At 59.1% G+C, this 133,321-nt stretch overlaps 10 protein-coding genes across 22 annotated transcripts; 5 read left to right on the top strand and 5 right to left on the bottom strand.

Annotated features, from left to right (window-relative positions):
• Window positions 1–4,722: 4,722 nt before the first annotated feature.
• Window positions 4,723–11,775, top strand: GATD1 (glutamine amidotransferase class 1 domain containing 1). 2 transcript variants are annotated; one of them, XM_033120475.1, is made up of 8 exons: window positions 4,723–4,840; window positions 6,650–6,726; window positions 7,247–7,352; window positions 7,717–7,824; window positions 8,899–8,993; window positions 9,790–9,883; window positions 10,050–10,161; window positions 10,296–11,775. In XM_033120475.1, exons 1-8 carry the CDS (start codon window positions 4,777–4,779, stop codon window positions 10,300–10,302), a joined length of 663 nt encoding a protein of 220 aa, XP_032976366.1. In that variant the 5' UTR covers window positions 4,723–4,776; the 3' UTR covers window positions 10,303–11,775. The 2 variants fall into 2 exon arrangements, with proteins under 2 accessions (XP_032976366.1, XP_032976367.1); XM_033120476.1 differs by lacking the exon at window positions 10,296–11,775 and having other exon boundaries at window positions 10,050–10,165.
• Window positions 11,776–12,773: 998 nt separating this feature from the next.
• Window positions 12,774–19,549, bottom strand: TALDO1 (transaldolase 1). The gene is made up of 8 exons (XM_033120474.1): window positions 19,392–19,549; window positions 16,712–16,835; window positions 15,471–15,578; window positions 15,096–15,227; window positions 13,711–13,886; window positions 13,422–13,619; window positions 13,161–13,306; window positions 12,774–12,973 (listed from the first exon to the last, which is right to left on the bottom strand). Exons 1-8 carry the CDS (start codon window positions 19,486–19,488, stop codon window positions 12,941–12,943), a joined length of 1,014 nt encoding a protein of 337 aa, XP_032976365.1. The 5' UTR covers window positions 19,489–19,549; the 3' UTR covers window positions 12,774–12,940.
• Window positions 19,550–28,123: 8,574 nt separating this feature from the next.
• EPS8L2 (EPS8 like 2) lies at window positions 28,124–44,788 on the bottom strand. Of its 2 annotated transcripts, XM_033121041.1 has the most exons (21): window positions 44,634–44,788; window positions 42,083–42,186; window positions 41,916–41,971; window positions 41,110–41,174; window positions 34,942–35,103; window positions 34,358–34,507; window positions 34,200–34,279; window positions 33,962–34,104; window positions 33,809–33,882; window positions 33,544–33,670; window positions 33,174–33,262; window positions 32,985–33,059; window positions 32,622–32,770; window positions 32,400–32,532; window positions 32,142–32,254; window positions 30,738–30,843; window positions 30,017–30,136; window positions 29,677–29,749; window positions 29,376–29,556; window positions 29,160–29,292; window positions 28,124–29,057 (listed from the first exon to the last, which is right to left on the bottom strand). In XM_033121041.1, the coding sequence occupies exons 2-21, from the start codon at window positions 42,118–42,120 to the stop codon at window positions 28,974–28,976; spliced, it is 2,151 nt and encodes a 716-aa protein (XP_032976932.1). In that variant the 5' UTR covers window positions 42,121–42,186; window positions 44,634–44,788; the 3' UTR covers window positions 28,124–28,973. The 2 variants fall into 2 exon arrangements, with proteins under 2 accessions (XP_032976932.1, XP_032976933.1); XM_033121042.1 differs by lacking the exons at window positions 41,110–41,174; window positions 44,634–44,788 and having other exon boundaries at window positions 42,083–42,137.
• A 1,557-nt stretch (window positions 44,789–46,345) lies between these two features.
• On the bottom strand, window positions 46,346–52,803 carry TMEM80 (transmembrane protein 80). Its single transcript, XM_033120533.1, is given in 8 exon segments — window positions 46,346–47,289; window positions 48,523–48,615; window positions 48,695–48,788; window positions 49,464–49,483; window positions 52,082–52,157; window positions 52,160–52,236; window positions 52,239–52,758; window positions 52,792–52,803. Coding segments are annotated over 8 exon segments (1,098 nt in total). The 3' UTR covers window positions 46,346–47,083.
• Window positions 52,724–77,277, top strand: DEAF1 (DEAF1 transcription factor). Of its 5 annotated transcripts, none has more exons than XR_004424320.1 (13): window positions 52,724–53,147; window positions 55,355–55,452; window positions 57,314–57,443; window positions 57,731–57,877; window positions 58,231–58,370; window positions 58,836–58,901; window positions 61,952–62,078; window positions 63,087–63,215; window positions 63,982–64,110; window positions 66,320–66,567; window positions 73,314–73,403; window positions 74,365–74,538; window positions 74,680–75,204. XR_004424320.1 is itself a non-coding variant. In XM_033119529.1 (13 exons), the coding sequence occupies exons 1-13, from the start codon at window positions 52,859–52,861 to the stop codon at window positions 76,964–76,966; spliced, it is 1,665 nt and encodes a 554-aa protein (XP_032975420.1). In that variant the 5' UTR covers window positions 52,728–52,858; the 3' UTR covers window positions 76,967–77,277. The 5 variants fall into 5 exon arrangements, 4 of the variants coding, with proteins under 4 accessions (XP_032975421.1, XP_032975419.1, XP_032975418.1 ...); XM_033119529.1 differs by lacking the exons at window positions 74,365–74,538; window positions 74,680–75,204 and adding an exon at window positions 76,862–77,277 and having other exon boundaries at window positions 52,728–52,909; window positions 52,943–53,147; XM_033119530.1 differs by having other exon boundaries at window positions 74,365–75,206.
• Window positions 77,278–80,991: 3,714 nt separating this feature from the next.
• DRD4 (dopamine receptor D4) lies at window positions 80,992–92,634 on the bottom strand. 2 transcript variants are annotated; one of them, XM_033120527.1, is made up of 4 exons: window positions 83,525–88,154; window positions 82,031–82,143; window positions 81,472–81,923; window positions 80,992–81,357 (listed from the first exon to the last, which is right to left on the bottom strand). In XM_033120527.1, exons 1-4 carry the CDS (start codon window positions 83,975–83,977, stop codon window positions 81,155–81,157), a joined length of 1,221 nt encoding a protein of 406 aa, XP_032976418.1. In that variant the 5' UTR covers window positions 83,978–88,154; the 3' UTR covers window positions 80,992–81,154. The 2 variants fall into 2 exon arrangements, with proteins under 2 accessions (XP_032976418.1, XP_032976419.1); XM_033120528.1 differs by lacking the exon at window positions 83,525–88,154 and adding an exon at window positions 92,510–92,634 and having other exon boundaries at window positions 81,472–82,143.
• On the top strand, window positions 90,816–91,796 carry SCT (secretin). The gene is made up of 4 exons (XM_033120529.1): window positions 90,816–90,972; window positions 91,086–91,187; window positions 91,301–91,405; window positions 91,590–91,796. The coding sequence occupies exons 1-4, from the start codon at window positions 90,893–90,895 to the stop codon at window positions 91,708–91,710; spliced, it is 408 nt and encodes a 135-aa protein (XP_032976420.1). The 5' UTR covers window positions 90,816–90,892; the 3' UTR covers window positions 91,711–91,796.
• Window positions 92,635–93,199: 565 nt separating the features above from the next.
• On the top strand, window positions 93,200–99,427 carry CDHR5 (cadherin related family member 5). Of its 3 annotated transcripts, none has more exons than XM_033120523.1 (15): window positions 93,200–93,351; window positions 93,443–93,618; window positions 93,965–94,015; window positions 95,212–95,304; window positions 95,410–95,511; window positions 95,594–95,704; window positions 95,799–95,969; window positions 96,592–96,682; window positions 96,839–96,936; window positions 97,040–97,240; window positions 97,328–97,441; window positions 97,518–97,602; window positions 97,848–98,015; window positions 98,428–98,630; window positions 98,930–99,427. In XM_033120523.1, exons 1-15 carry the CDS (start codon window positions 93,297–93,299, stop codon window positions 99,365–99,367), a joined length of 2,157 nt encoding a protein of 718 aa, XP_032976414.1. In that variant the 5' UTR covers window positions 93,200–93,296; the 3' UTR covers window positions 99,368–99,427. The 3 variants fall into 3 exon arrangements, with proteins under 3 accessions (XP_032976414.1, XP_032976413.1, XP_032976415.1); XM_033120522.1 differs by having other exon boundaries at window positions 97,698–98,015; XM_033120524.1 differs by lacking the exon at window positions 97,848–98,015.
• A 1,014-nt stretch (window positions 99,428–100,441) lies between these two features.
• On the top strand, window positions 100,442–103,490 carry IRF7 (interferon regulatory factor 7). 2 transcript variants are annotated; one of them, XM_033120526.1, is made up of 10 exons: window positions 100,442–100,559; window positions 100,771–101,083; window positions 101,167–101,329; window positions 101,418–101,625; window positions 101,866–101,921; window positions 102,014–102,200; window positions 102,340–102,429; window positions 102,516–102,995; window positions 103,084–103,202; window positions 103,280–103,490. In XM_033120526.1, exons 2-10 carry the CDS (start codon window positions 101,064–101,066, stop codon window positions 103,442–103,444), a joined length of 1,488 nt encoding a protein of 495 aa, XP_032976417.1. In that variant the 5' UTR covers window positions 100,442–100,559; window positions 100,771–101,063; the 3' UTR covers window positions 103,445–103,490. The 2 variants fall into 2 exon arrangements, with proteins under 2 accessions (XP_032976417.1, XP_032976416.1); XM_033120525.1 differs by having other exon boundaries at window positions 101,863–101,921.
• A 121-nt stretch (window positions 103,491–103,611) lies between these two features.
• On the bottom strand, window positions 103,612–130,848 carry PHRF1 (PHD and ring finger domains 1). Of its 3 annotated transcripts, none has more exons than XM_033119934.1 (18): window positions 130,721–130,848; window positions 127,484–127,598; window positions 126,736–126,843; window positions 122,834–123,042; window positions 120,185–120,268; window positions 118,536–118,654; window positions 114,750–114,850; window positions 114,422–114,597; window positions 113,622–113,751; window positions 110,966–111,093; window positions 109,655–109,836; window positions 109,127–109,243; window positions 108,567–108,721; window positions 105,474–108,008; window positions 105,114–105,271; window positions 104,723–104,983; window positions 104,452–104,580; window positions 103,612–104,247 (listed from the first exon to the last, which is right to left on the bottom strand). In XM_033119934.1, the coding sequence occupies exons 2-18, from the start codon at window positions 127,575–127,577 to the stop codon at window positions 104,104–104,106; spliced, it is 4,830 nt and encodes a 1,609-aa protein (XP_032975825.1). In that variant the 5' UTR covers window positions 127,578–127,598; window positions 130,721–130,848; the 3' UTR covers window positions 103,612–104,103. The 3 variants fall into 3 exon arrangements, 2 of the variants coding, with proteins under 2 accessions (XP_032975825.1, XP_032975826.1); XR_004424331.1 differs by having other exon boundaries at window positions 104,229–104,247; window positions 104,723–104,838; XM_033119935.1 differs by lacking the exons at window positions 118,536–118,654; window positions 120,185–120,268; window positions 122,834–123,042; ... (1 more) ...; window positions 127,484–127,598; window positions 130,721–130,848 and adding an exon at window positions 117,939–118,509.
• Between the last annotated feature and the right edge of the window lie 2,473 nt (window positions 130,849–133,321).

The following is a 133,321-nucleotide window of genomic DNA, read 5'->3' as shown; positions in this document are numbered from 1 at the left end:
CCTTTCAATATTTCCTTTCTCTTCGGGTAAAGAAAGAAGTCATTGGGGGCCAGATCAGGTGAGTAGGGAGGGTGTTCCAATACAGTGATTTGTTTACTGGCTAAAAACTCCCTCACAGACAGAGCCATGTGAGCTGGTACATTGCATTGTCGTGATGCAAGAGCCATGAATTGTTGGCGAAAAGGTCAGGTCGTTTCATCTAACTTTTTCATGCAGCCTTTTCAGCACTTCCAAATAGTAATCTTGGTTAACTGTTTGTCCAGTTGGTACAAATTCATAATGAAGAATCCCTCTGATACGATGAAAAGATTAGCAATATCGGTGCAACAAGTTCGCAAACTTAATTGTCAGACGTCGTAAGTTGAAACCTTACCCTGTTCAGCCTCAGCCAAAGGAGAGCCTGGCACCCCGTAGGCTGCCCACACCTTACACAAGAGAGAACCCCAACCCCCAACCTCCATATCAGAGGTCCACCCAGTGGTCAGGAGGAAATACCAGGGAGAACTCAGGACAGCCGTATGTGTGGTGGTGTCCTCAGAAAGGAAGGACTGAGCAGACGGTGCCTCTGGTGCCCATGGGCTTTGAGGTACAGTTAGGAGTTTGACAGGTAGACAGCAGTTCCAGCATTTCAGAGGGAGGAGTGGCAAGTGCAGAGGAGCCCAGGGAACGGCCCAGACATAGTCCAAAAAGGAGAGCATTGCCAGGGAAGGGAGCAGGGGTGACCGGGAGACTGGAGGTCCAGCGGCACAGGCCATCCCCACAGGGTAGAATATCCCCCAGAAATGGCCCCCACTTGCCCATCCTTGGCCTCCAGCATGAGAAACTCCCAGAGACAGAAATGAAACAATGAAACCTCTTCATTGGTGCATGACACCACGCCCTGTGACCCCTCTCACACCTGTGGCAGGTCCCTAAACAAAGGCAACTGGCAGGTTCAAAGCTTCCCTACCCTCCCTGTGCCTGCAGCCCCCCTCACCTGCCCCACCTGGGCACTCACTATCGGGTGGTGAGGTGTCTGAACAGCATGCAGAAGATACCCTAACTCCATGCCTGGGGAAGGTGTGTAAGCCCCACTCAGGACCTCAGGTATGGTGCTCACTGTGCAAGGGCCTTGGATGGGCGGGGGGCAACCCACATGGGCCCTTCCCCCCTCAGGCCTGATCCTTCCCAGGAGGCAGTCACCCAGGCCTGGGCCGCTAGCTGCAGGCCTATTGGGTCCCCAGAGGCCCTCCTTTGCTTTACCAAGAGGAGGCGTTCCCTGCCAGTCACACCCCTGCAGCCTGATCACACCCAGGTGTGCCTGTCAGCTGCAGGTGTCGGCCCTAACGCAGGGTCTGAGGAGCATCGCTCCTCACCTGTTGGGGGTGTGGGTGTGAGGGTCAAGGGGCAGATATGGTGGCAGGATTGGGGGTGCATGGGGCTGGGGGCTGCTGTCCAGCAGAGCAGCAACAGACAACCCCAGCGAGGGGGTGGGGTCCAATCAGCATGGCAGGAACTCAGGGGCATCTTGTCCATTCTCTCTCCACCCACCATGCCCTGGGGCAGACGTGGCGAGGCAGGACACCACCAGACCCACTGTGAGCCTTCTAGTTAGCGAGGCCCCTGCCACCACACCTGTGCAGGTGCCCACCCCGTCTCCAAATGCCAAATGGGATGCACCCTCACAGGCTTGCCCACACTGGGAGCCAGTGACATACCCAATGGTGCCCACCTGGACCCGGGCCACGTGCACGCATGACGCATGGACCCAGGATGATGCCCGCACAGGAGCCCTGAGCAGTTGTCTGCTCTCCCTGCTCAGGCGCACGAGCTCACTCAGCAGGTGTCCTGTGAGGCCCTGTCATGCAGAGTGTCATGTGGGGTCTCTGGTCCTGCTCCCCACATAACACAGGACATGGTGAGGCCAAAAAGAACACCTACGGAGCCATAGGCAGGGGAGTCACACCGCTACAGTCTCGCTGGCGGCTGGGTTGGAGACACAGGAAGCAGGATCCACACAATCTGCAACCTGCCGCCCGCTTCTCTGCCAAGCAACCTCACTTGCTAGCTGCAATCCACCGTGCAAACTGCAATCCGCTCTTGCTAGCTCGGCCACCATCTTCCTGCTAGCCCCCATTTGCTGCAAGCATAGCCACGGCAGTTATATTAGTGGTCACTGGCTCACTGGTTACAGCTGACGGCCAACTAGCCACAGCTGATGGCCATCCAATCACAGTTGGTGGCCATTTACTACCTGAGTCTGCATCTTTCCACGTGAGGCCGAGAGCCTGGAAACTGCATTCCTGGCCCTGTCCCCACAGGCCCCAAGTGTACACGACAGTGCATACCGCCTGTGAGCACAGGTGCGCACACACACACACACACACACACACACACTAGCTTTGCTTGATGCAGTGTCACTGCCAGGCTGGCTCCCTCCCCCATCCCTTTCCCTAGAGACAGAGGAGGTAATGAGTCCCCGTGTGTGAGGAGGTATGCTCCTGGAGGACATGCACCTGTGGCTCAGCCAGTTCTGGGGCATTAGGGACGCTCTGGTGGCGCAGCGGGGCTGGGCCAGCAGGGGTGCATCTCCTAGATCTGACACCCTTGGACGTGCATGGGGCAGAGCGAGTCCCTCCCCAGGCCTAGAAAGCTATCCATGTGGCTATGCCCAGCCTGTGGTCTGACCTCAGGCCGTGGGTCTCCATCCAAACTCCCCACCCACCCAACACGGGCACCAGGTTCCCACCTGTCCCGTCCCAACACCCTGCCAGTCCCAGGAGGCCCCAGCTCCCCCTTCACTCTGTGGAGGGAGGGCCCTGCAGTGGGGGAGGGCAGAGTGCTCCTGCGTCTGACCTGGGCCCGAGGGCCAGGCAGAGGGCAGAACGTCTGTTGTGGAGGCAGGCTGTGCCCAGGGATGCCTCAGCCTAGATACGCCCACTCCGGCAGTCCCCACCCATGACAAAGGTTTCCCTATTCAGAGCAGAAGCTGGCAGGACCTCCAGGGAACCCTGCTGCCCGCCCCTCCTCTCTGGGAGTGGGGGCCCTGCAGCGGGAACTGTGGGGGCCAAGGGGCAGGGTCACTCCTCGTAACCACTAGCTTGGGCCCAAGCCTGTCCACGGGCCTCCCTTCTCCCTCACCCAGGCCTTAAAGAGCACGCACCACCGCTGACGACCCTCTGTACACCCCCAGCCACTGCCTCCTGGACAATCTGAAAAGACTGCTTCAAATGCAGCTTGGCCCAAAAGCACCCTTGATTTTCCTTACCAAACGCAGCACCCCTGAGACATCCCCATCTCAGAAAGTGACACCCCCATTCTCCCAGGGGCTCAGCTGAACCCCAGTGACCCTGAATGCTGTCTTCTCCAACTGCCCTGGTGGGGCAGAGCCCATCCTGGCCCCCACCTCCAGGGACACCTGCTGACCCCTCCCTGGTCTCTGGCTACACCCCCAGCCTGGAGCCTGGAAGCTCAGCCAGCTTCTCCTTCAAGCCTTTGTCTCCTTAGAGGACCCCACGTCCATCTGAGCTCTGCCCTGTGACCCTGCTCCACCCCCACTGCTCTTCGCACCCTCTACAAACTGGGCAGCTTCCTTCTGGGAATCCATGGTTCAGCCCCAACCCAGGACAGGAACCCACTGGGCTGGGTGCTTTGCCCCTGGCATTCCATGTCGTGTTCCCATGCCAGTGCCGAGGGTGGCACAGGAGGCTGCTGGCAGGGATGGCCTGTTCACTGCCTGAATCCACAGAGAGGAAGCCTCGTCCACGAGGAGGGACCCGCAGGCACAGGGCAGTGGTCTTCTCTCCTGATTCACTCTCCTTCCCTGACTCTCCCCTCGCTGGACACTGGCCGGGTATTACCTCACAGGACTATTATGAGAATCAAAAAACATGCATTACAAATTACCTCAAAGCCTAATGGCTTAAAACAACAGACTTTTATTATTTCACGTATCATGTAGGTTGGGAATCTGGGCCTGGCTTAGCTGGGTGCCCTGGCTCAGGTCTCTCGCGGGGCTTCAGAGCCTCAACCAGAACTGCACACATCACAAGGCTCAACTGGGGAAGACATGCCTCCAGACTCACTGGTGTAGCTGTTGCCAAGGCTCAGGTCCTGGCTGTCTGTCGCCTGGAGACTGCAGTTCATTGCCACATGGGCTATTATCAACACCCTGCTTTCCCAGCTTGCTTTCTCCCGAGCAAGGGCCAAGAGTGAGAGATTCCCAAATGGGAGCCAGTCTTTTTGTAACCTAGTCATAGAAGTGGCGTCCCATCACTTCTGCTGTATTCCTTTCATTACAAGCAAGTCACTAGTTCCAGCCCATACACAAGAGGTCACAGTTAAAGAAGGGCCTGAATACCAGCCCCAAGGGGAAGCGCCCATTGCCGCCCATTGCCCGAGAAAGGACGAGGGGAGTTAGGAACTGCTCCTGACAGCGTCCAGAGGCCGGACAGGGTTCTGCTCGGGGCTGCTGACGCTTCCGGTCCCGAAAGACCCTCGGGGCTCCGTCCCGCGGCGCTGCGGCCAAGCTCAGAGCCCTCCGCAGGCCCTGCGGGGGGGTCACGATGCCGACGGTGTTGGGGGACGGAGCCCAGAGACACAGAGCCGCGGGGCTGCCTGCGACCCCGACAGCGCCGAGGGGGGGGGGGAAGCAGGCGGGTGCGAGGATGGCGCGCGCGCGCCGCGCCGCCCCGGGCCCCGCCCCCAGGCCGCCGCGGCCGGGGACCCGCGGTTTCCGGGCCCCGCCCCCACGCACGCTCCGCGCACGCGCAGGCCGCGACAGCTGCGGCAGAGCCCATGGCGTCCGAGCGGCTCCCGAGCCGGCCCGCCTGCCTCCTCGTGGCCAGCGGCGCCGCGGAGGGTGAGGCTCGCGCGGCGGGGGTACCGTGGGCCCCGGGGGGCCGCGCAGGGGGCGGGGCAAGCGCTCGGCTGCGTCCAGCGGCGCCCGGGGCGGGAGGCCCGCCCACCCGGAGCAGTTCAGCCACATTGAGCGCCTTGTGTGGGGTACAGCGGGGAGGTGACCCGGGTCTGCAGGGCTGGGGCGCTGGGGCCCGGCTTCCTGTTCGAGGAGACGGGAGCCCGGGTTGGCGGCCTGCAGGCGCCGCTGCAGATGGTCCACCTGGGGGTGTGCAGAGGGCGGGCCTTCCTGCGCCGTGGCCACGGGCCGCTGCGGTCAGCGACAGGCGACGCCAGGGTGTGGAGAGGGGCAGTGGGTGTTCTGAGGAGGTTGGGGGACTCTGGCAGGCCTGGGGGTCAGACAGCCGTGGCCTTGGGAGCATCGGCCTTTCTGAACACGAGCCTGTGCTCTTCAGTACCCACCGCTCTGCCGGACGCACACACCCGAGGGTGCGGGGTAGGAGAAGGCGTTGTTCCAGTGGGTCGGCAGATGCGTCCCGCGGCCTTGCCGCGGGGTGAAGGCACCCGGAGAGGCTGGCGGGGGCTCAAGCAGCCTGCTGTTGCTAGCACCCACTCTGTCTTGCTGAGGGTGGCAGGAATGAGCTGCTAAGGGCGCCTGGCGCTGTTCTGAGCACTTCCGGGGTCCTCAACCTGTGAGGCGGGAGTGATGAGACCAAGGTCGCATCGCAGGCAGGTGAAGGACCAGGGTTGAGACCTGGGGTCTGGCTGTGGAGCCTGGTGTTCTTCTCAACTTCTGTAGCTTCTCTAGTGGTCAAAGGAGAGGGGACAGCGGGTCATGGTGTGCTGAGCCCCCGGAGCCCTGAGTGGTGTGTGCCCAGAATGAGGGCACGAGGAGCTGGGGTCCTGCCCCCACGGCCACAGGCAGTTCAAGGGTGGGAGGAGACATGGAGCGTGGGGTGCAGTCCTGCAGGGACAGGTTGAGGGTCACCTCTGTAGGTGGCTGGTTGGAGCAGGGTAAGGGGGTCGCTGTCGCATTGGCTTGGCTGTGCCACGGGGAGGGGCTGCTGAGGGCATGGGGTGGGGGCACAGCTCTGAAAAGACCACTCGGCCGTGAGCAGGGCTCTCCAGTCCCTCAGGGGCCCTGCAGTGAAATAGGTGGAGAAGAGAGGGTTTGAAGAACTGGGGTGGGGGGGAGGCAGAACCTGGGAAAGTCGAGAGGGATGATTTTGAGAGACTATTTTAGCTCAACATATGGACTCTTAACAATGAACACAAATTAATTTATAAGAGTGAATAAACGTGAAGAGGAGGTTTAGGGATTGGGTCCCAGGATTAAAACAAAGGCGGAAGGACACAGATCAAGCCCCTTCAGAAGTAGATGCCCCTGGTGGGGCTGTAGCCCCCAATAGCAGGAGCCCTCCTTGTGGGCAAGAGAGGGCAGGGAGGCTGGGATGGGGACAGGAAGCAGGAGCCCTTGTGAGGAAAGGGCTGAGACACTCTCCCCGCCCAGGCCCATAGGACACTAGCCATAGCCCCACAGACAGGGCTTTGCTCCCTGCCACCTTCCCTGTCTGAACACGGTGGGAGTGGGGGCTCAGTCACCCCCTCCCTGGCCTAACTAGAAAACTGCACACTTGGGTCTGCCTCCTGGAAAGACCTCTAGTGGCCAGGCTGGGGACAGAGCCCACTGTCACGGGGGAGTATGAGAGATGAGGGGCCGGGGCCCTGTGGCGAGGTGGGGGAGGGGCTGCTGGGATCAGGAGGACCCCTGGGCTGTCACCCTGCACTCATCCGGGACATGTCCTCTTTGCAGGTGTGTCAGCCCCGTCCTTCCTCCACTGCTTCACGCTGGCCAGCTCTGCCTTCAACCTGCAGGTGGTCACCCCTGGGGTAAGTCCAGCCACCTCGTCCCCGCCCTCTCTCTCTGGGGATGAGGTCAGGACAGTGCTGTTACTCTTGGGAGAGGTGCGAGCCCACGGCTGCTGTGACCCCGAGGAGCTGGCTTGGGCTGAGGGGCCAGGACCCCGGTGGCATCGTCAAGCTCTGTCCCCACCTGTGGCAAGGGAGACCTTGTCATTGCAGGTCGGTGTCTGCACATGAGAGCAGGAGGGTTTGCGACCCTCTGATGGCATGGGACCCTGGGGGTCACAGCAGGCACGTGGTATGTTTGTAACTTTGCACATTTCCAGGTGGGTGGTACAGTTGCTTCTGCGTTATAGGCGGGATAATGAGGACCAGCGAGGGGCAGGTCGGGTCGGGATAGAGCTTGGGGTATGTTGAGACTCAGTGAGGAAGCTGGGCTGTTGGGTACCTTTTGTCCTCGAGGGCCTGCCCTCAGTGCCCAGCCCTCATCAGCAGCTCTGAGCCAGCAGGGGGTTCTGGGCTGACCTTTGGCCTCCCCATTCCACAGGGGAGGACCATGGACTTCGTGGACGTGGACGAGAGCAATGCACGCTGGGTGCAGGACTTCCGCCTCAAGGCCTACGCGAGCCCTGCCAAGCTCGAGTCCATTGACGGTGAGGGCCCAAGACCTTGGCAGCTGGGGTGCGTGGGGTTCCAGGGGGCTGTGGCCCCACAGCTCGCACGCTCTGCTCCTGGGCCCCCTGGGGCGTGCTGTCAAGCACTGACTGTCCAGAGCCCCCTGCGGTCCTGTGTCCTATAGGGCCAGAGCGTCTGAGCTCCATCTAGGGGGAGAGATAGTGGGCACATGGGGACACAGTCGGAAATGGTGCAGGGACTTCGGGAGCCTTGGCTGTTGTAGGGACAGGGACAGGGTGGCTTCTGGCCGGTGAAAGCAGAGAGGAGCCGGCTGGTCCTCATGGAGCCTCTGGTCCTGGCCAGCGACCTTGCTCTGCTTGACCGGCCTGTGGTCTCCCCCAGGTGCCCGGTACCACGCCCTCCTGATCCCCAGCTGTCCCGGGGCCTTGGCCGACCTAGCCAGCAGCGGGTCCCTGGCCCGCATCCTGCAGCACTTCCGCTCCGAGAGCAGTAGGTGACCCCTGGGACTGGGGCGTGGGGGGGTCCACCAGTGGGGGTGGGGGGAGGCGGGAAGATGCCTGTGTGGAGGGTGGCAGCCATGGAGTGCAGGCTTCTGGTCTCGGACCCAGAAACACAGATCACCTCAGATATAAAGAGCCTCAGTGACTCTGACCGGTGGGTGGACAAATTTATTCAGCCATCTCTCTTTCTCCCTCCATTTCTCACACACACGAGGGTGGGGCACCCCCTCCCCCCAGACTTTGTGCCCTTTGGCACTGCCCCTGTGGGCCTTCTGCCTGGCCCTCGGGTTGGTGGCTGTGTGCCCTGGGCCCCTCTGAAGTGGGGGGCAGGATGCTGGCTTTGTTCCTGGTTGGAGAGCACAGCATGCAGGCTTGGGGTTTGAGGCCAGCAGGCGCAGTGGAGACCTGGCCGGTCGCCCCACTCGGTTGGGTTGTGATGAGCACGTCTGCTGGGCTGGGGTGCGACACTCATTGGGGACCAGCAGACAAACCCGGGCTCCACACTGTGTCCTTTGTCGGTGAGAAGGAGGCCTCCTGTCCCCAGCGCTGCTGGAACAGACAGTTATTGTTCCCAGCCACCTTAGCTGTGGGAACGCACTTGTGCCAGGCAGCCTTCTGGGGCAAAGGCTCAGAGCCAGGGCGAGTGCTTGGCAGGGTGGACACAGTGCCTCCAGAGGCCCCAAGGGACAGACGGAGGGCTGGGCACCCTTCCCACTGCAGTCAGGGGAGGAGGGAAGTTTCCTGGTGGGCTGCCGCTCGGTGACAGCGGAGCTGGTTGGACTGTGAGCCTGGCCAACAGGCGAGTCCAGGCCTGGGCTGCCCAGGCCATGCTGAGGGGCAGTGGGGGCCGTGGGTGTGGAGTGCTTCTGGGTTGGCAGATGGACCTACGGCACCCTCGTGACTCCTCATACCAGCTTCTCGGCCACAAGAATTTGAGATTTGAGCTGGAAACAGCCTGTCCTGAAGTGGCTGCCCGCGTGGGGTTTCTGGGAGGTGGGCAGCGCCTCCACGGGCTCTGGGGGGTGTCCAGGGCCTCAGGCCCCACCTTGCATGCTGCTTTCAGAGCCCATCTGTGCGGTTGGCCACGGGGTTGCCGCCCTCTGCTCTGCCACCAATGAGGACGGGTCCTGGGTGTTCCAAGGCTACAGCGTGACCGGGGTGAGTGCAGCTCCGGGGTCCCAGGCAGTAGTCGGGTTTCAAAGCATAGGGACGGGCTGGGACCCTTGGGGGCCCACGGTCACCTCTGGCACTGGTGGCAGTCACTTGCCCAGATGAGAATTGAGAAATTTCGGCACCAGACTGGCAGTTGTCTGTGCTGTGTGTTGTCCCCTCCTTGGGGGCCTTCCCTGCTGGGAGTCCCTGAAGTCCGCCATACAGGCTGTGGGTGAGAATGGACCCTGCACCTCACCCCCCACCCCCCCACACAGCCCAGGTTTGCGGAGCTGGCTGTGTGTGTGGGGAGGGAATACGGCTGGAGGGGAGCAGAGGGGAGCGGGGGTTGGGTCCAGCCCTTGCTTTTGTGCCCATCCAGGAGGTAGGTCTGCCACGTGGACGGAGGGCCTGGTGGGTGGGGCCCAGGACAGCCTGGACCTGTTCAGCACTCAGAGGCTGGGAAGGGGCCCCTGGCACGGAGGAGACCCGAGTGAGGTTCCTCGAGCAGATCTAGGAGGGAGGCCTGAGGCCTGGCTGCCCAAGGCTGGCCCCCGGTCCAGGTTCAGGAGAGGACAGGAGGATGAGCAGGAGCCATGACCCCCACCCCCAGCCCTCCCGCTCACTGAGGGGTTCATTCTGGCCACCCTTGTGCCCCGCAGTGGGAGGTCCCTGCCATTGTCCCCTCCCACCTTAGCAGCCCCTGAGCTCCAGTGACACACACACCCACCCCACACGGAGGCCGTGGCCCCCAGCCTTGGTTTGGAGCCACCGGCCCCTGAGGCACGTGCCCCTCCCTCCACAGCCCTCCGTGTACGAGCTCGTCCGGGCACCTGGCTTTGCCCGCCTGCCCCTTATCGTGGAGGACTTCGTGAAGGACGCTGGCGCCAGCTTTAGTGGTGAGCTGGGCGGGGGTGACACTGGCCAGACCAGCCTCCCGGAGCACAGTGTCCAGCACACCGCGGTCACTGGCCCTCAGAGGGTGGGTGGGGGTGGGTCGGGGTGGCACCTGGCCTGTGGCGGTGCTGCTGCAGCCTGTGCCTTCCGGCCCTCGGGCCTCCTCAGCCAGTGAGCCTGGTGCCATGCATGTCGTGCTGGACCGCCACCTCGTCACAGGCCAGAACGCCAGCTCCACCGTCCCGGCCGTACACAGCCTGCTCTTCCTCTGTGGCAGCCGGTGAGGCCAGGATGGGACCAGGGCGGGCTGCTGGGGCCGGGCTGCTGGGGCCGGGCTGGTGGGCAGCCCCTCGGCTGGGCCATGTCCGCCTGTCCGTCCCATGTAATGGGTGGGTGCTGGTGTTTGTCCTACAGGAAGTGAGGCAGTCCCTGCTGAGCCCGCCTACCTGTCAGTGGCCCTATTGCTTCCAGATGGCCCAGCGGTCCCCAGAGGCAGCCGGAATCCTCAGGCCTCCAGGCACCCTGCCTCCATGACAGCCCAAGAGTGACTCACATACCCTGACCAGGCCGGTGGAATTGTAGAGGCCTCCAGGGACCAGCCCTGAGGGGTGTCGGCTCTGGGGAGACAAGAGCCATCAGGTGCGGCTGCACTGGCTGTGGGGAGGGCTCAGGGACCCCGTGGAGAGCCGGCACACAGTGAGTGGGTGCGGGCATTCCAGGGGGCTTGGCCCCTCTGGTCTCCCACTCTGCCTGTCCCCGTGCAGCCAGGTGAGGGGTGCTGAGCCTCCCGGGAGCACAGATGACCGTGATGGGTGGGTGGGCAGGGATGGGCGGAGGCACCGGAACTTGTTTCTTGTAGTACGAGTTGCATCCAGGCCTATGCACTACCCCTTCCCTTGGGGCGTTGCTCGGCTGTGTGGAGAGGGGCCAGCTGCCTGGAGCTTGCTCAGCACTTTGGACTGAGGTCAAAGGTGAAGGAATCTTCTGGCCCCATAGTTCCCAGCCCCAGACCCGCCGGATTTTACACCCTTGCCTTGTGCATGGTGACCCCATGTAAGGCCGGCACGGCCCTCAGTGGACAGGGCAGTGGTGCTGCACCCTCTACATGGAGACCCCAGGGGCTGGCACAGCCCTGCGCGTTCCCAGCCTGTTGGCAGCTGCTGCGCGGTTTCAGGGTGAAGATAAGCAGGGGCTCCACTTGGAAGGTGGCCTCACGTGTGGCCCCCCATATCTGCAGGGATGGCAGGCAGACCTCACCCTCCGGCCCTGGACAGGCCTTTGCTGGGCGTGCCAGGCGGCTGTCCGCTTCCCCCGCCCGCCCCTTGCAGCCTGATCACCCTCGGGCACCCCCAGGTGCCTGGCTGGGCTGTAGCCTTCAGGCGGGGCCCCTGTATGTCCCCCACCTTCTCCCACCCCCCCCCCCCGTACCTGGCCTTGGGGAATCTGCTGCTTCCGGCCCCACTGGACCGAGCTCACGCTCTGGACACTCCTGTCGGGCTCCTGACAGCCCTGCTGCCGGCCGTGCACACAGCAGCCCAGCCCAGACAGCTGGCCCATGTCTGCGGGTACCACGCCTGGACCCAGGGCTGCAGATCCAGGCGTGAGGCAGGCTCTGCTGGAATGCACAGCCTGGGCCCTGGGTGGCCGCTGTTCCAAGGTGATCTCCCCGGCAGCTCAGTCCTGAGTCCCCGAGGTCCAGGGCACGGCCAGGGATGGGGGGCCGCCAAGAGGCTGGGAGGAGCACATGAAAATACCAGCAGGCGGGTGGGTTTGAGGCCTGGTTTCCCTGCCTGTGCTGCCAGATTTCCCCACACACCCAGGATGTTTACAACAGACCCCGACATGCACCCAAGAGAAATAAACACCGCCTCCAGAGACGGTGTAGGTACATCCATTGCAGTGCTATTCTCAGTAATGAATGGACACAAATTGTGGCCCGTAAGTGGGGTCTGTTAACAGGCCCATAGGGATGGTTATTGGACCCTAAAGAAGAATGAAATTGTGACACATGCTACAACATGGGCGAACCTTGAAAACATGCTGAGTGGAAGAAGCCAGACAGAAAACACTGTGTGTGTGCTTCCACTTATATGGAATGCCCAGGAAATGCAAAGTGGGCAAGTTTGGGGTGCACACAGACCCCCAAGGGCTGGGAGGGACCCATAGAGGTGGGGTTGGGGTGGGTGGTGGCCACTCCAGGAGCACCAACCCCCAGCCCTGCTGTGACGGCCGCAGATGGGGATTGTCCGTGCCTAGCGTCTCTGGAAAGCTTGGAACAGGAGCCCAGACTTGGGTTCCCAGGGAGGGAAGGAGGAAGGGCTGTCCCCAACACCTACCTCTACCCAGAAGGAGTGGCCAGCCTGGTCCCTGTACACTCTCACCCAGCCCTCACCTCTGCCTTGTTCCAGGCACAGGCTGGCCCCAGGGGAGGGAGGGGCTCCCCCATCCGTCCTCACCAAGCCCAGCCCAGTGCAGTGGCATGCAAATCTGAACAAAGTCCACATGGGGCTCTAGAAGCTCTCCAAGCTGTGCCACACCCCTTGCTTCACTGCATCCAGACAACCTGGTTTTGAAGCTGGGCCACTGTACATCATGTCCCCACGAGGTGGCACCATCGACCCACACAGGAGCCTGGCATTCAGGCCAGGGCAGCTGGACAGGAGGCAGGAGGCCCCAGCACAACTGAGGGGCTGGGGGCCATCGGGATCACCCCTGTACTGAGGGGCTACTTGGGTGGGTCCCCACCCAGCAGCACCAAGGCAAGGGGCTGTAACTGCCTCTGTCACCACGTTGGGGGTCCTTGACCCAGCCCCATCTCAGCTGGGCCCAGGTCGCAGCCACCTGCTAGGGCAGTTGGTGCTAAGGGGGGACGAAATAGTGGAATGAAGCATATCACAGAAAAAGTGGCTGCTTTAATGCATTAGGCAGTTTGACAAAATCAGAAATCTATGATCCATCCCTGCTCCAATTGGTTAAAAATGCAAGATTCATCACCAGGCATTGCAATCAGACCCAAGGTCATGGCTGGCACTGATCTGTGTCCAGCCTCAGGCACTGAGCTAGTTTCCATTCTCTGCGCTGAACATTCGTTCCTAGAAACAGTGGGAGATGCCAGGAAATCCATCAGGCACGACAGGGCAGCCTCCACTGGGCGCTGGCCTCTAGAATACCATGGGGGTGGCAGAGTCCCTCCCCACTGACCAGCTGCCAGAGGAGCCGAGTGGCTGAGGGTCCCCACAGGAAGTCCCCACTGCCCGCCTTGCACCCTGAGGCACTCACCGCCAGCACACGCTCCAGCTTCACAGCGTCCGCAGCAAACTTGCGGATGCCGTCCGAGAGCTTCTCCACAGCCATCTGATCCTCGTTGTGCAGCCAGCGGAAGGCCTTCTCGTCCAGGTGGATCTTCTCCAGGTCACTGGCCTGGGCTGGGGCAGGACATGCGCTGGGCCTTCCTCGCCTGGCCCCCCGGTCCCGGCCCCCCCAGCTCCCGGGCAGGTGGGACGCGAGCCTGCCGGCCCATGGCCGGGGCCAGGGACTCACCAGCCTTGGCCGAGAGTGCAGGCGCCAGCTTGCTGCTGTCCCTGAGCAGCTCCCCCAGCAGCTTGGGTGAGATGGTGAGGAAGTCGCAGCCCGCCAGCGCCTTGATCTCGCCCGTGTTGCGGAAGGAGGCGCCCATGACAATGGTCTTGTAGCCGAACTTCTTGTAGTAGTTGTAGATCTTGGTGACACTCTTCACGCCTGTAGGAGACACCCAGGAAGCCTGGCTGCTGAGTGCTCGGTGCCTGCCCCCCGCTGCGCCCACCCCATCTGTCCCACAAGGGCAACTCACCCGGATCCTCCAGGGGCTCGTAGGACTTCTGGCCCGTGTTGGCCACGTGCCAGTCCAGGATGCGCCCCACGAAAGGGGAGATGAGTGTCACGCCTGCCTCGGCGCAGGCCACAGCCTGGGCGAAGGAGAAGAGCAGCGTCATGTTGCAGTGGATGCCATGCTGCTCCTCCAGCTCCCTGGGGGGAAGGAGGGGGCCAGGGTGGCATCAGTGTCTCCACCCAGTGCATTTGGGAGCAGAGGTGCTCCCGACTCAGCATACACCTTGAGCGAGTCTGGAACGTGCACCATAGTTCTCTGGCAAGGGGGTTACGGGCGGCCGGAATTGTCTTCCTCAAACCCACATTTCCAAATCGGGACAAAGGCATAGGGGGTCCCAAGAGCACAGTGCATGTCCCTGGCTGACAGACACCTGCAGCAGCACCGGGGATCCAGGTCACTCACGTCACCACAGGACTCCCTGGGGCAGACACCACAGAGGTGCTCTCACCACTGTCCTGTCCAGCACCCTCACCCCCTGCCCACTCTCGCCCTTCCCGGGCCACCCTGAGATCACCGAGACATTGTGGGGTTGAGCCCCCAGGACAGGCCACGGGCCACGCTCTGCCATGTGATGGGTGTGGGCTGTAACAGCTGAGCTGCTGGGGCCTCTCTGGCCACCAATTGCCACCACCCCAGGGGACAGTGGCCATGAAGGGGTGTTGAAGATGTGCAGTAGTGACAGACGCAGCCCCCAATCCCACGGTCAGACACCCAGTGACCAGGACCCAGCAGCTCCACTGCTAGGTGTGTGCGCACAGAAATGGAGCACATGCCCACACCCAAACTTGTGCACACACGTGCATGGCAGCGTGATCCGCGAGCCTGAGGCGGGAACAACCGGGTGTCCATCCAAGGACGCTAAATGCGCTGTCACACACAGTGGAGTCTCTACCTTAACGGACTGCAGCCCTGACCACCACAGCCTGGGTGAGCCCAAAAGCACGCCACGGGAGGAAGCCAGACACAGGCCGCGTGCACAAGACTGCATTTACACAGACCGTCCAGAACGGGCAGAGCAGGCGAGCGGTGGGCGGGTGTGTGCGGCACGTCACCACAGGGACAGACGTGATGCATGGCCTGCACACAGCTGCTCCGGGGCGGCTGCCAGTGACACCAGCAGTCTGGCTCGGATCCTCGCATCCCTCCCACATGGGGCACCTGCTCAGCATGAAACGGTGTATAACGACGTGAGCGTGCCCGATAAGGACGGCTGCCGGCACGGCTGGGCGGTGTCATGGGCCTCAGTTCCCCAGGCGGGTGCCAGCAGGACCCGGTCCTCCATACAGCTGGCTCCTCAGCTGGGCCCGGAGCTGCAGGCCCCAACCCCTGGACTGGGGGACACTCACTTTCCAGCCTGAATTCCCTCCCAGGTGGACGACAGCTTTATCAGAATCCGGTCCTTGCTAATGCCGGCGTCCTTGTAGAGCTCGATGAGGCGCCTGGCTCGGGCCACCATGGCGTCCTTGTCAAACGAGAGCCTGTGAGAACGAGGGGCCTGCGGTGAGGGCGGCCTCACCTCAGGACGTCCGCCAAGGACATCACAGGCCAGCGGCCGGAGCCCTCACTCGGGAGCAACTTACAGCCCCATCTCACGACTATGTGCCCCATGGATTTACCCAGAAACTCGGGCTGTGGACGAGCTGCTGAACAGGGAGCGTTCGGATGCCTGGACACGGCGGACCAACAAATGCTCCTGCCCACCCCGCTGCCCGCACCCTGACCTTGCATCGACTTCCGTGGATACGCGGCCCGGGATCTTCTTCAGTATTTCTGCTCCAAACAACACAAAAAGTTTATCGATGGCATTTTGAATCTGCTCCTCTTGTGACCTGAAATTCCAAGGAAAAAATAGATTAGTGACTTGTTAGGTTTCAGTGGACAGAATTCTATAAAACAAATTCTGTTACTCGTTTGAGCAATTCCTTCTGTTCCATCTTTTCTCTTAAAAATGTTTTTATCATGGCCAAACACACATAGCACAAAATGTTCCACCCTAACCATCTGCGAGCACACAGCTCGGTGGCACTAAGCAGTCCCATCGTGCAGCCGTCACCTCCATCCACCGCAGGGACTTGCATCCCGCCAGACTGAACCCCGCCATCAACATGATCTTGGCAACGTCTTTGGAGTTGCCTGGGGAGACGACTGAAGTGAGGTGCTGTCACCAGACAGACACTATCTGAGGGTCTTCATTGGCCCACTGCACACAGAAAGATGTCCGGCCGGCGTGTCATGGTTAGGACTGCCGGGCAGCGGGAGGAGGCAGGAGGCCTGAGAGCAGCACCTCGTCTCCACTTCCAGGAGCACTGAGGCGGGACCAACCCGTGGGCGAGTTGGGAGAGCAGCCCCCACACCGCTGTATGAAGCCGGGGTGCACCAACGGGCCCCCGGGGAGCTCTGCCCAGGGCCACTGTCCCCGTAGGCACCGCTCGCAGCTGTGCGTCATCACCCTGATGAAAATTTAAAATGACGTCAGGAAAAGGCAAATCTTTGGAGACCACTGCCCGGTGTGGTTTCCTGGAGTGGGGAGCAGGGAACCTTCTAGGATAACTGTGGAGAGGGCTGCACCACTGTGTAAATTCATCAGAACTAATTGGTCTGGGCACTCCGTGAATTTTACTCCAATAAAGCTGTTGTTAATAAAAGGTACCAAATGAGAGAATGCGGGTCAGTGGCTGCCAGAGCCAGGGGGACGGACTACGAATGGGAGGGACTTTTGGGGTGCTGTAGACGTTCTACATGTTGACTGGGGTGGTGTTTACAGGGTGCACCATTCCTACAAACAAGCATCACTGAACTGCACACTTACAATGGGTACGTTTCACTACGTGTAAATAACACTTCAGTAAAGTTGATAAAAGAGCTTCCTTTCCCGGCGTGTAAGACATCCGAGAACTACAATTCACTTAGGAGGGAGACACGTGGATGAACCTGGGGCCGGCTTAGCCCCAGCCCTACTCACCCGCCCAGCTTCTTGCCGTAGGTGATGGCCTCGTCCACCAGCTCCTGGTAGGCGGGCATCTGCGCGGCAGCCAGGATCAGGGAGGGGTTGGTGGTGGCATCCTGTGGTTTGTACTCATCAATTGCTAGAGAAATAATTGGAAAGCGGGCAAGTAAGTGGGGTGCCTGCTCCCACCCAGATTTCTAACGGGTCCCCGACAAGCTAAACAAGGGTCGACAGCGTCTCCCCACCTGGTACAGCCACACTTCACATGCATCCTTCCCCCTCGACCCCCTCGGCAGGCTGGTCAAGGGGCAGCTGTTTGCAGGGCGGTTAAACCACCAGCAAGGCTGAGGCCTGAGATCACAGGTGCCTGCGAGAGCTGATGTCACATGCTGGGGCGGGTATAGGCACCAGCAACCCAGTGACCGGCGTGGTGATCTCCAACGCCTGCTTTCTTTCTCTTGGACACGTTAGTTCTTTCTCAGGTAGCCAAGCTAGGAATTCCAAGAAACCAGTGGGGCTTCCCTGGGGGTCTCGCTGACCAGGTCATTGGAGTCGATCAAGGGCGTGCTCAGTGAGCAGGCGGCTGGAAGGCTCGCTGCTTCAGTAAGTTTATTTGGCCAATTAGTATTTTTATAGTGTCCTTTGGTGACAAAATGTGATACAGAGATGGGGAACAGATTAGAGGCTACACATGTTATAAAACTGCCACAGAGAGAGCCCGCGTCCCCACGCAGGTTGAAAACTGGTGAGCACTGAGCCAGGCAAGGACATATTAGAGCTGATTATCCGGCTAGGTCTTGTTTTTGAGGAAACACGGTAACAATAGTGTGCTAGAGCCAAGTTCCTGGTTCTGACATTGCGCCACGGTCACATACGATGTCACCACTGGGGGACTCTGGGCTAATTCTGCAACTTCTCCTGAGTCTGTTTCAAAATAGCCAGTTAAGAAAAAGTGCTCTGGAGAGGTGTTTTCACAGGTGTGTACAAACCCAGCAAGTGATGCACTGAAAACAGCAGCTTTCCTTGTACAAAATTATGCCTTGATAAAGTTGACTTTTAACAAAAGTAAAAACAAAACCGAGACCCATGTGGGATCCATAGATGGGCTTCAGGGCCCAGGGACCCTTAGCTAATGCAAAACTGGGGGGACAGGAAGGCCAGTGTTCTGGGAAAAGAATCCACTTCTCTGATTATACTTTCAAAGAGGCCTATGCCCCGCCTCCCCCGAAGGTAAGAACCTTCGCTTCATAAAATGACCACAAAACCACGGGCCCTATTAAAAACTACGTATTTTATGGATATTTATTAGCAGGTAATGTATTTTCATAAATTTGTTAACAGTCATTAAAAATAAAAAATGTCAGTGCTTGGGTTTCGATATTTCTAAAAAAAAAAAAAAGCGAGCATTCCCTTCGTCCCCTCCCACCTTACTGGCCCTGTTGCCAGACAGTGTGACTGACGGCTACCCTGCTGTTACTGCTCCGTGAGAACCGGCAGGAAACATGCAGCCCAGGGCTCTCCAAGACCAAAAATTAGTCTATGTGCTAAGAAGGGAATAAAGAGACGCAGGAGAGAACGTGCAACCACTTTCCCAGTCCTCTATCCTTCTAACGTCACTGCCCAGAGCTCTAAGGACACTGGGCAAGATGGAAGGGGGACCTGGGCCTCCCGAGGCCCCCAGCTAGTCAGATGGGGCTCCACGCTGGTCTGCTCGCCAGCTCGCCAGCCCACAGGTTGGCTCTAAGCTGAGCACTGTACCGTCCTTTCTACTTAAGCAGCCAAAACCGCTTACTCACTCCCTAGGTCCTGCTAGATAAACAATCCTCTTACTCATTGTTACCAAAGAGGAGCGACAGCCTGTTTCTCAGGTCACCATGAGAAAGCAGAAAAGGGAGGCAGGCACTCCTTATTGTGTGCTCGCACACAGCACTCCTGTCCACCGGGCATTTCACGATTTCCCTGAACATCTTATTTGTTCGCAGAACTGCGTGGAGGCCCCTCTGGTTTGTGCGCTGCAGACCCGAGGATTCACAGCATAAGCCTTCATGTTTCTCTGTACGGCCCAGTTCTCGCCAACGGACACGAGTCAAACCCAGGAAAAATCACAATTGTAACAGGACGACCCTTTGCTTTCCTCAGCATCGGGTTTTATCCACCCCGTTCCGCCGCCCCAGGTGGCCGGCACCTTGCCCCAAAGGGTCCCGGCTGTCCCCTGGGCAGGGGAGGAAAGTATGTGCAACAGGAGATTTCAAAAGCAGACGGTGGCATGCGCATTTCTGGTCTTCCTGCTCAGCAGTCAACAGCCGCCGAACGAAACCGCCTCCTGCAAGCTCCGGGGTCCGCGGAATCCGCTCCAGGCCTACCTCGGAACCCCCTCCCCAAACAAAGCCTTCGAAACCTGACCCTCCGACTCACTGACGGTTCACAATGGGACTCTGAGGGTGCCCTCGACTTGGGGGCGGGACTCGGACTGGGCGCCCTGCTCCCGGAGGACCCGCCCCCCAGCCCCGGGTCGCTCCTTCCTGGTCGCGCCGGCCCCTGGGCTCGCCAGTGTTCCCCCACCCCGGGAGCTGGGTCAGGAGAGGGGCCAGGAGAGGAGAAGCTGGGGCGCGCCGGCTCTCTGCGTCCACGAAACCCCCGCTCCGGGCACGGCCGCCGGGCCGGCGTCCGAACTCGGGACCCCGCGCGGCCTCACCGTGGAAGTCGCCCGTGTCGGCCACCACGGTGGTGAACTGCTTGAGCTGGTCCAGCACGCTCTCCATCCTCTGCCGCTTTACCGGAGAACCCGACATGGCAAGGCTGTGGCGGCAGCAGCGGCGGGAGCGCGACAGCCCACAATGCCCCGCGGGCCCGGCCGCCGGCCAATCGGGGAGCCGCGCTAGAGGGCGGGGCGCAGGACGAGGCCCCGCCCCGGAGACGAAGCCCCGCCCCCGAGATGAAGCCCGGCTCCTAGAAACGATGCCCTGTCCCCGAGCCGGTCCCACCGGGCGGCCGCTGCGGCCGGGTTGGGGGTCCCATCGCCCCACGCGATCGCCCGTGAAATGTGGGCACGACGCGGAGAGGGCGTTCAGGGCAGTCCCGGGCCGGCACCCACTGCGCACACACTAAGCTCGCGGTCCCCATTGGTCTGTAGCCTGAGTGGGACCCACCCCACCCCCCCGCGCAGCGGTGCCCCCCGGAGCGGTGACTCCCGGAAAGGTGATCCCGGGAGGGCGCGCTTCGTCACTTTCCGCCTCTGTTAAATGCAGAGCTGCAATGAGGATCACGTTAAAACCCGCCCCGGGGCGAACAGAGTAGCCGATTTCCAGAACGGCCTGGAGACTTCTGTCCTGCATCTGGGCCGCGGCCTGAGGTGTCCAACGTAATCCTCCAGCCCTCGGCCCCGTACACGACGAGAAGGGCCTTTGCCAAAGCACTGGCTGTGCTTGGCCGCTGCTCTCACTACGGGGTGTGAGGTGCAGGGCGGGCACAGTGGACAGGGGCTGTGGGCCTAGGCTTGGGTGGCTGCCCGCCCCAGCCCTCGTGGGACTGCAGGTGCCCAGGGGCACCTGCTCCCCTCAGACCTGGCTGCCCCTCCAGGCTCTCACTGGGGTCAAACATGCCTGGGGTAGCTGGGAAGGGGTCGGGAGGGGTGAGGCGGATGGCCATTCGGGCCTGTGGTTTCGTTTTCTCCTGACCCAGAGCCACAGGACTGGCCGCCCCACTCTTGCCTTTGACGCTCGGAATCTGCACCGACCTAGCAGCACCCTCACAAGGTGTCCCGAGGCCACTATGTATCAAATCAGTCATAGGAAACATAACTCCAATGGATTTGGAGTTGTTTGAATTTCCTGGGCCAAGGCCTCCATCATCCATGTACGAGTGGGGGAGATGGAGCACCCCTCCAGGGCTGGCTGGGCCGGGATTGGGGTCAATGAGGGAGGAGCTACCGGAGAGAAAACCAGATGCTGGAGAGTGGGGGCTCAAGGGCCTTGGGTGTGTGTGGCCTATGGGGGCCTCACTGCCTACCTTGCCAGGGCAGCTGCAGTGGAGCGTGGGTGGGAGAAGCAGGGGTGGAGACAGTGCAAAGTCTGCACTTTGGGGGTTTTGTTGTGAAGGGAGCAGTGGCTGGTGGCAGGAGAGGAGAAGGGTGGGCTCAGCTAGGTCCTTGGATGGACAAGGGCTGGGATCCAGGGCACTCATGCAAGGGTGGCCTTTGTCACCAGGCAGGAAGGACATCATGGGTGACAGGAATGAGCAGCAGGGACAAGCAGCAGACCTGGGCACAGATGGGGCAGGTGGGCACAACTGGTGGCACGTGGAGAAGCTCTGCTGACCACTTTACCTCTTCAGGGATGTGGGAGGAAGTAAATCCGCCAGCTGAGAGGAGGGGCTGCCTGGGAGCAGGAGGGACTGGGAGTGTCAGGCCCGGGGGCATGGGCCATCCATCCAGATGTGGCAGACCTGGGTGCGGCGCCTGTCCATCCTGCTCCTCTGGGTTTAATGGGATGGGGTTTGGCCAGGGGAACATGACAAGGCGGGCCACCAAGATGGGAAGGGAGCTGAGCTGGGCCAGGAGGGGAGGGTGGTAGGGCCTAGGGGGAGGTGTTGGGGTGAGGCTGGGGGCGGGGTTGAGTCAGGACTATGGGCGCAAATGTGAGAACACAGCCACAGCCCCAGCTCCTTCCACAGACCCAGGCTAGTTTAGTTTCAGTTTGTCTTTATCATTTCCCCATTTTGATCGAGATCTTTCTCCGAAAGCATCGCTGACCCACAGTCAGGTCTTCCGACTTCAGCCTTTTTGTCCCCAGTGTCAGGAAGGCCATCTTCCGGGTGTCGTCTCTCCGTCAGAGGGAAGGCGCGTGGATGGGGGACAGCTCGTGTCAGGGGTTAACAGGCAACAGGTGCAGAGCTTAAGAAGAATTCAAAATTGGATCAGAACAACATTACAACCTAGTCTGCACGGTGAATTGACGCCAGGTTTCAGACCTGTAGTTAATGGAACACAGACCATTATTATCTTTGATAGATCCAAGTCCCTGATGACAGACTCGACAACCAGGAAAGTCCCCCCTTTCACAGTAGCTTAGGGAATGCAAACAAGGGCACGTTCCTTCCAAGATGGGGAGAAAGACAAGTCAGAATTCATAGTAAGAAAAGGCTGTGCAGGCCTGATCCAGTCGCTTTGGAAAGCCATCTACTTCGGAGGCCGCCCGCTTCCATTTTAAGACAGCTGTGGTTTCTGGTCACCAGACCGTGTGCAGTTCCAGCCGGGGCTGGGTGGCTTCTCGAGGTGTGACACGTGTGTGCAAGAGTCTGCTCCCAGAGTTCAGCCGCACAGGAGTGCTTGTACAGCTCCTGACGGGGGCCCTTTCAGCCAGGCTGGCGGGAGTCTGCGTGGAGGTGTCTTCCAGTTAATAGTAATAATCCGGTAATCTACCAAGTAAACTGGTTTCCTGAGTTCCGTGAGCTCTCTAGCAAATTAACCCAACCTGAGGAGGGGGTTGTGGGGACCCCCAATTTAGAGCTGGTCAGTCAGAAGCACAGGAGACAACCTAGACTTGTGATGGGCACCTGCACTGGGGCAGTCCTGTGGGACTGAGCCCTTCACCTGCGGGGTCTGGCGCTGTCTCCAGGTGGATGGTGTCAGAATTGAGTTGAATTGTGGGACAGCTGGTGTCACAGAATTGCCTGGTGGTGTGGGGGAACCCCCACACTGGAATGGGGTGCACAGCTGTAGTCCACACAGGGGAATATTACTCAGCCTCAAAAAGGAGGACATCTGACACCTGCTGCAACATGGATGGACCTGGAAGACACTGTGCTGAGTGAAATGAGCCAGACACAGAAGGATGAATCCTGTGTGACCCCATCACACGAGGTCCCTAGAGGAGTCAGATTCACAGAGACAGGAAGTAGATGGTGGTGCCAGGGCCAGGGAAGGGGTGGGAAGTTAGTGTTCCATGGGGACAGAGTATCAGTTTGGGACGATGGAAAGTTCTGGAAATGACGGTGGTGATGGTTGCACAACATTGTAAATGTACCTAATGCCACTGAACTGTGCACTTACAAATAGTTAAGGTGGCAAATTTTATGTTGTGTGGACTTTACCACAATTAAAACCCAGGAATCTGGGTGTGGCCTGCCTGGGTGTTGCAGTCAGCCGGCTGGCCCCCAGCCACCTGACCTGAAGCCTCCACGTTGTCCTGTCCTGCCCCCCGCGGGCTGCCAGGAGACCCCACTGGTGGCCACATGGCCTCTCCATGTCTGGCCTGCCCGCACAGGCACAGGTGGTCTGGCACCGCCTTGTTTGCAACCTGGGGTGAGGTGGGGGAGACAAGCTTCAACTTCCTGTTGCACAGTTTGAAAGGTTCCTGTTTGTTTAAAGACAGAGCAACCATGAATGGCATCTGGGGAGACGCACACAGGTTGTAAAAATACAAAGGCGTTCATCAGAAGGATAAACCCTAAATTCAGAACAGCAATTGCTTTTGGGGAGCATGTAGGATACAACTGGACGGGGTTAGGGGGCTTTGGTTTTGGAGGTTAGAGGGTTAGTATTTGATTGTTCACAGAACTGTCCTTACCTGTTTATTTTGCTCCCTCTTTTTGATTTAGATATTCACTCCCTATTAGATCCTTTCCCTAAGTAACTCTTCTAAGGCTGTTGTCTGCACGAGTTCTTGTGAAATGTATTGCTGCTAACATCTGAGCTTTTTCTGTCTCATGTCCGTGTATTTTGACCCATGGAGTCTGTGTGGCGACCTCATTCTGCTTCCTCCTTTTCACCCAGCACTTTCCTTCCACAGATGTCAGCGTTCAAAGTGCATGCTCTGCTGCTTTCTGCACGGCTCTCTCTCCTCTGTCTCTCCCGCTGCCCACGTCCTCCACCCCTCCCTCCTGGGGACACGCCGCAGCTGCAGGGCTGCTGGTCCGGGGACACTGGTGACTGAGCCCCGCTGGCCGTAGCCTCACCCCAGGCCTCCCAGGGCAGAGTGTCAGCCAGCTTCCTATTTTTGCCGGTCTGCGAGGTGACAGTGGCTTTCCTTTGCCATCCTCTGATGGCCGAATCTGAACACCAGCTCAGGAACTAGTGAGGCCTGCGGTGCCCCTGTGGGTGCCCCATTCACAGCGCTGCCCACCACTTCTCCCCGTAGATGCCAAGGGCGCTGTCTAATGGGCCTCGGGACACCTTCACACACTTAAACACCACTGAGGGCCCCAAAGAACTTCTGATCCTGAGGTCACCTCTGTCAATCCTGTAGTAGAAACGGAAAATTTAAAGCCATGCACTTCGTCATTCCTTCCGCAATAACAGAGACAGGCCGTATCCGAAACCCATCCCACCCACCCACTACAGAATGGGTGCTGCAAATGCCTGTCCTTTCAGGATCACAACGTTCTGGAAACAGTTGACCAAGGCCTGTGGGCGGGGCTCAGCCAGACCAGGGATTCTTGAAACTCACCCCCAGCCCTTCACATGTCTCGGGCCTTCCCGGTCCTACCGGAGCCGCCAAGGACCCCAAGCTTCAAACCCCACCGGTCCACCCGCCTGCCCCTTACACCCTGCTAAGACCCTCAGGGTAGGTGAGCCCACATGGCTGTACCAACATGTCACCGGTGGGATTTTGGAGAGTCAGCATTCAGCATGTAAAGAGCATATTTCTATGAAAAGTCATTACTTTCAAAAATCCAATATGGTGAGCAGAGTGGCATCCCCACTGGCCTGTGACACCTCCTTGGCATCCGGTGGCCTGTCTGTGGGAGGCACCATCTTGGTTGACTGCTTCACGCAGGTTCATAGCTGGAACAAGCAGGTTCCTTGCCCTTTTGGGTAATTGCAGACTTTCTCCTTTGAAAGGACACCAAACCCTGGCAAGTGGCAGTTCCCTGAGAGCAAGGGGTGATCTGAGAGGGGGACACACCAGTGCACTCATCACTGTGGTCCCCTAAAGCCCCCGTCTTTCTTGCTGTGTGGAGGGTCTCTGGCCCCAGGTGAATTTGAAGCAGCCTGCACTGGTCCTTCCCCGAGTCACAGACCTCCCATGTGCAGACACATCTGTCCCCAATAAGGATGTCTCGCCATAATCACTCATGTCACCGTGCACCCGTCACAACCATCTGGCAGTCAGGAAGCTGTCCGCTTGGGTGGAAGTTTCCAAAATTCTAATTTCCACTCGAAAGCTCGAGTTTCCCAAGGCAACTAAGACTGACCATTGTTGTCCCTGAAGTGACAGCGTTCCCGGTCCATTGTGGAGGACCCAGGTGTGAGTGACCAGCGCGTGTCCCACCTCGACCATCGCACCAGGGTGCCTCCTGGGGCGGCAACACCCCCTCCAGGGCCAGGACCGGATGACGGTAAGTGGGGAGTGTCGCTGATCCACCTGGACGCTCCACGGGCTCTGGGGCTTCTTCCCCCGGGAGCCTGTGGTGGGGAGGAGGGGCCCACAGCGTCCCCCACGGGGCTCTGCACCCTCTGTGCAGGCGTGAGCCCAGTGGGAAAGGCAAGTCATTTTGATTAGTTTCCTGGGGCTGCCATCACAGTGCACGATCAGCTGCATGACCTAAACACCAGGACTTCATTGTCCCCAGGCCTGGAAGCTGGAGTCCAAGGTCAGGGCTGGTCCCTCGGGCTGCAAAGGAGAGTGTGGGCGGGTGTCTCCCCGGCATCTGGCAGTGTGCTGGCAATCGCTGATGCTCCTTGTCGTGTGGATACCCCATCTCTGCCTCCATCTTCACATGACGTGCCTGTGTATGTGTCCAGATTTCCGTATTGTAAGGACACCAGGATTAGGGCGCAACCTAATGACACGTCACATGAATGGGGGGGGGACAGTTCAACCAGAAACACACTCTGTCTTGTTATGAAACTGGTTTAGAGCTCAGGGCCCCCGAAAGGGCCTTGGGCCCCGCAGAGACCGAGGACCCACCGGGCCAGCTGCTGTACTTTGCATCCACTCCCCTCGATCTGACCATCGCCAGCGGCCTCGTGGCCTTCTGGTGAACGAAGTCTTGAATTTGATGAACACAAACTTGTTCCCTCATTTTGCAGTTTCATACAGGAAGTTCTTGGTCAAGTTTGTCACAGATATTGTCCACGTCTGCTTCTATGAATGTGATAGTTTTACGTCTCATACAAGCCTACTAGCTCTGGAGCCTTTGTGGGACAGTAGGAGTCCTTGTGCCGTTTCTCCACCCACGGGGCCACCTCCTCAGGACCCCCTCACCATGAGTCCTTCCCTGCTGGCGAGTCCCTGCCCAGCAGCCCCTCTCCAGGTGCCCTCTGTCCTGTCCTGCAGCTCACGCCTGTGAGGGACATTCTGCCCCAGCGTGATTTTGTGCATCAACCTCTCAGTGAATATTTTGAAAAAGTTTTTGTAAAAAAAAGAAGGAGAAAGAAAAAGCTCTTCGTAAATGGCGTGTCCCAGCCTGAGTGGGCTCAGGGCCCAAGGCCTCTGCTCAGCAGAGAGCCACAAAGACACGCCTGTCCCCAAGACAGAGACGGGCCTTGTTCGTGGGACTTTTGCTGTGCACAGCTGGGCACAGAGCAGGTGCTGGAGGGGCAGCTCCACCCTCACCCAGTGTGATGACCCCTCTGCCCACAGTCTGTGCCGCCGTAGCTCCACCTCCACGAGGGCCAGTAGCACCACCTCCCTCTTCCATGCGTGACTAGTCTGGAGTAGGAGGTGGTGAATCAGACCAAATTGCGTTTGAACCCAGCCCTTCCCCAGCTCTGGGGCTCTGGGCAGGTGGCCCCTCCTTCTGTGCCTTATTTTTGGTCCAAGCCTACCTCACAGGCCCTGAGGTCACCAGGACGTCAGGGAGGGTGGTCCTCAGTCACCCCTTAACCTGGGGGCCCTGGATAGTGACGCCCTCAGGTTGAAAGCAGGGTGGCTCCTCACCCCTACCCTGTGGGCTCTAGGGGGTGGGGTTCCAGGAGATGGTGGGGAGCCCCTTCTGGGAGCCCAGAAACCTGAGCAGGCGGGGGGGGCAGGGTACCTCACAGTCAGCAGTTCCTAGGTAGTGGGACCTGGCCTGGGGCCCGAGGCCTAGGGGCCTAGGGCCTCCTCCAGCTGTCTAGGAAGCATGGTGTGGACAGAGGGGGACAGAGCAGGTGGTGGCCTGTGGAGGGGAGTGGGGGAAGGAGGAGGGAGCAGGTGTAGGTTCTGGGGCTCTGAAGAGGTAAGTGACTCCAAAGCCCAGACCATCCTGGCCGCTGGCTCTAATTTGGGCATTCTGGGGCCAACAGAGGCCCCCCAGGGCCGGTGGAGCCGGGGATGCCCACTCAGGGAGGGGCTCAGCTGAGTAGGGCGGATGGGGGTGGTTGTGTCCGGGTTCCTGTGACCTGGTGGTTCTGGACTAGGGGGGATCTATAGTTTCCAGAGGAAAGGACATCACCCCCATCCCTCCCCTTTCCTTTGGGACCCCATCTCCCTCTCTGTGGGGTCCTGCCTGGTTTCAGGAGGGCACACCTTCTTTTCTGCCCGGTGGGTGAGGGAGGACCTTTCTTTCTTGGGAAGATGAAGCGCTGGCAGTCAAGTTTCAGTGGCGGCCCAGACGGCACCAGACACCTCTGCTCCCCTTGACTCCCCAGATGTGCTGGACAGATTTGGCTGGGTGTGGCCTGTACCAGCTAAATGGCGCTTTCCAGGCGTGGGGACTGGGCCTGGCTTGGTGGGCCACCCTCTATGGGATAGCCCTCCCAAACCAGCCCCGCCAGGCCCAACCTTCCCGAGCTCCCAGGCCAACCGGCAGAGACCCCAAGACTGGGCCCTTGGGACACCCTGCCCCAGGGTTGGTCCACTGGCTGCTTTGGGGACTCAGCCAGGTGCTAGGGCGCCCCCTGGCCGCCACGCACTGCAGCCGCAGAGCCGCCAGCAGAGGGCGCCAGAGGCCTCCTCCAAGGGTGGAGCACTCGCCAGGTGGTCAGAGGTCTATGAGGTGCCAAGTTCACCACTCCGCGCCTGCCCTGACGTCATCCCAGCTGACTGTCAGCCGGGTCCCCGTGAGTCCCATACACTCTTCTCGGGCGTCTCCCTGCCCCTTCTCCTACCGCATTCTCAGCTAAGTTCTCCAAATCCACTTTTGGCGTTGCCCTCTGACTCACGCCCCCTCCCTGCCGGCAGTTTGGCAGAACTGGCTCCCCACCGCTCCCACTCGTCTTGGGTGACAATCTTCAGGCTCTCTGGACATCTGGCCTGGGCAGGGCCCTTCTCAACACCTCACCTTCCAGGGATGTCCTCTGGACCCTCTCACATAGGTGTAGAAGGGTGGGTCTCCCAGGACCCTCCACACGGGTCAGGGGTGAGCGGACTTACCTGGGACCTCCATTGCCCGGTCTGGCCACAGCCTGCGCTTGCCTGATAACTCTTACAAAGGGAGCAATTTCAGGGAGGCTCCAGGACCCCCAGAGGCCCCACACCCACCTCTAGGAGACAGACACGAGGCTGCTAGGGGATAATTGGTTTAATGTCATGGCTTTTGAGCCTGGCCACCTCTCAACTCTGGGGTGTGACCTGCAGAGGCCAGGGATCCAAGACTCACCCGCCCCCTTATATAGCATGTGGGTGAAGCTGGCCTGAGCTTGGTCAGGGAATTTCCTTTCTTGGGCTCTGGAGAGAGTGGTGGGGGGCGGTGTGGGTAAAGGTGGGGTGCCGAGACCAGTACTTGGGTGTGTCTGGTTCATCCTCACTCCAAGTACGGCATGCACCCCCAGGCCACCCTCAAGAGCCGTGCACTGGGTGGGTGCTGGGGGCACCATCTGAGCAAGGGTCACCAGCCTGGTGGGAATAGAGCCCAGGGTAGCTGGGCAACTGAGGTCTGCTGCCCTTTGGAGCCACAGCCCTTCCAGGGGTGTGGGGGTGCAGGTGGATGTGGATGTGAGCAGTCACACAGGTGGGATGGGGCAGAGTCACAAGCGCCAGGTAACCCCATGTGGATGGGGGAGGCCAGAGAAAAAGGAGGGTTCTGTAGCCTCAGGTAGAGGTATGGGGAGAAGCAGGGAAGGGGCTGGGCTAGGTCTGGACCAGCCATAGCTCTGGCCTCAGGGGGCAGGTGGATGAGGAGCTGGCACCTAAGGTGGCAAGTTTGGCTGAGGTGGGCCGTGGGGCAGGTGAGTGAGTGTGGGCTGCGGCACGGAGGTGCCTGAGGACAGGTAAACGGACCCCCAGCCAGCACCACACTCCCTGTGTCCATGGTACAAAATACACACACATACAAAAATAATACTCCATGCACGGGGTGTGGGCCCCGCAGACCGGCCCCCAGCCACAGGCGTGGTGGGCCCACGCAGCCAGGTCTAGCTGTCTTCCTCCATCCTCCGCTGGTTCTTGGAATGAAACTTGTTCATGAGTTCCTCCAGCTCCGACCCACCTTGCTGCTTCTAGGGACGGGAATGGGGCGGTCTCAGCCTAGGGGACCCGTAGGTCAGGGTCCCAGAGCAGGTCCGGGGAGGAAGGCCCAGGAGGGCGGGGCACGGGCTCACCTCCAGGAAGGCCTTCTGCACGGTGAGCTGGCTGTACACGCGGATGCCTTCCTCCCCACACACCTTCTTCAGCTCCTCTTTGTTCAACGAGAAGAGTTGGGGCCCGGTCAGGATGCCCAGGTTGTCCACGATCCTGCAGGGTGGGCGGGGCGGGCGTGAGGGCGGGGCTCGGGCTGTGGGTGTGGCGGTCCCACCCACACCTGCCCACAGGCTCACCGAGCACTGAATGCCTTGGCTTCCAGCCAGGCGCGGACCTCATCCGGGCCAGACTCGTAGGTGAGCGGCAGGTGCACGGGCTGGCTGCGCTCCACGCGGAAGTGCCGCTGCGGCTGCGCCTTGATGTGGCTGATTTTCTTGATGAGTTCGTCGTTGACCTCGTCCATGTGGTGGATGAGCTCTGCGGGGGCCCAGTGGCTCAGGCCCTATCCCGCGACCCCAGGGCTCCCCCTCCCCTGGTGAGGGGCCCCCTGCCCCTCCAGGTGGCTCTGGGCACCCGTCCCTACTGCCCATCCCTCACCATCTTTGTTTCCGGCAAAGCTTGGGGGCAGCTTGTGGGTGGGGCTGGTAGGACCCCAGTATTTCATACCAGCCTGCAGGGGTGTGGGGAAGAAGGGGGACAGGCCATCAGCCTCACTCCACTTCCCTCCCATCAGGGTTGGAGTAAGGACAGTGTGAAGCCCCCCTCCCTCCTCCCAGGACCTGTCCAGGCCCCCACTGGCCTGGGGGCCAGATCCCCAGAGCCCCCACACCAGCCCTCCAGGCTCAGGGTGGGTGTTTCCCCGCCACTCTCAGCACCTGCCCCTCCCCCCAGCCTCCTGGACAACCACGTGCGGGACAGAGCAGAGCCCCCACATCACCTGCTCCTGGGGGGCACCCAGGTCCTCCGGCCGGGTCTCAGCCAGGATGTTGTGAGGCACGTAGCCTGCCTGGCCACTGCGGGTGCGGAGCTTCCACCACTGGTGGCCGTCTTCCAGCACCTGCGCACACACACCCTCCGGGCTTACCCCTGACCCACAGGTCCCAACCTCCTCTGTCTACAGGCACCAGTGCCAGGTGCTGGGACAACCAACCAGTGTGTGCCAGAGAGAGATCCGCCATCTCTCCCTGAGCCTCCCCCCAGTCTTATGGGGACAGTCACACGGCCCCACCCAGCCTTCTATCCCACCAAAGGGGCCCGTGACCCCCAGCAGCTTCCTGAGAAAGTGCCTGCAGCTAGGCTGTGGGTCTAGGTCACCCACTCCTAGCTCGCTCTACTTTCCTCCCTCAGTGGCCTGGATTCGGGGTTGGAACCACACAGAGATGGTGCCTCAAGGGGCTGCAGGGGTAGGCATGAGTGACAAGTTTTGGAGGGTCCCCAACTTGGCACAGCCCAGCCCAGTTCAGGAGCCGCTCCCTGTGTGCCCTCTGAGATCCCCAAGGGAGGATGGCCCCTCAGCCAGGCTCTGGGGGTGGGGAAGCTGTGGATGGGCGTTGGAGCCCAGGGGTAGGGTCCTGCGGAAAAGGGTGGGACAGACATGCCAGGCCCCGGGGTTACACAGCCCCGCCCCCCTGGGCAGCCCCTCCCGCTGGCCAACGCACCTCCAGGACCTCGTCCTTGAGCACGGAGAGCTCATTGGCATTGCGGGCTGTGAAGTCGTAGAGGACCTTGACATACTTGGCCATGGCTGCTGCAGGTTCGTAGCCCCTGCGTGAAACAGGAGGGGCTGAGGCCCAGGGCTGGGCCAGGGTCTCCTCCTGAACCTGGGGCCGGGCTGGTGGGAGCAGCTTCCCAGATACTCAGCTGCCTCCCGGTCGGCTCTCCAAGGCTGCAGTAGAGCGAGGCTGCGGCTTGTCAGCCGGGAATGGAAACTGTGACAGCCCCAGAGCGGCTGGGGCCCCTGCACGGAGGTGGAGCAGTGCAGGCCCACGGGACGCAGGTGCCTGTAGGCACAGCAAGGCCCGCCCCAGCCCAGGCTACCTCAGGGGTCTCCAGGCCTGGCCCCTCAGGGAAACCAGAGCCAGGCATGTACCCAAAAAGTGACAGGGTCACAGCTGTCGCTGGGAAGCGGCTGACCAACAAGGGAGAGCCAGGCGTTGTGAGAGCTGCAGTCCTGTGAGCCGTGCAGACAGCGCAGGATGACACACAGTGGACGGCTACTGGTGGGCTGCAGGGCCACTTGGCAGAGGGCAGTCCTGTAGCTGCCACCCAGCCCAGCCCTCCCTCCCTCCGGGTCAGCCTGGCCCCTGGATCAGCAGGGTGCTTCCCTCATCCAGGTGCAGGCCTCAGGACACTGGGGAGGCCAAAGGGCTGAGGCTGGGGTGCCCCCTGGAACCTTGGAAGGGGCTGTCAGGATGGGCCAGGGTGAACCAGCCAGGACAAAGGGTGAAAATTTTTCTTAAAGTGTGGGCCCAGGCCAGGGACCTTGGGAACCAGGCCGGTGATGTGGGACAAAGGGAGGGCACACTTGTTGAAAATATGGATTCCGGGCCCCTCCCCCGGAAACAAATCCTGGGGTCTGGCAGTGTTGCAAGCTCCCCAGGCAGACCCTGGGGGAAATTGAGAACAGAAAGGAGGAAAGGAGGGGAGGAAGCACAGGGACTGGCCAGGCCCTCGATCTGTGGAGATGTGTGGGGTAGGAGAGAGTCTGTTCTAGCCCAGACCCTCCGGCTTGGAGACTGAGCCTACATCAACCCAATGGGAGACAGGGATTGGTAAACCATTGAAGTGGTTTAGTAAATTTCTAACCATGACTCTACAACGTAAATGTGGACACACAAAAAGAGATATCGTATAAGAATACTGAATTTATGGGTGGCTTTTCACATTCTCCCTTCAATTGTATGTCATAAAATTAGAATAAAACCCTTGTTCCAGTTTGGAAAGCACTATTTTGAACTACATAAACAAGGTGTTTGCCGCCACCTGGTGGCAGCGTACCCATATCAGAGCCTCTGTGTTTTGGGGTATGAGTGTCATACTCCCTCACTTTGAGGGGAGCTTACCTGTGAGCATGCGGAGAGCTGACTGGGGGGAGGACCTCTCCCAGGGGTGTGGGTTCAGACACAAGGCTGTGCTTCGGGGAGTTTCGAAAGGATGGACGGCTTGCTGGAGTCGGCTGTGGGGAAAGTGGGCCACCTGAGTTTGGGGTGGGGTGGGGGCCAGGCCAGGAGGGGGGAGCAAACTGTTGAAACTGTGAAGGCAGTGGGGGGCCATGGAGGGGCCCTCTGGTGGCCCGTGGGGTGGGCGGTGAGTGCTCTCACCTCGTCACTAGGGGCTGCCGCCAGCCCCTCCACTTCCCAGGGAGCCTCCTGCAGCACGTCCAGGGGTGGCTCCCAGCCGCTGTGGAACCTGGGCACGTACACAGGCACCTGCGGCTCCCGCGGCCACTCGGAGCTAGAGTGGGAGTTTGGAGTGAGCCAGGTCCACCCAGAATCCCCAGATGCCCTGCGCCCCCTCCCCACGCCACCCTGCCCGACCAGTACCGTGGGCGTGTCCAGGTTTCCCCCAGTGAATCCCACAGCGCCATCTCCTTGGGGACTAGGTGGCCACGCAGGAAGCCCACGGCCTCTCGGGAGAGCAGGGGGCTGGAGACAGAGCTTGCAATATCCGGGCCACCACAGGTGCTCACGATCTGGGGCACAGTAGAGTTCAGAGCGGATCATGCCCACAAGCCCCCAACCCCATCACCACCACCCAGCCCACTGCGCCCACAGCTCGAGGGGGACGCATGGCCCAGCTGGCAGCCCACGGTGGGCACTTGCTTGACCTGCCCTCAGCCAGAGGCAAGTTCCGCCCACTGCTCCGCCCACGCCTGCCGCCCACACCCGCCCACCCAGCCCAGGCACCAGGTCCAGAGGCCCGAAGAGGAAGTGCACGAGCTCGGCAGCGCTGGGATTCTGGATGTGTTTCTGCAGCTTGGCCTGGAGTGGGGGGAGGGAGGCGGGGAATGAGCAGGTGGCAGACAGACCGGTGGGGGGACCCTCAAGGTCAGCACAGAGGATGGGCCGGGGGCGGGGCGGGGCTGCTGGACTCACAAGCAGATTGATGGCCAGCTTGGTTTTCTGGAAACAGTCAACAAACTGGGCCTCCGAGGGGGGCCGCGCCCGCAGCGTGAGGACACCCTCTGCAATGTGGGGGCGGTCGCGTGAGCATGGCAAGCCTTGTTCCTGCGTCCAGTGGGTCTTGCCTTCAGTGTGATGCAGTCCACCCGCTCAGACTGTACCTTCCCCCAGCTCAGTGGCCACTCTGTTCCCCCCCTACTCTGACCTCCACGCCCGCTACTCCTGTGAGCCCCCATCCACGCTCCCCTCCTCTGTGTCCCCATCGCCCCATCTCATGACCCCACTCTCCCGCCTCTGCTTTGTGTCCTCCCCCCTACCAACCCCTCTCCCCCTTCCCCTGCACCTGCTGGTCCTTTCTTCCCTTTCTTCTTCCCCTTCTTGCGTTGGTTCAGCTGCTTGAAAGCCTCTGCTGCCTTCTGCAGCCGTGCCACGAACCACTCAATGTCATCCAGGGCGCAGTTGAGTATTTGCTGGGATCAGAGCGGGGCAGGGTCAGCCAGGCACCCCCACCGGCTGCAGGGACAGCCCCACGAGCTGCCTCTAGGCTCTTGGCCTGGGGAAGGGGTGGGTACTGGCTGAGGGGGCACCTGTCAGGCCCTGAGACCCACCGTCTCCTTCTCTATCTTCTGTGCCAGCACAGCCCGCGGTGGCTCCTCGTCCAGCGACTCCTGACGGCGGAAGCCTGGATGGGAGGACAGAGTTGCTGCTGACCGAGCTCCCAGGGCTCCGCATCAGCCCCCAGCCCAGGTGCTTCAGCCTACTTGACTCGCTGAGCGGCACCGGCGGGCCCACGCGATTCCTGGGGGGAGAAGTGTCTGCGTTGTTTCGCTGGAAGGGGATGGGAGCCGGGCCCTGGGGGGCAGGCAGGACCGACTGCCGCTGCCGGATCTTCTCCTGGTGGCCCCTGAGAGGAGACAAAGGCGGCTCAGCCCTCCAGGCCCTTGCCCAGGGTTGGTGCCTCCCCGCCCGGCACCCCCTCCCTGTGCTCCTCCGCCCTACTTCAGAGTCTGGGGCCTCATCTTCTTCCCCAGGCGGCAGTCGGCCAGTGCGCTCTCAATGTCTTCGTGCACCAGCTCCGCCTGTGGGGACAGGGCGTCAGGCTGGCTCTGGGCCTACGTGGCGGGCACCCCGCTTTCCTGGGTAAGCCCCTTGCTTACCTCCACCTCATCGCAATAGAAAAAGTGGATGTCCGGCTTGTTCTGCTCTGAGTCCTGGCACACCAGCAGCAGCACCGACGGGTAACGCAGCTGGTTCAGCACCGTCTGGGTATGCCGCACGGTGGGCAGCGGGAAATTCTCCAGCTCTTCCTGGGGACACAACCGGGCGCAAATGTGGGCTCACAGCCACAGAGGGGGCCTGGACCCAAGTACCACATAGAGCCATGGCATGTGGGCCCAGCACGTGGAGTTTGTGCCATGGACCCAGACACAGCATAGCTCACAGGCACAGAAAAGGGCTGTGGCTCAGGCGTGGACACAGACATGGACTCCACTGGGCAGTGGTCACAGCTGTTGCACACAGAAACCTGGACCTGGCCAAGCCCTGGCTCGGTACAGCCCCTGGAGAGGCTCGTGCAGAGGGGGACGTGACCCAGCAGACGTGGCTCCCTGGACTCTCAGCGGCGTGGTGGTGGGGGGTGGTCCTCCCCGCCTGGCCTGCCCCTTGCCCTCATCCTGACCCCCGCCCCCACAGGGAGACGCAGCTGTGCGTCTGGGTCATGCCTCCGCCCGCCCCTCCGGACCTGGGACTCCACGTCCAGCAGCCGCAGGGCCTGGTCGTTGACCTGCAGCAGCATCTCCTGCGTCCAGATCTTCTCTTTGGAGCTCAGCTGCACCAGCTTCCGGATGGCGTCGTCCACAGACACGATGGCTTCACTCTTGTCCATGATAAATGTGGCCAAGTGCTGGGGGTGGGCAGCAGGTGGTCACTCAGGGCAGAGCCTGCCTTGTGCCAAGAGCCAGGGCCTAGGGGCTGCACCGGGGGTCTGCAGAGACCAAGCACCCCCGGGGATCTCTGCTGTGCTTTGGTGGATGTCTGTGGGGCCAGGGACATGCCCTGCTGAAGCCTTCACCGCCTACACAAACTGTCCGTACTGCACCCCATCTCCTGTGGCGGGCTCACCACAGGGCCCCTCCCGCGCTGTTCCCCATGCCCACCCCCCGGCTGCCCAGGCTCTCTCCTCCTTCAGGTTCTGTTCAGACACTGCCCTCGCCCACCACCCAGCTACACCATCTCTCTGTCACCACACCCGACCTGCCTGTGTTTTATGTATCACGAGCTGTATGTGCCGTCCTTAGTGCTTGATGCGTGAGGGCAGGGATTCTGGCGATGGGTCACTGCTGTCTCCCCAGTGCGGGGACAGTGCCGAGCTCACAGCAGGCCCTCGGGGCATATGCAGGACCCTCACCAGCCCAGGCCCTCCTCTCATCCCCCTGCAAGTCTGGCCACCTCTCTCCCCATGAGTCGGAGCTGAATTCAGTAAACAGTACTGGGGTAGCCAGATAAACACAAACTCCAGGCAATCAAGACTTAACCATAAAACACAAAGCCATGAAAATGCTAGAAGAAAATACTGGATGACTTCTGATAGTAGAAAGGCCTTCTTCACAAGGGGTCTTTCCTAAGCCAGGAATAATTCCAGATTTTCAAAATAAAACACCAATAAATTTGGCTAAATAAAAATATAAATATTTCTTCCTGAGGGGATAAACACCATATACAAAGTAAAAATGGGAAAAACAGATAAAACATGTAGATATGTTGAAAGCTAATTTCCTTATTATATAAAAATATCAATATGCATTACAACGATGGTTCTTACTTTGTTAAAAGTTCTATTTTGTTAACTGTGATAAAGATACCAACAATAAACAAACATAGTATGTAATAAATAAAATATGTAAATAAGTAAAAGAGTAACATCCCAACAGCAAAACTGGCAAAAGATATGAACAGAGTCCACAGGAAAATAAATTCAAATAACTTATTAATACAGAAAACTGTATGCAATCTCACTGAATAAAACATCCGCACACTGAAACCCTGAGACCATTACTTTAGAAATAAATCAACCATTGAATTTGTTACCTCGTCCAGTACTAACAAGTCCTTGTGGGTTAAGATGTGGAGAAATGGGAACCGTGATTCCACTCGCCCAGCGCTCTGGGGAGAGGTCAGGGTATGTGGAGAGGGGCACACGCTTTCTCTCACAGCTCTGTGGCAGGTCCCTGCACATGTGTCAAATGTGGCACACGTGCAAGGCTGCTCACCGTAGAGCCATAAGATAACAAAGGCTGGACCCAACCTACATGTCCATCAACAGGTTAAAGAGGTAAGTGGGCAGAAACACACAATGGGGTATCAGGCAGCCAATCTGTCTGCAAAGCAGGGTAAAGCCTGACACACACATTGTTAGCAAAACACAACACAACCAGACCAAACCAAACACCACCATACTGCTGGGCTTGAAACAAGTCAGTAAATTTCAAATGAGTGAAGCCATACAGAGTGTGTTCCCTGACTGTCATGGAATTAAATTAGAAATCAGTGACAAAAAGATAACAGGAAAACCCCCAAATAATTGGAAATTAAGCACCACTCTTCTAAATAACTTATGGGTCCAAATTTTTAGAAATTAAACAACATACTTTTTTTTTTTTTTCCAAGGAGGGCGCAGCTCACTGTGGCCATTGCGGGGATCGAACCGGCAACCTTGGTGTTATCAGTACCACACTCTAACCAACTGAGCTAACTGGCCTCCCCTAAACAACATACTTTTAAACAACCAATGGGTGAAAGAAGTCAGAAGGGAAATAACAAAATAGGAATGAAAATGAAAACACAACCAACCAAAACTTGTGGGCACAGCCAAAGCAGTGCCAAGGGGAAATTTATAGCCGTAAATGCCTACATGAAAAAAGAAGAATGATCTAAATAACCCATGAGTCAAAGGAGAAGTCACAGGGAAAATTAGAAAGTACAGTCGACACTTGAACAACATAGGGTTAGGGACACCGAAGCACCCCCGCCACCGTTGAAAATCCAAGCATAACTTTTGCCTCCCCAAGAGTTAACCACTAATAGCCTACTGTTAACCAGATGCCTTACTGATAACATAAGCAATTAACACATATTTTGCATGTTTTATGCATTATATACTGTATTCTCACAATAAAGCTAGAGAAAATAAAATGTTATTAAGGAAATCGTAAGGAAGGGAAAATACATTTATAGTACTGTACATATTTATGAAAAAAATCCAGGTATAAGTGGACCTATGGAGTTCAACCCCATGTTGTTCAAGGGTTAACTGTATTCTGAATTGAATGATAATAAAAACATGCACAGCAAAGCTTGTGGGGTATAGCTAAAGCAGTGTTTTGAGGGAATTTTACAGGTTTAATTGAATATGTTAGAAAAGAAGGAAGACTTAATATCAATGATCTAAGCATTCTCCTTAAGATACTAGAAAAAAACAAACAAAACCCAAAGTGGAAGAATGGAAATTAGGAGCAGAAACCAACAAACTAGTAAATAGACAGACAATGGAGAAACCAACAACGCCCAAAGTTGGTTCTGAAAAGATTAATGAGCTTGACAAACCCCTAGCAAGATTGATCGAGAAAAAAATAGAGAAAACACAAATTATCGATAACCAGAAGGGTAGAGGGGACATCACTACAGATCTCACAGGCATGAAAGTAAATTCATAATCAAAAACCTTCTCACAAAGAAAATCCTATCCTCAGAGGGCCTCACAAGGGAATCCTAACAAATATTTATGAAGAAGTAATAACAGTCTTTCATAAAGTATTTCTGAAAAGAGGACGGAACACCTCCCCACTCTATTTATGAGGCCAACATAACCCTGACACCAAAACCTGCTGAGGGCATCACAGGAAAAGAAAATTATAGACCAAAATCTCTAATAAACATTAATGCAAAAAAAAAAAAAATCCTTAACAAAATGTTAGCCAATTAGTCCATCAACATATGAAAAGGATAACACACCATGAATGAATGAGGTTTACCCCAGAAATGCAAGGTTGGGTCAACATTCAAAAAAATCAATTTGTGTGATTTTAATAAAGCATTTGATAAAATTCAACACTTTTCATGATAAGGGAAATGGAAAGGAGTCCCATCAGCCCATAAAGGGCACCTACGAAAATGGTAGCATGTGAAACAGGGATACTGAAAGCTGTCTTCTAAGACTGAACGTGAGGCAAGGATTCTACTCGGCAATGTCTGGTGGTCCTAGCCAGGGCAATCAAGTAAGAAAAATAAAGTGGCTAAAATAAGAAATTAAGTATCATCTTTATTTCCAGACAACGTGGATGTGTACACAGACAGTCCAATCAATCCACAAGCAAATCCCTAGAATAAATGAGGGATTCATCCAGGACTCGGGGTAAGTGGTCACTTTACAGAAATTCAATAGTTTTCCTACCAGCCAGCAAAAGACAATTGGAAAATGAGTATTTAAAAGAAAATACCATTTATAACAGTATATAAAAATGAAATAGCCAAGGAGTATTTCAATGAAAGATAGGCGAGAACTCTATGGTGAAAACCAGACAGCATCTGAGAGACACTAGAGAAGCCTCCACACGTGGACGACACGTGGTCAAAGGTCAGAGAGACTCGATACTCTCGAACTGGATCCACAGGTTGACTCAATGCCAATCAAAACTCTAGCAGACATTTTTGGGGTAGAACTGGACTATTTGATTCTACAGTGTGAATGCAAGTCCAAAGAACTGAGAATAGCCAGGAAAATCTTAGGAAACAACACAGTGGAAGGACTCACATTGCTTGATTTCAAGATGGACAATAAAGCTTCAATGAGTGAAAAAAATGTGAGACAGAGAGAGTCCAGGGACAGGCCCATCATGTTCAATTACTAGATTTTGACAAAGACTCCAAAGCAATTCAGTGGTGGATAGAATGTCTTTTTAATATAACTGCACATTCCTATAGGGAAAAAATTAACCTTGAGTCTCATACTCCCAAATCAGCCTTGAGTTCACATCATACCCAGAAATCATAGACTGAAATGTAAAAGCCTAAAATTACGGATCTTCTATAAAAAACCACAGAAAGGAATCTTCAGAGCCTGGGGCCAAGCAATGACAAAAACGACAACAAAAAACACAACCATAAACGGAAACAATAAGTATGATCAGATGTCATCAAAATTAAACATTTCTGCTTATCAAAAGACAGTCATGCACTTGAGTCGACAAGCCAGATATTTCTAGTCGGCACACCTGACAATGTCCGTACAAGTTCCGCTGCCCACGAGGGACACGCGCCTCTCCTATGCTTGGGGACAGCCCCAGGCCCATGAGAGGGTCCCCTGCAGCTCAGTGCTGTAGAGGAGACTTGCTCTACATATGTGTTGTCTTCAAATAAGTTTATGAAGCCGAAGACCAAGGGTGGTTATAAGCTGTATGATTCCATTCACAGGGATTCTCAAAAAGGCGTGAGGGTGGTGACGGAGGACAGAGCAGCGCTGCCCGAGGTGGGGCCGGGGGAAGGCTGCCACCACGAGGGGTCAGCATGAGGCAGCTTGGAGTGATGGAGCTCTTCTGTGTCCCCCTGCATTCGTGGGGGTGGCGACATGAACCTGTAACAGACCTGCACACCCCCACCCGCAATGCCAATTTTTCTGTCCTCCCATTTAGAAAAAAGTGAAAAACCCACGTGGTTGCAGTGGCTCCTCAGTGTCAGGGTGGGTCTGATGCCCACCACTGATCACCCTCTCTCTGTGCCTCAGTTTTCCCATCTGGGAGGCCAGGCGAACCCTGCCCACAGCCCCAGCTCTCCTGGCAGCTGGGCGAGCACAGGCGCCCCTGGGCTGGGGTCCTTTCACAGGCCAGCTTGGACCAAAGTCCAGGAGAGTATCCGGAAAGCCCCAGTGGCATATGTGGCTGCACACAAAGGTGGGCGGAGGACAGAGTCCCGCCCCACCCTAGATGTGGCAAAGCTGCCTGAGGAAGAGAGGAGAAGCTGACCCATCCACCCTCTGTGCCCTGACCTTGGACCAGGAGCAGTCACCAGCCTGGCAGCATAGAAAGGCCCCACCCAGCCTGCCCAAGCTGGCAGGGAGAGCCCAGTTCAAGAGCCCAAGGGTCTCCCAGTATCTCTGTGGACCCATTGTCTAGACGAGGAAACCGAGGTTCAGAAAGCAGTGACTTGCTTAACCTCTGTGGGCAGAGAGGGCATTATAGGGAGCGAAGTACTAGCCTTCCTGGTCCAGGGCCCCCACCTTCTTGGTCCAGGGCTCCCACCTTCCAGATCAGGGTCTCCCCACCTTCCTCCCTCCTCAGCCTTCCCTAGACCTGGTCCTGCAGGCTTGCACAATGACCAGGAACCAGAAATGTGGCTAGCTGCCAGGAATAGGAAGGTCCCTTAAACATACTTCCTAAGTTCCGAGTGTGAATTAAAACTGGCCTCGGAGGAAACCCTCCTGAGCTGGCAACTGGTCTCCAGTGCGGTTAACCAATCTCAGCAGTCCCAGAACTGGTCAGACTCAGACATCCCAGGCCCTCCCTGCAGGAGCTTGAGAAAGGGCGTCTTTGTTTCACCTTCTCCCTCGTAGTCCAGTTCCTTGTTTGGGGCCAGGATGATAATTCCCTTCCCGCTGGGCCTTCCCATCTGACAGCACCCAGGGCGTGTCCTGGCATTTCATGGCTCCCTGCGTCCCACAGACTGTGAGCTCCCCAGGATTGGAGGGAGGGTTCCCCCACAGTGGCTGAGCCCAGGACAAGTGTGGGGCAGTCCCTGGCTCTGGCCACCTGCTGTGGGTGTCAGAACCTGGGCAGACTGCTTCTTCCTGGGCCTCAGTTTGCTCCCCACCCAGGGACCTTGGAGCACTGAGGATGGGGTGCTCCCAGGGCCACCTCACCTGGACATGGTACTGGGAGGTCTCGTGCATGATGACGTTGGAGTTGGAGTACTTCTTCCTCTGTTCTGAACAGGGAGAGGCCAGTCACTCACCCCAGAGGCGGGGCCCCACAGCCCTCCATCCAAGTGGACTGAACCTCCCACTGGGCCATGGGGAGGGCAGTGTGCAAGCGAGGGACGTTGCTCTGCAGGCCCCTCATGGCCACCAGGAAGGACTCAAGGTCCCGGCAGGACACGGACCTCCCTCCGTCCCTAGGATGCCCTCTCAGACGGGGTGACATACCTGTGACTGGGGTCTGTCATGGCTGGGTGCAGGCCCACCGTCTAGGGCGAGTGAGTGGCTCCCCCCATTCTACCAACTGCACTAACACCTCCTTGCCTTCCCTGGGGCTCCGTGCTTTCCAGACTGGACACCATGTCCAAAAGCACAATGAGCCGGTGAGTCTGGGGCCAGCTGGGGGTGCCTAGGGGAGGGGCAGAGCTCGGCAGTGGGGCTGGCCGGCCCGCCCTCCTGGAGCAGACACCTGGCACTCAGCTCCCCCTGCGATCCGGTTGCAGTGAGGAGTGCAGCCGAATCAATATTGATGGCCCTGAATTATTAGTAAAGGCCTCTCCCCTTTCCATGCGGTGGGGCTGGGGAGGGCACCTCTGGCTGGGGGCTTTGGAGAGGGATGGGAGCAGATGGGTGAATCGGGTCCAGGAGCCTCCTTGGGCCCCCAGGGCTGACCTGCACCTCCCTTGGTGGGGGCCCAGCATAGCCCTCTAGTGGGGGGTGGGCGAGACCCTCCCTCCTCAAATCTCACTCACCAAACAGGTCCTTGGCACTCATCTTCGCCACACCGTCAGACCGGCCCAGGCTGCCACTGTAGGGGAGGGGCTGGTGAGGGCGGGGGCCCTCACTGCACCCCTCCCTGGGGACTGCTTGGTGGCTGCTGGACAGGGAGGGGGGGTGAGCTGGTGGGGTGGGGGCTCACTTGGCAGCACCCGGGCAGCAGCTCACAGACTGGCTCATGGTGTCCTTGGTGGTGGCCGGCGCTGGAAAGGCAGATCTCAACGTGGCCTGGTGCCTGGCCCACACCTGAGTGGACGGAGAGCACAGCTGACACCTGCTTGGGGCCTGGGTGTCCTCCTCCCCGCCCCAGATCCAGGGGTGATGGCCTGGCCAGATTCCCCGGACACATCAGCACCACCACTGCCCTGTGTCCCAGCTGGCTGTCACCTCCACCCCATCTCACCCCAAACCCTTGGTCTTCCACAGGGACCCCCAGGACAGGCCAGCAGAGGGGTCCCACTCCCACTGGCTCTCTGGGGTGGGGCTGCAAGAAGGGTGTACTGCGGGCTCTGAAACGGGGTAGGGGGAGGAAGTACCTCCAAGCAGAGGGAATGGCACGTTCAAAGGCCCTGAGGCAAGAGGAAACAGCACAGGGAGGGGGCCTTGGGGACCCAGAGTCCAGGGCGAGTCCAGAGTGACCCACCCCCTTTGGGTATCAGCAAAGCGTGGTGCCCTTGGGCAAGAGTGACGTGTCCTGGGGGCGTCTGTGCCCTGTGGGGATCTCTGGACCCACAATGTCTGCCTGTCAAATGTCACCAGCAAGTGCTTTCAGGGCTTGGGGTCTGCCATGGTCAGGGGTGCTGGTATCCAGGCCAGGAAGCAGCCCAGGACTTTCCGGTTTGACCAGGTCCTACCTGCAGGGAGGGTTCCCAGGAGGTGTGAGGGGCCTGGTAGCCTTGGGCCACCTCCTCCCACCTGCCACTGAGGGTCCTGACTCTGTGGGGAGAAGGGCTGGGGGCTTGGCCAGATTCCTCCGTCCATCTGTGCGTGGAGAATGTCCGGAATGCTCATGACCTCAGTGGGTGAGCCCGAGTATTTGCTTAATGGAATTCCTGGCGGGCTGAGCCAAGGGCGCGGGGCACGTGTGTCCAGGTACACACACACCTGGGTGAAACCCAGGCCTGCGGGCTACACAGACACGCACAGGCTGTGACACGTGGCTCCTCCCCCTCGGGAGCCTAGGCTGGGAACCAGTGGCCTCCAACTCCCTGGGGAGCAGCAGGGCCAGCAGGGAGGTGGGTCTGGGCAATGGCAATGGGGAGGGGACACCTACAGACCCACTCCAGTGGGGAGAGCGGTGGCTTTTTCAGCTGACTGGGGCAGGGGAGCCATGCAACCCCAAGGGGCCCTGGGGCCCAGGCTGCACTTTGGTTTTACTGCGGTCATTTGGTCATTTTCCGGGTGCATAGGGAGGGCCCAGCACTGTGCCCAGTAATGTCATGCAGTGGAGGGGGAGGAGGCCCCAGCAGGGCAGGGAGGGCAGAGGGACCGGCTCCAGGTTCAAATTCCAGCCCTGTAGCTGAGTGACCTTGGGGAGGAGTCAGCTTAAGACCCAGGGGGAGCCGGGTGGGGCCCTGGAATGGGGGAACCCCCTCAAGCCCTGGGAGCTGTCGGTGAGGGAAGGGCCACCCTGTGTGAGGGGTAACCTGGGAAACAGGTGGGAGCCGGCAGCCAATATCCAGGGTGGACTTGGGCAACAGAGGCAAGGGCAGAGGGCTGAAGAGGCAGGGCGCGGCGGGAGGGCTGAGGCATTGAGGCCCGGTTGGGGGAGGCCTGGGCAGGGCCGTGTGCGCACTCGCCAAGGCGGAGGAGGGGAGGCACCACTAGCTGGGCCCTGCCTCCCAGCACAGCTGGGGCAGACTGCACCTGCGGTGGGGGCAGAGGTAGTCTGTGGGGCCACCTCAGAAGCATGACGAACCCTGCCTACTCCTGTCCCCTGCCACCAGGCACACCCTCCTGCACAGGGGCTGCCCTAAGCCAGCCCAGCTCAGGGAGGAGGAATGTGGGATAGCCAGAGGTTGGACGCCCACAGGCCTCTGCCAGCCCACACCCCTGAGTCTCTCCCACGCTGGCCCTTGCAGCCCCGCCCCCGGCCTCCTCCTTTCTGAAACTCCCACACCCCAACCATGACCCGGAGCCTGACCCCAGCCTGTTGTCCCCTCGCCCTGGATTTCCTCCTTGCTGACACCCAGGAAATGCCTTCTGACGTCTGACCCACAGGGAGCCCTGGCTCACCTCAGTGGTCTGACCCCAGGGAAGGCCCAGCCCGCCCCGGGGATGGAGAGGTGGGGTCTTCCAGCGCAGGGGAGAAACCGGGGTCCCCCCCACCGAGCACAGGGTTGGGATGGGGCCGGCTGACTCATGAGCATTGACTTAAAAATATCCCGGCGTACCGGCGCCGCCCCAGGACCGGATGGCCCAGGCCGGGCCTCAGAGGGACCCGGCTCCTGGCGACGAGCCCAGGGGCGGCCCGCGGACCCGGCGCAGCCCCATCGCGCCCAGTGCCTCCCGACCCCCTGGCCCGGCCCGCAGACACGGGCAGAGCCCCGTGTCGCACCGCCACCTGGGGAAACTGAGGCCCGGGCCAGGCCGCCGTCCATGGGCGCCGCTCCCGCGTCCCTCCTGCGCCGAAGCGCGGGCAGGCTCCCGGCGGGGTCGGTAGCGCTGGGCCCGGGACCCCGCGGGGCGCTCACCTGCTCCTCGCGGCCCGCGCCGCCGCCCGCTGGTCCCCTCGTCCGCGCGTCAGTCCGCCCGTCTGTCGGCGCCGGGCTCCGGCGGGCGGGAGGGACGCGCGGTGGGGCTGGGCCGGGCCGGACCGGGGCGGAGCCGCCAGCAGGAACCTGAGCGGCAGGTTGGAACCTGGACACCGCGGGAGCGCGGTGGGGGCGGGGGCGGGACGCGGACGCCCTGCCCACCAGTTCGGCCGCTCCGCCCCCTGCTCCAGACCCCGCCCCCACCGGGGCTCCCCGCGGTGGGTCCCCAACACCCACCCCACGGCCCCCAACGCTGACCCCACTCCTAGAGCTGAGCGCCGGCGGGCGGGGTCGGGAGCGCCTCCTCCGCGAGGACACGCAGGGTGAGGCTGAGACCTTCCTGGGGCTGTCGAGCTGCGCCCCAGCCTGCGTGACGCGGTGTAGTCCCTGTCAGGTGACCTTGGCCAGGCCCAGAGGCAGAGTCCCCCCCTCTTCACCTGGCCCCTCTGAATGGGTGTCTAAGGGTGGGAGGGGCCCCTTTCTCCACAGTCCAGGAGCTCCTAGTCTCTCTGTGCTGCCCCAACCCAGAGGGATGGGGGTGTCCGGTGGAAGAGTGGGGACGCCTGGGGCCCAGGCTGTACCCGAGTGCCGGGGAAGCGGACTTGTGGGGGTGGATGCTCCAGGCAGTGCCCAGGCCCCAACCTCTGCCCACAGCATGAGGCCGGTGTTCTTGCTCCTGAACTGGCTCTCAGGAGGCCCCTGCCCATCCAGCTGGGCAAGGAGGAAGTGGAGAAGGGGCAGCGGGCAGGCCCTGGCAGAGGTGGCACCCCCAACCATGTTCAGGGATCCCAAGGCTTTGGCTCCTTTTCCTGGGGTGGAGGCAGCGGAAAAGGGTGTGCCAGACAGCTCCAGGACCGTTGGCGTGGGTTTGCCCTGGGCTGCCCCAGGAACCCCTGGGGGCATGAGGCACCTGCAGGGTTAGCCACACTGGCTTTCCTGGTCGCCAGTACCCCAAGAGTGGGTCTTACCACCAGCTGACTGGGGCATTGCTGAGGTGGTGCAGGAAGTGGCCTTTGTCTTCAGGCCCAGCCCAACCCCATCCTGGTAAGGCCTGGCTTCCTGGTTCTCTTCCCACTGCTGAGCACCCAGAAGTGAAGGCCCCCGCCCCACCTACCCCCACCCTCCTTGGAGGCTGAGCCTTCCGGCAAAAAGTGGGAATGCACTGGGTAGGGAGCTGCTTCTGAAATCAATGGGACTGCCATCCGGAGAAGTAGCAGGGTCCCAGACTGGCCAACCCCTGGACACGTGAACCCCCACCTCTATAGCCAAAGTGATGGGGGTGTCGCCGGGCAGATCCTCTGGTGGGAGGCCACCAGTTGTTAGTGCAACAGGCCTCCTGCAGCAGGGGTCTGCAGGGCGGGGCGAGGCGTCTGCAGACAGCAGGGGGAGCCCAGGGAGGCAGCGTGTGGTCGGACTGCTGAATGCACACTGACTGAGGGTAAGCAGGGGCCTGCACGAGGCTGCCAAATGCACGGTCTCGAGCAGGGCTCCTACTTGCCCTCAAGGACACACCATCCTGCCCTCACTGAGGCCGGGCCCTGCAGCCTTGGGGAGAAGCACAGCTCCGCTCAGGGGGCTGCTGGCCGAGTGCTCCTGCGTCCTGAGGAAGAGCCTTGCAGGAGGAAGGTGGGCTTAATCAGGACAAATTCAGGGAGGGGTAAACACTTCTTTATTTGAAAAACGTGAAGAGAAACTACACCCTTTCGAACGTGACTCCAAACAAAAACGTGACTCCAAACAAAAACGTGCACTCGCGACAAATGGAAGGAAATCACTCAAAATTGCAGCTTACAGTAGGTCTGAACCCACCCAGCGCTCAGTGCAGACGTCACTGACATTCTATGACTGAGGGTGGGACAGCTAACCATGAAGTGGCTGTCATCAATCCTGGGTCAGAACCCCCAACCCCAGAGCTGACCAGCTCCGCTGCATTCTTTTTGGCAGCCAGAGGGCACTCTCTGTCCAGGACTGGGCTTGCTCGGAGCGAGGCCCCCCCACACTGCCCACAGTGCTGGGTCCCACCCACGTGTACGTGCAGCAAGTATGGAACACCCACCTGGGCTGCAGAATGCTGCCCCACGGTGAGAACTCTGGCAGGAGAGGACAGGGTGGGACCAATGGCCCCCTGCTGGTGTGGGGCAAACCCCTGAGGTTTGTGACAATGGCCTGACTGCTGGGTTCCCACTCTGGCCTTTGGGGTCAGGGTGGCTAAAACACGGGGACAGAGCAGATATCCCTGTCATTTCCCACAGAGACCACTGAGGGCAGTGACCGCACCTATGGCTGCTCCCAGCAAGATTCATAAACCACCTCTTCCCTTTCTGCAATGGCAGCGGGAATGTGGGGCTCCCTGAAGTGAGCACCTGTCCAGGGCTGCTGGCATCACCCCGTTAGCTGATGAAGGCGGCGATGGCCACCACCTGCAGGACGGCTTCCAGGCTGTGCAGCGACAGGCGTGTGGCACTGAGGACGGAGTCGGCCCACAGCACGAGGGTCTGCCAGAGCAGGAAGTAGACACACAGCAGGGCACCGGCCACCGTGAGGACCAGGCTGGCGGCCAGCGGCACCTCTGCCTCTGTGAGGTTGCCCTTGGTGCCTGCAGAGAACAAACATGGTGAGTGCCAGGCTGGGGATGCCTGTTCCAGACCCACAACGCCCAGATCACCAGCACGCTCCGCTCCCCGCACAAGGCCACCACGCGGGACTCAGTGTCAGGAAGCGGAACATGGAGTGTGCTCCTCGGTGAGGAAGACCGGTCTCGGAGTGGGCTGTGGTGGGACAGGGAGGTCTGGCTTCCTGAAACCTGTCCCAAGTGCATTCTGACACTTTTCCCTAATTCCAAGTGGACTGAGGGTATTTTGTTTAAAATTTCAAAAAATATTTTACTCTGGGCAAAGGCCAGCCTGAAAACTTTAATGCATACTTATAAAAAGCAAAACTGCGTGTTTTGGAAACAAATGGGGCAGTCAAGGAAAATGCTGGTCCCCAGCTGCAGCCAGCTGACCGCACCTGCCCAGGGTGCTGACAGCCTGCCAGGGGGGCACGTGGGGAGGGCAGGCGGGCAGATGCCCACCTCCGGTGCCGTTGGCCACCCGACCGTTGACCCACTCGAGCCCTGGCAGACATCGAGGCCCAGCGTGCACGCAGCAGGATGGCCGAGACCGACCCGTCTCCCCTGATGACAAGGCCGTGGGCAGGGCTCGGCTTCCCTGGAGGCCAGTCTCCTGGCCGCTATCTGTGCGTGTGTGGACGGGACGTGCAGAGGCTCTAGAACTGCCGGCAGAAGCAGGACGGACAGTGTGGTCACAGTGCTGGTGTGCACATGCCTGTGGCACGGAGCCCGAAGCCCCGGCCCCTTGCGGTGAACGCAGGGGAGGCGCAGAACGCAGGGGAGGCGCAGAGGGACAAGGTGACGCCGTGCATCTGTGCTGCTGGGGCTCCTGCACCAAACCACACAGGCGCCACTTTCCTGCTGGGGACAGGACAGAATTTTCTAGACTCTTCTCCAGACCGCTGGCCAACGGGAGGGGTAGCAGGGGTGAGGTGAGGAGGTCCGGCTCCGACTGAAGTGCTGTGACCCAGCGGCTTGTGCAGGACGTGCTTGCCAACCGGAAGCGCCTGTCCCAGGACGCCGCTGTCTCTTAGACAAAGCTTCTCAATAAACTAATTAATACTTAATGACACTGTAAGGTGAGCCTGAAAGCAACTGCTGAAGCAGTTAACCCCCGAGCGCCTCCAAGAGCCGTCCTCTAAAAGGCCGCCCGTTTTAAAGATTCACAACGCGTATTCTGTGCTACGTGCCTTCCGGTTCTCACGACCACCAACTCACCGAAGTACAAGCGAGATGCTTCCAGAATCCCCAGCAGGAACAGCAGAGTCAGGTCGAGGACCAGGTGACTTGGCGGATAACTGAAAACCTGACCTGCAGACAGCGGGCAGAAGACCAGAGCTCAGGTTACGTGGCGGGACAGCTCTACCAGGCCTTTCCGCCCCCGACTTACTTTTGTACGTGACCATCAGGAGCGTAGCTAGGAAGTAAAGGGCACCATAAGCCGCACTGAGATAGAACATCATTTGCAGGGGGACCGAGGACAGCTGGCAGGTGGTTAAGGACTCGCCCAGCAGCCCCTGGGGGCAGTAGGAGAGGGTGCTGCCCCACCTAGAGGAGGCGTGCAAACACGCAGGCACAGCTCAGGCACCTGCCGGTGGCATGGCGTCCGGACACCATCCATGCTCCTCCTAGTGTCACAGGAGCAGCGGTCCAGGTGGGCTGGAGGGCGGGGCTGGAACCTCCCCCAAAGGGACGCCCTGGCCTAGAGCAAGCGGACTGGGCATGACCTTGGAGACTGCAGCACTTTGGGCTTCCTGGGTGGCGTCACCCCGACCATGGCCCCGGTGACGAGAGAAGAAAAGATTTGCTTTGTTTCAATAAAATATACTTCTCGTTTGGAAGGCAGTTAAATATCCGCCACCCACTTTCCGGAGCTCTGTAACACCTCACATTTGTTCACGCTACAAGGAATCCTGAAGCACGAAGCCAGGGCGTCATTTCCCCGCCCCGGCTGGGCCACCATAGGAGGTACAAACCAGCTGCCACTCCACTCCCAGGCCAGTGCATCAACTCTAAACCTGTTACTGAACGCCCACCAGCTTAAAAGTGGAATTGCCACTCAGAATTTATAGAAAAGGGGGTGGGGGTAAAGGGGGAAAAAACAGGAGCCGAGAGCTGACTTCAGGGGGGGCACCGCGGAGGACACAGCAGCAGGATACGGCCGTGGAGGAAACGCTCCCTGGAAAAGAAAGTGTCAGTGAGGCTGGAGCACCGCAGGCCTTGGGAGTGGGACATACGACCCCAGCCTCATTCCCCTCTGCTAGCACTATGGAAAGAAGCCCGGTGTATTTGGGCCTGCAGCTAGCTACCTTTCCATCACCTCTGTGCCCACGCTGCCAAGGAGGACCAGACTATCTGCTTCTCAGAACCTGAGCCTGGAGACAGCATGTACCTGGGAGCTTGGGAGCAGAAGCAAAGCTCGGCTCCACCTGAAGCCAGACCAGCCAGGTGGGGCGCATTCCCGCTCCTCAGCCATGCCTGCTGGAAGGAAGATGCCTTGGAAGGCAACCCAAGGCTTTTCCCATCCTCTGCGGTTTCCGCATTATTTGCCACACGTGTATGAGATGAAAACCTTTCCTCATTCAGGTTATAAGTTTTTTCATCACTGATAACAGACATTTTGCTTTCCTCTGGAACTGTATTCATTGCCCAATACCCCTCCAAAAATAAGAATTTCCTGGGCTCAGTCTCTTTAAATCGTGCCTTTCTGGGACGTTCTCCCATCCCCAGAGCAGCCACACACGTTTCTTTAGGCTGCAATGACCTTGGAGCGAGCGGAGCGTCTCTGCATGAGAAACGGGCCTCAGAATCGGACTCATCCGTGGTCAAACTTCCTGTCTGAAGAGGCTCAAGCTATTTGCACATCGAGGCATGCAGACACACCAATAAAGATTGAGAATTTGGCAAACATCCCTGTAGGAGATTCCAGCCGCACCACGGTGAGAAGGCCGGCTATTCTTGTTCCGTTCCACTTCCTCTCTAGTTCCGAGGGGGCTGGAGAGAAGCACCTGGCCCTGATGTTTTCGTGGAGACGTCAGATCCCTGAGCAGAGCTGGGGCCCTCTGTGGACCCTCACTTGGGGGGGGCCGTGAATAGGGCAGCATAGGACACTAGTGACAGAGATTCAAAGCTGGGCTTGGGGAGCTGGCACAGGCTGGGGCGGGGGGCGGGGGCGCTAACGGGGCTCGGAGCACTGTCTGTTCGCCTCCTGTTACAGGCAGGGTGCACTGACACCCAATCTGTTCTTTTCCAGGCCCAGGCTGCTGAGATCCCTGTCATTATTTGGGTGGGTTTCAGGTTAATTGGGGTTTTCTTCCTGGTTGATCCCTCTCTTCAAGGTCAGCTTCAGACACACTTCAAATCTATTTGCCAGTTGCCCATATTACAGATTGAAATTGTGGGGCTCAGGAAAAAAACTGTATAAAACCCTTAAGCAACGAAAGATTTAAATAATTAACATTAAGGGTAACTACAATCAGCTATGCTGTTTGAATGATTTCAGACTGACAGGAGCTCATCCTCACTAAATGTAGCCGGGGCTTTTAGGATTTTGCATTTTTTTGTCTGTGATTTCATGTAATGGCAATGTGGCTGTGAGCGGGTGTGTCAGAAGTGACCCGTGGGAGTAGAACAGTGCTTTGCTGAGGTGAGACACTGGCGTGGCAAGAGATCCTGTTCGGCTACAAACTTCATTTTTCACCAAATGAAAATCCACAAACCTAATTGCTGGTGGCCAGGCACCCCCGGGCCGAGAGCTCTGAGTCAGGCCGGCAGTGGAGACTGCTTCTCTCGGGGTGGCCTGCTCATCGCTTTGGTTTATTCCTTCCTCGCATGACAGCTGAGGGTTGGGAACTGGACGTTTTTATCTGACGGGGTGAATGCTGAAACAAACACAGTCCCCAGGCTACAGTAACCCAGCCCACTTTTTATCACACACGTGCTGAACATAAACGCTGTTGGCTGACTGAGTGGTCAGTATTTCACAGGAGACAGAGAAGGGTACGCAGCGTGGGGACCCGAGCAGGGCACGTCCCAAAATAAGGGGAGCCCACTGGCTCCTGAGCCGGGCGTGTTTCGCGGTGTGCGTTGAAAACTCGTAATTTGTCCCACACACCAACGTTTCGGAGACGTGTACAACTGAACTATATCCTGCCTGTGACCAGCTTTCAAACCAGGGGTTTGCCACGGTGACAGGGTGCCCCTCTCGTCCTCCCTGGCCCCCGCGACAACCCGCTTCGCACTTGCCGCTGGTCCTGCAGGAATTCTCAGCAGAGCCACACAGTAAAACAGGCCCCCGCCCCCCGTGCCCTGCTCCCCGGGCCCAGCGCCAGTGTGGAGCCACCGGGGCGCCGCGCTCCTCCGCAGGTCACACACAGGGGGCCCGAGGCCACAGACTTGCACCCCAGTGTTCCCTGCAGCACCAGTCACCCCCAAAGTGGAAACACCAACAGGTGGCAGGAGCACCAAAGCGCGGCCCGTGCACGCAACCGAACACTGTTCAGCCGTGAGGAGGGACGGAGGTGCGGGCACGGGGACACCCCTACGCAAAACGAGGGCGGCGCAAGGCCCAGGCGCCAGAGCGGCCGGACCCCGGGGGGCGGCGGGGCTCCCAAAGAGCCGCGACGACCGTCGGCCGGGCTGCTCAGCTGTCCAGTTCCACCGAGAACCAAACCACACCGACCCTTCCCCGGGACGGCCTCCACCCCCGCCCGGGACCCCTCCCCGAGCTCCGCCTGGGATCCCCCAGACCCTCGGGGAACCGCGCCGCGCCCCTTACCACTTCGCGCAGCCGCCATCTTGCTCCGGCTCCGCCCGCCCAGTCCGCCGCGATCCCGGCAGCCTCTCGGCCCCGCGCCGCTCGCGTCCCTTCGGCCATTTTCGCCTCTGATCTCGAAGGGGCCCGACAGCGCCGCTTTTCGAGACTTGACTCGGAGCCGCGGCCGAGGCCCGATTAGCCGGTCCGGCAGCGCTCGGCCACTTTCGGACAAGAGGGGAGGGAGTCGCGGCTCCGGAGGACGGGGGCTCGGGAGGGTTCGGCTCCGTTCGGCTACGCTCGGGCGGACTCGGTTCCCGCTCGCGGTGGGCCGGGCGGAGCCTTTGGCGTGAGACTCTCCTGGCCGGGCCGCGCTGCGTCGGAGGCCGGCGAGCGTCGGTCCCACGGTGGGCGACCCTGTGGGCCGGGGACGACGGCCGGCGCGGCCTCCTAGGAGCTGAGGAGGGCTCGCTCAGAGCCGCTCGGAAACCCTCGTGCGGCCTCGGACCAATTCGGGCCGCTTCGGCTCCGCACTTCGGGCCGTTTCGGCCCTCCTCGGTTCCGGACTCCTGGCCGTCGGCTCTGCTCGACTGGGCCGCTTCGTGCCGGTTCGGCCTCTGCTCGGGCGGCCTCGGCTGCGCTCGGCCGTCGGCCTCAAGTCGGCTGGGCGCGCGGCTTCGGGTGGTCTCGGCTAGGCTCGGCTAGGCTCGGGCGGCCTTCCTCGAGCGGCGCGCTTCGGGCTCCATCCCGACCTTCGGGCGGCCCCGGCCGGCGCCTTCGGACGGGCTCGGTGGAGTCCGGATGGAGGACTCGGACTCGGCCGCCAAGCAGCTGGGCCTGGCCGAGGCGGCAGCCGTGGCGGCCGCGGCCGCTGTAGCGGCGGCGGCCGCGGCCGCGGCGGGAGGCGAGGCGGAGGAACGGGTGCTCAGCAGGGACGAGGACTCGGAGGAGGACGGGGACGCCGAGTCGGAGCGCGAGACGCGGCGGGTGACGGCCGTGGCGGTGATGGCCGCCGAGCCCAGGCACATGGACATGGGCACCGAGGCCCTTCCTGGCCCCGACGAGGCTGCCGCGGCCGCCGCCTTCGCAGGCAAGTGCCGCCCGCCCGCGCGCACCTGCCCCGCACGCACCCCGCACAACCCGCCCACACCTGCCTCACACGTCTGCCACGCACCTGCCCTGCAAGACCAGGCCACACCTGCGCGACGCACCTGTTTCCATACGGGCACGTGCCCACCCACCCTCCCTGAGCACCTGCCTTACACCTACCTGCCTTGGGTGCCCTGTCGTTCCTGCACACCTGCCCTGCTCGCTGAAACCTTTTTCCTTGTGCCAGTCCACCCCTTGTGTTCAGCACTGTGTGCTCTTTCTGGAAGCTTCTCAGCATCTGCTGCTTGCCCTGCCTGTCTGCTCCATCTGTCCTGGGTGGTTGTGACAGGCAGGAGTAGAGGTCACACATGGGTCCTGTCCTAGCGGAACCTGAGGCCTGGGGGTGGGCACCTCTGGACACCCTGAATTCTAAGGGCCAGTTCAGGTGTGACGTGAGGGCTGGGGAGCAAGACTGTGGTCACCCAGCTTGGGAGGGCCGGCAGCTTTCTGAGGCAGTGACGCCAGAGGTCAGCTGCCTGCCTGTCCCCCTTCTCCTTTATGGATCTTCCCAGGGGAAGGCTGGCACGGGCTGCTGGCCCACGTTTCATTCCTTGCCACACAGAACACTACCATTCTCATGTTTCGTGGCCTACGGAGCCCCTGGCAAGTGGTTCAAAGCGCCCCTTAGAGGTAATCCCAGACAGTGGCCCAAAGGAGGTAGAGACTTTCCCGAGGGTGTACCCCTTCCCAACTAGAAGTTCCCCAGGGACCCTCAAGGACTTGGTGCTGAGTGTCCCAACCCTTGGAGAGCGTCTTGAGCTTGGCGGGTTTCAGAATGGAACTGCAGCTTTCCGGTCACGGTGTGTGGTCCCTGTGTGTGTGTTCGAGAGGGTAAATCGGCCGTGTGTTCATTCGGTGTCCATTCAGCCCATAGGTGGGGCTGGCGGGGGCCAGCACCCGTGGTCTGCGTCTGGTCTGTTGGGGGTCCTCAGAAAACGGAAGGAAGAAGCCTTGTGACTCTTAGGTGCGGTTTTCATCACTAAGCCGGTTTCACGTTGGGATTTTGAACTGGGAAGTTTTTCTTCAGGTGTTTGTCCTTTTTGCACATTTTTTTCTGAATGTGGACATGTGATGTCACCCATCACGACATCAGGGAGCTATATTGACATTTTCCTGCAGAATTTTATGTAGTTGTGTTTTGCATGTGTTAAATCGGTAACACTTGTTGTCACGAATTACTGAGGGTCAGTAGTTTCCAGGTGTCAGTAACTCAGTAGGACACGTTATCTGCTGAGGCCTCCTCCTTGGGCAGAGGGCAGCTTGCCTGGTCTTTAGACTGAGGTGTGTCCAGACAGGGGTCCCTTCTGCACGTGGGCTCGCCGGGACCACAGCATGTGGTCTGGTAGTGGCGACAGATGCAGGATGGGTGTGCCCAGTGTAGTTGGTGAGTGCGGGTTAATGGAATATGCAGCAGTCTTTTCCACCAGTGTTGTTAGAGCGCCTCCCATGTGCCAGAGACTGCCTTGGCATTCTAGAATGCTGTGTGACCTGAGGGGGCCACTGCCTGCCCACGGAGGAGCATGGGTGAAAGGCTCTGTAGAGGTGCTGTCATGGCCCAACGGTGTGGGCACCGTGAGCGGGCAATGAGCTGGTGAGGGAGGGTTTAGGGGTGACAGGTGGGAGGGAGGACGTAGGGCAAGTGGGGTGCAGCACACCTGTGGACATGGCAGGGGGCCAGGGACACAGGCAGGTCACCTGATGGTGTCCGGAGGAGGTGAAGGGGGGGCAGGGCCCCAGGGAGGGGAGGACCTGCGGGATCCCCTCCGGGAGGGGTATCCTCCCTGAAGGGGGGCGAAAGTGGGAGGGAGCTCCTGTAGGTGGCGCTGCTGTGCGATCCGTGAGCCCTTGCCGCCTGCGGTTTCCTCCTAAAAGCCGCCAGAAGCCAGGGAGTTGGGCAGCGCCTGGGGCGGCCCAGCGGGCGCGGGGCATGCTGTCTGCGCGGCTTTTCACTGCCGGGAAGGCTGTCCTGGGAGGCGGATGCCGCCTCTCTCCTGGAAGAAGCTGATCGTGAGACTGGTCTGGAAGTACTGGCTCAGCTTTTGCATGAAAGTGTGGGAAATGCAGACACCTTCGTGGGGAGCCCCGAGGTGGGCCGCGTGGGAGGCCTCTGGCTCTGACTGCACGCTGAGTCGGGCTCCTGTGTTGCAGAGGTGACCACTGTGACGGTGGCCAATGTGGGCGCCTCGGCGGACAACGTCTTCACCACATCGGTGGCAAATGCTGCCTCGCTTTCAGGACACGTTCTGGTAAGCCACCTACAAGCACCCCAGGGCCTGCTTTAGCTGCGACCCCAGAAGGGTGGCCCATCTTCCCAGAGCTGGGTGCCCAGCGCCAGGGAGGGCACAGCTGCCACGCTGCTTTCAGGGCCATGCCGCTGGCTGGGGGAGTGAGAGCTGAAGTGGACCCAACCCGTGAAGTGTGGGCGGGCAGAGGTCCCCTTCCCAGATGTGTGGTCAGGGACAGTGCTCCTGCCTCCTTGCCCGATGGCCACACAGTGGCCCAGGGGTGGGGGCTGCCAGCGTCTGCCCATGTCCAGCCTCTCCTGGTCATGCAGTTCCAGACACTTTACGGGTCCATGCTTTTGGGCCCTGCACTCTGCACTCGTCACCTGTACAGTCCCCTGCCTGCCACACGCCTCCTCACACACTGTGCACAGCCGGTCACATTCCCAGCAGCGTTTGTGCCAAGAGCCAGAGCCTTCTGTGACTGTTGCATCACCTGGTTTATCTTTTGTATTTGAGGCTTCCGTGATTTGGAGGAACAGCCTGTTTGCAAGTGGCAGATGCCAGGGGATGGGCCGTCTCCAGCAAGGGGTCTTTTCCTGGAGCCTTTGCCAGAATTTTCCTCACGGTTTCTTTTCAGCCTTGAGGGCACACCTGGGAGGTGCCCGCTGGCAAAGTTATTATCCTCAGGATGGCAGCAAACAGAAAACTCTCCCTGTAATCACAATGGGGGTGGGGAGTGGACACAGACTCAGCGCAGGTTTAAGAAACGCGGTTTATTTCTTCTGTCAGGATGCACTCAGGCCGCTGCGACGCTTTGGCGCTTCCAGCCGGTCACTGCTTTGCGGCAGCAGGTTCCCTCTGTCTGTCTCCGCGGAGGGGAGTCCCAGAAACTACTGGGGTCGTGTTGGAAACTGACAACAGGGGAAGAGTCTTAAGTGTCTGTGTGCTCGCCTGCCTCGTAAGGAAAACGCTTTGGTTCTCAAACGAGCAGAAAACAATCCTTTTCCAGTTGCGAGCCGTATGTCCTCAGTGGTTGGGCTCGTGCAGTGTAGACACACTGACTGAGGCACTGCTCCAGTGTGTGCGCATGTGTGCAAGTGCTGTCAGGGCCCCTCGGCTCCGTGATAGATTCCCACCCGCACCTGCAGGTGCGAGGAGGTCTCAGTCTGGCCCGGCTGGTTTTATCCTCAACCCGAGAGCGTTTGACCATCCCAGAATGCTGGCTTTGGGCAGGTGGCTTGGAGGCCTCTGGCCCACCCAGAGTGTCTGAGCAAGACCCTGATGGCTGTCTGAGGCGGGTGCCTGGTGGGCAGCGGGCTGGGCCTCAGCTCCAGCGGGGTCGGGAATGGGAAGGGCGAGGGGCGCTGGCCCAGAGGAAGTGGGCGGGTCGTGGTGGCGTCCAGCTGCGGAGAGGTGTGCATGCCGTGTGGTTTGGGAGGCCCTGGTGTCTGGTGGCTGTGGGCGAAGGGCCTTGGAAGGGACCTGGCGTGACAAGGGGGTCGTGCTCCAGGCCGGGCAGTGACTGTAGGCTTGGCCTTGGAAACCCTCCCTTGAGACCCACGGTCTTGCAGGAGCCGCGTGCATAGACGTTGGGTGCCTCCTGTTTCCAGCAGGTTTTTTGTGGAACACGTTTGTTCTGTAACTTTGACGACCAATGTGGAGCATTGGCTCAGGCCAGCGAGACCTAGCATTGTCCCTTCCTGTCCTTGGCTGTGTGTTTAAGTGTTTTAGTGACATCTTTGCAAGAGACCCACGAGGCATGGCAGGCGTCCTCTTGTTGGTTATAGTTAGCAAGAACCTCGCTGTGGGACCATGTCCCACTGTGAGGTGACGTGCCCCGTGGCTGTCACTGAGACAGCTCATGGCCTGTTCCCGCCTACAGTCCGGTAGGACCGCCCTGCAGATCGGGGACAGCCTGAACACGGAGAAGGCCACGCTAATCGTGGTGCACACGGACGGCAGCATCGTGGAGACCACCGGGCTGAAGGCGCCCGCTGCTCCCCTCACCCCAGGTACCGCCCTCCCGACAGCGCACCCCTCAGCTGTGCGGGCTGCTCTGTGCAGTGGCTCAGTTACTCTTGTGGGAATTTGGGGATGTCCGGTGTGACTGAGTGTCCATGGGAAAGTGGGCTTTTCCAGGCTGAACGAGTTGCCCCGAGGGGAAGGGCAGCGCCTCCCGTTGGATGGTCCCGAGCAGCTGGAGAAGCTGCTGCCAGAGCCAGGCTGAGTTCTCTGGACTTTTCTGGTTCGTCCGGGTGCGTTTGGAGTCTCTCACTGTCACCATGCTTTCTCCGCCAAGGTCCTCAGTCTCCTCCAACTCCTCTAGCTCCCGGCCAGGAGAAGGGCGGCAGCAAGTACAACTGGGACGCGTCCGTGTACGACAGCGAGCTGCCTGTGCGCTGTCGCAATATCAGCGGCACCCTATACAAGAGCCGGCTGGGCTCTGGTGAGCGGCCGGCGGCCACTGCTGCCTCTGCAGCTCGACAGCCGGGCGGGGGACGTGCGTGCGGGAGGGAGAGGTGGGGCAAGACCCACGGCCTAGTTCCTGTGTCAGCGTGGTGACCTTAGACAGCTGTCACCAGCTCAGGGGGATGTGGTTGAGTCTGCGGTGACCATGGACGGTGGCTGAGAGCAGGGAGGTGGGCAGTTGGCTTCGTAACCTGTGGGCGCCAGTGGTGAGGGCGGTGAGGTCACGCAGGCCTGGATGGAGCGTCCGAGGAGGGGCGGGGAAGGACGTTGCCGGGGGCAGCAGCCAGAGCTGGCAGCAGGGTGCGCTAATATCCGTCCCTGCTGTTCCAGGTGGCCGTGGGCGCTGCATCAAGCAGGGGGAGAATTGGTACAGTCCCACGGAGTTTGAGGCCATGGCGGGGAGAGCCAGCAGCAAAGACTGGAAAAGGAGCATCCGCTACGCGGGGCGGCCGCTGCAGTGCCTCATCCAGGTGCCCACTCCCTTCCTGTCACGGCAGGAGGTGCCCAGCCCCAGGCCCCAGGCTCGGTCACACTGGGCGTCAGTCCCGCTCCCGAGCGGCCAGTCACTTACCCTCTGTCTGCTTCCTGATGTTTCCAACGGGGTGACCGTGATCTGCACCCTGATTGCTGTCGGGAGTGGGTGGCCAGGCAGTGGGGCCCGTGTGACTGCAGGTGACTTCCAGACAGCTGACTTCCCTGCCTGTCAGCTTACCCTCCAGGGCACAGGTTTCTCAGTGCTGTTGCAGCTTAGCTCCTGGGGAGTCGGTAAAGATGATGCCTGGAAGGAAGGAGGTGGGAGCGAGCGTGGAGAGAAGGTTCTGGAAATCGTGGTTCTGTCTTTAGGAATGGTGGCTCAGCAGTAAAACTGACTGCGCTCTCGCAGCACTGACAGCTCGCACGCGGGCCCCTCTGACGTGTCCCCATTTCACTTGCAGGATGGGATCTTGAACCCTCACGCGGCTTCCTGCACCTGTGCTGCCTGCTGCGATGACATGACGTTGGTGAGTGCCCGACATGACCTTGGTGCGTGCTGGAGGGTGCAGCAGCCCTCCCCCCACCACCTTGGACAGAGGCACGTCCTTACCTCTAGGCTCATTGGCCCCACGTCCCTGGCACCCCTTCGGATCACCCAGGCTTGTTAATAGTCTCTCGCTCAGCTTCTGCATTTCAAACAGTCTGGTAGCTGGTACTGCGATGGGGGCACACGGGCGGTCGGCCCCTGAGCCGTGTTCAGGACACTGCAGTTCCTTATGTCATGGGAAGCTCCTGTAATGTCACCATCTGAACCCAAAACCAAACCCTTCCTGTGGCTCCAGCACGTTTACGTGCGATTTCACACTCTGTGTTCTGACATCACTTCCTGAACATGCTGCCTGTGCTCACTGGTCAGACGGCTCTAAGTCCTGAGCAGTGTCTCCTTGTCCCAGAGTCTTAACTGTTGCAGAAAGAATGATTATTCCCATGGGTTTTTATACAGATTCACGAGTGGGACAGTCACATGGAATGTATGAACATGCCAGCTTTCTTTCAGCCTCCTCGGTGTTGACTGTTATATTGAAATGTTAACGTGAAAAGCTGCTTTACGACATCTCCTTATTTTTATTTTGATTGCTCATCCGGTTCGTTATAAGAAGCTATGAAACAAAAATTTAATTGGAGAGACACGCCAGGTTCTTGAGTGGAAGGCTGAGTATTCTAAAACTGTCTAGTACATGGACGACTAAATGTGATTCTAGTGGAGTAACCGGGGGGTACTTTTGTGAAAGTATAATAATTAAGTTCGTTTGCAAAAACTAATCGGCGAGCTTGGCAGAGGATCTCGCTGGAGTGAAGGGGGCAGTAAGAGGAGCTCAAGGGGCCCTGGCCACAGTCCGTAGGTGTTAGTCTCATAGAACACCGGAGGACCTGTGCACAGAACGCTGCTGACGGGAGTCGGGGCCCAGGTACTCGGAGCGAGGAGCTGTGTCCGCAGGCTGGTGACTCAGTACGGTAACGACGCTGCTTCTCTCCAGACTGACCTACAGCTTGAAAGCCCCAGCAGGATTCTTCGTGGAGACAAACAAGCTGACTCTGGACTTTATATGGAAAGGCAAAGGAATGGGGTAGCCAAACCAGTTTTTTGAAGGAAGACTAAAACTGGAGGAATCACGGCACGTGACCTTACACTTGCTGTTTCGTTACCGCAGTCACACCACGTGCGGCTGGCGGGGGGAGAGGACCTCGGATCAGGGCAGCCGGAGGCCACAGGGGACTCACCGTGGGCTTTTCAGCAGATGGTGGGGGGACAGTTCATTGGCACAGAATGAACCTCAGCAAGACCTCACACTTCCACAGGCTAATTCAGAATGGATCACATCTCCATATGTGAAAAACGCAACTGAACTTTTTACAAGAAAATCTGGGAAAACCTTTGAGGCCTAGGGTCTCCTAGATGTGACTCCAAACGCAAGATCCGTAAGACAAAAACTTGGTAAATTGGACTTTGTCACATGGAAGGACCTCGGCTTCCACCTCAGGAGTGGGGCTGCAAAGAGCTCCATGGGCCCGCTCCCCAAGAATGACTCAACTGGTGAGTTACAAACACCTGCTGGGTCTCTGGGAGGCCCGCGGGCACTTGACAAAGTGAGACAGGCCAGGCCAGGACCTGCCCCTCCCCGCCCTGCCCCAGGGAAGGGAGCTCTACTCCAGACGGATGTGGGCGGAGCACGGGACCTTGTCCCCCAGTTCCCAGGCAGGGTCCCAGGCATCATGTGGGGGGCTACCCTCCTTACTCCGCCTCTTCTCAGAGGCCAGCTCTGCCCCCACCGTCCTCACCCCAGCGTGGAGGACCCTGTATGCGGTCACTCTGCTAGATGGGTCCGCTGTCCCCGCCCCCAGCTTCACAGCTCTCAGAGCAGTGGAGGTTTTGGAGGTGCTGAGAGGGGCCCCCATGCTGTGACTGCTCAAAGTCACTATGTAGATCAGCAGGAAGCCTGGAGAGAGGAGTTGCTGTAATACTTTACCTAAAATGTCCGGTTTTCAACAAGAATATAAACATGCAAAGAAACAGGGAAGTGTGAACTATACCAACCACACAGTGGAAAACAGGCCAGGGGAGGTGCCGCCTGGGAGGGCCCGGTGGGCACAGCAGAGGCGGCTTCCACGGACCCTCTTCGCATCCAGAGAGCGGCAGAAAGCCATGGCTGGAGGACTGGCGGGGACGTCCGGTCGGCTCGGGCTGACCCGCGCTGGAACAGCAGGGTCACTTTCTCACAGCCCTGGAGGCCACTGTCCCGCCACATGGCCTCAGCCTTCGTCACCTCCTGCTCCAGACACACCACCAGGGTCAGGCCTGGGGACGCAGTCTAGTGCATAGCGGAAGGCGTGACGAGTGTTGTTTCATCAGACGGGAATTTCAACAGAGACGCGGACGTTATGCAGGAGCCACTTGAAAATTCTGGAAGTAGAGGCGGGACGCCTGGCGGAGCTCATGGAGACACTGCTCGACTGCCAGGAGCCTGCGACAGGCTGTGGTGTCACGCACCAAGCTGGGGACATGCCTTGGCGCGGTCGTCCTTGAGGGTTTGGGGACACTGTCCCCTGCAGCCATCAGGCCTGGGGCCTTGTCCACGGGGCTTGTCCGTTATGTTCATCGCTTCCTCTGTTGTCACTGGTCTACGGGGGCTTCTTGCTTAGTTACTGTAGTGCCTCTTCCTTTCCTGCGTGTCTGGGGACCGAGCCTCTGCTGGACTGTCAGCAGGTGTAGGGTGGAGGTGTCCCCTCCCTTTCCATCTGATTCTTCTCCTGGGAATTCCTAAACATTTGATATGTTGACAATACTCTTTCTTGTTTTCAAGCACTGTTATTCACATATTCTTTTTGAAATTACCTCGTGTCATTTTGAGGAATTGGTGGCCTAACGGGAAGTGTGAGGTCTGAGTGCAGCTGGCTGAGCGGGGGGGCAGCCCTGCTGTTCTCTGGCTCCCCAGGAGATGGGTCACCAAACCAGTGGGAGGCACAGACAAGCTGGGGTGCGCCAGCCTGCCCACCGCCTCTCTGCCTTTCCCCCCAGAGCGGCCCCGTCCGGCTCTTTGTCCCGTACAAGCGGCGCAAGAAGGAGAATGAGCTCCCTGCAGCTCCGGTGAAGAAGGAGGCGGCTAAGAACATCACGCTGCTGCCAGCCACCGCTGCCACCACCTGTGAGTTCCCACAACACAGAGCTTCCCTTCCTTTTGTCCTGCACTTGTGTCACCATGTAGAGCATGAGCTGTGGGTCCTCTGGGCCAGCAGGGTCTCAGGTCGTCCCGCGTTCCCTTCCTGTCCTGCCTGCACCTCGGTGGGACAGCGCTCTTGGGGAGAGGCTTCCTGATGTCCTGGGTGCCTTACTTGCCCGCCCGAGTATTCCTGACATGGCCCAGGGCGGCTGGGGGCCATGGTGCCATTCCAGGCCTCCTGGGGGCGTCAGCGTCACACCTTCCTGGTTTTCGGTTTTGGCAGCTTTGACGCACTCCTGCTGTGTGTCCAGGAACTGGGCCAAGGAGAAGGGAGGGAAGAGCTGGCTTCTTTTTGAAACCACAAAACGGGTGGAAAAGCTTCAGAGATATGACAGGCAGTGACAAGAGAAACGGTTGGCAGGTAGCCCGCTTGATGGGGGCTTTGCAGAGACTGGAACCCCGACGCTTGATTCATGGGGAACGTCTCTGAAGCCACCTGCAGCCAGCGCTCTGGCCGTCCTGTGGGCTGCACGCAGGGCCACCTGGACACGGCTCAGCCGACGCACGATGACCTCAGTGCGGTCGGCCCAGAGGACGTGGGGCAGCGGTGCTATGCTGGCACCACTGTTTTTATCTCCAGCTTTGATGAAAGTCTTGTTCTTCATTCGAATGACAAAGTAGTTTTGAATTGTTTTTAATCTTGTTTCTGTTTTCCAATTCGGCAATACATTCACGTGTTCAAAATTCAGTGTAAACTGTGTGTGGTGGAAAGTCAGCCATCTCTGCTGAGCCCCTGGTTGTGTCCCCACGGGCGCCCAGAGTCACTGGTTTCTTCCGTGTCCTTGCAGAGGTGACGAGCGTGTGCGGGAGGCCCGTGCTGCATCCACGCCTGGGCCCCGGGCCCCTGACTCTTCCTGGGATCTGTGCCATGGGGCCGGCCGCCTGGGCCCTGCCGGGCCCACCGTGTGGTAAAAAGCACTTCTGCTTTTCCAGTTACTGTGACCCCCTCAGGACAGATCACTACCTCTGGCGCACTGACCTTTGACCGGGCGTCCACTGTGGAGGCCACCGCCGTTATCTCGGAGAGTCCGGCACAGGGTGACGTCTTTGCGGGAGCCACAGGCAAGTAGTCTGGGCAGCGCCTGACACACACACCCCCCCGCCTCACCCCTGCTGACTGACGGGGGTAGGTGGCCTGGCATGTGGGGGGCCTCGAGCAGGGGTCTCACTCGTAGGGAGCCAGGCGGGCACCAGGCAGGTGGGAGGCGTGGGGTGGGGCAGGCAGGGCCCCTCCACATGCCAGGCCACACAGGGGAGGGGTGATCAGCTGTGACACAGCCCACCTCCCCTGTGACACAGCCCACGTCACGTGAGAAGCTAGGAAACACTGTTTGGTGACTTCACTCTAGACCAGGGGTGTCCAAACTTTTTTCAACATTTTTCACCAAGGGCCCTATGCGGTAAGATACACAAACAGCCGGGCCACTCACTCGAGGTGAAGTACGTATTGCCTCACCTGGTTTATTTAAGTAAACTAAATATATTTTTGGAATTTGCTGCGGGCCAATTAACAATGGATTGCGGGCCTCAGTTGGCCCGCGGGCCGCAGTTTGGGCACCCCTGCTCTAGACCATGTGTGTCCAGGGCATGTAGTTGTGAATATTCTAGCAGTCACATTAGGAAAGCAGAAAGGCTGTGGGAATTCATGTTTGTGCCATATTTTATTCTACCCCGTATGCCCCAAGAACTGTCGCTGCCACTGTTCAGACCCACCCGTCCGCACGTGGCGGGAGCTGCCCTGAGGGTGCAACTGTGGACAGTTTGAGGTTTAAGGTGTGTGCAGCCAACAGTGGGGTCACGAGGCCTTCCTGCCCTCTCCCCACGACAGTGCAGGAAGCCAGCGTGCAGCCCCCGTGCAGGGTGGGTCCCGCGGAGCCCCACTTCCCTGGGTACCAGGACAGCTGCCAGGTCGCACCGTTTCCAGAAGCTGCGCTGCCAACAGCTCATCCCAAAATCGGTGAGTTTGGAAGTGTTGGGCGCACATGCCAGCGTCTGTCCTCGGACTGTCTGAGTGAGGAGGGAGCCCTAGATCAGGGCGGGGCCACCGCCCGTCGCATGAGGACACGGCCACGCCGGTCATTTGCATGTCGTGTACAGCGACCCCTGCCACGCGACAGGCTGCTTGCCCACGGAGCCCATCACACGAAGCCTGAAGCCCCACCGGCCCTCAGGAGGAGGGTGGTGGGTCTGTCCTCCCTGTGTGGACACGTGTCCCCGGGCAGGGCCTCGGTCCCCCTGGAGCTGCAGTGAAGGTGGTGACGCAGGGACATCCCACTGCACTCGCGTTGCCCTTTGACTTTTCGTTTTGTGTTTTGGACACATGTCGGTGTCACTGCAGTCTTTAAAGGGAGCGTCGTAGGCCCAGGTGTGGACCTTTGTGTTCCTACATGTCGCTGTCAAGACCACGTGGCAGATTGAACCATGTTCACAGCTTCAGGAGGTCCTGGCCCCTTGTGTCGCTTGCTTGTCTCATTCTCTCCTGCTGCCCATTTAAACTCTCCGTCCTCGAGGCTCCCTCACCTCGGCCCCTTCCCCTCACCACAGCTCCGGCAGCTGCCCCCCCAGGTGAGCGCCGGGGCCAGGCCACGTCTGGGGAGCCCGCTGGGCCTGGGTGACGGGGTACCCTCCCTGTGGACACCAACAGCCACAGCTGCTTGTCCCACGGCCCGCTTGCTCGTTCACTGACTCGGTTCAGTGTGGACTGTGGTGTCCTGTTTTATCCTCTGGGCTGTAACCTGTTACTGCCCTGGACTTGGCCCCTCGTCCTTTGAGCGTATCCCTATGTTCTGACACAATGAAGCGTTGGAGGCTCGTGTCAGGTTTCTGGGGAGTCCTGACCCTTTTAGTGGGGACAGTGTTGCAGAGCCGAGGGTGGGCGCTGGTCGTGGCGGGAGCGCTGCCCACGTGCATCTTGTGCAGGCCACGTAGTGGCTTCACGTTGGCAGTTTGCAACAGGCCACGGTGGGGTGTGTGGGGACAGAGTCCCAGAGAGCAGTTTCCAGGCTCTCGGCCTCACGTGGAAAGGTGCTGGCTCGGGTAGTAGATGGTCATCAGCTGTGACTAGTTGGCCGTCAGCTGTAACCAGTTAGCCATTAGCCACTGATATAACTGCCGTAGAGTTAGGGGGTTGGTTGGTTGGCAGAAAAGCAGATGGTGGATTGCGGGTCGTGTGGATCCTACTTCGTATGTCTCACCCGGCCGCCATCGAGACTGGGGTGCAGGAAGACCCCTTGTTGGGGCGGATGTTTGCTTTTGTATCTCCAACCCAGCCGCCAGCGAGAGTATAGTGGTGTGACTCCCCTATCTATGGCTCCGGGGGTGTTCCTTTTTGGCCTCACCATGTCCTGCGTTCTTATGGGGGGAGCGGGACCAGAGACCCCGCATGACAGGCCTGCACACCAGAAGTGACCAGTGCTGGAAGCAGGGCTCCTTCTTGGCTGCCTGTGGAACGTCCAGCAGCACACAGCCTGGGCGTGTCTGCCCCCAGCTTGTGTCCTGAGCCTCCAGGACCATCCGAAGCCACAGGAGCCATTGAGCTTCCTCCCTTTTCGTCTTTGTGACTTTCTTCTCGGAAAGGACAAGAGGGCTCAGTCCTGTCATTGGTGATCAGGTGACCTCACACGCCCAGGAGCCTTTCTGCATGGCTGGCAGACACATGACCCAAGGCTCCCACTCTCATTTCTGTAATTAATTAACTTTGTAATGGGTGGGGGAGGACACTGGTGAACACTACATAAGTTTCAGGTGTATGTGTCTCTGTGCGGCTACAGGTCAGCACCGCAAGTCTAGTTTCCATCCCTCACCGCATGTGATCCCCTGTGCCCGCCCTGCACCCCTGGTTCATGCGTCTGGTTTACTGTTTATGTGATTTAATCTGGAGCCACCTCCCTCTCCCGTCATTGTCCTCTCAGTGGTCCTGTGAAGGCTCGTGGCTGCCCTGCACAGGCCCCTTTTGCTGGTCTGTGTGTGTCGTCTGTGGACAGCCAGCTTCCAGCCTCTGCTGTGGGCTCTGAAGTCCCAGAATGTCCCCGCATCGGGAATGTTTCAGGAGAAGACCATGTGACATTAATGCCTACCCTCCAGGATGTGAAGAGAAGTCAGTGGGGGCGTTTTGATGCCAGGAACTGCATTAACGTCTGCTTTTGTTTGCCTTTGGCACGTTCCAGTGTTGACATCCTTGCCGGCCCTGGCGGTCCCGACCTCCAACCCCAGCAAACCCATTTCTCCCGTGATGGTCAACGGGCTGGAGATGTCGGAACAGCGGCACTGGCTGTACCTGGAGGAGATGGTCAACTCCTTGCTGAACACGGCGCAGCAGCTGAAGACATTGTTTGAGCAGGCCAAGCAGGCCAGCTCCTACCGGGAAGCCGCCGCGGCCCACGCCAGAGCCCAGGCGGACGCGGAGCGGAAGGAGGTAAGGGCGAGGCCGAGAGCCGCTGCTGCTGAGCTCTTCCCATAGCTAAGTGACAGCTGTTCCTGGGAAGGTGTCCCGGTTTTTATAAGTAAGATCGGTTTATTGCAAAGAGGAACCCGGTTTAGCAGCCAGCCGTCATTTTGAGATCACCTGTGACGGACGTTGTTACAAGTCCAGGCCAGCGTCACACAGCGCAAGCATCCTTATTTTATTAAGTTTTGAGAAACAGCCTGTGTCTGTGGGCAGCCGCATGACAGATGCACGGCTCCCGTCACCGGGTCCCCATCCTCGTCCTGAGCTTTCTCCACCTGCTGTCAGCCCCACGGCGACAGTCTCCTGGCCCCTGAAGCCCCATCGTGTTGTCTCACTGTGTTCTTGAGAAGTAATCCTGTGTGTGGCGTCACTGTTGACAAAGCCTCACATCCAAGGGTGTTACTGCAGTGGAAAAGCCACTCACTCGGTCCTTTGGCTACTGTTTCTACATGGCTGCTGCTTCAGGCCGAGACCCTAGGGCACAGGTGGCCAACACCAAACAGGTCACCAGAGTTCCAGTAGGGTGGACAGCAGGCCGTGGCCATGGGCTGCTTCTCGGCTCACACCCAGCATGGGCAATGCTGTGAATTATTGGGGGGGGGGGGCAGCCTCCTGCAGGACGGCTTCCTGGATGGGAGGGAGGTCAGGGAGGATGAAATGCTGGTGCGTTTTCAACGTGAGCGTCTCCCAGTCAGTGTGGGTTTGGGTTTGTAAACAGAAGTGAAATTGATTATTTTTTCCCACATCTACGTAGGAGAATTTTTTTTTCACTTATTCTCACTTTTTATTTATTTATTTATTTTTAATAGCTTCTCTTTAATTCAGGTCTTTTTTTTTTTTTTCAAGGTTTTATTTGGGGAAGGGGAACAGGACTTTATTGGGGAACAGTGTGTACTTCCAGGACTTTTTCCAAGTCAAGTTGTTGTCCTTTCAGTCTTAATTGTGGAGAGCGCAGCTCAACTCCAGGTCCAGTTGCCGTTGTTAGTTGCGGGGGGCGCAGCCCACCATCCCTTGCGGGAATCGAGGAGTCGAACCGGCATCCTCGTGGTTGAGAGTCCACTAGCCCATGTGGGAATTGAACCGGCAGCCTTTGGCATTAGGAGAATGGAGCTCCAACCGCCTGAGCCACGGGGCCGGCCCATATTCTTAGTTTTTATAGATCAGAGGAAAGGAGAGCTTTTGGGGCCTTCATTTTTTAAATATGTGAACAATTGTTTTCTTTTACAAAATTTTTTATATTTCACTTACAGTTGACCTGCAATGTCATGTTAGTGACAGACATTTATGTAACTTACGAGGTGGCCCCAACAAGTCTAGTGCCCACCTGACACCATAGTGATTAATTGGTTTTCAAGTAAGAAAACTGTTGCTTCTGCTCCTGAAGAAAGACATAATTTAAAAATACTTAAAAATGTATATCCAAACTAATACCTACTTAGTGCTGAATTTTATAGAAAGGAGAAAAGCATGAGGACAAAAAGAAAATTATATTTACCTGAATTATGTGGGTTCAGCTCTGCATCTTCATAGAGGCCCCCGGCCTCTTTCTCCTTGTGATGTCACGGGTTTCAGTGTGAGAGCCCAGGACGGGTGCCTGTCACCGTCACTGGAAGGACGCAGCCACTGTATGACCACTGGTAGCAGCACAGCGGCCTTATGTGTGACGTGAAAACGGAGAAACGAAACCAAACCGGCAAGTGGCTCCCACACCTGAAGTGGGCCGATGGCAGCTGACTCATCAATGGAGAAATGAAACCAGCCACACACACAGAAAAGAAACTGTGAATTTGATGCTTTTTTATAGCAAAATTGCCTTCCAGCCCGTTACTTACATGGTGCAAACTTCTGTGGCCGAGACGTTTACGGGGAAGATATTGGACGGGGTCCCGACACCAAGTGGTCCGGCAGGTGCTGGGATCTGCGTTGGCCCCTCCGCGAGGCCTGTGTCTGCTCACAGGGCTGGGTCTTCCCCGAGGTCCGGGGACAGTCTGCCACTGCTGAGAGGCACTTGCCCAGCACCAGCCTAAGGCTTAGTGTGGTTTACTTTGCTCTGCTTATGTCCCCGCTGGCCACGTGGGACGACCCTCTTTTCTTTCAGTTCTCTGAACGCTTTTGTAGTGGCTCCTTAAGTCTTAGCGGATCCCAGCACCTGGCTCACCTCGACCTGCTTTCCCCTTGAGCAGAGAGATGCAAGTTTCCTTTCTTCACCTGTCTAGTAATTTCTGGTGGTTTGCTGGACATTTGGGTTTATTTGTGGTGGGACTGTTGGATTCTGTCACCATCCCCTGGAAAGGGTCGGGTTGCTTCTGGGGAGCCCTTGGGTTCCTAGCTGGTCCTCTTGAATTTGTGGGGGCTTCTAACACTCTGTTAGGTGGGTCTGTGTCACGTTCCTCCGTCTGGCACTCTCTTTGTCCTGCATGTGGGCAGTGTGGCTTTCCTGGGCTTGGGGCTGAGGTGCTTGCTGTCCCTCAGCCTCCTGCTAGGGCTGCAGCCCCATGCTGTGCAGGTGGGGGGCCTCATGGAAAAGCCACCCGCGCCTCATGTCCTGCAGTCCCTTCTTTTCAGGGCCAGATCCTCTCCGGTTCTGGCCTGCTTTCAGTTGCTTTCAAGCCATCACGTTTGTGTCACATGCAGTCGTGGCTGGGAAGGTCCACCCAGCACAGGCTGCTCTCGTGTGCTCAGCCGCTAGCCCCCCGTTCTCCTCTCCGCTCCTGAGTGACACGTGGCAAGTGTGCTGCTGGGTAATGATGTTTTATGATTTCATTTCTAAGTATTTGGTGTTCATAAATATTGTTCCGGTCCTGATTTGTGATTACTTAATTGCCTGTGGGTTTTGTAATTATAAACAGTGTCTTGATTGTTACTGCACATTTGTATTTCCACGTTTCTGATCGTAGCCCTAATGTACAAAAGGAAAGTGCACGAACATCTCTTCTTCATTGAGATGTAATTTACACACCATAAGTCACACTTGAGCATCCATCACCACTGTCTGATTCAGGAACATTGCATCCTCATCCCCCAAAAAGGACCCCGGACCATGAGCCCCCCTCCCAGCCTCCCCGGCCCTGGCCGCCGCCCGCTGCTCTGTCTGCGGGCAGGTCTGTTCAGGCGTTTCACGTACACGTGCTCTCACACCGGTGGCTCTCACACCGGTTTTTGTAATGTTTCTCCCAGAATCAGGTGTCTCCCTGAGATCCACAGTTAGCGAGGCCTGTGCCCCCTTCACGGCCAAGTCACACTCCCGTGTGTGGACGGGCCACAGAGGCTTTTCTGTTCAGCAGTTGGTGGCCATTGGGTTGTTTCTGCTCTCTGGCTGCTCTGGACACGTGTGCACAGCTGTTAGTGTGCACATGTGTTTTCACTTCTCTTGGGGAGAGAAATCATCAGGCTGTTCCCACAGCCTTGTGTGTGGCTTCCAGCTTCTCACAGCCTCACCGGATCCTATGCTCGCCCGGTGCTCTGGTCCCAGCCGTCCTTCTGGCTGACGGGCTGTGTCGCGGTTTGGACTTGCGTTTCCTCAGTGACCTCTGGCACCGGGCTTCTTGTCACCTGCTTGTGGGCCACTGTGGACCCGCTCTGGAGTACTGTCTCTTCAGATCCTTCGCCTGTTTTCAGTCACATTACAAATCAATGTAATATGGAAACGGAGCTTCCTTTACGGATTCCTAGACGTTACTGGGCGTGTATTGTGTGGCAGGTGCTGTGCCAACTACTGAACAGGGTTGATGGCAGATGTTTCTGTTTCTCCCAGAATCAGAAGGGATTTGGGGATCATTTGATTCCCCAGGTGGGGAGGAAACCAGCGATGTAAAGGGCAGCAGTGGGGTCATCCCCTCGTGCCCGCAGCCCAGGCCGTGCAGAGGACAGCTGCCGGCTCTATCAGGCTGCCCTTAGGTCCGGCAGGTTCCTTCTGGTGACAGCAGGTTACACAGCTGTCCCAGGCACGTCTGGGGATGAAAAGGAAGGAGCGTCTGATGTGTCTTCTAATTGTATGTGGAAGCAGAAATCAGAAAACAGACATGTGCATCCTTATTTGGGTGGTCCCTGAGTCATGGGTTCCCAGCACGCCGTGACCCGCGGTTGCAGTCTGTGGGCCTCCCTGGGGACAGAGGGACGGGCAGCGTGGGACGCTTGGGTTGGCAGCACCAGTTGTGCAGGAATCTGAACTTTGTGCTGCTGAGGAAGCAAAAGAGGAAAATACTCTTCACTTCTTCTTTCCACTTCCTTTGCTGACCACTGGGCCTTTCTGTCACAGAGTGAGGTTCACGAGTAATGAGACCCTGCTCCCTCGGTGCCCATTCTCGTGTGGGGGGTGGCAGTAGACGCATGCCGGCAGAACGGCAGGTGTTCTCTTCACCCAGATGGCACGTGACGTTGCGCCCTGCGTTGTCCCCACATAGAACAGCTACAGCTCACGGCCACCTTGAGCCTCACCTCACACTTAGAGGGTCCAGAAACTGAATTCCTGTGAAGGGCTGGCAGGTGGCAGTCGCCAGTGCAAGAGAGGCTGACATCTGCGTCCCTTAGGTCAGCTGAGAACACTGATGTGGCTGACAGGCAAGGGCTGAGAAGCTGGGCTTTGCATTTCATTTGTAACTTTATGTGTTTTGAAGAAAGAAATGCAGCACGAAATCCCTTTATCCTTAAAATCCTGTTTGCTAAGACGGCTAAGCCTGTTAGGAGAGGGTTCAGCCGGGCCACCCCGCCTCCCGCAAAAGCCCAGTCACGTTTCAGCCTCCTGAGCCTTTGATTGGCTGGGACTGACTGCTACAAGCATGTTTGTCCTTTGTCTCGGGCTATAGATGTGACATTCTCAAATAATTTCATCGAAAGCTGAGCACATAACCTGATGAGACGTGTCCATCCTCGTCTCAGAATCATAGATCAAGTGGCCCCGTGCAGCCCAGACACGTGGACACACTCCTCTGGGAACCCTGGCCAACAGCTCTGCATCAGATGGGTCAGCCACGCAGCCTGCCCGTTTCACCTTTGAGCACGGGGTGGCAGGTCTGACCTTCATGGCCTGGGATGACCACAGCCCCTGGATGCCGGGTTCTTGTGAAATGATGGGCTCTCGAGTGACAGTCAACTGCTTGGAGAGTGCCCTCTCCAGGGGTCTTACAGGGGCTGGGGTCTTGGAAGTGCCGAAGGCCCCAGCTTGAGCAGTGTATCAGGGAGACCCAGAACGTCCCTTGAAACACACTGACTGTGGTGACCTGGGGGTGCCGGTGCGAGCACGTGTGTGGTCCAGGCATGAACACGTGTGGTTTAGGCGTGAGCACGTGTGGTCCAGGCACGAGCACACATGTGGCCCAAGAGTACGCATGCATGTGGTCCAGGCATGACCATGTGTGTGGTCCAGGCATACGTGCTGAGTGGTTTTCTGTTGAGGGCCTTGCTGTGACATGGATGACATCAGCCTGCGTGGGAGTGAGTTCCCCATCCCTGAGCCCACCCCATTGGAGGGTGGCAGAACTTCTTATGCCATTAAATGTTGTTGCAGGTACTTCTGTTTGATTACAATGTTGGGAAGAGTTCGGGATCAGAAAGGCAGATCCTGGGAGCGTTGAGTGGGAGAGGCTGCGAGGACCCTTCCCACACTGCCTTCCCAAGAGTGGGGTGGGTGGGGGACAAAGGCGGGACAGGGAGGGCTGCAGGGGTCACAAGCCTGTGGCCGGTGCAGGGGCCGGCTGCCCGCTTCACCTTGTGTCTGTGATTTAAAAACCCAGGTCACACAGCTGAGACTGCCAGGGACATGGTTGCAGCAACAGCCGTGGGCGCTGCGTTCATGTGTGTCGTTAGCACGTCGAGATGAATCAGAACAGAGAGCAGTACCCACGGCAGGGCACTGCATCCAGCGGGGAAGGCCGCAGGGTCTTGGGCCACCTGCCACCACAGTGTTTGTGGGGGGCCGCCTGCCCACATGCCTTGCTCTTCCTGGAGCCAGCTGTGCAGTACTTCGTCTACTTTTCCTCGAAGTGGTTTGTCATTCAAAGTAAAGGGGAAGAGAGCGCATCGGGCCACACACCCACGTGGTGCCACTATGTTGTCTGACGTGCATGCGGACACTGTGGGCGCTTGTGACTGGAAAACAGCAGTCACAGTAAACACAGCGTTGTGCAAAGAAGGAGGCTGAAATCCGGAACGGAACCCTGGGAGTCTGCTGTGTTTGCACACGCGTGTGGGAAAGTGGGGTGCAGTCAGCAGCGCCAGTCTCCATCTCGGAGAGCTGACAGCCAGGCCACCTTGGCAGCCAGGGGCAGGCCTCTCTTCCCTGTGAGGTCCTAAATTGATGGAAAGCAAAGGTCCAATCACGTGACTTAGAGGGAAAGGACGCAGAATGTCCATTTCAGAACCAGGTGGGGCAGGCCAGGGCTGCATGGTGGCCGCTGGGCCCAGCCCGCCTGTGTCCAGGGTCTGCGCCTGCTACCGATGCTGGGGCGTTCTGTCCCCACGCTGGATGTTCTGCGCTGGGTGCAAATGAGGTTCCTGGAATTTGGAGGGAGGCTAACGCAGATGTGGTGCTCCCTCCACCTCCCGGTCAATGACTGCAAACCCTGTTGGATAGAGGAGCTGCCTCTGGAGGTGACAGGAGAGGGCGCGGTGGCAGCGCTGGGGACGGGACACATGTCAGAGCCCTGGGGAACCCTGGGCCCCACCCTGAGGTCCCCCGTGTCTCCCAACACTGACCGGCTCTTGTGTCCTTGCAGCAATCCTGCGTCAACTGTGGCCGGGAGGCCATGAGCGAGTGCACCGGCTGCCACAAAGTCAACTACTGCTCAACCTTCTGCCAACGCAAGGTAGTGCCCCCGCCCGTCTGCCCGCTGTGCCCCCTGCCCACCCACCGTGCCCCCCGTCTGCCCACTGTGCCTGCACCATCCTCAGCTGCCCAGAGCCCTGTCCCCTTGGAATAGGCCCTGCTCACCGTGGCCCTTGACCTCATCCTGGTGGGCACCTCCCCTGGATGCTCCTCCTAGATTGTGAGTCACCTTGGGGTGACTGGACTCCTGTCTCTGTTTCCGTTACTCGGCCTTTGAGTCTCAGGACATGAAAGGGCACGTTTCCAGCGTAGCCGTCACTAGCTCAGCCTGCCCGAGGGGGAGCTGGGCAGGGGGCAGCCCTTCAGTGTCCCCTTCGTGGCCCACTTAGAGTTTCCCACGCTTGAGATGACACCTGGGGTGGATGAACAGTAGGGAGTCTGGTCTTTGGCGTGGCCCATGCTGCCGGTGCCACACCTGGGTCCCCCAGCCAGGGATTGCCAGCTGCTGCCTCTGGAGCACTTTCCATTGTCAACAGAAACCCTGCGGTCGCAGGCTGGGCAGGAGGGGTGGGATGACCGCAGGACCAGTGTGTGGGTGTGGCTGGAGGAATGCGTGCCCGGCCAGGGGCACCCCAAGACCTGCCCAGGCCCCTTGGGTGCTGGGGACAGGAAGTGGAACCGCAGCTTTCCTTGCTGAGTCACCAGCGAGCTGGGACTGAACGGTGGCGTCTGTGCTGCCGGGCTGTGCCGTGCAGGGCTTGCGAGGGAACCATTGGCATCTGAGGGGCTGATCTGTAAACATTCCCTGACCTTGAACCATCGCAGGAAGACCCTGGGTTTGCTCCCCATGGGGTGGTTTTCCAGGGTTCCATCTGTCACAGGTGAGCTGCAGTCTTGGACATCTGCTCAACACGTGGACGGGTCAAGTTCTAGGTTTAATCTTGGCAGAGGACATGCTTCCCTGCTAAGGGTGTTTCCTTTATCCTCCTTTCCTGACACAGATGTGCCCTGGCTTTTCTTACATAAACTGACCTAAAGTGAGTTTCCAGAACCTCAGTGCTCATGCTGGGGCCGCAGTGAACACGGGATGTGGAAGGAGAGGGCTGCAGTGCTGGGTGGCCTCCGTGTGGCCTCCTGGGGGCTCCACACGCTCCTGGAAGCACTTGCAAAGGCCGGTAATCGTGCTCAGTAATCGTGCTCGTCGTTTTGTGCTTGGGCTAGTTTGGGGTGTTGACTCGAAGACTTCATTTTGTTTGCAAATGTACGTGAGGGCGTGTGAAAGAGAGAAACACATCCTCACAGAGCATAATTTACAGCCATAAACTTCGCCCGTGTTGAGGGTACAGCTCAGTGCCTTCGTGAACTTGAAGTTGTGCAGACATCACACACAGCTCAGTTTCAGAACTTCCCGTCATCACAAAACACCCCGCAAGCCCAGCTCCGCCTCTGGTGAGCACGAAGCTACTTCCTGTAGATTTGCCTTTTCTGGGTGTTTTGTGCAACTGGCATCTCGGTGTGGTAGCCTGTCGGTGCCTCGGTCTTCTGGCTGAGTGCTGGTGCGCGGTGTGGACGCCCGCCTCTTGTCTCTGCGCTCCTCCGTGAGGCACGGCCGGGCTGTCCCACTCTTTGACTGTTGTGAACATTACATACGAATTTGTGAGGGTGGCCGTGCGTTTGTCTGTCTTGGCGAGGAGTGGATTTGCTAGATCACATAGTAAGTTGATGTTTATTAAGAAAACTCGAGAGCGGTGGTTCCACTTTGCACCCAGTGGGAGTGGGTGGGGCTCTGGCCTGGCCACGCCCTCCCACGCGTGTGACTGGCTGATTGTAACCACTCCCCTGGGCGTGAGGCGAGCGCACACGCTTAACGAGCGTTTCCCACCACCTTGAGCGTCTTTTTAGCTGCCTGTTAGGCAGTTGTGTATCTTTCTGGGGAAATGTCTTCTCAAATCTTTTGCCCATTTTTAAATTTGATGGTTTTTCTTATTATGAGTATAGAGAGTTCTGTGTGTATTCTGGGTACGATCCTTCATCAGATATGCGATTTGCAAACATATTCTCTCTGCCTGTGACTTGTCTGTCTGTTTCCTTAATTTTGTCATTTGCAAGGCAAACGTTTTTAACTTTGATGAAGTTCAGTTTATCAAAACAATTTTTTAATGGAGATCATGCAGTTGCTTTCATAACTCTGAACTTTTGCATAGCTCGAGGTCAGGGAAACCTGTTCTGTTCTTTTTTTTTTTTTAACCTTGTGGTTGAGAGCCTGAGTTCCAACCACCTGAGCCATCTGGGAGCTCAGCGCCAGGTGCCATATTCAATCTTAGTTGCAGGAGGTGGAGCCCACCATCCCTTGGTGGCAACCTTGTGGTTGAGAGCCCACTGGCCCATGTGGGAATCGAACCGGCAGCCTTCGGAGTTAGAAGCACAGAGCTCCAACCGCCTGAGCCACCGGGTCTGCCCTGTTTTGTTCTTAAACATTTATATTGTTAGCTCTTACGTTCAGGTTTATAATCCATTTCGATGGATTAAGTTAAGTTATACGGATGGTGTGAGATGCCGTGGTCTGGAGCCCAGGCGTGCGTGTGTGCATGCATTAAACATTCTGTGTAGATTTACACAGTCTATTTTCAGGTGATTTTCAAATTAAACTTTTGTTCTTTTTATATAATGGTTTCAAATTTTACCTTTATTATAAAAACGAGACATACTTATCGTAGGATGTGTGGGAAACATGGGCCAGCACAGAGGTTGTCGTCAGGATTCTGCCGTCCAGGCGTCCCCCATGGACATTGCACACACGTGTCTGTTCTTCCAAGTGTGTGTTCATTCATTCATGTCACGTCTCTTTGTGCCAAACCCTGGCCTCGCCGTCAGTCCAGGTTACATCTGTCTTGACTGATGATGTGGCCATCCTTCCCTGGCCGTCAAGCCTCTTGAGAGCCCTGGTCCAGACTGAGGCCACTCGTGTGGTGGGGACACAGGGACAGGACTCACCTGGAGCTCAGCTCCATTTCCCACCTGTGAACAGGCGGATGGCAGCACCTGCCCTACCTGGGGAGCGGGGCAGGTGCTGGGGTCCACTCCAGCCTCCTGTGAACCACAGCCACCAGGCCCTCCTGCCGATGCAGCTGGCTCCAGCTGTGTTTTTTCACATTTGCAATTATAAGTAACACCGTGGGCAGCCCCACCAGATGCAGATGTTTCTCTGCGTGTCCAGTTATTGCTGTTTAGATCCCTGAACAGGGACAGTGGCATCAGCGTGCACGCCTTTCGGGGGTCTCTGTGTTTCAAGGCTCATCCTGGCTGTCTTCCTTTGGAACGGGTCCCACAGATACGAGGCTGGGCAGGCTGGGCTGGGAGCAGGCTGCCGGTGGGTTGGGCACACGCTCAAGCGGCTGCAGCCCCGATGGACCACCGTCCCAGGCACGGCGCCCATGTGCAGGCTTCTCTGAACCGAGGTGACGGCTCCTGGTAACACAGGGTGTGTCCTTCTTGCAGGACTGGAAGGACCACCAGCACATGTGTGGCCAGTCGGCAGCCGTCACTGTACAGGCGGACGAAGTCCACGTCGCCGAAAGCGTGATAGAGAAAGTCAGCGTGTGAGGGCTCGCCGGGCTCCCTCTCTGGTGCCACGGGGCTGTCGCAGGCCCAGGACCCCTCGAGGACAGCGGGGGGATGTTGAGAAGTGAAGATCTTGCTGGCCAAGTTATGAACAGGCCTTTGACCTGTGCCCTTGGAAGTGAACTTGTGCTGCCCAGAGGCCCTGAGGAAGGTCGGGGCAGTGGCCAGTGGGCAGGCCTTTCCACGGTGCTTTTTTATCTATCGGATCATGAGCGTCCATCTTACCCACGGGGTGTGGTGTTCTGTAACATGCGTGTACATACATGTGTCCCAATAAAGTTGATGTCCCTTGCCCCACCTGGTGCAGTTCCAGCCCCACCCACCCCCACCCCCAACACCTGGAAGGCGGGGCTTCAGTTTTCCTGATCAGGCGGTTGACCGGTTGACCGTTGACCCTGGGGAATGGCAAGGCGCCTGCTGCATTTTTCCCACCCATCTGTCAGTGAGGAGCTGAAGCGGAGATGGGAGCTCCAGGTGGCACTGTCCCTGGTACACAGGTCCCTCAGACCTCAGAGCCATCATCCAGTCTCTGAAGTGACTTGCTCTTCAGTGGCCAGCAGGCGATGACAGCCTGTGTGTGACCCCGAAGAGGTCTCACGTCTCCCCTTTAGCACATATCACACCTGAGAACTCAAGACCACTCAGCGGCCGGGCTGCCTGGCCTCTCCGCCCTGAGCACACGGCGTCGTGGTGCTGGCGGGTGGCCTTGATTCTCAGTGCCTGCCCGGTGCCATCCTAGCCAGCAGGCGGGACACCTCCGAGGGTGTCGTGTGGCCTGTGTCAGGGCATCTGCTCATCTCCGTGCCTCCTTACAGCCTGGGCCCAGCTGCCCCAGGAACCTGGTGGAGGGGGGTCCAGGGGCTCATCGCGGGGCTGGCACCTGGGGGATTCAGCACCAGCCATGTTTGGACGTCAGGCTCGGCTGGCCCTGGAAATGGGACCTGTCCCACCTGCTGAACAACAGTGCTTATGAAGAGCAGTCTCCCCACGTTCTGGAAGCTTCCATGGGTTTCCAGGAAAGCCCTTGTGGCCCTGGGATCCTGGGCCAGCCATCTCACGTTCTCTCTGCACGGAGGAGGCTCAGAGGCTCGGTCTGTGCTGGGAGGGAATTCGCACAGCTGCGGAGACACCCTGCGGGGGCTGCGGTGCAGAGCCTGGCGGCCACCAAGTGTCAACCAGTTTACAGGCTTTGATTGATTCTGAGGCAGTTTCTGTGAGCTGTGTGTCAGCCACGTTCATGCCACTGTGGGCGTGAGAATTCTTCAGCCCTGCACCTTCAGGCTCCTGCTTCCAGAAGTTTCTTCCAAGTTATTATGCATTGGAGACTTGCCACTTGGGACCCTGGCTTGGGAATGAACCATGGGGGCCGGGACCGTCCTCCCCGGAAGCCCTTTGCCTATGCTGCCTTCGGCCCCACGGACTAAGCTGAGTTTCTTTTTAACAAGTGCTGGTGAAGTAGCTGTGTCTTGACATTTCACCTTCTTGCCTCTGTCATTACCTCTGGGAGCCAAAGGCTGGAGAAGCCTGGGCGGAGAATGTTGGGAGCCCAGTGGGGTCTGAACCCGGCCCCACCGGGCCCCTTCCTGGGAGGTGCATGGTGAGTGGGTTCTTCATGCACAGGGCCTCACGAGGTTTGCTCAGCGGAAAGCCACATGTGCCTCAGCAGGAGGCAGCTGGCTGAGGGGCCTGTACCCCAAGAAGGAATCCCCCCAAACCTGACAATGCTAAACAAGCAACTGCAGGTTGGTGCGCAGCCAACAGGGACGGGGTTCCAGGTGCCCACCTGGCGGGCAGCTGAACACAGCTCTCTCCATGTGTGGACCAGGCACCGCAGGACAGTGACTCCCTGGGCCAGGGAGGGGTGCTCATGCATTGTGGGCAGGTTACTCTTCCCCCTTTTCTTTAAAATAGAAGCCTCAGGACCACACGCTTTGGGAGCAGTTTTCCAAAGTGCCATCTCTGGGCTTGTAAAGCTGTGTCTACGTAGCTTCGCTGTTGGGTGGCTTCTGGAACTTGTTCTCCGGACGCTGGGGGTTTGTCGGCAGGCAGGGTTCTGTGTCAACGCTTCTGATAGCATCTCTTACCACACATAGCCTGAAGGACATGCACGGGGCCGGCTTCTGTCAGCTGGTGCACGCCTTGGCCCTTCAGGCACCCCAGGCCCTCCAGTCCAGAGAGCTGCAGGCTGGGGTGGCCTTTGGCATGGGTGGGCCCAGGAAGTGAGCTGGGCCAGTGAGGTGCATCCAGGTCAGCCGGGCTCTGCAGATCTGCCCCTGGTCCCCATGGCTACTTTGCCCCCCTCTGTGGGGCTGCAGGAGTCTGCATACAGGGATGGTGGGGTGGGGTGTGGCCAGCAGCAGCTCCCAGCCCATCCGCAGCTCAGCCCCCGAGGGGAGTTGCAGGTCATAGACTGTCAGGAGCATGGTCAGCCCTGTCTTCACATATAGGAGATGGGGACACGGCCTCAGTTCGTACAGAGCCTGGGTGGGGTGGGCAGAGCTGCAGGTATCTGCAGATGGCAGGTGTGGTGCTGAACGAGGTCCCCTTGGCAGCTCTGCTCGCCTGAAGTAGGCATGTGGGGCCTGCTCGGTGCTGGACCATGGCAGGCCCCGCAGGCATGTGTGGCCTGAGCGTCAGTCCAGCAGGTTGTGGGCTGGTGTGGAACTGAGGGGAGCAGAGCTGGGCAGCGGGGCCAGCAGCCGGAGTCCAGGAGAGTCCATCACTCCAACCCTGCCAGCAGGCTGACAGCCCCAGTCTTCAAGTCTGAGGTTCCAGGGGAACCACTGCCAGGCCTAGGGCAGGTGTCTGTGCCCGAGACAGCCAGCAGGGCTCAGCTGTGCTATCTGGGGCCCCTCTCTAAGTATTGGGGCTACTCCCCAAGGTGGGAGAGACCTAGAGTGTTTGCTGCAGCTGTCCTCACACTCACAGGCAAGAAGTTGCCCCAAGTTCAAGCAGCCACCAGAGCTGGGGTCCTTCTCACGTGCCCCTCCCCACCTCCACTGCCCGTCAGACCCTGTGTGAGCACAGATATGGCGCCCCTCGTCAGTCCCCAGTCCAGCAGGACACGGAGTGATCCTCATTATTCAGATGGGGACAGGGTGGGCATGAGCAAGCCTCCAAAGGATGGGGGTGGTCAGGGACACTCAGAGGAGGGGGCAGCACGTCCCTAAGCAGGAGGGTAAGCACCACTGGCGAGTGGGCCCCGCCCCTCCACACACCCCTCCACGTGGGGCATTTTAAGGCCTGACTGCCCGATGCGGTGGGCCTCTCAGCTGTAGTTTCTCCCGTAATTGGGCACAGATAACCCCTAGACTGGGAGGGCCAACGTGAGTCCAGGTTGGGCTTCCTTGTTAGAGGGGCCGAGGGCTGCACCCTCCTCCCCAGGGTTGGGGGGGCACTGAGCACAGAGGAGCAGCTTGGGTGGTTCTGTCAGGCCTGGAGCCCTGAGCGCCCTCCCTCCTCCAGCGCCCTGGACATGGCCACTGGGCAGAGGATGGCTGAGTGCCCTGTGGGCCCACTCTGAAGTTCACTCGGGGGAGGGAGGCTGCCTGGGTGGGCCTGCTCAGCTCCCCAGGCCTTCTCCTTGGGGGTTGGGTGTCTGGTCGGGCTGGCAGAGAGCATGCTCTGAAAAGGCAGCTGCCAAAATGGTGGGTGGATCAGTTCAGCTGTTTTGCAGGGACAGTGGAGAAGGCCACCTTGGCTGGCCCTTGGAGAAGCAGGGGCTACTGCTTGGTCCCCAGTGGTGGCCCAGAATGCTGTCGGGGGCTGGGGAGCTGCAGCTGGTGCCCAGTGTGGGGCAGGAGGTGGTGAGGGAGGTGGTGAGTAGTTGACAGCTCCCTGCAGTCACACCCAACACTCCCCACCCCACCCCAGGAGCAGCGCCAGTGCCCCCACCTCACTCTGAGCCAGGAGAGGCTTTGTGGGGTCTATTCTCTGGGAAGGAAGGAGTTAACTGGCAAGAGGGTCAGTGGGGGCCTGAGCTCCATGTGGGGTGGAGGCTCCAACTCCTTGCCCCCCTCCTACCCACCTCCATCCCCTATGAGTCTTCTGGGTGGATGTTTTTAGGAAGGAATCCATTTTATTACAAAAGCGCCCCCTGCCCTTGCTGGGGCTTGCCCCCCCCCAGGCAAGGTGGGGAAGTCGCAGCGGATGGGGTGCGGTGGGGTCTGCTCAGCAGCAGAGACGCAGGGCTTTGCGGAAGACCGTGCGGAACTCGGCGTTGAAGGCCGTGTAGATGACCGGGTTAATGGCGCTGTTGACGTAACCCAGCCAGGTGACCGCGCTGACCAGCCGCGGGGGCACAGCGCAGGCGGGACACAGCGCCCCGGTGACGTGCACCACGAAGAAGGGCGTCCAGCAGACCAGGAAGGCCCCTGGGGGTGGGGGCGGGGGCGGGGGCGGGGGCGGGGCGTGAGCCAGGGCCTCTGCTGGGCCCGGCGCCCTGGGCGCTGCCACCCTCCCCTCGGCCGACCGGGGCAGGTACCCACCGACCACCATGGGTAGGACTCTCATGGCCTTGCGCTCCTGGCCCGTGATCTGGACGCCCCTCCTCCTGCGGGCATGTTCGGCCCGGGTGGCCTCGGGGGGCGCCAGGGCTTCAGCAGGCGGCGGGCCTGGGCCACTGGGCCGGCGGGGCGCGCGGCCGTGCAGTTTGGTGCGGCGGGCGGCTTCCCAGCGTCGCAGGCCCCGGAACGTGGCCCAGTAGAGCAGCAGCATGAGCGGGCAGGGCAGGAAGAAGGAACACAGGGACGAGTAGACCACGTAGTCGCGGTTCTCCAGGCGGCACACGGCGGGGTCGCGGCCGCGCGCGTCGTTGAGGCCGCACAGCAAGGGCGCTGCCACCGCCGCCGACAGCAGCCACGTGGCGCCGATGAGCAGCAGCTGACGCCCGCCCCAGCTCTGGCTGTTGTAGCGCAGGGGCACCGCCACCGCCACGAACCTGCGGGGAGTGCTGTGAGGGGGCGGGCCCGGGCGAGGGGCGGGGCCAGGCGGCGAGGGGCGGGGCCAGGCGGCGAGGGGCGCGGGCCCTGGAGGTGGGCGGCCCACCTGTCCACGCTGATTGCGCACAGGTTGAAGATGGAGGCGGTGCACAGCATGACGTCCATGGCCATGAGCGCGTCGCAGAGGCCGGGGCTCAGCAGCCACACTCCGCCCTGGACCTGGGTGGTGAGGAGGGTCAGGGCAGCAACCAGAGACACGAGACCCGCTGACTCCCGGGCCAGCAGCCCTGACACGCCCTCCATGCCTCCTTTTGTTAGAACAGAGAGAGGCGTGGCGGCGGCCCTCGGGGTATCACCGCCTGAGGACCCTGAGCTCTGATGATGGGGGAGCTCAAGGTATGGGAGCAGGGCACTCCGGGCAGGGGGGTACCTGGCTACCCTGGAACGAAGCCCACCGCCTCAGTTTCTCCCCGGGGCACAGCTAAGGGTCGACCTGTCTGGTTAAACTATCACTGCTCTGGGACAAGTGACTTCACTCTGTGCCCTCACCTGTAAAATGAGGGTGATGATGGTGCCCACGTAATTGTCCTGAGGATAAATGAGTTAAAAAGTATAAAGGCCTAGCACCCCAACCAAGGGCAAAGGAGCAGACAGCCCCCCCTCCAATCCCCTTCCGCTGATTTCGGAGGATTAGGAGCTTAAGAGCTGTGGCTGTGACGTCTGTCTGCAGCTCTGATGGAATGGCAAGTGAGGCGTGCCCTTGCCTTGCTAGCCTGTGCCCCAGCCCTGCCTGATCCACTGTGTCCACTTTAGAAAAACCAAGCCTTCCCTCCCCCACAGCCCAGAACACCGAGTCCCCAACACAGCCCTAAGCAGCTTTTCTCTGCCCAGACCGCAGAGCAAACAGAGCCGGCACCAGAGGGGACCCACACAAGGGCCAGACCTGAACTGGGATAGAGAGGCTCCTGGCCGCTGTTGTAGGCAGGGCCTAAAGCCCACACCTGCCCCCCTTCTGCTGTCTCCCCCAGGCCGCCCCTGCCTCCCCCGCAGCTCCTGGCAATTGAGTGTCCGTCTTGCTGTGGGCTGAGTCTGTGCATGGGGCGCACTAGTATGTATGTTCCCAGCCTTAGGTGGCTGCGGCGTTGTGCAGTGATGTGCAGTCTCTGTGCCCCAGGGAGAGCCAGGAGGGGTAAGCCTGCATCTGCCTGTCTGTCCAGCTGGCTCCCCTGGGGAATGGAACCCAGCTGAGGGTGGTGGGTGGGTGGGTGGACTGCCAAAGTCGCCTGTTTGTGGGGTCCTTGGTTTGAAGGACAGAAACATCTCTTGGGTAGCAGACATTAAGGCAGGAAGGAAGAGAAGAGAGGGACAGGAGAGGGAGGGTGGACAGACAGACAGCAAGACTGGCAGATGGACAGAGATGGGGGAGGGGTAGGTTCAGAGCCTCCGGTCGTCCTGCTACCAGGTGCAGCGCCCCTGCAACCGCCCCAGCTTGAAACTCCAGAGAAGGCAAGCGGCCTGGTCACTCTGAGTCCTCGCGTGGACCGGGACAGGGGACAAAGGAGCAGGTGAGAGTGCACCAAGTGGTCATGGATGCACTCACCTCAGAGTAGACGAAGAGCGGCAGCACGAGCAGAGCTAGTAGGAGATCCGCGGCCGCTAGGCTCACGATGAAGTAGTTGGTGGGCGTCTGCAGGGCGCGCTCGGCCGCCACGCTCACGCACACGAGCGTGTTCCCCGCGAGCACAGCCCCGATGAGCAGTACGCCCCCCACGAGCGCCGCTGCTGCCCCAGGCCCCTCCAGTCCCGCCGGCTCCCCCGTGCCGCCGCCGGTGCCCGGCCCGCGTCCCGCCAGCAGCACGTCCGCGGCGCTGAGGTTCCCCATGGCTCTCGGGCTCCAAGCGCCCCAGAGGGAGCTCAGCACTGTGGACAGTGACCAGGTCGCGAATCCGGGAGCCCCGCCCCTCGGGTCCGCCCCAGCCTGGCCTTGAGCCTCGGGGTCCGCCCCGGCTCGGTGGGCCCTGGGAGCCCTAGGATGCACCCTGTATGTGCTCATGTTGGATTTAGCGCCGCGGGAGACGGGCGGATGGACAAATGCAACAGCTCAATGAGATGCGAATTAAGCGACGTGATTCGCACGGGCGGGCCCACCGCAGGGCTGGGGGCATGCGCGGGTCTGCGCCAGGGGAAGCCCACGAGATGAAAGGTCGGCGGGACCATACTCCGAGGCTTGCGCGCACCCACGCCAGCGCCGTCCCGTGCGGCCGCGGAGACCCCCGGGTCCCTACTTGCGCCCAAGTTGGGCTCCCTTCCCCAGGGACGCTTCTGGAGGCGCCTCAAGGCGGAGCCGGATCGGGTTCTCACTCCATTCCGTTCAAGCGGCGTCGGGAGAACATTCTTCTCTGGCTGGTTCCCCCAGGCGCGGGAAGACTGGAGCAGCCCCGGCTCCAACCGCAAGACCCTGGCGCTCAGGCGCCTCCCCCTGGCGATCCGCGGTGCGTGAGGCACAAGGTCCACACTCACCCTCCCTCGGACACCCCTCCGACCCAACCCTCTCTTCTACCCTGGCTCGTCTCCCCACAATGATTGCAGACCCGGACCCAGGGCCCTGCATCCCATTCCAGGAAGCTGACTCTCGTCTGGTTCGCGGGACCACCTTCAATCACCCACCATCACTGCCTCACCCTCCACCCTCCAGGCTGACAACGGAGTGGCCAACCCCACTCCATCACCTCGGAGCCTGTGACCCTGAGCAAGTGTGTGCCCCTCAGCCTGGGGTTACAGGCCTAGGAAATGGTGCCTACATCACAGCCACAGGTGAACTATCGCCAGCAAAGGCACGGGAGAAGACTCAGGGAGTTCGGCAGTGCCGTGGTCACCTGTTTCTTCACAGAGGAAAGAAAAGCCCCCAGTGAGAAACCTCTCACCCTGCACCCATCACAGCTACAAACTCACCTGCCCATCACCCCCCTCTGCCAATACAGGACTGTGGGAGCCTGGGAGGCTGGAGGGAGGGTCACAGGTCCACGCAGACAAGACTGTGTGGGAGCAGACCCATGGCTGTGCTGAGAGCCCAGCCCCGACTGTCCTCTGTCCGATCATAGACGTGCACAGAAAGAGCATCCAGGGAAAATGTGTTACAGCGAGAAGTCTCTATGGACTTCCTGAAATTGCCGTGACAGGCGGCCTGGAGCCCCATCATTAAAGGGGCCCTGAGTGTCGGTCCAGCTGAATGGCTCTGTGGGACCCTCTGGTTCGCGCACCTGAATAATGCTGGCTTCCTCAAACGAGATGGGAAGTGCTCCCTTCTCTCCTATTTTCCTTAGTAGATTTCATGAAATTGATATTAACTTTTCCTTAAATGTTGGAATAATTGGCCAGTGAAGCCATCTGGGCCTGGAGTTTGTTAGGTGGGTTTTGACGGTGATGTCACTTTTTTTTTTTTTAACACATCTATCTCTTTAACAGACTGTGTCTTCTGAGCGAATGTGGTAGTCTGTCTGCCAAAAATTTGGTCTATTTCATGTTAGTTTTCCAATTTATGGGCCTAGCGTTATTTATAAAGTTCCCTTATTATCTTTTTTATACCTACTGTAAGGTCGCTGATGACAACACCCCTTTCATCCCTTATATTATAAAAGAAACATTGTATGTTTCTTTTTTTCTTGGTCAGTCTTGCTAGAGGTTTATTAACTTGACTGATCTTTTCAAAGAAACAGCTTTTGTTTTCATGGATTTTTTCTATATTTTTTGTGTTTGTTTTCAGTTTCATCAATTTCTACTCTTTATTATTTCCTTCCTTCTGCTTGCTTTGTAATTAATTTGCCCTTTTTCTAATTTCTTAAGGCCACTCATTTGGGATAGTTCTTCTTTTCTAACATAATAAGCATTTAATGCTACCAATTTCCCTCTAAGACACATCCCACGCGTTTTTGTGTTTACAATTATGTTCCGGTTAAAATAATTCCTACTTTCCTTAGACTTCTGCTGTGACTCATGGATTACTTAAAACTATGTTATTTACTTTCCAAATGTTTGGAGATTTTCCTGTTATCTTTCTATTATTTATTTCTAGTTTGATCCTGTTATGGTGAGGAAAAAATGCTTTGTAGGACCTCAGTTCTTTTACATTCATTAAGGTTTATTTTATAACGCAGAATATAGTCTATTTTGATAAATGTTCCAGGCACACTCAAAAAGAATGTGTATTCTGCTGTTATTGCGTGGAAAGTTCTTTAAATATCAATTAGATCAGGGAGGTGCTGCTCAGATCAGATCTGTGTTCTTGCTAATTTTCTGTCTGTCTTGTTAGTTACAAAGAAAGGCATATTGAAATCTCCAAGTATAACTATAGGTTTTTCTACTTCTCCATCCAGTTCTATTTCTCCGTATCAGTTTTTGCCTCATGTATTTTTGATGATTTGTTGTAGGGTGCCTATACACTTAGAATTGAGGCCACAGGGGCTCGGAGTCAAGGGCTGAACACCAAGGGGCTTGAGGGAATTTGGGGGTGAGGGAACTGGCAGTTACAAAGACGAATACATTTTTCCAAGCTCATAGAGCTGCACATCAAAAAGAGAACTATAAATAATAAATTAAACTTCACAAAAGGGGCAAAGTTAGAATGTGTGTGATCCCAGGTTGCAAACAACAATTACAGCTCAGAAAGGATGGTGAAGCCGAGGCAGCTCCTCCTGGGAGAAGGATGTCCTAATCCTCCCAGAACCTCTGGTCAGTGAAAGGTGGGCTGTGTGACGGCTAAGGCTGTGCAGGGCCTGAGTGGCCACTCTGTCCCCCAGGGCCAGTGAGTATGTCTGTAACCCTCCAGAACAGACAGAAATCAGAGTTATGAGACCACCGTCACCCTGGTGGTGATGTTTGGGCAGGTGTCAGAGCTGGTTCTATCAACATTTCCGGCAGAGTTTTATGGGATGCTTGAAACATTTAAGAGAATGTCGTTTCATTTGGTGCACAAGACTTGTTCAAAGTTTAAGAATCTGTTCTTAATCAACAGAACAAGTAGATGGAGCATGAGCAAGGGTAGAGAAGAGTCTGAACAAACCATCAATAAGCAGGTGTGTTTGGCATTTATAGAGCACTCCATCCAACAGCCGAGGAATGCAGAGCTCCTCCAATAGATGTGAACCATTCACCAGGAGAGAGAGCATTCTGCCCCAGAAAAGGGAATGCAACACATTTGTAAAGAATGGAAATCATACAAACTAAGTTCTCTTGCCATAAAGATATAAAACTGGAGACCAAAAAAATAACAGGAAAATGTCCAAAAATTTGGAAAGTAAAAAACACAATTCTAAATAATCCATGGGTCAAAGGTGAAATCTCAAGAGAAATTAGAAAATATTTTGAGGAAAATGAGAACACATCATGTCTAAAGTTGTGGGATGGAGCTAAAGCAGAGCTCAGAGGAGAATTCATACCATTAAATTCGAAAATGAGAAATGTCTCAAGTCAACACAGGATACCAGTCAAGCACCTAAAGATGAAGAACTGCAGGGTCATACTGACTGGTGCAGAAGAACATCTGACGAAATTCAACACTGTGTATGATAAAAGTGTTCAAGCAAGAGATAGTCAGGAGGCTTCTAGACCTGATAAAGGGCATCTGCAAAACACCTACAGCAAACCTCCCAATTAATAATGAGAGACTGTGTGTGATCCACCTAAAATCAACACAAGACAAGTATGTCCACTCCCAACACGTTTATTGGGCATGGGACTACTGTTCTAGCCTGTGCAATCAGGCTAGGAAATCAGGTAAGGAAAAACATAAATAACAGACGTCCATATTGCATCGGAAGGAGTGAAACTGGCCTTATTCACAGAGGACACGGCTGTCTACGTAAAACCCCAAGGCAGCTACAGAAAGCTCGTAGGACCTGTAAGTCAGTTTAGTGAGGTTTCAGGGTACAGGTCAGCCCCCAGAGATCAGTCGGGTTCTATGTGCCAGCAACGAGCAGTGGGAAGCCCTCCTTCCACACCCCAGTGGAGAACTTAGAGTTGGTTCGAGTAACCTCAATTTGACATTTAAATCTTGGTGAACCCCCCCCCCAAAAAAAAATTGGACTAGAGAATATTTTCTGTGCTTTGCTTATTCAGAGAATTAAACTAATGAAACTATCAACTATCAAGATGAACTAAATTCTTAGCTGTGCATAAAATGTGTTCCTTCCTACATTCTATTCTGGAAATATGAAGCTTCTTATTCTTTCTTAGAATCCTGGACCCTGAAATTGGCTGTTATTAGTCCCCCTCCCCCACCCCCCCCACACATACACAGAATGATGCCCAATTTGAGGCTCTGAATAGCCATTCACGTAAGTTAGGACCCAGCTCAGGTTGACGTCTTGGGAACCCGTGGGGCCCTTGGTTAAGTCTGTGGGTTGAAAGTGGCATTCTGTCATTGTAGCTTGTGTCATATGTTGTCTCTAAGCAATGTCCCAACTGGGAAGGCAAGGTTTGGGCGCACTGCACTCCTTAGCTCACCTCTCTCCTGGTGCCAGTCGTCCATCAGGGTGCGGAGCAAATGGCTGTCTCGGTGGTGGCGCGTCACAACCCACCCTGGAAAACCCTTGGCACACCACCCCATCTGCCCAACACTTCAGCACGGCCACCATCTTAATAAGGAAGCCTCAGTGTGGCTCTGTGATGACGCAGGAGGAATCTGAGCAGCGGGGACAGTGGTGACAGCGCTTTCGGATGAGAGGAAGGCAGTTACAGAACCCTCTGTGACAGGAACACTAGGACACAGCCCATCTCTGCTTGGCTGCAGCCCTGCCTGGCTTCTTCCACTCAGAACTTGCCTCACTCTTGGTCTCTCCCTCTTGCTGGTGACTGCTTGTGACCACATGCAGTGTGACCCATCGCTCTGGCTGTGATGTGACCACAGAGGGGCAGCATGAGGGAGTTGTTTGCGGTGATGGAGTTGTCCTGTATCCCGATTATGGTGCTGTTTACACGGATCTGTACATCTGTCAAAATTCATTATTTTACTATATATTAACTTTACTGTATGTTAATTTTTAAAGCCCATTTTATTGCGTGTTAATCTTTTTTAAATGGGAAGATTTTTCTTACGAAGATCTGCCTGGTTACTTAAGTGTTTGAGGTGCTAAGAAATTCAACCAATTAAATTAGTATTTGGAGCTTGGAACATTCTCATGAATGCAATTCATCAGTCAATGGTATTAAAGTTTAGAACATTTCAATTTGCCAAGTTTGTGCAAGAACAAGTCACACCATCTGTTTAAAAACACATGCAAAGAATCATCAGCGAGGGAGCACAGCACACCTACCAGACGGACCACAACCCAGAGCCCCAGTGACACTGAGTGCTGGCTGGGAGGACGTGGGGCCACAGGAATTCCCACCACGGCTGGTGGGGGGTGTGTGTGCAGATGGTGCAGCCACTTTGGAGGACAGGGTGGCAGTTTCTTACAAAACCAAACACACTCTTATCATGTGATCCAGCAATCGTGTTTCTTCGTATTTACCCAAATAAGTTGAAAGTCACGTCCCCACTAAAACCTGCACACAGAGGTTTGTAACAGCCTTACTCAAATTGCCAAATCTGGAAGCAACCAGGACGTCCTTCAGTAGGTGATGGATGAATAAACTGTGGGACATCCAGACAATGGAATCGAATTCAGTGTTAAAGAGAAATGAGCTCTGAAGCCAGAGAGGACATGGAGGAAACTAAGTGAAAGAAGCCAGCCTGAAAAAGCCACATGCTGTGTGATTCCTGAGGTAGGACATTCTGGAAAAGGCAGAACTATGGAGACCGTAAAGATCAGTGGTCGTCACAGGTTGGGGAGGAAGGAGAGATGAACAGACGGAGCACAGAGGTTCTTAGGGCGGTGGGACTAATCTGTGTGAGATTGATTGTGGGTACATGTCACTGTACATCCTGTCCAAACCCCCAGAATGTACACCACCAACAGTGAGTCCTGATGTCAATTATGGACTTAGGTAATAACAATGTATCAATACCGGGTCATCAACTGTAACAACTGTAACAAATGCAGAACACCAATGCAAGATGCTGGGACGAGGGGAGGCTGGGTGTGTTTGTGCTGGGGGAACTATTGCAGCTCAATTTTTCTGTAAACCTAAAACTGCTCTAAAAAAGTCTACTAATTATATTTAAAATGCACGTAAAGTTTAACACAAGAACTAGTTTATAACTTCATTGACTAGATTTGTGATTTCTATTTAAGGATTTAATGCACACAGGAGTTTAAGAAGCCTAGCTTTACTTAATCCCTTATTGATTACGCAGCAGGAACCCAGCTGCCTCCCCTTTCCTCCCCTTTCCGCGTCTCCACCTCCTACCGCCCCTGAAACAGGCTCAGGTCTCCCCCGTCTCGAAAAACAAATGGCGAGGCCCCCAGGCTCGGATCTGCGCCCTGCCTGCAGCTCCCCTCCGCGCCGCCCCCCCACGGGGAGTGGCAGTGAGGTCACCGGTCCGCGCTCGGCCTTCCCTGACGCCGCCCCCTGCCCAGCCGCGCGCACCGTGTGCCGGGGCCTCTCCAGAGGAGCCCGCGGCCTCGGGTCGCCTCGCGCTCTGTCCCAGCCTTGACCCTCCTGAGCTCATCTCCGAGGCCCCCGGCCCCAGGCTCTGCACAGACGTTCCCGCCGCGCATCCGCGCCACCGCCCCGCCCGGACGTCCCTCCTCCCGCCCCGGCCCCCGCGTGCCCGCAAGTCCACGTCCGGCTGAGCCCCGCCAGCCCGCCGAGGGGCGCCGACGCGGCGCTGGGGGCGGGCGACCAGCCGGGTTGACAGCTGGGGGGGCGGCCCTGACCTTCCCGCGGATCGATGGGGGAGCGGCCCGGGCTGCGTGGAGCCAGGGCGGTGCTGACGCCCCCGCCCCCCGCCCCCCGCCGGGCGCCGCTATAAAGGGTGGCGCGCAGCTCTGGCCGCGGCCGCAGCGCTTAACACCCCGGCGCGCCCACCATGGCCCCCCGGGCCCTGCTACTGCTGCTGCTGCTGTCTCCGCTGCTCCAAGGCTCTGCCGGGCGCCCCGCGCCCCCCAGGTGAGCCCAAGGTCCCGGGGCCCACACAGCCCCTTGGGCCCGCCTACCGGCCCTGCGTCCGCCCCACCCTTGCTTGGCCCTGATCCGCTGCGGCGCCGTCACCCCCTCCTCAGGGCCCCGCGACACTCGGACGGGACGTTCACGAGCGAGCTCAGCCGTCTGCGGGAGAGCGCGCGGCTGCAGCGCCTGCTCCAGGGACTGGTCGGGAAGCGCAGGTGAGGTCGGGCCTGGGGCCCCCCTGAGGGGCAGGCCCCGCATGGGGCTGTCCCTCACGCAGCAGTCTCCACCCCCAATTCCACGACTAATTCTGATTTGGGGCGGGGGGCAGCGAGCAGGACGCGGAGAACAGCACATCCTGGACTGGGTCTGCCACCGAGCCTGCCGAGGTCCCCCTCTGCCTGCTGTGGTCCCATTCTCCTGCCCTGCAGGCCTGGTGAGCCCGCCCCCCTCACCAGAGCTCCGCCCCGACCGTCCCTCTGGTCCCCTGGGGCACCCCGTGTCAGCAGTGGGCCAGGGGTGGGGAGAGTTAGCGCTGGTGACCCAAGGAGGCCGGTTCACCAGGTGGGCAGGGGTCTCCACCTTCAGGCCCACAGCCCCTAACCCAGCTGTCTCTGCAGGATGATGGCCCTGAGGGACCCCCTGAATCAGGCCTGGTCTCCCCGGCTGTCTCTTGGACTCAAGTCTGGGGTCATGGTTTCAGAGCCGGCCATCCCTGCTGAGACCCAGATGACGTCCTGAGGAAGAAGGAACCTCCCCTCTTCTGACGGGGGCGCGAACCTGGATGGGGCAGGGTTGGTGGGAAGGAGGGGGTTGCACTTGGCACCAATAAAGAAGGAATTCAGACCCTGGCCTGGCGAGCGCGCTGTGTGCACCGTCTCTGCCTGCGCTGGGAGACAGCCTGCTGGGCAGAGCTCACAGGGGAGGAGGTCCTGCCCGGGAGCCCAGCAGGGGCCACGCCCAGCTGCCCTTTAAACCAGAGAAGACAGTGGGCGCCTCACCTTCCCCTTTCCTTATCTCTGGCATCAGGGCCACTTCCTGTCCCATCGACTGCACTCCCCAGGGCCCCGCCCGCACCCCTTGTCATCCACTCAGCAAACATTCAGGGACTCTGAGGGGCGGCTCAGGACGTTCCCCAGTTCCTGCCCCAGCTGCCATGTGCTAGGTGTGTGGAGCAGGTGGGGGGAATTTTAAGGGGGGTGACGAGGCTCAGGCTGGGCAGGAAGAGGTGACAGGCAGTGGGGCTGTGTGTGTAGGGGGTTACCAGGAGGCTATGAGTCCACTCTGGAAGCCAGGCGTCTGGGCTCTCTGTCCAGGGTTGTGGTCTTGGACAAGCGGCTCAACCATGCTGAGCCTGTGGAGCAGGGACAGTAATGACACCCCAAGAAGTGCTGGGGGTGCAGGAGGCCGGTTAGGCACATGGCAGGCAGAATTGCTGTCACCAGCAGAGAGAACAGGGAGAAGAAGCAGGTGCAAGGATCTGAAGGGGAGAAGGGCCGCCCCACTGTCACCCAGCCCCTTCCCTCCCTCCTGGACTTACCGAGTGGCCTCTCCCTAGCCGCTGGGAGCCTCTCCAGAATCAGCCTGCTGTCGGGCACCAGAGCTCCCGGGGACCCGAGGTGCCCCTGAAGCGCTGCCATTTCCATCACTGTGCCCCTGCGCAGCCCCACCAGGAGGGAGCTGGCTGATTTCCAGGACAGGCAGGTGTGTCCCCAGAATACAGCCTTTTCCTTCCAGATTTAGATGGTCAGTGTGGGAGAGGAGACGGGACTGGAGGGGAACCTGAGGTCCGAACCACGGGGCTGCCTAGGACTTTGCCCCAACAGCATTCTGGCGGAAGAACCCAGCAGAGGCATCTGGGGTGGGGACAGCATAGCAGACAGAAGCCAAAGGCCAGCCCCTTCCCTGTCCTCAATCCCCCAATCCTAGATTCCCTGAGTCCCTAGCCCCCTGCCCCCAGCTCTTGCTCAGCCCCTCTCTTCGGCCCCCCGCGGGCACCCCCACACCCCCCACCCCACCCAGGCCCATGTGTCCTGAGCATTCTGTGAGCTCCTTTCCACCTCATGTCTTCGTGACTGTGGGTTGAGCCCCCGTTGGCACCTGCATGTGGCCCGGCTCCTGCCAGGTAACCACAAGGCCTCCCCCTCCTAGGCCTGGCATGGGCTCGGCCCGCGGGAGCCCCCCAGGTGGAGGCCAATCGTAAAGGATCATAAAGTGGGCGGTGCCGGGCAGGGGTAAAGGTCGTCCCGGCAGAGACTGCCACCAGCACAGGCTACTCAGAGGGTCCCGGTCGCCAGCCGGGCTTAGACTCTCCCGCTGGCCCCAAGATGGGGTCTTGGGTCCTGCTGCTGCCGCTGCTCACAGCCGTAGCCCAGGCCCAGGGTACATGCGGGCTTGGCCGGGGCGCGCGGAGGGAGAGGGGGGCGGGCGGCAGGCAGGGGTTGAAAGGCACTGACCCTTCTCTACTTTCCAGTTTGCTCTGTGGACAATACCTTCTTTGAAGTCCAGGAGAATACGGAGCCTAGTGGGCCCTTGGTGGACATCAATGTCCCTGAGGGCCAGCGCGTGACCCTCGGACCCTCATCCACCCCCTTCGCATTTCGGATCGAGGGCACCCAGCTCTTTCTCAATGTGACTCCTGACTATGAGGTACAAACGGCAGACCAGGGAGGGGTGGGCCGGTGGGGTGCCTGGGGCCGCCAACCCCTGTGGGACCCATGCAGAGAAGGGTTTTTGGGAGTCCTGAAGGCTCTCTGTCCCCCAGGTAGTGACCAACCCCTGTTGGGCCCCAAGGCTTGGTTGAAAGCAAACGCGAGGGGCCAGGGCCCTTGGAGGACAAAGCTGCCTGGGTCCCCAGTGCGCTCTGGACTTAGCAAAGATGACGGGGACCTTGGGCGAGTATCTGCCCCTCTGGCGCTGTGCCCTCCCCTGAGGGATGAGAACAGTGTGCTGTGACCAGCTGCACAGGTGCGCTGACACCTCTCCGCCCCCACAGGAGAACACAATACTGCAGGCACACCTGGAATGCAGAAGGGGTGACACCGTGGTGAGTCAAGCCCAGCTCTCTACTTCCTGGGCGGCCCCCACGTCCCCTCCCTCACCCTGTGACGTCAGAGTGCTTGGACCTCTGTGCTCTGCCTGTCCAGGGTTCCTCCCCAGTGACCTCACCCAGTGGTGTGTTTTCAAGTGTCACTCCTGTGCTGGTGATGCCCACACTTCCTCCAGCCCAGACCGCCCTGAGCTGCAGACTCGCAAACCCAGCCACCCTGATAGGACATCACACCCCCAACCCGAGACCCCATCTGGGGAGGCGCCTCACCCTCCAGCTCAGTCCTGTCCTCTGCCTGCCCCACGTCCTCGTATCAGCATATCTGCTGGCTGGGCCTCAAGCTGGGCCTCCTGCCTCCTGACTCAGGCGCTGGCTACCAGCATCTCCTTTATGGAACCTTCCAACTGGTCCACTCGCTGCCCTCTCGGCCCCACCCACCCCAGTCCACTGTCCGTGTGGCAAGAGGAGCCAGCCCGTGGAGCCCTGCCCAGAACTCGCGAGATGTTGTGCCTCGTCTGTCACTCAGTTGTCACCCCCTGACCTTATTCTAAGTCGCAATGCTACCCCCTCACCCCACACACCTTAGCCCCTGACCTTGACTCACCTTTTATGATGGGAAGTTTCAAAGGCACAAACAAGGGACAGTGTCCCAAGCCCCGTGCACCTGCCAGCTCTGCAGGGAGCCACTGAGCCCTGTGGGTGCCCCGCCTACAAACATCTCAAAGTCACTAAGATAAGGACCCTTCTTACACATCACACGCCACTGGTTCACACCTGAGAAAAGCAGGGACTCGGCATCACAGGACACCCTGGAGATATCTGGTCAGAGGCTCTGTCACAGGTGCAGCAGGGTCACCCTGGGCAACTGGTTGATATTTCTCTTAAGTCTCTTTCAATCTTTGGGTCCCCTTTCTGTTCTCTTTTTCCTTTGAGACTTAGGTTTTGGGATATTTGACTGCTCTTCTGGTCCCTTCCTTGGGGCTCTGGCAACCCAGCACCCGCGTTCCTTCTCTGCAGGGCACTCGTCACCTTCCACACTTTACAAATGGCTTTTTATTCTTTGTCTGGAACCCCTCAGAGCAGAGGGCTTGGCCTTGTGATGTGCCCAGCACCTGGGATGAGCGGGGTCCCCCAGGGTGCCCCTCTGGGGGGGACCTGTGGGGAGAAGGCTGACCTCCACCCCGGACCCCCAGGTGACCCAGCTGCGGGTATTCGTGTCCGTGTTGGACGTCAACGACAACCCCCCTGTGTTCCCCTTTGAGGTCAAGGTCGAGAGGGTGCCGGAGGTGAGTGTGAGGGGAGCCAGGGCCGGCACTGGGGGCATAGAGGGCTAGTGGGGGCTTGACCATGGGGCTGGGTCCATGGCCAGAACCACCCCCTGCGGCTCCCAGGACACTAAAGTGCACACCACGGTCATCCCTGAGAAGGACCTGGAGGCCCAGGACCGCGACAAAGACAACATCTTGTTCTACACCCTCCAGGAAGTGACCCCGGTCAGTCTCCCTGCCCCAGCCCCAACTCCCCCCACCACTGGCGTCCTCCCAGGGTCTCAGGATGTGCCCTCCACCTCCCCAGGGGGCCAAGAGCTTCTTCTCCTTGGTGGGTGCAAACCGCCCTGCCCTGCGGCTGGATCGGCCACTGGACTTCGACAAATGGCCGCACATGACCTTCCAGCTGCTGGTGCGGGTAAGCAGGCCACCTCCACTCTGAGTCCCGGACCCCCACCCACGCTACCCCAGCCCTGGCTCCCGGGCTGATTGGCAGGGCTTGGCTATTGCAGGACACCCGGGAGGAGAACGAGGTGCCCAGCCACACGGACAACGCCACTTTGGTCCTGGAGGTGCAGCCGGCCGACCTGCGGCCTCCCTGGTTCCTGCCCTGCATCTACTCTGACAATTATGTCTGCGTCCACGCCGAGTATCGTGGGGCTATCCCCACAGGCCACAAACTGGTACTGGGGATAGGGAGGGCAGGGCCACGTCCCGAGCTGGGTCAGGGTCAGGGTCAGGGTCTGTCGGCACCGGGGGTGGGGCCTGGGTGCCATGCAGCCAGTTCTGTTGTGATTTTCAAACAAATGTGTGAACATTCCCTTGTGCTCCAACCTTGCTCCATCACTGTGGTGGTGAGTGGCCAGCAAACTCCTCTGAGATTAGGATAAGGGGGACGGCCCAGCTGTCCTGGGGGCACAGCCAGGGACCCAGTGAGGGGCTGGGACGCTGGGGGGCCACGCAGCACTCAGCAGGGGCAGCTGCACCTCTGACCGTCCTGCTCGTGCCACGAGGGGCACACTTAGGCACTGGGGGGCAGGGTCCAGCTCTCCACGCAAGCAACCACGTCCCCACGTCCCCTGCACCTGCCAGCTCCTGAGACACACACTGTTCAGATCAACCGAATGTTTGGGCAAAATGACTCATTGACAGCGGGTCCAAAGGGGTGTGATGTGTAATCGTGCCTGCGACTGGACTGTCCGGCAGGCCCCCGTGGGGGTGCAGGCCTCCTGCAGGGGAGTTGGCGGGGTCGAGCTGGGGCACTCACACCAGTCCCACAACGTCCCCACCCTCTGGGTCCCGCAGCTGGGCCCCCTCATCCTGCAGCCTGGGCCCGTCTACGCTGTGGACGGGGATCGGGGCATCAACCAGCGCATCATCTACAGCTTCCTGGCGGGTGAGTGGGCCCCCCCCCCCCCCCCCCCCGGCTTCTGTCTCCAAACAACCGGGCCCACCCGCATCCCCACCCAGCGGGACATGCCGTGTGGCAAAGCCAGTTGGGACCTCAGGCCTTCGAAGGGGACAGGACTAAACCCGCCCACCTCCCTCTCAGGACACGAAGAAGGCAATTTCGTCATCAACGCTGACTCCGGCAACCTCACCATGACCAGAAGCGTCCCCAGTCCCAAGACCTTCGTTTTTCTAGTCAAAGTGGGTCTCCTGGCCAGGCCTCCACAGACCATTCCTGAACCCCAGGCCGCAGGGCTCACCCTTCAAGGACCCTCTGGTCACTGCAGCTTCCCCCTACCCCCAGGGCGAGCAGGCAGACCACGCCAGATACTCGGTGACGAAGGTCACGGTGGAGGCCCGAAATGCCTCAGGGAGCCTCCCCCGTTTCCCATTGAGCCTGTACCGAGGCACAGTGGCTCTGGGCTCAGGCGTGGGCGTGGCTGTCAAGGACGCAGCTGTCCCCTCCCAGCTTCTGAGGATCCGAGCCCAGGACCCCGAGTTCCCGGTAGGCCCTGCCTAGGTCTACCTGGCCTCTCCTCTGGGGTGGGTTCGGGGGTTCTGGGGGCCTGGCGCTCACCAGGACTGTGTCCAGGACCTCAACTCAGCGATCACATATAAAATCACCAACAACTCCAACTTCCGAATGAATGGGGAGGCTGTGCTGACGGCCGCCCCGCTGGCGCTGGCGGGGGTCTTCTACGCGGAGGTGAGGAGCGGGTAGCATCTCTAAGGGCAGGGGTTAAGGGGGGAACTAGGAGGGACAAGCCCCCTTCCTGCCCCAGGTTCAGGCCAACAACACGGTGACATCAGGCACAGCGTCCACCGTCGTGGAGATTCAAGTGTTGGAGCAGGAGACCACCCCCACAGGTGAGCCTGGGGGCCCAGGTGACCCTTAGGGAGGGCTTCTTGTCACAGGCATGCTGGCAACAGAGGCAAGCCCAAACTGTGTCCCTGGCCCCTAGGCCCCCCTGTCCCCCCCACAGCCCCAGAGGCTGGAGGAACAACCCGGCCCTCAAGCAGCACCACTTCGGAAGCCCCCAGCCCCCCAGGGCCTACTCAGGGATCCTCCACGACCAGCTCTGAGGGGGGCACTGGTCCGCGCCCCACCCCAGGCACAACTCTGAGGCCACCTGCCTCGTCCACGCCTGGGGGGACCCCCGGTGCTGGGACCAGCACCTCTCCCCCATCAGCCTCACCCAGCGGGGGCTCAACACAGACCCCGAAGCCAGGAACCTCTCGGCCGACGTCCCTTGCATCTAGCAGGACCCCCCAGCTCCCAGGTAGCACCCCCAGATGTCCCAGAGTCATGCTCGCGCTCCCTGACTAGACAGTCCTAGGAGTCACTGTAGGGCAGGTGGCCATGCTGACTGTAAAATCCCAACGGGGCTGGTGGCTCTGGTCTGGGTGGAGACAGACAGGTCCTGGGGGCCCCAGAAGGTAAACTGGGGAAAGTGCAGATTTGGGATCACTGAACCCCACAACTCCCAGGCCGTCCACTCCAGTGCTCCCAGCATTGCCCTCGCCTCCCTCTGGGTGGAACCGCCGCCTCCCACCTGGAGCTGCTGGCACAGACCCCTCTGGCCCTCCCTCCCTTCAGCAGCCTGGCTTGTTCTGTGTCCCTAAGCCTGGCGCAGGTTGGCACGGACTGTGCTTGGGTGCTGCGCTGACAGTGGCTGGTCCTGTTGCCTGCAGGTTCGCCGGGGACAGGAGGCGTCACTGGGGGGATTGACCAGCCAGGTGGCAGCCATGCTGAGGACCAGCGCTTCTCACAAGCAGAGATGGGGGCCCTGGGAGGGGTTCTGGGCGGGCTGTTGCTCCTGGCTTTGCTGGCCCTGCTCATCCTCATCCACAAGCACTATGGCCCCCAGCTGCCCTGCTGCTCTGGCAAAGCTCTGGTGAGGCCTGGGGAGGTGGGGGGGGGCAGGACAGGAGAGACAGAAACCAGAGGCAGGGATGTGAGAGTGAGGGCAGCATCGGGAAGTGGGAGGTGGAGAATCGGCAGGATGGAGACCAGGAATCGGCCGGAAAGCTGGAGAGCAAAAGTGAGGAGGTGTAGACACCACAGGCCAAAGAGAAGCAGAGAAAAGGGGAGGAGCTAGCGTGGATCCCAGTCCCTGGGGAGGGAGGGAAACGATAGATCTGAGCCCAGGCGGGGGTCCCGGTTGACACCCTGACTCCCCGGCCCACTCCCCAGGAGCCCAGCGGCTTTGACAACAAGGCCTTCGTCCCCGACAACGAGGCCAACTGGGCGCCAGCCCCCAGCCCCGCCCCCGACTGCACCCTGCCCGCGGACCCGCCGGCGTCCCCGCTTCCCGCGCCTCCCACGCCCCCCAGCCCCCCGCGCCCCGGCCGCGTCCCCGAGTCCCCCGCGGCAGCCCGGGATGGAGGCGGGCCCGAAGGCGTGAGGTCCATCCTGACGAAGGAGCGGCGGCCTGAGGGCGGCTACAAGGCTGTGTGGTTCGGCGAGGACATCGGGGCCGAGGCCGACGTGGTGGTCCTCAACACGCCCGCCTCGGACGCGGACGGCGCCGGCGACTCCGGCAGCGAGGGCAGCGGCGACGAGGACGCCGATGCGGACCTGGGCGGGGGTCCCCACGACGACGCGCCCAGCGCCGACTCTACCTTCATGTAGTGCCCCCCCCCCGCCATTGTGTAGAATAAAGTGACATTTCCGAATCGCGGGCGAGGCGTCGCTGGCGCGGGTGATGGGGCGCGGAGAGGGCGGGCGGGGCGGGCCCCCTGCCCTGAAGCGCGCGGGCACCGCTTCCCGTAAACCACCTGCTCCGCCGCCAGCCGCGGGGCTTCCCGGGCTCCGTGCCAGGTGGCGGCGGGAGTTCCTCTCGGAGTAACCGCCGCCGGAGGAGGGCGCCCTGCACTGGGGAGACCTCCCTCCCGACCCAACCCGGAGATTCTCGGCCTGGGGGCGGCTCAGGAGCCGCCCTGAAGAGCAGTCGGAGAGCAGGGTCCCAGGACCTTCCGGGGGGCACAAGGTGTGGGGCCCGCGGGAGCAGTAAGCACTCAGGCGCCCAGACAGCGGCCTGTGGTGCGAGTGGAGCGCGGCCCAGTGTGACAGGAGTCGGGAGCAGTGGCCAGGCCATGGGCTAGCGGCGGCGGGTGGGACCGGTTAGTGCACCACCAGAAGCTGGGGGGAAACCAGGGCCACACAGTGGGGGACAGCCCCCTCCACTGGACTTCCGTCCTCACCTCCACCGCACTGTCCCTTGTGGGTGGGTCATCGTTTTTCCTAATGAAATAGCAGCACTAATTCCTTTCCGAATGTTTTCATGGCGAGGGTGTTGGAGTATCTTGCTAAGAACCCCGGCCGTACGCTGCCGCTGGTCGCACGCCCTTCTCTATTACCCGCTTTCTCCCGCAAGAAGAGGTGCCTGGTTTTCTTTGGAGTCCGCGGAATCCTCAGCTTATCCCATTTCCCCCACTCCCACCCCTGGCCCCGGGTGTGCAGGGGGTGCTCCCGGAAGGAGAGGAGCGACCGGACGCCGCAGGAGCTGAGGCTGGCAGGCAAGCGAGACCGGCCCCTCCTGCCGCCCCTCCGCGACCGCCCTCCCCGCACTGTCCATAGCCGGGGTCTGAGCCTCCACCAAGGGCCTGCACCCGGGCTCGGGGAACACACCGCGCGCACCCCCTCCTACAGGGAAACCTCCGCCGCAGCGCAGGACGTCCTCGGCTGCACCTGAGGCCAGAGGCCCGGCCCCGCCCCGGCCCCACGGCTACCGCCCCGCCCCCTGTTGCCTGCCCGTATAAAAGCGCTGGTTCCCTGCCTCCCGGGGAGAAGGAACTTCCTGCCCCGGCGGCTCCGGCTCCAGGTACTATTCGGGACCCCAACCCCCCGGAGTCACATGGTGCATCTCCGGGTTCGAGGTGGAGGCGAGGGTGGCTGAGGACCAGCGGGGGTGCTTTTGGGACGGGGAGGCGCCCGCCTCGCAGCGGGGGGTTAGGTTTCGTTTTCCGGCGACGCGCAGTTTTGCTTTCCCGACGCCCAGGCCCTGCAGCGGCTGTTCCCATCTGTCTCCGCAGGTCCAGCCTGCCCGTCCCGCAGGCCTGGACGCTGGCTCAACACCTGTGACTTCACGTGTGCGCGCTGCCACATCTCTTGTCACACCCATCGCCACCTTTGCCAAGAAACCCACACCTGGGCAACGTCGTGGCCATAAACCTTCAACCCACATCTGTGACCCCAACAACTGTAACAACTGGGCCACACTTGTGACATCGGGCCATACTACCTGTGGCGACACATAAGCAGTTCTTCCCTCACCTGTGGGAACACCTGACTGCCACTCGTGATCACATCCCCTCGCAGTGGGATCATGGCTGCGGCCCCAGACAGGTGAGAGCCTGGCCCACCTCCCCGGAGCCCAACCACCGCACCCGACCGCCGGCTCCCTGACCTGCTGTCTGCTCCGCCCACAGGGGTGCCCCGCGCGTACGGTTCGCAGACTGGCTTTTGGGCGAGGTAAGCAGCGGCCGCTACGAGGGCCTGCGGTGGCTGGACGCGGCTCGCACGCGCTTCCGCGTACCCTGGAAACATTTTTCGCGGAAGGATCTGGGAGAGGCCGATTCGCGCATATTCAAGGTGGGCCCCCGGCTCCGACCCGGGTGGGAGGGTCAGCCCAGGGGCAGGCCCGCGCTCCCAGGCCCACGCCCTCCTTCTCGGTCCCCAGGCCTGGGCCGTGGCCCGCGGCAGGTGGCCGCTCAGCAGCGTCGCAGGCGACCCTCCGACCACCGAAGGCGCGCTCAGGGCCGGCTGGAAAACCAACTTCCGGTGCGCGCTGCACAGCACACAGCGCTTCGTGATGCTGCAAGACAATTCGGCGGACCAGGTCGACCCGCATAAGGTCTACGCGCTCACCTCGGAGATGGGCTGGAGAGGTGAGCACCCGGGACGCCGCGCTCAGGGAGGCAGGATGTGCGGGGCAGAAGAATGTGCTGCAAAGGGCGCTAGCACTTTGCTCTGTCGAGGGGCAGCCCCTGGGTCAGATCTGGGCAAGGCGGTTGGTGCCAGGTTGTTAGGGCGAGCTGGTGGGGTCTCTGGGGACCAGCGAAGGGAGTATGTGCCAGCAGAGCGTCTCAGGTCCCATTGCTCCCCCCACCCCAATTCTCACTCAGAAGGTCCAGGCATTAACCAGGACGAGGACCAGGCCCTTGAAGATGCCCAATACATGAGGGTAAGGCGGCTCTGCCCTCCTCGCACCTGGGTGGGGGCTGTCACCTCTCACTGGCTGGGGGCTCCTTATGCTGGCACTGTCTTCCCCTGTAGGGTGAGCTCCCCGGGCCATGCCTGGTAGATGTTGAGAGGCCGAACCCTGCGCCCTGTGCCCCAAACCCTCTTCCCAGCCCAGCTGGCTCCGCCGGGGACCTCCTGCTTCAGGCTCTGCAGCAGAGCTCTCTGGAGGACTACCTGCTGGAAGGTGTGGAGGCGGATCCAAGCCCCACAGAAGCTCCTGGTAAGGGGCTGTTGGCTGGGGTGCCCTGGGAGGGGAAGGCAGGCCAGCAGTCCCTGGGGGTGGGGGGGATGTCTAGCAGGGATGGTGTTGGCCACAGCTGAGCCAGTACAGCTGTTCCCACTGTGGTCGTCCTCCACAGATCCAGAGCTCCCTAGGGGGGAGCTGGACCTGCCATGGGCAGTGGAAATGGCCCCCAGCCCCAGGTCACAGCCCCAGGCCCAAATGACAGGTGAGAGGAGCCAGGGGATGTGTGGAGGAGGGAGGGGCTGGGGGACCAGGTGCCAGCTCAGGCCTTTCCCCCCCCACCGGACGCAGGCCCAGCCCAGGAGCCCTGGCAGCCCCAAGAGGCGGAGCCCTGCACCCAGTTGTCAGTGTCCAGCTGCCCACAGCTCGGTCTCCATGCAGAGCCCAGCCTGGGGGCCCTGGATGTGACCATCATGTACAAGGGCCGAACAGTGCTGCAGGAGGTGGTTGGGCGCCCAAGCTGCGTGCTCCTGTATGGGGCCCCTCGCCTAGCCATTGAGGACACAGAGCCCCAGCTCGTGGCCTTCCCCAGCCCCGCCGAGCTGCCAGACCAGAAGCAACTCCACTACACAGAGAAGCTGCTACAGCACGTGGCCCCCGGCCTGCAGCTCGAGCTCCGGGGCCTGAGGCTGTGGGCCCGGCGCCAGGGCAAGTGTAAGGTCTACTGGGAGGTGGGCGGCCCCCTGGGCTGCGACAGCCCCTCCACCCCAGCCCGCCTGCTGCAAAGGAACTGCTACACGCTCATCTTTGACTTTCGCAGCTTTTTCCGAGGTCAGTGGTGCCCCTGGCATGACACCCGGTCCCTCCCCACCCCTACCCACACTGCTCCTCCTCCGCTCACCAGAGCCCCATCCTGCAGAGCTGGTGGAATTCCGGGCTCGCCAGCGCCAGGGCTCCCCACACTATACCATCTACCTGGGCTTTGGGCAGGACCTGTCAGCCGGGAGACCCAAGGAGAGGAGCCTAGTCCTGGTGAAGGTGAGGGCAGGGTCCCACGTGGGGGAGGCGGCGGCTGCTGCACAGCCTGGCCCGGCCTGATTGCGCCCTCCCCGCAGCTGGAGCCATGGCTGTGCCGGGCACACGTGGAGGGTGTACAGCGGGAAGGCGTGTCCTCTCTGGACAACAGCAGCCTGAGCCTCTGCCTGTCCAGCACCAACAGCCTGTACGATGACCTGGAGCGCTTCCTGGACTTCCTCATGGAGGTGGAGCAGCCCGCCTAGGGCTGCCGGGGCTGCCCCAAATCGAATAAAAAGAACCAAGAACCTGTGCTGGTGTCCTGAGCAGGGGGTGGGCTTGGGGCTGGGCCAGGGAGGGAGGCGACCACCCACCCACCCACCCACCCGGAGGCCTCCCCTCTTCACAATGAAGAAACACGCCACACACTTTGGAGCCAACACACTCTACTGAAAGAACACAAAGCGCTGTTCCAGGTGTGCCAGGGAGGGTGGCACCTGGGGCTCCCAAGCCCCAGAGGACAGGCGTCCCTGGGCTGTGCGCAGGGCCCGTCCCTGGCCTTTGACCTCCGCCGACACTGCACTCTGCCCCACAGGAGGTGGTGAAGTTGGGTGCATACTTGAGCAGTTATTTACAGAACATAACGAGCAAAGTGGGGGATTCCTAAACGAGACGAGCCCCCGGCCCCCAGAGACTCCTCCTGGTCATCAAAGGGTTCACCCTTCCAAGTACTGAGTCAATCGAAAAGTTTCTAAAGAGAATCCATTTTTGATAAATTAGAACACAGTGAAACAGTGTATCTATATATAAAAAAGTCCAGTTTAAACAGAGCACAACAGGTGCCCAGACCATGTGTGACACAGGAGTGCTGGGTTTCCCCGGCCAACAGAACTACTCGCGACGTGGGCCCCGGCGCAAACTGACGTCAGCCGTCAGCGCCCGGGGCAGCGGGCTCCTCACTGGCCTCGGGCCGGCGGTGTTTGCGCATGTGCCGGTATTTGTCCACGTAGGCGCGCACCAGGTTGCCCACCTTCACAGGGTTGATCTCCCCACTCTTGCTGTGGCAGATCTGAGGGGAGGGGACACAGTTACCCAGACGTCCTCCGCGCCCCATGTTCAGAGGTCACAGCCCACGTCCCATGGCTTCTAAGCCTCCCACGAGAAGCCAGCGTGTCGTCTCGGCCTCGGTCTTTGTACTGTCATTTAGTCCACAAGTGCCAAGGGCCCTGTCCTCACCCTGCACAGACTCCGCCCAGTACCCCACCCCCTTCACCTTCTGAACGGCCTTGCGGAGAATATCCTTGTACTCCTCCTTCGTCACCTCCCTCTTCTGGTAGAAGGGCTTGATGGCCAGCTTCACCTCCTCCACCGCCCGCTCCTGCACGTGCAGCTTCTTCATGTACTAGGAGCAGGGAAGTGTGTGAGCGCCCGCCCGTCCAGGGCTGCATGGCCCAGGCAGACCCTGAGGGCCCTTTGGCACAAGGCACGGTGCTTCCCGCCGTCCTGCCCGCGCCGCCCCTGGGGGGAAGAGGGACGGGCCTCACCTCCTCATTCTTGGCCTTCTCTGCGGCTGGCCGGGCAGTGGCCGTCCTATCCTCTGAGTTGCTGGTGGCAGCAGCATGGCCAGCAGGCTCTGAGGCTGTGGCCAGGACCGTGGGCACTGGGGCAGGGCTCTGTGTCACCCAGCAGCCCGACAGGGGAAGACTCCCCTGCAGGATGAACTGGGGCGTGGGCTGGCTGACTGGTGCATAGGGCGGGATGCTCGAGGGCAGGACCGGGGCGGGAGGCAGGTTGGGGCTATACACCTGAGCGAGAACGTAGTCCGCTGAGCACAGTTCTGACGCGACCGTGCCCCCAGCACGGCGCTGCCCACCCCGTCTCCCAAAGCACCAGGACCCAGGTGCAAGACCAAGTCCCTCCAGCCCAGGCACCCACCTGAGTGGGGTCAGCGTCAGGGAAGCCAGGCTCTGGAAGCAGGTGACCGGGGGCAGGGGGCTCAGGGAGGGGCGCCTGCTGGGGGGCCGCCATAGGGCCCCCATCCTCAGTTTCCCAGGTCTCTTCCTGGGGCTGCTGTGGCCTGTGAAGTTGAGTCCCTGAGGGCAACACAGGGGTGGGTGTTTGGTGGCTGCCCCAGCCAGAAGGCTGCATCCTGGCTGGAAAATTCCAGAACAGCATCCCAGCAGCGAGGACCAGCGGCTGGGCCCCAGCCGCCTCCCTGAGCAGACCTGCCCCTGCAGTGACCCAGGAGCCCGGGCCCCAGCCCACCCTGACGTGCCACAGGTGCACGCTACTCACACAGGGCTCTGTCCTCGGCTGGGGCGCCGCCTGCCGCCTCCTGAAGGTTCCAGGTGACTCTCTTGACTGGGGCTTTAGTCCGCGGTCCGGGGGTCTGACAGGGGCCTCCCAGCACGCCGGGCCCTGCGACGGCCTGGGCAGAGGCCGGCTGCAGCGAACGCGTCTCCTGGGGCCCCTCTGCCCAGGGAAGGGGCTGCACTGCATCTTCACCATGGATCACCGACACCTCCCTTCTGATGACAGCCATGGCCAGGCTGGCATCCTGCTGGATGGCCGGGGAAACACCAGGTTTGGGGGGCACGGCCCGCTCTGGGGAGGAGTCCGTGCTCTCCGGGGACGGTGGGGAGCTCATGTCGTCCAGCTGCATGAAGACTCCTTCACTCGGAAAGTCGTCAAACACGTGCCCCGCCTCAACCGACTCGCCGTAGTCCAGGTCCCCCAGCGGGCATGCAGCCGGCACCTCTGGGACGGGGGCTTTTGGGGGAGATTTGTCGGCCTCAGCTCCTTCTGGTGAGGCGTCAGCTCCCACCAAGGCCAGAGGTCTGGCTGGGGGCTCCCTGTCTGGCCCCGGCTCCTCCTGTGGGGGAGGCACTGGAGAGGCCCCCTTCACTGGCAATTTCCTCTCCAGGGAGCGGGACCGCAGCCGCTTCTCGCGGGAACGAGGCCGCCGGTGATCCCGGGACCTGTGCTCTGCACTCGGGGACCGGTGCCGCCTCCTCTCACGGGAGCCCCGCCTGTCTCGGGGCCGCTCACGGCTCCTCTCCCTTGCACGGTGGGGCCTCCGGGCCCTCTCCAGGCTGCTGGGGGGAGAGCACCCCCACCCCCGAACCCTAGACCCCGATCGCCTCCTCTTCCTCCTCCTGCTGTCATGGTGCTCAAGGGAGGAGCTTCCAGGGCTGCCTGAGCGGGATCGCCGCCGGCCCGGGCCCCAGGAGCCCCTGCTCGGCTCCCTGCCCGTGGCCTTCCTTCTCCTGGCTCGCTCACGGCTGCTGGAGCGGTCACTGGAGGACCTCCGGCTCCTGGCCTTGGGCCGCTGCCTCTTGGCATGGTCCTCAGCCACCGCTGGTGACAGTGACCTCGAGCTCCCATTCCGGGAGCGGGAGCCGGAGCGGGAGCCGGAACCGGAGCCAGAGCGGGTCCTCGGACGCTCTCTGGCAGGTGCCTGCTTCCTCCTGGCTTTCTTCCGGCTGCGGGAACTAGATGTGGAGCGGGAGCGGGAGCGGGGTGGGGACCGCAGCTCCACGACCCGGTGGGTGGTTGTCGTTGCTGGGATGATGTCTGGCTCCACCACAGTTACACATGTCACCATCCGCTCCTCGGAGACAAAGAAGCTGCTGCGGGGTGGCAGGTCCTCTTCCTCCCAGGGCTCCTGCGGGGACGGCTTTTGTGCCCGGGGGGCGGGGTCTCGGCCCTCCAGGGGCCCCTCCTCGCCCAGCCCATCGGGGGGCCCCTCGCCCTGGAGCTTGAGCATGCTGGAGGAAGGCCCCCTTGGGGGCTCCGGCTCCGTCCCAGAGCTGGCCTCCACCGTGTAGGAGGTGACACAACGCACAGTCTGCAAGGGCGGGGCCTGGGGGCTATCGATGGAGATGGTACGCGTGATCTCAGAGGGCAGGAGGCTGGAGCCCAGATGCTCTGGGCTGCTGCCAGCGGAGCTGGAGTCAGAGCCCGTGGGGTCAAAAGGGTCATAGATCTCACTCTTGAGTTGCTTTGCCTTCCTGAGGGAGAAGAGGGGCGAAGGGCTCTCTTTCCTCTGTGCCTTACTGTCCACAGGCCGGAACGTGTTGCAGAAGCCCGGGTTGGCGAGTCTGCCAGAATGCGCTGTGTTCCCGGGAATATTGATCCGGAAGCTCTGGAAGGTCGAGCTGCCGCCCTTCCCTCTTGAGGGGCCCCCTGGGGCGGGGGGCTGGGTGCCGCCCCTGGAGTGCATGCTGGGCTCCTGTGGGCCCCTGCCACTGGGCTCACCCTCTGCCCGGGCGCCAAGGCCAGGTTGCCCAGGGCCCTCCCTGCCTGTCAACCGGCTGATGCATGAACTGGGGATCTCGACTCGCTCTCTGCCCGCCGGGGCTGGGACCTCGTCCGCCCGCGTGCTGCCACTGCCATCCCTTCTGATCTTTGGTATCCTGGGTAGCTCGGAGATGTCAGTTCTCCTGGGTGCTGATTTGGGGGCCTGTCCTAGCCCGGCACTGTTAGATGGCAGGTTACCACCATTTGTGATTTTCGATGCGAATCTCAGAGGAAAAGCGTGCTTGCTGTTGCCAGTAAATTGGGGGGTGTCACGTTGTTTTAAACCAGGACCGTTCACGCCTGACACATTCTGACCCTGCCCTGATCGAGGGGTCACTGAAGAGTCTGGTCTCACTACGGCCCCCGATGTGAGCACAGGGACACAGGAGGGAGCAGGCCTGCCCTGACAGTGCAACCCCTGGCTTCCGAGGCACCCTGAGCGTGGCACTCTGGGCTGCAAGCCGTCCCCAGGCCCAGGGCCTTCTCCGCCTCGGGAGGGACCAACCGAGTTTCGCTGAAATGAAACTGGCGCTAAAAGACAAGAAGGCAGACAGCAGTCAGCCCTCACCCCCTCCTCAGAAAGCTCAACTGCTTGCTGAACCTTTATCGAAAGACTTGCTTTTAAGGTGCACACTTGAAATCCCTCCCATGTGCTCTGTGGGCCGGACACTATGCCGAGCCCAGGGGTGGCTGCTGTGGGGCTGCCCTTGTGCCTCACCGCCACACTGCTTATGGATCAGGATGTGCCCAAGCCACCACGGACACTTCAGAAGGTGGCGGGATGGGGGGTGCTGCCCACCTTCACAGTAACCCTTCTGTGTCACTGGCCCCATCCCCCACGGCCGGAACCCCTCCCCCCCAAAAAAAAGCCTGCCAGGGCCCAGATCAGTGGGAGGGCTCTGGCGGCTGGCTAGTGAGAACAGCGGCGTGACGGCCAAGGGGGCCTCTGGACTGGCCTAGACACTGTCGTCACCTAAATTATCTGCTCGTGCACCGTTTAAAAAGTGATGGAAAAGAAATGGGGGCAAACGCTGAGGGCCTCGCGAGTGGGGAAGCATGTGGTGGGCTGGCCGTGGGGAGCTGCCTCACCTGCTTGCCTCGTGCTGAGCGAACCGTCCCGGTGGATGGTGACATCAGAGCTATCCATCAGCAGTAGGCTCTGGCCCGACAGGATGCTGCCCAGCAGGTCAGGGACGGGCACTGCGTCCAGTTCCGGCTCGGGCGCTGTGGCAGGAATGCCTCTCCTGCAGGCAGAGCAGGCGCTGCCATCACTGCCCCCCCCCCGCCCCCAAGCGAAGGGAATGGGGTGTTTGGGGCTGAAATCATCGGCACCACTGATGGGCAGGAGTTGGCAGGTGAGTCTCTACTGGTTTTGCTGGCTGGTTCTTTTTTCCCTGAGAGCTCAGACATTAGAAAAGACCCAGCCAAAAGCAGAACACAACAGTTTGGCTCCCTGCCTGGTACCCCCTGCTGGTGGCCTCTGCGGCAGAAGTGGGCGCGTTGACAGCCCCCAGGAGCTGTGACCTGCCACCAGCCGCGTCATCGTCGCTGCAGCTATAGCATTTCCTCATTGAGGAGCCGAGGGGAGGGACCAGAGAGGTCTCTGTGTCTGAGCCCCACGCCAGGACCACTGTCCCCCCAAAACACACCTGGAGAGCCCCATGGAGACAGGCCTGGCCACAGGCTGGTGAGACCGCAGGGCTGACCGGGACAGAACCCTCCTCTTGGCACTCAGAGGGGAAGCAGGGCTGGCAGACGGCTCTTCACTGTTGGAGGGAGGACATGGGCCGAAGGGAACAGGTGACCCCTGCCCGAGCCCAGAGGGACATCTCCCAGCCCATCAGGGGTGGGATGAGAACTGTGCCACATGGCAGCACTCAGGACCAGGTGGCAGGACTGCATGGGCAGCAGCCCAGGCCTCTGAGTGGGGGTGGGGTGGGGGCAGCCATGGGAGTCGACTTTGGGTGGGGGGACGAGCACGCTCTCCACACCACCTAACTGAGAACACCTCTCAGGCAAGGATCGCCACCCTCACTTTACAAACGGGAACTCTGGGTGCTAACCACGCCCACTACAGGGGGGGGTGGGACTGCCCACTGCCACCCGAGCACGGAGAGAGGTGACGCCTTGCTCCCTGGCTGCACACGGTGCCTGCACAGCACGGCCCCTGCGGTCACCTGTCAAAGGGGTCCAGCTCATAGGGATCTCCAAACAGAGAGAGAGGGGCAACCCCGACGTCCGCACGCATCACCCCCAGGGAGGGTTCTGCGGGCTTGTGCACCGACAGGATGCAGGCCCCATGTATCGGCATCCGGAGGCCCAGTGTCCTCGCAATGCGACAACGAGCTGTGACTTCATTCTGAACCATAGTAATGAAGAAAAAGAATAACTGATCAGCGAGACTCAAATCGAAAGGTCCTAGAAATGTGACTTTGGGTAAGAAATGGTTACATCCAACACCAGCTGAGTGAATCAGTGCCAAACCAAAGCCACCGGGCTTCGTGATGTTACTCAGAGTCTGGGGGGGCTTCCCTCACCAGAGCCAACGATGCACCCCAACAACTACTGTGCCCCCACCGCGGCCCTTTACACACTGTTGCAATCGGGCAGGATTTTGTTTTGAGCAAAAACTCCACAAAGAGAGGGAAACAAACCACCCAATTGTCGGCTGACCTGACAACTGTGTTTTACAACCACCTGAGGAGAAGACGTCGTGGGTACAGCTGCTCCCGGCACAGCCCACCCACGTGCGGGCAGAGGTCGTGGGAATGTCCTGGCGGGGACAGCCAGGCCCCCGGCTCAGGGCGTGCAGGGGGCTGGGGCCACACACCGGCCATACCTTTGGCTTTGACTCACTGCAGGAATTTTGTGTGAATGAAGCCACGTGTGCAAACCCTCCGTTTAAACTAGAATACATCTGCACACAAATCTGTACTGCATGAGTTTACACTGCCTAGACCGCGAGTGTAAGTTCACAAACACACTCGGATGATGCCTACAAGTCCATAGACTAAATGTTCCAAATGTCTGGTCCAGGACTCGCAGAGGCTGTCGAACTTCAGAAAAGGGCCACACGGCAGCCGCTTGGCTACAAAGGGGAGACCCAAGGACAGGGAACAGCCTGCAGTGGACAGTGTCACACACGTCCGCTCCGTCACCTTGGCCAGGACAGACAGGCCGCCTTGCAGGACTCCTGCACTCGTGTTTTCCTCTCAACTCTCCCCAGCGACTCCCATACCCCAGGCACAGTCAGCGAGCTTCCCTGACAAGCTGCTGGCCTGGACCCAGCTGCTCCACCCCACAGGGCCCACCCCTCAGGACACCCAGGCCCAAAGGGTGCTGGAAACCTCTTGTCTCCGCCCGTCCTAAGTCTGTGCCACAGAAACGTCCACTGGGTCAGGGCCCTCCTAAGCAGCACCGAGAGGCTGTTTCCAGGACCCCCTGCCCCAACTGCACGGAGAAATGGCCTGGCCACACATGAAGGGTACCTTTGGTTTCTGCCCCTTTTTCTTCCTCACACGGCCCTGGCGTCTCTTGGACCTTGTCCCGGAGCCCCTGCTTCTCACGGCCGGTCTGCGCTGGGTCTTCTTTCTGCCCAACACCTTCTTCCGTCTTCCTACAAAGAAGACGTTGGTCGGTGCCCCACAGTGCGCACCAGCCCTGTCCACCCTTGTGACCCTCAGGATGTGCCCACACACCGCCAGGACCTGGCATGGGGGCAACCACGTACATGCTTGGGGTCTTCAACAGAAACATAACCCACACCTTAAAGCTTTTACTTCCCCATGGGGGATTGGGAGAGGCAGCCGTGCAGAGAAGGCCATGTGACTCTATAGTCCACTTTGGTTTGCGGGTCTCACTTTGAGAACCGGTACACACTTTTGCAGAATCATGAAACAAAATTAAATTAGAAGAAACAAACCTTGACAGTCCAGAGTACAATGATGAGTGCCCCTGGCTCTGTAACCCCTTAGGGGTCTAACCAGAAAAGTACTCGCCCAAGAGACTTGAAAACACATAATTTCCGGGAGCATTTCTGGCAGCACATATCCCAGAACTGAAGCTGCAGAGCGCCCAGTGTTTGGCCCTCAGCGGTCACCCTGTGATGCTGCATGGACTGCTCGGGGGTGGGGGAGGGGACGCCCAGCACCCCTGGAGATGCACGGCCACCTGGGCATGGTGGCAGGGGACTCTAAGGAGGACAGAGGGACTGGCCTGTGATGTGTGCTACCAAAGCACACCCACACATCTGACCCCACGCGCTTGCCATGGGGCTGAAATCTCAGGGGTCCCCATGGAAGGGCGCTACCGAGAACTCCACGGCCCTGAGGCCTGGTGACTCAACACCAGCCGGGCATGGAGAGCCTCGTCCCTGACAGCCACACGGCAGCAGCTGGCGCAGGGCAGCCTCCCGTCACCGCCCAGCGCTCAGCAGACCCCGGGGTACCATGCACAGAAACGCCCACCCCCTTGGGCAACTTGCAAACACCTGAACCCCGAGCCTCCAGGAGGCTGTGGATGAGCAGGGGCGGGCCGCTGATGGCTGACCGTGGGCTTGGTGGCCAAGCTGACGGTGGTGGAGGTGGGGACACAGACGGGACACTTGGGACAGAAGACCCCTACAACCCAGAGGACACAGAGACGCGGGGTGCTGCCAACTGCCAACACAAATCTTACTTGGCTCTGGATTCAAATAAACTATTTTTAAAATTCTATGTCATTTATGACACAATTAGAACTTTCGACACCAACTGCTTGTCTCACAGCGCTAAGGAGTGGCCGCTCGTTTTCTCAGGTGTAACAATGGCACTGCTCTTCAGTTAAAAAAACAGTCCGTTTTAGGGATCCCCTGAGAAACATCAGGCAAAATATCTAGGTCAAATGACGACGATGAAAAGGTCTGCTTCCAAATAACGTGGGGGGAGGCAGGGCGAGGCCAATGCGCCAGGAGCTGATGCGGGCTCCGCTGACACCAGGGGCCTGAGATTGACTCCAGAATCTGTGTGACCTGACGGTGGCCTTCAGCTCTGTCCCCTGGAAAGGGCCAGAAACATGCACCCTCGACAGAGCCCTGCGAGCTCCGCTGTCACTAGGCCGCTCAACACATGCACAAGTGACAAGGTTGTCACGGCTCCAGTGATGGGGCCACAGGGCACATAGGACACGCCACAAAGACCCATGAGCCCAAGACACCACGCGCCCCTGGCGTGGTGACAACAAACGCTGATCACTTGAGAGCTGGCGAGGACGGGAAGTGTGCTGGACTCAGGCTACGACTTGGACACAGCCCGTCACACGCCGACCCCAGAAATGAACACTCTTGCACAGGAAGGCTCACAACCACGTGCCACCTGCAGGCAAGTGGCTGACGAGTCATGGTGAGCTCACCCCACGGAACGGTCCTCCACAACACAGAATAGCAAGCACAGCACAAGACACCCAACTGCAGGATCACGCCACCGCTCAGCGACCGAGCAGGGCCACTCAGGCTTCGGGCTGCCGGGTGCACAGACAGGCAAAGACAACCCAGTGATAAACAGGACACCGAGATGCCACGGGAGCCCACCTGTGGGGCTGGGGGCACCTCTGGGAGCAGGACTGGGTGGGGCGGGGGGGCGCGTCTGTCAAACCACGTAGAGTAGACGCACCTCTATGCCGTGTATCTCAATAAAGATGATTTTTAAAAACCCAGGTTATTCCCATGAATAACACAGGAACCTGTGCGTCCACCCTGATTTACACAATCAATGGGAGGGAAGGCTCAGGCAGAGCCATAGGGCGTCAGCAACGTGACGCTGAGCAGACAGAGCAGGACCCACGCTCGTGGCAAAGCCCCACCCCGGCCGGGCCTGTGAAGAACAGGGAAGAACAGACTCACAGGGACGAAACTACCAACAAGGGCTAGAACACGTCAAAAGCACAAGATCGACCCTGACTGAATTCTGTCAACTGTCCCCCCAGAGAAGCCTGGGCCAGGCTGTCACAGGCACGTCGCCGTGTCCCACCACAAGTCCTCAGAACACTTCAGAACTGATTGCAGGGAGGCCCCCGCCCCAGCGGGAAACTGTTGCGGGGACGTGTATGTGGCCTGCTGCTGTCAGGGACATGCACGCGCCACAGCCAAAGACAGCACGCCCCGCTCACTTGTTTTCCTTCTCCGTTTGGTGGGGGCTCGCGGCGTCGTGGGCCGCTGATACACGGCGGTGCTCAGGCCGGAGGCGACAGCTTCAACCGTCTCGTCAAGCAGAGAAGATATCAGGTGCCTCGGGACGTGCTACACAGCACAGGAGGTGCTGGTCAGCAGGGGGGCCGCCAGGCCCGGCAGAGCGAGCGCCCTTTCCCGGTGAGGGCGCCGGGCAGGGCCACAGCAGAGGCAGCACCACTGCTGGGCACTGGCGGGAGCCCTGAGCCCACCCCGCCGAGCCACGTGCAGAAGCTGAGGTCCCCAGCTGGCATCACCCTCTTTCTTCTAACAGACCCAACTACTGAGTGATTCCCACGGGCAGGGCCCGGAGGACAGGCCTGGGTGGGAGGCGTTGGGGAGGCTTCCCAAGAAGCAGGATAAGGGTGAGAGCTGAGGGGGCTGCACAGCCAGGGCCACGACGGGCAGAGTCGAGCCCCACAGGCCGAGGGGGGACACACACGGGAAGGGGGGGCAGACTGGACACGGGGAAGGGGATGCAAGGGGGACACAGGGTGGAGGCATCTGCTCTGAGGATGGGTGGTGGGAGTGGCGTTTGGGACGAGGGCACCGGGGCTCAAGGGCCTCCCAGTCTTCTCAACCCATCCCAACTCGGCTACACCCCACAGGCAGCCGCCTGGACTGCAGGAGTCAGCCCGCCCGCGTCACTGCTGCTAACTGCAGGTCACTTCCAGGTATGGGGTGCAGATGCGGAGGCAGAGGTGACAGCAGAAGCAGAGCCCTGAGGGACGGGGACCGCCACCTGGATGCCCCTGGCAGTGGACATGCGGTTCCGGTTCACGGTGGCTCGGACGCGCTCACTCTGCCGTGTCCTGGCGATGGCCCGGGTCCGTCCTGTGCGAGGCCGCAGCCGGCTCGCAGTGGGCACCACGTCAGCCAGGAGCAGGGACACCTCCTCCTCAGTCACGGGGTCGGCATCTGGGGACAAAGGAGACCCTGGGCTGCTGCACCGCCACATGCCTTACCCGCAGGACTGGCTCGGCTGAGCGGCCATGCGCCCCGCTCCCACCCAGGAGTGCCCTGGCCTGCCAGCCCTGAGCCGTGCTCCGACGGAGGCAGGGGGCGCCTACCTGCGGTGGGGGCAGCAGCTTCAGAGATGGCACACTCTGGACAGAACCACTCGTCCACCGGCACCTCCTGGAGGGGGGGCTCCAGACATTCCATGTGGTACCTATGGGGGCAAAGGACCAGTCAGGCCAGGCAGTGAGAATGCCAGAAGAGGGGTCCAGATGCGCCCAGGACAGCGACACACACCCACAAGTGGACAGCATGTACAGACGGGGCCTCTGGGGGTCAAGCAGGGTTAAATGAGGTCGTGAGTGGGGCCCTGACCCTCAGGAGAGGGGGAACACAGAGCGAGGGATGTCTGCAGCTAGGAACCGACCTGCCAGTCATCCAGGCTGCACTACACCCAGCCTGCTCAGAGGTCCCCCCCGAGAGGACACACGGAGGACAGCCTGCTCAGAGGTCTGGCACTTCACACTTGAGACCCTGGTCTTCTAGACCAGCATTCTGCGTGGATAGACCGCTACAGCAAGCTTTTGGGCATCTCCGCCCTCCAAAGGGGGCCCTAATGGGGCCCAAAGTCCCCACAGGAGACGTACTTCAAGGAAGGACCGGGCTAAGAAAGCAGCAGTACGACCTGGGTGCTCCATGGCTCACTGTCTCATGCCCACCTTCACCTGGGAGGCTGCTCTCTAACAGGGCCAGTCGTCCACTTGCCCCCCACACCCTTCCCCACTGCAAGCGTCCTGGCGAGTACCTAACACTTCACAGTCCAGTCTGAGCTGAGGGAGAAAGAAAGGCTGTGTTTGCTGAAAGTAGGGTTTCCAGGTGGGAATTCCCGCCCATTCTAGGAATTTTTTTCCCTTTCCCGTTCCCGAATCACAAGAAAAGTTGGTCGGGAAATCAGGAAAATGGGCTCCTTGAACCCAATAATACGCACAATGGGAAATAAACGTACTACTCACAATGTATCTGTTAGACATTTTTCCTATTTTTCGCTAGGGTTTCCGGGTGGGAATTCCTGCCTGTTCTTGGGAAATTTCTTTTTCACTTTTCTGTTCCCGAATCCCGAGAAAAGTTGGTCGAGAAATCAGGAAAATCGGCTCCTTGAACCCAGGTAGTTGGTAGTATTGGCCGTCACTTTGTGGAAACGATTCATCGTGGAGAACAGAAAACAGTTTATATCTCAGGAATCGGGAACGGGAAAGCGAAAAAAATTCCTGAGAACGGGCGGGAATTCCCACCAGGAAACCCTAACTGAAAGTAACGGGAATGCTATCCATGTCTTAGCTTCTATCCAGTCTCCAAGGAAAGGAGTACAGGGAAGCCGCTGCTGGCAGGGGCCACGGGGGCTGGAACTCTCCAGACTTCCTGCCATGGCCCCAGACAGCCCTGAGCAGGCAACACCCAACGCGGACAGCACGCTAAGGCCCAAGGCCCCGAGCCCAGATTCCATTCCGTTTAAGGTCCAAGCCTGCTCATGGTGCTGAAACGGCTGAGGGTCCGGCGAGACACAGACGGACACGAGGGGATCGCCCTCCATGGGCCCTCCTGGGATTCCACTCAAGGCCCAAAGGAGACGGATGTGGGAGCAGGGGCAGGGCAACTCCTGCCTAGGCCAGCAACAAGGACTGTGCAGCACCCCCGAACCTCACGGTGACTCCCACCTGAGAAGCTCCTCCCCACGGTCTCAGGAACAAAATCAGGAACAGAGAGGTAGCGTCTCATGCCTGGACCTGGTTGAGCCCATGTCCTCACCAAGCTCCAGGGGCTTGAGCAGAGGCCCCAGTGCGCGTGACAGGTGCCTGGCCCAGCCAGCCTGCACCTACCGCCCACCAGGACAGTGCTCACTGCCCCACCTGCTCAGGGACTGGCAGCTCCCAGGTGGCCAAGACCTGCCCTCTCAGCCAACGCGACGGCCACAGCTACGTGGCCCAGCAGGTCCTGAGGTGTCTCCCTAGTGAATAAATACCTTTAAGTTAGATTTCAAGTTTCTAAAACACCTGAAATGATCCACGCCTTAGTTCACGTACTAATGAAAGAATGTGGCACGTTCGTGCACCTACAGACAGCCTGTGATTCCGTTTTACAATGAGTAATGGGATAATTTTAGACTTGTGATTTTTAAGCTGAAAGAGTAACTAAGAAAATTTAGCAGATAGCAGATATTAACATGTGAGGGTGTCTACAAGTGTGAGAATCCCGGTATTTATCAGAATTAAGGTTTCAGACCCATCAGGATTTTTATGTACTTGACTTGTTTTATCTATGAAACAATTCAAGCACATAGAAAGAAAATCAATACGTCAAATTTATATGTGCACTTTACAACAGTGAAAAAAACTTCACGAAGTTGTAAAAACTCCCGCAGTCAATGTTAAAAGTTACTAGAATTAAAACCAGATCTTGATGTAAAGAATAAACAGTTAAGAATGACAGGCTTGGTTAGAAAACATAAGGAGAAACCTCAGCTCTGTGAGTGAAAGCTCCAACAGCCGCACGCAGGCTCACCAACCGCCCGAGGACACAGAAGGCACAGCCAGTACCAGGCCAGAGACAAGGGCCACAGCGGGATGAGGCCGTCCCCACCCCACCACGCTCAGCCAGCTGCTCCACGCCCCCCCTTCCCGTCGAGCCCAGCTTGGTCCTGGGTGCTGGACTGCCCTCATGGTCCTCGCAAGGCCACGCTGCTCCAGCTGTCTGCTCACACACACTCAGCACTCACTAGGCTCAGCGGTGGAAGGGCACACACTGCACTCTCGGGTATGGGACCTCAGGCCCCACTCTTGTCCCCAGATGCAGAGCGCCCAGTGTGGAGGGCCAGGCAGCAGCAGACACTGCCACTAGGAGACCCGGAAGGCCACCCTCACCAGGTCGAGTAAACTGTCAGCTAACATGGCTGCAAGCTGAGACTTGCGAGAAAGGAGGGGACACAAGACGTCCTGTCAATGTTGAGCCCAAAGCGTGGGGGCCAAGCCAAAGCCTGGGACAGTCTGCATGGAACAGACACGAGTGCCCAGGGCCTGTCCCCCTCCTGACCACCAGGGCTTCTGCCTCTTGCTTCATGGCCCAGCTCTCAAAACTGCTACTGGTTGCCCAAGAGAAAGTTCCAGATCTGTGGCCTCCTGGGAACCCTTCACTGCATTCAGGGTGTGTGCCCCGTGGGACTGAGAACGGTTTCCTCAGTTCTCTCACCACCATTTTACAGCAGAAAAGTTTTTCAGATGTATAAAAAAAAACCCCTGGAGGCTTACCAAGGAAAGGGCCTGACTAGAACCAGGCAGATGACACGGTGACAGGCTCCTGGGAGCCAGGGCCTGCTGGACACGGGCCAGTGGCAGTACGGCCAGGAAGCACGAGGGAGACAAGCGGCCGTGTGCGGCAGCCACAGGAGCCCCTCCTCCTGAGCCTGGTCTGGCAGAAAGGCGGGGTCCAGCATGCACTCCACCTAGGCCCCAGGTCTGCTGGCCCCACCCCGATTTCTCAGGTTTTCCTCGCTTTTTTTCTGTCTTCATGTATTACGTGCGTCTCTGTAAGCAGCTCAGAATATTTTGGGGAAAAGGTGAGGGTATAAATGCAACAATAAAAAGAGCCGGGGGCCAGCTGGCTACCGACTGTGGCACAAAACATGGCGCTGAGGGTGGGCAGTGCAGCCGCAGACACAGGGACGTCCCAAGAAGGGGACAGCAATGCCGCGTGACTTCCCTCTCACGGGCCAGGGCTCAGCAGGCCACAAACTGACTTTCTACACCTCAGGACTTGGCAGAGAGACCACCTGCCTCTGCCTTTCCGGCTCCAGGAAGGAGTGCCAGGTGAGGGCGGGCAGGCCAGCAGGTGGGCCCCACACTCACCCAGCATCACAGCCGTCACAAAGGAGCAAGCGATCCTCCCGGTCACTGCGGCCACACACCTCGCAGAAGGTGGGGTCTTCCTCCTCCTCCTCTCCAGCTCTGGCATTCTCCACTGGAATCTGGAGGCAGACAAGCACTGCTACTCCTGCACGTGGCAGGTGGAACCCCACCGAGTCCGGACACACCTGGGTCTGCAGTCAGCCCGGAGCAGACCGGTCGGCTTCTGCAGACTTATCCGTGCTCCATGGACCCGGCGGTTCCGAACTAACAAGCATACAGCGACTTGATGTTTCCTGACCATTTCAGGGTAGTTAACTAGGAAGAAAAAACTGATTCGACAGAAAACAGAGTGGCACCGTGGCAAGGCCCCAGAGCAGAGTGAGTGCCGGAGACAGCCTGGTGCTGAGGCTGCAGGGAGCCTGCCCCACACACTCCGCAGGGCACGCACCACCTAACAGATGCAACTGATGTGAGAACAGGAAAGCAACACTCAAACAACAGGTCTCAGTCTTTCGAGAACTGTCACAGTCAAGCACACATGGAAACACAGCTACCAGACACGACGGTCACAGCTATGCACTGAGAACCCCCACGTTACAGGTATTCTCAGGGGCATGATCAACCAGGCTTCCATTAGTCAAGCCCGACGCGTGCAAGGCCTAAGGACATGCCGTCTCCAGAGAGAATGCCGCCTCGCTTCCTGCCCACCTCCCTTCCCAGCCCACCCCGAGGAACAGCCTCCACCGCTCACTTCCTCCGGCTGTGTCAGCAGCCCTCCAGGGGACCCGCCCGAGACAGCCCTGTCGATGTCCTTGAGCCAGGAAGGACTCAGGGCCCTCCCGCATGCTGTCCCTCTCCAGCTGGACTCTTGCCCCTGCATCTCCACTCACACACAGGAAGAGCTCAGGGTGCACATACTGAATCGGCAGTTTCTCCAGGAAATAAAGGTCGCCTATGTGGAAACTGCCAACACGCCCAGAGGCCTCAGCTGCCCGAGGCCCAGGCCCCAGGGAAGGAGAGCAGAGTGACCGCCCAGGCACGTGCAGGCACCTGGACAGCAGAACCAAAGCTGCCACCCCCAGCAGATGGAGAGCACTGCACCCTGCCCCAAGGAAAGCCGGTGTGCGGCTACGAGGCACAGTGCCTCCTCCACGCTCACAAGACCTAGGCCCGTCCCTGGGAGCCTCTGGTGCTGGTCCATGACAGGCGAGTCATGCAGGAGGAAAAGCACCAGCAGGCCTGGAGAGCAAAGCAAAGCGCCCTCTGGTTCTGCCCTCCCAGAGAACGACTGCGGCCAGGGGCCTTCAGCCTGGTCCCAAGATCACTGCCTCCGCTCCCGAGTCTGGGCTACACTGTGACCCTGCCTCCCCCAGGGCCACCATGGCTCCGGAAGGGGAGAAGCTCTGAGATGGGAATGGAGAAGAAGAAGTCCGGTTACTCCAAAATGCCCCGCCTGCCTCCCCCCAGGACCGACACAGGCCAGCATGGCTGAGAATGGCACTTTGGGGAACTTCTAAAAAGCATCTGGCCAGTACTCACTCACGTCAGGAAAACAACCACCCTTTGAAAGTGTGTTTACCCACGAGACAAGGACCAACGCAATGAGCACAGAACGGGGTGGGCTTCTGTGCTGCAGCGTCTACACTCACCTTCCTCAAGATTTTACCGCCAAAGTGGGCTCGGATGCAAATATACTTAAATATAGTGCGGTCAACAGGACAGGAGTTGGCGTTCTGGAAGAAACAAGAACCGAATCAGAACCACTCGCACTAGTCACACGGTCCTCAACATAAACAGCACCAAGAACTCAGAAGCTCCTGTCACACTGGAAACCAAGCATTTACTACCTACGCGCCAGGCCCTCTGCTAAGTTGCTGGGGACACAGCAGTGACGAGGCGGAAATCCCTGCCTCATGGAAAAGGAAGGAGGAAAGGCTGGCTGCACGCACGCACACGGCATGGTAACACATGCTGCGGAAACTAAACGGTGGACAAGGGAGTGTGGGGGACAGAGGGGTGACTGGCCACTCACGCCCTCCCCTGGGGCCTCTGCGCAAATCCGTGGCCAATGCTTCTGTGAGACTGTTGGACATTTCTTAGTAAATTCTGAGGATTTCCTTACGTAGTGTGGACGCTCATCAGATGTGCTGCACGTATTTTCTTGCCTTTGTTAACAGCGTTTCGACACACGTGAGTTCCTAGTTTTACATCATCATTAGGCATGTTGCACACACCAAATGCACTTACCTCTGTAACTTTGATGAGTCCTCACAAACTTATGCCCCATGTAGCCACCACCCAAGCATCCCCCCAAGTCCACTCCCCTGGGTTTCGGTGTCTCTCACTCAGCACAGGGCTCTGGCTGCACATGTGCTCGCCCCCCCCACCCCGGGCAGGACTGTTCCCGTGCTGCTTCCGGTCTGGGAGCTGCTGTGCACGTGCGCGGGTGTCAGCGGGCGCACCGGGTCCTCCTCGCTGGCTCAGGGCACCGGTGCGCTCACAGTGGCTGCAAGTGTTACATCCCTAGCTGCCTGAGAAGCACCGTTCTTTCCCACGTGTGGACGGTGTGCTCAGTCTTCCATCTGAAACCCCCAGTGGCTGCGCAGTGCTGTCACCCTGTGGTGACACAGTGCAGGTCCTGAGTGCTCTGTGAGCGGCTGTGAGCCGGGAGGCTCCTTCCCTGCCCCCCGGACCCAGGCGTCTGGGAGCCACGTGCATTTGTGTGCCGTGAGCTGGCCCCTTATCCGTCTCACACACGTTTACAGAAGAAGCCCCTCTCGGACACGAGGTGTCATCCGCCATCTGCTGCGTACACCGTCTCCTCCAGGCCTGGTTTCCATTCTTGCAACAATTCCAGCATAATCACTAGAGTTTATAAATCTTAAAATCCAGGAGGTGTTCTCTACAAATTAGCTTGGCAATTCTTGGTATTTTCTTTCTCTCCTGAAGGAATCCCACGACCATCAAGGGCCCCAGACACTCGGCCAGGATTCTGCTGAGCCTGCATCACCACTGCCCCCGCTCTGGAATGAGATTTCCAGAAAGCGGGCTTCCTTCACTTGGTCTCAGCTGCTTTAGAAAAGTTCTTTAAATGTCCAACACGTTTTTTCATGACTTAGCTCTAAGTGCACTGTAATTTTTAATCTTTGTCTACCTTGGATCCAGCAATCATGCCGAACACAGGAATCCAACAGTTCACTTGCAGAATATCTACTGGGGTCACCAAAAAAATGTACAGAAGTGGACACTTTGGTCAACGTTGCTCTAGCAGTAATTCGCCGTCAGCAGAAATGTCTGGACGCTGATGGGAACCACTCTGAGCACCTCTTGTCGTTGCCGAAGTCAAACGTGACTTGTATTCCTCTTTTGTGACTGGTACATATTGAGTATTACAATTTTAATAGTTTTTTCCTTTCTTAAAGCGTGTCTACCTTGTTTGGCACCCTCTGTATACTGATGGAGACAGGCAACCAACACCCTGTCAGTTCCTCGTTAAAGGAAGGCCTCGCTTGTCCCCAAAAATCTAAGCCCAAATCTGATCTGGGTGGCAGCTGCACCAGCACAGAACAGGAACTAAGTAGCAGAGGCAGACACGCCTCCAATGACACCGCAGGGAGCCAGCAGCCACGTGGCCATGTGGACGGCATGAGTGATGTCTCGGTCCTGGGTCACACACACTGACCGCACAGAGATGCTTCTGAGCTCTCTGGGAAAACGAGGCCAGCAGGCCTAGGTGTTAGCAGCTGTCACTTCCGGTCTCACTGGGTCACACCACGGTGTGGAGATCTGCCACCTTCAGTGTCCTTGGTGCAGTTACAGGTGGGGCGAGAGGACAAGGCAGAGAAAGAAAGGCGGAGGTGACGGTTCTTGGAGACGGCGACGAGCACTGGGGCACGTGTCACTTGTCTTTGTACTAATTCTGTGAAATTTTTCACAATAAAAAGTTTAAAAAGTAGGCAGGGGTCCTGCTCCTAAAGTTTGCCATGAAATCCACTGCAGGTGTCTGGTACGCTGCCATCATGTGTTCCAGGGATGGCCCTCTCTCGCTGTCACCACGACCCAGCCCTCAGTGGACTCTCGCTCGCTGCACCTCTGCGACGGCCGCACCTGCACACGTCCCTCGGTCACCCAGGGCCCTGCCTCCTCGTGCAGTGCACACTACCCACAGCCCGAGAGCCAAGAAGGCAGATGCAGTGAGGTCCCAGCGACGCCTGCGCCCTGGACCCCGTACTGCAGAGCAGAGGCCAGACCACAGGGCCGTCCCAAAGGAAGAAGAACCCCAAGAGAAGCCACCTCACCTTGGACCATTCCACGATGCAGTCCAGGCAGAAGTAGTGGGCGCAGCTCTGGGGGGTCCCCACGGCCTGGTCCCTGAAAGCATTCAGACAAATGGGGCAGCTCTCGGCATCGTCATCAGAGTTAAGTGCACCGCTGGCCTCCAGGCTCCCCCGAGGATCTTCCACTATTTCCAAGTCGTCGTCGTCGTCGTCTTCAGAATCTTCAGGACCTTGAGAAAGGGGAAACACTGCACATGAGTGAAGTGAGGACAGGGAGCGAGCGGCTGCAGCTACGCTCAGGAAAGCAGGTCCCCAAACCCCACACTTGAGGGACCCCTTTCCCGCAGCTCTGCCAGGTGTGACCAGCACTGGCACCTCACCTCAAGCTGCTTCCACGCTCAGGGGACACCAGCGCAAGCCCACCCTGGAGCAGAATCCGAAACCTGGAGGCAGGGCCGCCCGAGGCCAGCCCACAGCGCTGACAAGTGGCTGACCGCTAAGGTCCCTTCTCAAAACACAGTGGGAACAAACTGCCCGCCTTCAAGTGACACTGCCCGAGAGGTCCCTGATTTTTATTACTTCTGGGATACAGACAGCACAGGCTCCTAAGTAGGCAATCTGGCAAAGAGCGCTGCTCAACCTGAGTCGGAGAGGCTGAGGCTGGGGCAGGAGACACTTTCATGGCAGTCAACATTCGCGCTTCCAGGGCGGCCAGATGGCTCACTTGGTTAGAGCGCGAGCTCTGAACAACGGGGTTGCCAGTTCGATTCCCACATGGGCCAGTGAGCTGCGCCCTCCACAACTAGATTAAAGACAATAAGCGGCCGCTGAGCTTCCAGAGGGGCGAATAGGTGGCTCAGCTGGTTAGAGCGCGAGCTCTCAACAACAAGGTCGCTGGTTCAATTCCCACATGGGAAGGTGGGCTGTGCCCCCTGCAACTAAAGATTGAAAATGACAACTGGACTTGGAGCTGAGCTGCACCCTCCACAACTAGACTGAAGAACAACAACTTGAAGCTGATGGGCCCTGGAGAAACACACTGTTCCCCCATATAATTTATTAAAAAAACCAAAAAGCATTCGCGCTTGCTTGTCTCTCCCTCCCAAAGTCCGTTAAAATAAAGACACATGTGCACGTGGATGGACAGGCAAGTGACAGTGTGGCAGCAGGGGCCTTATGGCCCCCCAGCCTGCCCGTCAGGTCCCTCTGAGCGTGGGCAGCACCAGTGCCCACGGCCCTGCTGTGACATGGCTGAGAGGTTACTGGATGGGCCCAGCCCATCGTGCCACCTCTCCAGAGATGTTCACAGGCCCTGCTGCTGTGTAGGCAGGGGAGGGGTGGCCGCTCAGAGCTCAGGGTACTCCCTGCCCAGCGACGGCCAGGAAGCAGGACTTTGTCTGAGTCCTGAGCCTCAGGTGGGAACCACGGCCCCACGACTCCTTGATGTCAGCGGGCGAGACCGAGCAGAGGGCAGCCACCCGCATGTGAACGCTGAGCCACGAGACACCCTGTCTCAAGCAGTTATGTTCGTGGTCATTTGTCACACAGGAGAAAACGAATAAACTGGTGTTCACAGAACGCTGGAAGCTGGCTGGCGGCACACAGAGCAGAGTGACGCTGACTCTGTTCTACCCTCCTGCTGTGCTGAGGGCCAAGGGGGCAGGAGCAGGTGAGGCTGGAGGACCGGACTCCTCCTACAGGGCCCTGGGAGGCTCCAGAACTGAAGAGAAGGCAGAGCTGGCCGTCTGAGGGCCACCGGGACCCAGCCTCACCTCGGACCACAGAGCAAGGCCTGTGACGCCTGAGGGCAGGGACCACCAGAGAGAAAACAGCAGACACAGCAGGTGTGCAAGGCCAAGCCATCGACCTCTCCCAACCCTTTCTCCGGGGCCGCTGGAGACTGGTCCCCACTAGACCAGGATGCTAGCCTAGCATGGAGGCCGGCATGCAACCTCAGTGCAGATGAGGGCAGGGTCTCCAAGAAGGGCACGCTCACACGATGACCACACTGACAGAGACGGGAGTGGACTGGGGCCTGGCAGGAAGATGGCAAGGCTGAGCACGCAGGGCTGCATCCCGAGCAGACCAGGCGTGTGTCCAACTCCCTGCGGGACACTGCACACGGCCTGGAGAGCTGGGAGGAACAGGTTAAGAGTCCTAAGGTCTCATCTTCCTGGTAAGACCTGAACAGATAAGACCTGAAGTTGGAAACTCAGCAACAGCAGTACAAGCAGGTGATGTTCAGGAATAAACGCTCGGGCGGGAACAGCGGTGAGACGGGACAAAGGGCTTCGGGGAAGCGCCCGGCCTGCAGGGCTCAGCTCACGCCCTTGGAGAACTGCTTCCTCGGCACTGAACCACGCCTCCACCAGCTAGATGGGCTACTTTTCCTGTGCTTCAAAGACCTGGGCCGGAGGGGTGAAGGGGGTTCAATCAGTTCACACCCTCAGCGGCGACTGCTGCCTGTGCCTTCCCTTCATGTGGGGCCCCTTGCGTCCGCAGGCCACATGCCCAGGCCTCCTTCCCTCCTGGGCATTCGGCTCTGTGCCAACTGCCTCTTCACAGCCCTCACCCCCACCCCACGCCCACCACAGTCCATCCGGTCCCAGCTGAGATGTGCCTTTCTCTGGAAGCTTCTCCTCACCACCCCAGGTGCCACGAACTCTTCCCCGACCTGTGAAGGCCAGTCCACCCCTCCTGCTGTCTATTATCCAGTGCCCCAACTGCTTCTTTAGGCCACTGTCTTTGCTGCTAGGTGACGGGCTCAGGGACGGTGAAAACGGGGATGAACTGGCTCCTGCCCTCCCTCCAGCCCCTAGCCCAGATTCTCTGGACCCAACAGGCCCTGACACCTTCACCTTCAGCTTGGTCGACGCCCAGTACCTGCACTGGGGCCCGCTGCAGAGGGAGCCAGCACCCCAACTCACTCTCAGGACCGAAAAGAGCCACACGTGTGACCCGCTCTCAGGACGCTCTCACGTCCCTTTCAGAATTCAAAATCTAACTTTGAAGAGTATATCAGCAACACAAAGTCACAAACTCACACTGATTGGCACTGTGTCAATCCTGTTCCTTCATGGGACATTACTTTCTGGAACATTCTAATGCGGATAACCACAGCAGCTTAGAAGACTGTGATGGACAGATCGTGGGATGCTTTAGAACTTGACGACTATGTCAGCAGGAAAGCAGGGGTGAGCCAAACCACCAAGGGCCGAGGGTGCCCTCCCTCCGTGGAAGGTGATCACAGCTGCCTGGGACAGGGCGGGCCATCCCGGGGACCTTGCAGGCCACAAACCAGCCAGGGTGGCTGCAGTGGACAGCAGAGGGGACACCGCAAACACACCCAAAGCTGACAAGCATGGCCCTCAGGTGGCACAGCTCGCCCTTTACAGCAATGTTCCCGTAACACAAGTTCAAGGCACAAATGTTGACCAATGAAACCATGCCAGGAACTTCTTAACAAAGTCACTTCATGCACTTGCCAACTGTCTCGGAGGTTCCAGTCAACAGAGTGAGAGGAGGAGCCACAGGACGGCCCACTGACTCCTGGCTGGCAGCAAACCTGCCCTGTGCCAGGGGTGCGGGGCGCTCCTTCTGTCAGGTCCAGCCTGGTCATGCTGCTCCGCGTTCTCAGACATTTTACGCTCCCACCCTCACCAGAGAAGAGACCCATCGAATTGTGTCACCAAACTGAAAGGAAGGATTACAACAAAAGTGAGCCATCGCCCCAGCTGAAGGTGAGGACTCGCTGCAGGGACCGGCAGACAAGGCCCGCTGCACAAAGCGGCCTGTCCCCCACTCCTCACACCCCTCATTGGCCAGTGTGGGTATGGCAACAACTTCACTGAGAACGTTTAGAACACTGTCCCATCACAGCGACAGGGGACAAAAGGAAGCTACTCAAACGCCGGCGTTCTCACCAGAGCCGTCTTCCATGCCGCCCTCCTCGTCTTCTTCATCGGAGCCGTCGCTGAGCTCACTGCCCGTGTCAACCTCAGAGGCCCCACTGTCGCCGTCACTGCTTTCTTCTAGAAGCAAAAATACAGGCCCCGGGGCAGAGTCACAACCAAAGCAGCAGAGTGAGGGCTGACACACAGGTGTCCCCAGGACACATGCCTTGGGGGCTGCCAGGGGCTGCCCGGCGGGATGGTGAAGGGGCTGCGGAGACATGGGAGGAAAAGCAGCACCCTTTCACTCTATTCGTATCTGTACAGCTTGCAACAAAAATAAGACAAAAGAGGGACAGTCGGTTGGCTCAGTTGGTTAGAGCGTGGTGCTCATAACACCAACATCGCCAGTTCAATTCCCACATGGGCCAGTGAGCTGCGCCCTCCACAACTAGACTGAAGACAACAACTTGATTTGAAGCTGATGGGTCCTGGAAAAACATACTGTTCCCCCAATATTCTCCAATAAAAATTTAAAGAAGAATGTACCACTTCTGCAACTTAAAAGCAAAGAGTAATTCTAAAAACATTGAAAGACAGGTGGGTAACAGCTAGACCGTAGCCAAAACCGAAGTCAGCTTTTGTTGCAGCCAACAAACCATGTGACACAGGAGGAGACCCTGCTTCCCCTGCGAGGCAGGAGACAGGCCGTGGGCACACGCACGCAAGCAAGAGGGGGCACATGAACGCAGCGCGGGCGGGAGAGGTGGCCGGTACTCACCAGCATCACTGGTCAGGGCAGTAGCACGGAGCCTCCGGTGTCCACCCAGCCCTGGGCTTTGGTCCACAAGCTCATCCAGGCTGTCGTCATCCATTGCTGGACATCAGAGTTAGCTCTGAAAGAAACCAGTCAATAAGGACCCACTGTGCCGGGCTGCAGAGCTCCCCTGGGAAAGGGTAGTCACTCTGTACACATCACATCCCTGGTGACATGTGTCCATCTGCAGGACAGGGAGTCTGAGCTGTGAGAGATAATACACACAAAGCTTCCCTACCGCAAAGCTATGCACACAGAGAAAGACACGGGTTCTCACCTACAAGGGAGGGCACTCAGTCACTCAGTGTTTGTCGTCTAATTCAGCCTCAGACTGGTGGTGTTGCAGTGAAATGGCTCACATGGAGCTGAGGCAAAGCAGGGCTTTCGGGGGGGGGGGGGACTCCAGAAAGGCCTAGGTGACAAGCAGGGCCCTCTCAGCCAGGGCTGGCCTGCCTGGCCTCCTCTGGCCTCGCCCCGAGAACACCTCCAGGTCATCGCACGTCAACACTGCCCAGGAGCAGAGGTCGGGCGCCGCCTCTCAGCGGCCATGTCCTCTCCCTCCTGGGCTCCTGATCTCCACGTGGGGACCCGTCCTGCCTACTCTGCAAGGCCACAGCCAGGGTGACGCAGATCGAGACAAATGACCTCCCAAACGTAGTGAGACACAATCCTGCTACTACTCCCCCAGGGCCTCCAACCAGGGTCCCCAAATAAGGGCCCTTCCTCATCAGTGTCACTCCCCCATTTCCCAGGTGCCCCTTAGAGGGACCCCTCACAGGGAGGCATTCAGGAACTCAAGGGGACACAGAGAACAGTCTTCCCTTTAAGTCCAGTCTCCACGGTCAGAGGGAAGGGGCCCAGAACCGACCAAGGCAGAGGGACAAAGCAAGGACCAGGGGAGGGTGGGCTGGGCCAGCGGCGTGCCCAGGAGCCAGGCCAGGCTCTCATTCCCGGGTCCCACATGCAGGCAGCTGGGGGAGGGGGGCTGTCACCAGCACAGATGCTCCCAGAGAACCCCTGAAGGGGCCAGGGCCGGATTCAGAGCCAGGAGCCTCACTTCCCATACAAAGCCTGACTCTGGGACAACAGTGAGGGAGGCGAACTGGACAAAACTGTCAACTACCACATGTTGCTTCTATCCGGACATAGTCAACTTAGAGGGTGTTTCGTGGAACCCCTAAAGTTAAGCAAACCAGCCCGTCCCCCTTGACGAAGGGTCTGTACTCCCAGTGCTTGGTGACTCAGCGATGCAGCAGGACCGGGTCCTGCGTCCACAGTCTGGCCACGACTCCTGCTGGAGACACAGCTGACAGACGTGACAGGGCCGCAGCCATCAGGAGCACGGCACCTCTCCCGTGGGCACCATGGCTGCAGTGCTCAGGTAAGAGGGCCTGTCAGTCTCTAGCCACAGCTGTGACCGTTCCCACACCTGGACTACAGGTTAGCTTGGGATGCCTGCTCGGTACCTACCCTGCTCTGGAGAGACAGCCTCGGATGGAGGTCAAGCTGCACCATGAGCCTACCAACAAATGCTTCGGACAGCAGGAAACGCAGCCTCAAGGCGCCTCGGGGCCAGCGGGGCACATGGTGTGCTCTAGGACAGACCTCACCGTGATGACACCGTCACGTGCACTAGGTCCAAGGTATGACAAATGGCCCCTGGCTTCTCCCATGGTGCACTGAGACCTAGGCCCACCTGTACGGGGAGTGGCAGGGCCTGCCTCTGAGAACAGAGGCCATGATGAGGTTTGGCACAGGGGGCTTGCCAGCCATGCCAGCTCTGGAATGAGGCTGGCCTCCATGAGTCCCTGCCCCTGTGGGGCCCAGTGCTCCTTTCCCACAGCTGCCGAGGCCTCCTTACAGCCCTCTGCCAGGGTGGCGGGACACTTCCAATTGTGAGGCTGAAATCCCTTCCTGTATTGTCCCCCGACAGTAACTGCTGGCAGCACCCAGCTTGAACACACCTGCCCAGATGGACTCACATTCACACCTGTGCCCATATGTCCAGACCACGGGCCAGGAAGCCATTTCTGCAGGGCAGCCCCAGCCCCTCTCAGCTGCTGGCCACTTTTGGGGGCACTCAGCCTCCGATTTGTGGGGACTGGGAAGAGGGAATTAAACCAGAGGGAGTATCTCCCTCTCTCTCCAAATACAGGGACCCAAAGCACCCACAATTCCAACCATTGTTAAGGAACCGAAAGAGCCCCTGGGGTGGTAACTGGCAACTGTGCCAGAACAGAACCTGCGTGCCCACCGCCAGGCTCCAGCAAGCCTACCAGGACAACTTGTCACTCTTTATTCACCGTCTGCCACAGAGACCGCAAGGCGTCAAAACTGTAAACCGCAACGGAAGTCGAAAAGCTAGAGCCCACAGAGCCCTTTGTTGGGCTGACCTGCCACCAAGAGTCCACACTGGAGGGCTGCTGAGCCGAGTAAAGCCAGGCTCGCCCTGACAGGGCTTTGCCACCGGCCTGGTACAGAGAACGTGCCAGAAGGTGCCAACTGTTATTCTGACTCATTCTTCCCACAGGAGAAAAAAGAAAAACGAATGGTCCAGGGACAGGGTAGATGCGCTAAGTCCCATGTCAAACCTCAGCTCAGCGCAGGCGACCACTGGCCCAAATGTGGCTCACCAGGCAGATCACCACTCTGCCGTTATAGAAACAAGAAGAGGACACCAACTCCAAAGCTGCTGTGTCACATGGGCCAGTTACTTAACCTCTCTGGGCTCAAGTCTACCCATCAGTCAAACAGGAAGGAGAATACCGACTCCCGAAAGACTGTTGCGAAGACTACATGAATTAAGGACTAGGAACCCATCCCATCAACACGGGCCGTGGAAACGCAGACGAAGCCGACGACCAGGAGCTGGAAACGAGTTAGCAAAGGCTCAGCGAGGGGACAGCGACAGCGCAAGGGGCGGGGTGTCACCGAAAGGGCGAGTGGGCTCCAAGCCACCGGGACAGGAAGGTGGCCACCCCGGAAACCCAACTGGAGGCCGAGGGACCTCCCAGCCTTGACGCGAGGCCCTCCGCGCCGGCCGCGGGCTCCCTGCCGCTGCCCGACTGCCGTCCCGGGGCCAGCGCAGCGCAGGCCCCACAGCGCGGGACAGGCCGCAGACAAAGCGCGCGGCGCCCGGAGACGGCCCTCGCGGGCGGTGCGCGACGGGAACCCCGGGGCCAGCGCGACCGCTACACGTACCCAGGAATTTCACGGCCCGCCAGCCGCTCCGGGTGCCCGCCGACGCCGCCGGAGCGTGAGCCAGTCTAGGCCCAGCCGCCGATACCGCCGCCGCGCGCTCCCCGACCCGGAAGTGCACGGAGCCGGCTTCCGGGAACCTCCTGCCCCGCCCGTTGGCGGGAACCACTGGAACCAGGGAGAGAAATAAAAGCCTTAAGGGGAGGAAGACGCCGCTCCTCGCGGTCGGGGCCTCGAGGCATTGAAAACACTGTTTAATTCTGGATAAAGGTCCAGGAGACCAGTTTTCTCGGAGAACTTGTGGTGTGTAAGCCCGCGCCAGTGGGCTGTCCCTGGACGTCCTCCCCCACACGGGAGCTGGTACAGTCCGATCCTCCGCCTGCCGCCCAGGGCCAATGCGAGCGGTTTTCCGGCTCACCTGGGGCCCCGCCCTCAGCCCGGGCCCCGCCCCCGAGAGCGAGTCCCTGCCCCCGAGCGCGGGCTTCTCGCGCGAGCCGCTCTGGGGACCCGGCGAGGATGGTCTGGTGGCGCTTCGGGGACAAGCAGCCTTGCGCCGTCCGTTCACTCGTGGACCGAGCACTGATGAGCCCTGTATGCGCAGCTCCTCCAAGAGCAGGGCGCAGCGAGGACGACAATCCCAGCCGCGTGTCCCGCCGGGTCCGTACACACGGAACAGTGAACACTGTAAATCGTGCACCGCGTGGTGTGTGAGGAGCTGATTCGTGTTGTGATAAAAAGACTAACAGGGTGGGACCCGGCGCTCAGGAGCAGTTAGGTGGTGAGGATGGACCTGGCAAAGCCGGAGCGCTGAGTGCGGACAAGCCGCTGGACCACAGACAGGAGGCCTGCGTGGCTGAACCAGTGCGCGGAGTGGCCAGAGGGGCCGTCATGCATTGCCAGAGGCTCTGGGGCGCTGGAGGGTCTTGAGCAGGATGACATGCACTGGCTTATAGGATCCCTTGGGCGGCTGGGTGGGAACAGACTGGAGCAGTCAAGGCCGACGGCGTGGGTGGGGGTGGGGTGGTGGGACCAGTCAGGAGGCCACTTCGGTGATCCCCATCGAGGGACCATCATGGCCCAGGTTCAAGATAGGAGCCATGCTCAGGGGAGACCCTGGGGGAACCTGAGGCACACACTTGGGACATCCCAGAAGAGACATTGAGTGGGCAGCTGGAGATTGGAGGTGGACAGAGGTTGCCCTGGAGATAAAAATGTAGGAATTGTATTGTGCTGGGGTGGGCGGTGGCGGCAGAGGACCCCGTCTGAACCTCAAGCCACCAACGCTGAGGTCCAGAATCTGCAAAGGAGACCAAGAAGGAGCACCAGTGGTAGGGGCTCGAGGAGAAACCGGGAGAGGGGCTTCTGGAAGCCAGGGGAAGAAAGCATTCAAGGAGGAGTGCAGTGGAAGGTCCCTGGTGACCCTCAGGACTGCAGCGCTGGGGGGCAGAGCACTGGAGAGAACCGGAGGCGAGTACTCTGACAGCAAGCGCCAAACTTTCCAGTGACTACTGCACAGGGAAGGGACAAATGGAGGTAGCCGAGGTCTGGCCAAGAGAGGGTTGTTTAATTCTTTGTTTATGAGAGAGATAACAGAGTACTTACAGGCTCTGGAAAGGACTTTGCAGAAGGAAGAATGGAAGGTGTCAGAGACATGGGGGAACCCACAGTGATTCCTCTCTGTGGGCCAAAGTGGTAGGACCCGGTACAGCACACAGTGCCCCTTGGGTCACCTGCCAGGTACTTAACCCGGGCACTTGGGCTCACCTGAGCTCAGGAGAGTTTCTCAGCTTCTCTGTGCTTAGTGTCCTGGCCATTAAACAGGGATGTTGAGGGCTGGATGGGTGAGTACAGGGACAGCCATTTGATGGGGTCCAGCGCTGTAAGTGCCCTGCACAGGCACCTCCCCCTTCAGCTTGGAGCTTGGCATGTGCTGACTCTTCTACACATGCCTACCTGCTGAAGACCATTAGGTGTGTGGACACTGGCCATGACAGTCCAGCTGGGCATCCTGCTGGAGCTCCTGGCAAGGAATTGGACTAGCAGCTTCTGGCCAAATTGGAGTCCCCTTGGAGAAGGGCCAGCCCCTCCCACCTTCATCGGCAGCTGCTCCTTGGGGCTGCTGGAAAATTGTCATGATAAACACATGCACCCACGATGAGATGCAAAGAACGCTTGTTCAACTGGCATCATTGGGTAGTGTACAACCTACCCAGTTATGCCAACCTGTGCATCTCAGATGTGACACCTGTCTCCAGGGAGCTGCTGAGAGCCCCTGGTCTGGGTTGAAACGGAACATAAGTGGTACCTCTTGAGAGTATAGGCGTATATCTATACCTCCCATTTGCTTATGCCCCCCCACGGTGACACAAATATCTCATCCTCCCACACATATGTGGACACCGTCCATATATACTTCCCATCAGTACTGTCATTTCCAGTGCACACTGACTGGCCACCCACCTGCCACCTCTCACATGCTAGTGCCAAGCAAGGACACACATGTGCAGCCTGCCTGCATGGCTCTCACAGACCTGTACCTGAAGGCCTTGCTGTGCTGCTGGTGTGTGCTGGCACCCCCTGCCCCTGCTCCTCACAGGCACAGGC

Source organism: Rhinolophus ferrumequinum, chromosome 11 (genome assembly GCF_004115265.2).
Source record: "Rhinolophus ferrumequinum isolate MPI-CBG mRhiFer1 chromosome 11, mRhiFer1_v1.p, whole genome shotgun sequence".
NCBI classification, from domain to species: Eukaryota; Metazoa; Chordata; class Mammalia; order Chiroptera; family Rhinolophidae; genus Rhinolophus; species Rhinolophus ferrumequinum.
Note: the sequence above shows the minus strand (reverse complement) of the source record. Positions and strands in the feature narration are given on the sequence as shown.

What these genes read in the sequence shown, in the direction of transcription:
- GATD1 (XM_033120475.1), top strand. Translation starts at nt 4,777, where the DNA reads ATGGCGTCCGAGCGGCTCCCGAGCCGGCCCGCCTGCCTCCTCGTGGCC. An exon ending in GGCCAGCGGCGCCGCGGAGG is followed by an intron (nt 4,841 to 6,649) that starts GTGAGGCTCGCG and finishes TCCTCTTTGCAG; the next exon opens with GTGTGTCAGCCCCGTCCTTC. An exon ending in TGCAGGTGGTCACCCCTGGG is followed by an intron (nt 6,727 to 7,246) that starts GTAAGTCCAGCC and finishes CCCATTCCACAG; the next exon opens with GGGAGGACCATGGACTTCGT.
- TALDO1 (XM_033120474.1), bottom strand. Translation starts at nt 19,488, where the DNA reads ATGTCGGGTTCTCCGGTAAAGCGGCAGAGGATGGAGAGCGTGCTGGAC. An exon ending in TACGGCAAGAAGCTGGGCGG is followed by an intron (nt 15,579 to 16,711) that starts GTGAGTAGGGCT and finishes TTGGAATTTCAG; the next exon opens with GTCACAAGAGGAGCAGATTC. An exon ending in GAGGGAATTCAGGCTGGAAA is followed by an intron (nt 13,887 to 15,095) that starts GTGAGTGTCCCC and finishes CCTTCCCCCCAG; the next exon opens with GGAGCTGGAGGAGCAGCATG.
- EPS8L2 (XM_033121041.1), bottom strand. Translation starts at nt 42,120, where the DNA reads ATGAGCCAGTCTGTGAGCTGCTGCCCGGGTGCTGCCAA. An exon ending in AGAAGATAGAGAAGGAGACG is followed by an intron (nt 33,671 to 33,808) that starts GTGGGTCTCAGG and finishes CTCTGATCCCAG; the next exon opens with CAAATACTCAACTGCGCCCT. An exon ending in GCCAAGGCATTCAGTGCTCG is followed by an intron (nt 29,293 to 29,375) that starts GTGAGCCTGTGG and finishes CCCACCCTGCAG; the next exon opens with GATCGTGGACAACCTGGGCA.
- DEAF1 (XM_033119527.1), top strand. Translation starts at nt 52,859, where the DNA reads ATGGAGGACTCGGACTCGGCCGCCAAGCAGCTGGGCCTGGCCGAGGCG. An exon ending in CGCTTTCAGGACACGTTCTG is followed by an intron (nt 55,453 to 57,313) that starts GTAAGCCACCTA and finishes TCCCGCCTACAG; the next exon opens with TCCGGTAGGACCGCCCTGCA. An exon ending in AACAGCTCATCCCAAAATCG is followed by an intron (nt 64,111 to 66,319) that starts GTGAGTTTGGAA and finishes GGCACGTTCCAG; the next exon opens with TGTTGACATCCTTGCCGGCC.
- DRD4 (XM_033120527.1), bottom strand. Translation starts at nt 83,977, where the DNA reads ATGAGCACATACAGGGTGCATCCTAGGGCTCCCAGGGCCCACCGAGCC. An exon ending in CGCTCTTCGTCTACTCTGAG is followed by an intron (nt 82,144 to 83,524) that starts GTGAGTGCATCC and finishes CTCACCACCCAG; the next exon opens with GTCCAGGGCGGAGTGTGGCT. An exon ending in TGCGCAATCAGCGTGGACAG is followed by an intron (nt 81,924 to 82,030) that starts GTGGGCCGCCCA and finishes CACTCCCCGCAG; the next exon opens with GTTCGTGGCGGTGGCGGTGC.
- SCT (XM_033120529.1), top strand. Translation starts at nt 90,893, where the DNA reads ATGGCCCCCCGGGCCCTGCTACTGCTGCTGCTGCTGTCTCCGCTGCTC. An exon ending in GGGCGCCCCGCGCCCCCCAG is followed by an intron (nt 90,973 to 91,085) that starts GTGAGCCCAAGG and finishes CCCCCTCCTCAG; the next exon opens with GGCCCCGCGACACTCGGACG. An exon ending in GGACTGGTCGGGAAGCGCAG is followed by an intron (nt 91,188 to 91,300) that starts GTGAGGTCGGGC and finishes GGCGGGGGGCAG; the next exon opens with CGAGCAGGACGCGGAGAACA.
- CDHR5 (XM_033120522.1), top strand. Translation starts at nt 93,297, where the DNA reads ATGGGGTCTTGGGTCCTGCTGCTGCCGCTGCTCACAGCCGTAGCCCAG. An exon ending in CGGGGGTCTTCTACGCGGAG is followed by an intron (nt 97,442 to 97,517) that starts GTGAGGAGCGGG and finishes TTCCTGCCCCAG; the next exon opens with GTTCAGGCCAACAACACGGT. An exon ending in GCTGCTCTGGCAAAGCTCTG is followed by an intron (nt 98,631 to 98,929) that starts GTGAGGCCTGGG and finishes CCCACTCCCCAG; the next exon opens with GAGCCCAGCGGCTTTGACAA.
- IRF7 (XM_033120525.1), top strand. Translation starts at nt 101,064, where the DNA reads ATGGCTGCGGCCCCAGACAG. An exon ending in CCGATTCGCGCATATTCAAG is followed by an intron (nt 101,330 to 101,417) that starts GTGGGCCCCCGG and finishes CTCGGTCCCCAG; the next exon opens with GCCTGGGCCGTGGCCCGCGG. An exon ending in GCCCCAGGCCCAAATGACAG is followed by an intron (nt 102,430 to 102,515) that starts GTGAGAGGAGCC and finishes CACCGGACGCAG; the next exon opens with GCCCAGCCCAGGAGCCCTGG.
- PHRF1 (XM_033119934.1), bottom strand. Translation starts at nt 127,577, where the DNA reads ATGGATGACGACAGCCTGGATGAGCTTGTGGACCAAAGCCCAGGGCTG. An exon ending in AAAAGGGGCAGAAACCAAAG is followed by an intron (nt 109,837 to 110,965) that starts GTACCCTTCATG and finishes ACTATGGTTCAG; the next exon opens with AATGAAGTCACAGCTCGTTG. An exon ending in GAGCTGGACCCCTTTGACAG is followed by an intron (nt 109,244 to 109,654) that starts GTGACCGCAGGG and finishes TCCCTCCAACAG; the next exon opens with TGAAGAGCCGTCTGCCAGCC.